Source organism: Argopecten irradians, chromosome 5 (genome assembly GCF_041381155.1).
Source record: "Argopecten irradians isolate NY chromosome 5, Ai_NY, whole genome shotgun sequence".
NCBI lineage: Eukaryota > Metazoa > Mollusca > Bivalvia > Pectinida > Pectinidae > Argopecten > Argopecten irradians.
Window position 1 is genome coordinate 5,899,710 of NC_091138.1, and position 121,896 is coordinate 6,021,605.

Sequence of the window (121,896 nt, forward strand, 5' to 3'; positions counted from 1 at the left end):
GCCAGTAATAAGTTACAGAAGAGGAAATTAAGAAATTAATTTTATCTGATGTTACTATAATGTAAATATTCAAACAGCTGACTTTATCAACATAGATATTGGACAATAAAGACGTTCCCAGTTGTTTTTGAATGATATATCCGCATAAGTCGCTTTTAAATTTATTACCAGCAACGAATTGTAAAGTTTGATTAGTGTAACGCCCTATTAACAGCCAGGGTCATTTCAGCATGTATCAGTTTTGTTGGTGGAGGAAAGCCGTAATGTCGAGAGATCTTAACCACCCGGCCTACACGGACAAGGTATAGCTTGGGGCACATGGCAACTGTATGTATCATATATATTGAGATGATATAAGGAAACTATGGATCTAGTATTAAGTAAGCAAAGTTATCAATTATACAGTTCACCCTTTATCATATCGCGGATGTTCCGGACACAACAACAGTGTCACCATGTTCTCTCTGATGTATCCACACTATGTGTAGCGCTACCTTACTGGTGTAGCCGGTAATAGAGGTAGAAATAAATGTTTCAACAGATGGACAATGGGCATTTTTTACGCGTCATTAATCGCTGATAAATCTCCACATGTTAACAATTCTGTCAATATCATACAATATTAACTTCGCCTGTGTCACTTGCCACGATAACATAGGTGGAAGTTGTAAACCACCACTAACTCTTTACAAGACCAAATTGTTCTTCAGATTATGTTACTGTATTGATATTATTATTACATGTCATTAGCAATACAAAATGTTAATTTAGCTTTAGTTACATCCGTTGTATCCTCCTTCGAAATAATGGTATAATATAACGTTTTGTTGTATTTTGAATCAAACGTTCTATTTTTTTGTAATATGATATTTAAAACATCTTGTCTACAATAACGGTTATATTTCACCAATGGTGATGACGATTACATGCTATATTATTAATACATCGTTGAATAAATCTTGCTATTCAACTATACTCAACAACGTATGGATCATTTTGCCATGTTCATTGGGCGTTTGGTTTGCTATTCTCTCGGAGATTATAATAAAAAGAAAGTCTTTGCTTCTATAAAGACAAATGGTTTATTGTTTTTTTGCATTTTACAGCAATGTGTCCTTCAGCAAGGAAACGCTCTTAAATCAAGTAAAACAATAAACGTCAAACAAAGACTATCATGGGAACACATTTTATGTACATTGAAATGATAGCGATTCTATATTTAAACAATAACAACAGATTTTATCGTACGCATGGGATATCGTGTTCTAAAATGTGTCGCGGCAAAACAATATTCCCGGAGTCACAGGTATGTGCATGTAATCCTTGTAAGTAAAATCCGATATTGTGTATCCACAATTCTAACAGTAGTATGTTTTATATTCATGTGTTATGAGATACATGTATATCGCCTCAAATTATGAAATTCAAATTCACTAGCTGTTATTTAGTGGCTATTTTTATTGTTCATTTTCAAAAAGCGTTTGTCACCTCTCCATACAATATATGCAGATTTACTGATCTCATTGATATTATACGAAAAATAAAATACAGACATATGTCCCTACTTAATTATTGATGTTATCTCTTTCCTCTCAAATAAGATAATTAACATGCTAATGATCAGATTTAAGGTGAGAAATAGCTAAGAACTCCATACTGTTAGCCAACGTTATATGTATGTGTGTAATTAAATTATCACGATCAGTTCAGCCACTTTATTTTGTTTAAAATAATTCGTATTTTTTTTCTTAATTACCAACGAGTTTCAGAAGTGTGCGTGATGTAGCAAAACTGATCTCATGACATGAATCATGCAAAAGTGATATCCAACGCCGATATTATTAAAATAAATAGTGTCCCATATAATTCTAAACTTTGTTGATTATTTACTTTGATCAATTATATCGATAATTGTAAATATAGAATATTTCATATGTTTTGACAGATTTGACTTACATAAAGATATGAGAGACAGCGGTCGTCTGAAGGACATTAAAACCTAACTGTATGAATATTTCAGGACCTGAAACCTATGTAGCAATAATAATGTCATGTTAACTCAAGCATATACCAGAATGTCGTTGCAATTTCTATGTATTCTGAAGGATGCCTGTCTCCATCAGTACCCACTACACGGTTTCAGTGGGTAGGGTATGTTGAAAGGTAAGTACCACTGATAGTCATATATATAGAGAGGTGTGCATATTAACGCGTTCCGCGGTTATAACTCTAGTGTTCAGTTATAATCTATGTTTTTAGGTGTTGGAGAGATATGCCATTGGCCATGTATTTTACATGTAAAATTAAAGATATTAAAACAGTATCAATCATTCAATTTAATTTATGTTACTTTGAACTGAAAATTTTACTGAAAGATCCAAATATCCTAATTTCATATTTATAAATAATACTCTTTTTAAAAGTACTCCACTGACACAGCGTTTTTTGTCATTTGACATTTTGACACTTAATATCCCAAAAACATGCTATACGTCTGAAGGGTGCCAAGGTTCTAGCCTTGTGGTCAGTCTTCAAAAATATAAACAAATGTCCTCACACAGGGAGGCTATCACTAACCACACTACTTACAACACGACTCATCCTATACATCACATAAACAATAAAACAACTTTTTTTTCAAGCTTTCATGAAGTCTGTTTGTAAAAGGGAGAGAAGAACAACTGAATTTACACAAATATAATAAAAATAAGAGCATTAAAATATAGTTTACTGGCAAGTACTCACCTAGTGGAAAAAAAGGAATCTATGTATACATCATATAATATTGATCATCATTTGTACATATAGATATTTCATATAGTATTAGTTTTAAATATTATATCAAAACCAATATAATTTGTCATAGTTATTGAGATACCGGGTATCTATTTCTATATTGAAGAGTAAAACACTCATTATCCTTAGTTTACAGTTCAGAATAGTATAGTATTGTAAAAAGTGGTAGGTTTCTATATTATCAATGCATTCTTTTACATTAATGTTACTGGCCAACATTAAACATTAAAAAAACAGAGTCGATTGTTTTAATCACAATAAATAAAATCAATAAAAAAAAGATGCAATATTGCCAATCGTAAACCTTTTTTTGTTATACACTATAACATTATTTACAAAAAACTTTCAGAAAAACTGTAGACGCGTTTAACCGTTTGTGACGGAGGAGTAAACTCTCCGATGGCGGTATTATATGCTTTGTAAGACTTCTTTATGTCTTTTCATATTCATTGTAAAGAGATTTTGTGTGAATTTATGTGGATACAAGTTAAATTACACTCATTTTACCAAAGACATCGGTGTAACTATTCGTGATTTATGGGGAAATTACATTAGATCCCAATTAAAATGTAAGAAATAATTATAATGATAGCACAACAGTTTTCACAGACATATCAATATGTTCTTAGCTCAATGAAGTTTTTATATTGTCCAATAGTACTACCTAAATTATCATGGATGACATCTTATATAATTTAAATTAGTTGCAGGCCAATTACTTTACTTGTCTTTCATACCAAATATAACTCAATGTTTACTTCACGCGTGCTGGACATGAATACAAACATAATTATTGACATATATTGAATCCTTATCTAACAGGTATACACCTATGTGCTCATGGAATGAAGTTCTTTATATGACTCACAACGAACCTTTATTACACATATCACATTAAAGACACAAACATCTTGTTTTATCAGCACGATTCGTGTGAAACTCATGCTACAAATATAATTCAAATTGATGAGAGAGGGTGATTGTGGGTATTAGGAGTTTTGTGGAGTGAGTTTAAAGGTTAGCATTTAAAACATATCACGTTAGAAAATGTAAGAACGAAGATACATCCACTATAATACCGTTCTACAAAGAAGGATATTTCTAATTATTGACTAATGTATTTGTATTACCTTAACTTCCTTTACAATATAAATACTTCCTGATAGAACAGGTCGTTTCACCTATCTATCACTACATCCAACATTTTCAGGATGGTAAAATGATAATCAGCAGACAAAGTAGTCGGGGTATAACAGTTTGTCTTATGTTTATAACTTAATAACAATTTGTTAGAAATGCTTAATATGAAACTATACTCTCTATTTTAACTTGTTGAATTCCTTTGTGTACCTTTGTACAGCGGTTATGTGCCGTTTGATTGCTCACAGCGATTTTAACCTGTATAGTGAAATATGAATTATCAAGTTGTTTTGACATCGATATTCAACATGAATGACGTCATACACAACAACTGTTTTAAATGCCACGGAAGGGAACAAAAACATCAATTGTAAGGATTTGATTTTAGGCACAGTAATAAAGACAATACCACAGTCTGAACGTATCAATCGCTTGTCAACAGTCTAACGTTAAACACAACTTCTCTGGCATCTTATTTTTCAGTATTCCTCAGTATCTTCACGTCCTGTTATACAAATACACATGATTTAGATCTTTTCTTCGTAATTTTGCAAAACGAAATACCTGCAGAGTGATAAGTAAAAATATCAATACATAGTGATAGGATCGACGACTACAAATTTAAAAAACAATTTGCATTATTACTATTATTCGTCGAACAAAAGCATTATCATATTATCATTACTCCAGTACAATATACATACATTTGTCTGGTTTTTGATATTTTTAAATTCGAAAAGTTTATAAAAAATAAAACTTTGTTTTTATGTTTTAAAACGGTTTCTTCAATAAATGTAGCAGTGCCAAATCTGTTTTCATTCAATAAGCCAAAATCACTCTAAAGCTGGTACGATATGACTCTATTGAAACCAGTAAAAATGATTCTTTGTCCATTAATAACTTTGAATCTCCTGTTTGTCCCTCTAAAGATGTCCGCCATGCCGCAAAGTACCCTATGTGTTTCGTTTCTCTGATTCCTAAAGCCTTACAGCAAGCCAGACCGCGTGGAGCATTATTTATATAAATATTTAATCCCCCTGGTCTGTTCCTTCACTTTACTGCTGCTAATTGAGAAAAATAAGTAAACGCGAATGATGGACCTGGACAGGTAACTGTAGACATCACATCAGTATCGGCCTCATCAGGTAGACCAGAGGTCCCTGAAGAATTCACTAGATAACTGGCTGATAAACGCTGGTAAATTGATCAGGTATATATTGTAATGTCTGAAATATCTCTAAACAGTCAGTGAACTGTTGAAAGGTTTCAAGATGGAATTTCACTTATTTCTTGCAATCTACTTTTCAAAGAAATCATTTGAAGTCAATGCTATTTAAGTTGTTGTTGCTGAACATTAGCAGCTGCATGAAGGTAGATAGATATGCACAGAAAATTAATGTTCATTTTGATATTGATAGCTACCTGAAATATCGGCATCAATCACAAGAGAAAGCAATTTGTTCGACAGTCCGTGGACAAATTATACACGTGCATGTCATGACTAACTAGAACCATTAAACCATTTTTTATTCTACAGTGTGAATTATTCACGGAACCTTCATACTATACAAGATTTTTTTTATCGATTCACAACTATCATAATCATCTTTATTAACATTGGAACGATCCCGGACGAGTTCGAAAATCACCATATTTACGGAGTTATTGCCCTTTGCACTAATCATTACTATTTCACTTTGTGAACGTGATAACGTGAGTAAATATAAACCGAACTTAATGACACTATGTATGTAGACTAACACCGGAAAGATCTCGGAAGAGTTCGAAAATCAGTTTGGTTTAACAATAATTCGAGTTGTTGCCCATTTGCAACAATAATTATTACTGGACCTTGTGAACGCGATACCTTTAAAAATATGAACCGACCTTAATTAAACTTTGTGTGTAGACTTACATTGGAAAGATATCGGAGTCTGTAATCAGCTTGATTTGACAGAAATTTACGGAGTTATTGCCCATTGCACTTATAATTAATATTGGACCTTGTGAACGCGATTACTTTAGTAAATCTAAACGGAGATTATTGGAATATGTATGTAGACGAACATTCGTAAAATCTCGAACGAGTTTGAAAATCAGCTTGATTTGATGGTAATTTATGGATTTATTGCCCTTTGCGCTTAGAATATCATTGGACCTTGTGAACACGATAATTTGAGTAAATATTTACCTAGCTTTATAAAACTTTTTATGTAGACCATTGGATATAAGATAAGATAAGTTTATTTCTGGTTCAGGACTTATATGTAAAGTCCTCTATACCAGACTCAGACAAAATATAAAGTTTACAGTTACTACATTTTTATCCGGTAATAATAATAAATTAATGATGTATAAAGGTTTTGTAGTTGTATAAGAGTTCTTGTTCTTTCTAATGTTTATCTAATGCATTTTTGAAGGAGTTTATAAAATTACATTTATAAGATATATCTTTTACAAATTGGAAATTCATCCTGATTAGATCATAACTTACTGAGTTATTGCTCTTTTGAAATATTAATCATTGAACCTTGTGAACGAGATAAATTGAGTAAATATGAACCGAGCTTTATGAAATTTTGTATGTCGACTAACGTTGGAAAGATCGGAAACACGTTCGAAAATCAGCTTAATACAACGGTAATTTACAGCATTATTGTCCTTCGCACTAATAACTATTATTGGACCTGGTGAATATGATAATTTGAATACATATGTATTCAGCTTCTTGAAATTTTAAATTTAGACTAAAATTGAAAAGATCTCGGACAATTCGAACATCGACCTGATTTGATCGTAATTTACGGAGTTATTGCCCATAGCACTAATAATTAATATTGGACCTTGTGAACGCGATAACTTTAGTAAATCTAAACGGAGTTTAATGGAATATGTATGTAGACGAACATTCGTAAAATCTCGAACGAATCCTCTGCAATTATATTTGTTGAATCTTGTGAACATGATTACTTGAGTAAATATGCACCAAGCTTAATGAAACTTTGTATGTAGATTTACATTGGAAAGATCTTGGACGAGTTTGAAAATCAGATTGATTCCATTGTAACTAAAGGAGTTATTTTTTTGCAATACATTATTAAATCTTGTGAACATGATAACTTTGAATAAATATGATCTGAGGTTAATGAAACTTTGTATGTAGACCTATTAGATGTATGTTCCTATTTCATGAACTAAAGACATCAGTTTTTAGTAAATTACATAACTAATTTGTAATTAAACATCAGGTGACCGTGGAGGCCTATGGTCCTCTTGTTTCTTAAAGATACTCCACCGCCGACAAATGGTATTTTTTCACTATCAAAAACAGGAGCAGACCCGAAAAAAAATCCGTGGCACTATATCTTATATAGAATGAAGTTATGATTGCGCATGCACCAAAGGTGAAATAAATTATTTTATGTTAGTTTTCGTGTTAATTAGGCATATATATACACGATTAAACACCAATTATTGTTCAAATGATTAATATCATTTATGCTCTGTCGGCGGTGGAGCATCTTTAATCAACACCATCACGTGTTTTATACGACATTAGTCAGATATGGGATACATATATGCCAGTACAGAACAAGGCGACAGACCGTGTGTTAATGAAGTCGCAACTTATATATAACAAACGAAAAGAACGTCCCAACAAGGTCGTGATTTTATCCTGAACACTCAGTTTTAATACAAAAGATGCTCTTATATATAAACGGTCTGTGGTTACATTACTGCATATTGAAGAAATAAAACAAGGTCAGTTGAATGTTCGTTGATAAGTCGATATGTAGACTCAACAATTGGAGGATTTAGAACTAAATGTTAAATCGGAAAGGAACAGCGATTCCTTATTGTTTAATTTGATGTTTACTGATGACTAAATAACATAGAGCGATAGCTATACTTTTCTATTATTTATTGATTATGGTTGATAAATTGATTGCTATTTAATTTTGTATAGAAATCCCACATAGATACAATGATAGATAATCAAAACGGAATTTAAACACTTGTTTCACAGACGCGTTGAAATATATGTACATTCAACTGGTTCTTGGAATACTATACAATCAGAACATGTCACAACATTAATCAACTCAGGAATTCTACGTTCAAATTCACCAAGTAAAACACCTTACATTGCGTACGTCATATTGTAGATATAAAAGTATTTGGTTTTTTTATAATAAGAATCGCTTTAGAATTAATGTTATTTGACCCGATGTAATCCGCATTTTTATCAAAGTTAATCTTATTAGGATATCACTTAGCGATGCTATAGCCCTTTTTTACTTTAAAAAAATTGACTGTAATTACCTGATGTTCAAAATAAACAGCACTTCAATATTTTCAATGTGCTTAGAGAACGTGAAACAATCTTTTGTGTTGAGGTTATAAAAGCTGGATTACAGCTTACGATGTACGTATGAATCAAATCATTTCTAGGTATGATCTTGTAATTTCTAAAATAATGATATTATTAGATGGTCCCCGTGCTTGTACATGTAAAAATAACGTTCAATATTTCCCAAGGGATTTTTCTGGTGGTATAGATTTAAAGATAAAATTTAAATTTGATACATAGCTCAAGTAAACTAATACGCATCCATTTCTAATTTCCAGGAGATTGCTTCTATGTACGCATGGCACGGTTTATAATCAAATACCTTATGTAATCAGTACAATGACCAGTACGGAACAGAAACGCTCAAACTTGATGAATTGAATGAGGACTCTGCTCGAATTAAAGTTGTTTAATGATATCTATCTCTCGTGAAGTGTGTGGAATATTCACGGGATATTTAGAGTGACTTGCTCAGAACACGTATCGTACTACATGTTTATTGTTTTATTCGCCGGAATGATAATTTTTATTATCATTTTGCTATTTTTGCGATGAGGTCAATTTCCACAAACATAAATATCCCTGAATAGAGTTAAGGGAATGACTAGTAAAATAACTTGTATGGCGTGTAATAGTCAAAAAAGCAATGCGCGGACTATTGTTCTAGCAGTATAAATAGAAAATACATATCTTTATATCTGCAGATATTTTGATAGAAGCATTCCCACGATTTCCCAATTGATTTCTATATGGTTCGAGTCCTCGCGACAAATCGTTGTATAAATTGAAATAAAACTGTTTTGTCTTTATTATCACATGCAGGCAAATCATGTTACCGTAAATAGATTGAAACAGATTTCCCCAGTAATATGATACCTTTGTATTATCATAGATTTTCTGGTTAGAATGGACTTCATATGTAAACTAATTATAAACAATGGCGCTGAACCATGCATAACTATATGCGCTTAATATCAACAATCACATTTGATATGTTTGCATCTGAATCAGCGCTTCATCTGGAAGAGCTGCTAGCCCTTATCGTTGACCATCACTTTCTATTTTACAATGCACTTTGGTAATGGTCTTATTTGGTAATGGTGTGCTCTTTGAAAGCTAGATAGTTTTAGTTCACAAGATATGTTGTTCGTATCAATTTCACGTTGTTACTAAAATATAAGATAGTAGAATGTAAATGCTGTATATTAAAGGCACATACAATGTACCTTAACCAAAACGACTTTTATATTTTTAAAATGCTACTACTCAGATTTATTGAGATTCTCAAAAACTATTAGCTCACCGTGAATACCACACTGATCACAACTTCGAAGAATTTTATATAGTTAAATTGAATATAAAATCCCATAACGCGGATCGTCGTATTGTTTTCTGGCGTCGCAACACCTACCGTGAAGTAGATGACCACGGCTATAGTTATTTACTCAGGAAATCTCGCATCGCGTTCAATCTTCATCACAGGCCATGAATATACATGCTCTGGCCTTAGAAGTGTTATCAATAATTTTTTGAGTTTTGTTTCGGCAACGCACAGGGTCTTTAACCAATTTACTACATGTATAATACACTTACTTGCCCGCCTTGTGGTAGAAGCATGACTAAGCTATAATACGATGTACTTAATTCTTCACTGGTAAAGCGAAACGATCAGCTTGAGTGATCCCTTGTCTCCAATCGTTTAGTACTGTAATAATGGAGTGAAAATATCACATTGATATTTAGTGATATTTTCACACGTTTTCGACCAATCGGAATGCAGCATCGACAGTGAAAATATTATTTTGGTTGTAACATCATGAGTTTATGCACAAAAATGACGTCATATTTGTTGTGTAGAAATATGACGTTATGCTCACAAAATACGACGTGATAATCTCAAGAGCAAATAACGCTGTAAAATACAATGACGGAATAACCGTTGGCGGAAGTAGTAGTGATGGTCTTCTGTAAAAATTAAAGCGAGAAAAAATGTAATAAATAGAATATTCGTTGTTTCTTGATAATACTGGTTATGTTTCATCGAGTGAAGTTGAAACTTTGATATTTTTCACGAAGCAAGAGTGAGAAATACAAAATTTTTCCACCTCATGACGATGAAATGTAATTGGTATTCATCAAGAAACAAGGAATATCCTCTATAAATATGTTTTATCGAACGTTATTATATTTCTAATGTGACGAACGAAATCGAATCTTTACTGCAACTCAGCGACACGAATAGACTCGAAAAGCTGGAGTACTGAGATAATTAGGTTATTTGTAGAATCAGTGAAAATATTGTAAAGACTGAGTCAATATTTAATGTATATATTTGTACTTCTTACTCCCATCAAGGGCGCCATGTGGCGTATCAATTTGTTGGGAATTGTTCCGGTTCTCAGTGACGAACACTGTCCGTCCTTGTCCGTCCAAATCAATATGAAACAAACATCACCGATGGTCTAAATCAATGTAATTTTCAAATTATAAATGTCTCTAATCGATGCCTTTTCAAATGCTAAGTATACAAGTCGATTGGAGGCCTGAACGTTGTTTTCTTTTGATACGTATCCGTTTATGCAATAGAGGGTATCGTTGTCTTGTAAACAGAAATCCCGACTGTAAGAGTGAATTCACGGAATGAGAATACCTCTCACCGGATTGTTTCCTCACAGAGACAATTGCCAGTATCAACATTGTGTAGAAAAGTATCGTGTGATCTTGATTCTCCCACCTTCATCTCGGTCATATGTCAATAGACATTGTTACGCCAAGATATGAGACTTTGATTTGTGGCGCCATTGGGCACGCATGGAGAAGTCGATTCGATCCATTTTCCATTGACTCATTGTCTTTGCCACGTCAATCAAGCTGCCACTAAATGGTCAACGGTCCTCAGCTCTGTCAAACCGCGATTTATGGGTCACCTTAGAACTAAAGCACTCACGATTGACTTAAGAAAGAGAAAACAATGTTAGTCTGTCAAGCATGAAAGCATTGATGATTATTTGATGAGGAAGGAATATAAAGGACGAAACGGGTACGGGGTCTTCGGAAACAGGACAACCACCAAGTGAAATGCTTGTAGGGCTGACGTAAGTACTCAACTCTGTGTATTTAGTTGTACAGCTCTTTGAGATTTATATCCAGCAGTGAAACTGAGCTTTAATGTAAAACTTTGTTTGTACAACCGTCGAACAGGGGATTACTTTCATTTTCTACTCAGAATCAATTTGATGCAGCCGTGCTTTGCCATATAAAGCTTTCATCGAAATTTTCAGTATTTACTTTAGCTGACAGAACCATACTTTTCTTTTCGCACTATACAAATATTAATTACCGAATCCCAGATCCCGTCGCCAATACGCGCGTGATATCCCTGTCAAGTTGCAAGGATTTTGGAGTCGTCTTTGGAAGGATTTCAGCTCATCTACCGAGGATAACGGCAAGTTAGTATTGTTCTCATGCTAACCCCTAGATGTAATATATTATGCAATCAGTGATGGCGATAATTAGTAACCACCGTTTTCCTTTAGTAGATGACAGTGATATATCTAAAGGTGGTAGGCTAAATACTGTTTACATTCTGTAAACAAGCAGTTCCGAATCATCACTAAAATTTGAAAATTATAGCAAAGACTGCAAGCGATGCTTATTTGGCAAATGGAAGATACAATAAGTGATATAACGATGGAAACGAATATCCCATCAAAATTGTTTTATTATTAATGCCGAAATTGTATAATTTGGAACCTTAAACCATCTTGAACGAGGTCTTTTAAAAATATAAATGTCTTTTTTAAATTCATCCTAAAGAAATCTGTTTTATCTACACTTTAATTGCTGAACTTGTTGCGGATTAGTGATACTTTATTTTGAATACCTGTTAATAAGGCACGTAATAATCACTTCTTATGTTAATCAAACATACATATGTAACTATGAACATTTCGTTAATTTTGTTAAGGTTGTTCTCATTCAAAGAGATACTTCATTGGCTTACGGCATGTTGTAAATAAGTGCTACAATAGGTTTCAAGGTATGACAGATTTCCCGTATAAAAAAGGAAATGATTGGCGTCAAATCTGGTTCTCGTTACATGTATATCGGATATGTATACATAATGTAACAAATTGGTCACAGGATTTAAAAATATATTATATGTTTAGATTAAGGTATAATGCTTGTTACCGTAGCCGAGCAATTGTCACACAGGTAACCCAACTAATAACAAGTTCATGATTAACAACTTGTTATTTGTACCAGAGACAAGGTCATTGTTATCTGTACCAGAGAAAAGGTCATTGTTATCTGTACCAGAGACAAGGTCATTGTTATCTGTACCAGAGACAAGGTCATTGTTATCTGTACCAGAGACAAGGTCATTGTTATCTGTACCAGAGACAAGGTCATTGTTATCTGTACCAGAGACAAGGTCATTGTTATCTGTACCAGAGACAATGTCATTATAATAGCTATTGATATTCTATACAAGCAATTCGTGAAATGATTGAAAGATATATATTGAAGCTAAATTTCAAGTAAAATAATATTGTATTTTCCCCATGGAGCTATTGTTTTTAGAAACATTGTTTTATTTTTCAGAGTAGCTATAGCTGCGAGATGTTTTGTTAATGTGATTTCCGTGGCCAATACTACACTGTGTTGACACTCTTTTTAACACTATTGGATTAGAACAACAATTATCAACATGACAATATAATCAGCCAAACAATGAGTAACTAGGTCCTATGATAATACTTAAGATTCTGACTATTAAGTGTTTATGTAGAATACTTCATAATGTTCTTGTATATTTCATCTTGAATCAGAACCTTGGCAAACATAAACTAGCCTTCTTATGTCATTTTACTGGCCAATCAGAAATTATCTTTCTTACCATTTATAACTGCATATTCCAAATGTATAGTAAAAGGAACAACAACTAAATGCACAAAATACTAAAAGGTCGAGAACAGACACATAAATGTGTCACAAATGAATACTTGAAAATGTTTGGAAAGTATTTAAGGTGTGTAAATTACCATTTCGTCCCGAATGACATATGAAACAACCAACAAATGATGTGACTGACTTCTAACATCACTAAGGCGTCCCGTATTATCGCTGGAGCAGGTGCGGTCTCGTGTGTCGGGACGCCTTAGGAACACTCAATCAGGGTTGTATTGATTACGTCACATATGCACTCCTAGGTAAGATGGCAAGGCTGTTCTTTTGACGAAGTGTAGCTGATGAGAAGTAGATGTATGCACTGTCACACTGAAGGTGTGTTTTAAATATCTAACGTCACATTGATTGAACGGTCCAATGTTTGTATACGAAAGAAATATCTATCTGACGCACGTGTACAGAATAACTGCACACATCCGATAGATATTCTCCGAACTTCCGGATGGATCCGCGAAGCTCTTCCGTGTCTTTGAGCCCATGATACACCAGTAATCGTAGTTGGCTCGTGTAAGCAAACATGTAATGTTTAACGATAAACAGCAGGTATCTTCTAACATCGGAACTATTAAGTATGACACACAAATATATTGAAGAGAAGTGGTCGATTGTGAATGCTGACGTCTGTACCTGCATAAGGGAATGACGTTAATGGTTATATAGCATTAGCTAGTACCGAGTTGGCCTGTTATATGATCATATAACAAATATCATTATGTATTCGTTCATAGTATAGTCTCTCTCTGATAACTTTTCCGGGTAACTATAAATTCTATTTGACTTTATGGTAAGATGTTTCTGCTGCTAAACTTGCTCTTAGCTGTTTTCTCGAAGTGTTTGCGTCGGATGGCAAGAAAAAGAAAGTAGCTATTCCATTATCATATATAAGATAACAAGTTATTTGTTTACATTAATTCGTTTTACATGACAAAATATAGCAGTAAATTTCCATTTTCCTTTCCGCATAAAAGTAACAGCAACGATTCATATTTCGGTCTAGAAGCAAAACAATATCGTCAGCCTTTTTGTTAAATCTTGACATTGATTGCCATCATTAGGAATAGTCTACTGATGTGATAGTAATTAAATGATTACTCTGATAAACAATGACAAGAACAGAACTATAAACCGCTTTATTTTCTGACAATTATGCATTCATATGTAAGTTTATACAATCATTGAATACAATATAATAAATTGTTCGTCACTAAAATAATTCAAAATCTAAAGTCTATATATCCTGGAGACACACACCCATTCCCTTGATAATTTTTACATGAGGTGTAAAGTACCCCTATAAAATATTAAAGTGAGTGTTCTGCTTCGTGTTTATCGCTTATAGGTCGTTGCGCTGCAAATAATAAAAAATATACGTGGGCTTTCCATATATACACCTTTGCAAACACATCATTCCTTCAAATGGAAAAATACCAGAGAAATTAAAGTCATTTGGATTTAAGAACAAATATTTTGATAGTTTTGATAAGAAAGAGAAATGGAAAAGTCTCGGATATTCTGATTTACAACATCCTTATTAACAGAAAATCGGTTAAATTATTGATCAATGGCTATTGGCTACTATAGAATCGCCTTTTGTTACATTAGTGTGCCCTGGCTTGGTGAAGAGAAACTAGACAGAGTTGTGATGTATGATAGTAATACTATGCCATTACTCATTACATCCTTGTTTGTATGATTGAGGTTTACGACCATTCCCCGTGTTATATCCTTCTCGTATTGTCCCCTTAGTTAGTAAATCACACTGTGTGGTTAGTAGTCAATGTTCATTATGATATCCAGAATGTCCCTTTGAACTTCCTCATGTCATATCAGATTAGACACTATTAAGCTTCATGAATTTAGATTTTGAACCAAAAGTTTCTGCTTCAGCATTTTTATTATACAACAATAAATCAATGATCACCCGTTACCGAAATTAAAATTATGAAATGAATTTGCATAAATGAAAATTAATGTGCACAGGCATTAAATAAAATAAATGTTAAGGTAAACGATGGTAAAGACTTTGACTGTAAGAACCAGTCTACAGTACAAGCTTCGAACAACCTGGTTCAAGTGGTTCTATGGAGTAGTAAACACGAAATCCTCAGGGACAGATTTCTTCGTGGTGCCTGTTCAGGGACCACCATAAAAGTTTAGTAATGTGCGTTTTCTATCTTATTTACAGTTTACAGTGATGATTGTTCTGCTATTAATGTTGTGTTTATCTATCATCCATCGATGATTGAGTTAAAATGGAGCTTTCCAACTCTTGCAGACTTAATTACCTGTGCTATGGAAGTGACACATGCCAACGACTAATATATGTCCGAGTAAAAACGGAGGAAAATCTAAAATATATTTCAATGAACACCTTTTTAATGCTATTATCATTGTAATTGTTAACAATGAACAACTGCATACTTTGACTTATAACTTAATTATTCCACTAAAATATTGAATGAAGAAAGATTCATTGCACAGTATCAAAATTGAAATGACTCAAACAAAACCGTTGTTATTTTTTTTTATTTCAGACAAAATCTCTACAATATATATCACATGGTGGTCTTCGTTCGTCATACCAGAATCTAAAGCACGTTGATATTATTGTTCATTGTCACTCTTATGTTGAATCGGCGTGATTCCGTCTGCTAAATCATATTTAAATTGACATCTCCCCTCCTATATATACCGTAATCGCCCAGGTTCGATCGAGATGGGTGGATTTATTTTTTAGCATCTCCTTTTAAATCGTTCCTATAACATCGTATTCAAAATATTACTTTTCATCGGAACGTAAGGGAAGTAGAATCGAAACAATTCGAAGTGAAATAACGGCTCGGTCGGTCAGTAAAAGCCGAGTTGCGTGTCTGTCATGCAAATTGATCCTTCTGGGGATCGACTGGATAAAGCTGCACGACATCCATTATACTGAAATAAGCATTGAGGTCAGTTCCATTTAGGACCACCCCTCCCTCTTCGTATTGATCAATAACTGTATACACCCCAAATAACAAATGATAAAAACAATGTGGGAACCTATAAATTGAGTTGAAGAGGCCAGCTCCATGTGATGAAGCCAAGTCCAATAACATGAACAAAACATATAGATATTTCGTTCCTCATCAGCAGTGGTGTTCATTGCTAAGTCCCCAACGTGACTGACGTTCCTTCCCGCTGTGAATTGAATTGCAGACATTGTGCTTTGATTCGGTGCTAGAGGCCGTCAAAGTCGTTTGGCGGCGGGTATTCGGTGTGACATTAGCCTTCATCCTTTAGTCACCTATCACTTCACAAGCCACGATTAGATTTAGTTTGTTTTTCTTTGGGAAAATTTGAAAATTGTCCAATTACTTATCGGTCATGTTTTCATCTATTCCTTTGAATGGTTAATATTAGGAACCAACGTAACGGTTGGTGACGATTAATAAGCTCCGACCAATCGAGGCAAACTCAGTTGTCACACGCCTCATCGACTGGCGCGATTCCGAAATTACTTAGTTAGTGAAATGTATGCACTATATGGACGCCTAAATGTAATCGACAGCAGCGGATACAAAACCGTTAATGCTACATTACGCGCATCTGAAAACGTTTTGGCCCTGCAGGTAGGGCGTTAGAATTGTACCTGCTGCCCCTATTGCATGATCGTAAAAGGCGACTAAATTTAGGATCTTATCTTTTCTCTTCTTCCTAACTGACTTTATCTTTCCTAATGCCTCCCTTGGCATCGCCTCACTTTTGGCCTTGAGTTGAGCGTTCGCCCCTGTGAGGAAGGCTCTGGGTTCTGTCCCCTGGCCGAGACACACCAAAGTCTATAAAAGTGGTAGTTTCTGCTCCTGCTTAGCGCTCAGCATACAGGGAGTGGGACGACTGGTTCGCCCGTTGTCAGCATAATGTGACCGGGTGGGGTGTGTTGCTTGGTGTCTTCGGCAGCATGCTTCAGTGATATAGCACTATAAAAAGGGCAATAGTTTCACTATACAAGAAGACACAACAGGAACATACCGCAGTCTCCCAAAACACGCACCTCGCACAACCTACACGCAACACTACGCATACATGGGAGGCCGTCCTTACATGACCATAGCTGTTAATAGGACGTTAATAAATCAAACAAACAAAAATCAACATGTCATATTTCGTTGTCAAAGGATAAGATTTTGTAATGTATGGAAGATGAATGCATGTCTGTATAGACGAATACCATAACCAACAAATTTGACATAACATATATGTGACATAAATAAGAAGGAGTGAGAAAGAAAAGATTCAATTGACGCAATTAGACAGAAATCAGTCCCCATCAATAGTTATCCGGCGACAGATCTATTGATCAGCACCGTTAAAGTGGATGGAGAGTCTGAATCACTATAAGCAATTGTCCCAGCGATCAAAACAGTTTTTATTCATTTTTCAAAGATGCTCCACATATTTTAATATGTTATTCTTCATTAAAAAAATATTCTTTAATATTTACACTTGCTAGGCTTGTTTACTATACGCAAATACTAGCCGATTTTGTTTACCATAACTGCATGGTAACATTGAACTTTGAACTTGCGTATGAAAATGTTCTATGCAACTTAAAGGGACTACTTTTTTATAAAAAACAACACATGGCTTTGTTTACTTTTTGACGTAACATTACATGTATATTGTTGATTTTCATAGAATTTCGGAAAAATGTAAACAATACATATATGTTTTATATTCAAATATGATACCAAAATTTTTAAATTAACAATTGTATAAAGAAACGGGAAAAATATCCCGACCGGATTTGTGTCTGTGTTCGTCCTACGATTGAGTCTTTGGGGTAGACGGGCGTGAGACCCCTGACAGATGTCAGTTATAAACATACCCTCTTATCTTTGTTCTTTGAGAATTTAATCATGTGTATTATAAAACATGCACCGCTAGCAATGCACATGTTGACAGTTATGCATCACCACAAATACATTGTACCAATCAAACACAAGTGAAATTGTTCTGTCTGTAGATGGCGATAGATCTAAGCGTAGATTATATAATCACATGACTCCCAAGGATATAATATCGTCAAGTCAGACGACAATCTCAAACACGTTGAGCTAGGCCTACTTTAACACCAGTGTTTTGACAACTTCGGCAAACTCCGAATGTAAGCGCGCGTCAGCTTCGCCTCGCTGCACAAAAACGGTCACCGAGTTCACACATGTGGTCGAGTCCAAATGCTTTATGTTAATACGCTTTATATAAACTTTTAGCAAAATTGAATATATATTTAAAGTTCTGATCTGATGAAAAAAAAATTTCTTTGAAATTCACTTTGTTTGTCATGTTTATTTTACAATAAAATATTGAACTTTTTTGTCGTCGCGGATGAATAATTCTACCTTACGTGTAGAGTCATAATTCGCTGTTCAATTGAGTTCCTCCCACTTTTGACCGACTTTTATTGATTAATTACGTCACATTCAAATGACGATTTTATTGCTCTAAACATATATTCAATATGGGAAGCTAACGCGCCCTATAGAATATATTCTTAGAGCAATTGCTACATACCAGCATGGTAAACATAAAAGCGCAATCCAATTCCTATTTGAAGAATGGTTCATGTATATGTGCATGTATATATTGTATAAAAATGAAATATTGCAATATATTAAATATATATATATTGTAATGTCACTTGAGAAAGTTATTCAATCTGCACTGAGTGACAATACTAGTTTGGGGCAAAGTCAAATTGAGGCTTATATGCGCTACTGAGGACGTTAACATATATAAGCAGAGCTTTAACCTCCTCTATCTGCTTATATATGAGCAAAAGGAAGTTAGGAGCTCGTCCCTGTGAGGCAGGCTCTGGGCTCTGTACCCTGGTCAAGACACATCTTGGTCAATAAAAGTGATAGTTTCTGCTGCTTAGTGCTCAGTATAAAGGGAGTAGGACGACTGATTCGCCCGTTGTCAGTAATGTGATCGGATGGGGTGTGTTGCTTGGTGTCTTCGGCAGCATGTTTCAGTGATAAAGCACTATAAAAAGGGCAAGAGTTCCACTACACATGAAGACACAACACGAACATACCACAGTCTCCCAAAACACACACTACATACACGATACACACCGTATACAGGGAGGCCGTCCTTACATGACCCTAGCTGGTAAAAGGATGTTAATTAATCAAATAAACAAACCAAAGATGGTCCAAAGAGTAATTACTATCTTATTTATGCCCATTGTCTAAAATGTTAGGAAACGGTGTAATGTATTACGTATAGCTTATATTGAAAAAAAAATATTTAAAAAAAAAAACTCCCATTTTTTGTTTTACTTTTGCCGGCTGAAAATATGTTTTATAAAATACGAAACTGCATCAAGTTTTAATGGAAAAATAAATGCAATGAAGCAAGCGCATAGTCACTGCAAAAACATCATACTGAAAATCCATTACAAGTACACAGAGGAATTATGTATGACCTAGTTGATGATTTTAAATCCAAAAGCAAACGATAGTCGTCGCACCGCTGGGAATTCGCAGCAAGCATTGATGACTGGGTTTGTAGTCTGTGAAGGTACAGTATGTGCAGTTATTTTATTGAACAAGGGAATCTGATGCAGTTTTAATTCATTATACGCGGCCTTTTTCTTATTATAAATCTTTAAGTACAGGAACTATTCACATCGTGATTCCATGCTCCAAGTCTTATAGCTAGTCGATTTGTGATTACCAACATCCTACAACATATTATCGAAATAGTTGGTCGGACTGAAAACAGATGAAGTATATAATTCACAGAAAATTATTTATATATTTTATTTTCATAATGATTAAAACATGATCGCATATTATCCTGGTATATTGCTATAAGTATCGGTTTCCCACACCCTAAATATAGCTGTTAACTGTAGGAAATACCGTACAAATACTTGTATCTACTATAGGTGTTAATAGCTGAAAGAATACACATTTTTCTTGGATTTCTTGTGTGGTGAAGCCAGTTTATTGCATGTTGTTAGTTCTTAGTTATAGTGATAGTTACTAATTTCATTACCTGATATAATTTAAACAACTTTCAGTGATAATTTAATTATTTTATCTGCCTAATATCAATAGGCTTATCAGACGTCCTTCAGAGTAAAGGCCATTAGATGACATATTAGATGACTCATTTGATTGTAGCAAAATATAAAGCGATTTATTCACTTCAGTATCTAGAATGATATCTACAGTTTTTGCTATACCAAATGATTGATCCGTGATCGATCACATACTAAAACAACATGATATTCAAACATATATTTAATATGGGAAGCTAACGCGCCCCATCGAATATATTCTTAGAGCAATTGCTACATACCAGCATGGTTAACATAAAAGCGCAATCCAATTCCTATTTGAAGAATGGTTCATGTATATGTGCATGTATATATTGTATAAAAATGAAATATTGCAATATATTAAATATATATATATTGTAATATCACTTGAGAAAGTTATTCAATCTGCACTGAGTGACAATACTAGTTTGGGGCAAAGTCAAATTGAGGCTAATATGCGCTACTGAGGACGTTAACATATATAAGCAGAGCTTTAACCTCCTCTATCTGCTTATATATGAGCAAAAGGAAGTTAGGAGCTCGTCCCTGTGAGGCAGGCTCTGGGCTCTGTACCCTGGTCAAGACACATCTTGGTCAATAAAAGTGATAGTTTCTGCTGCTTAGTGCTCAGTATAAAGGGAGTAGGACGACTGATTCGCCAGTTGTCAGTAATGTGATCGGATGGGGTGTGTTGCTTGGTGTCTTCGGCAGCATGTTTCAGCGATAAAGCACTATAAAAAGGGCAAGAGTTCCACTACACATGAAGACACAACACTAACATACCACAGTCTCCCAAAACACACACTACATACACGATACACACCGTATACAGGGAGGCCGTCCTTACATGACCCTAGCTGGTAAAAGGATGTTAATTAATCAAATAAACAAACAAAAGATGGTCCAAAGAGTAATTACTATCTTATTTATGCCCATTGTCTAAAATGTTAGGAAACGGTGTAATGTATAACGTATAGCTTATATTGAAAAAAAAATTTAAAAAAAAAAACCTCCCATTTTTTGTTTTACTTTTGCCGGCTGAAAATATTTTTATAAAATACGAAACTGCATCAAGTTTTAATGGAAAAATAAATGCAATGAAGCAAGCTCATAGTCACTGCAAAAACATCATACTGAAAATCCATTACAAGTACACAGAGGAATTATGTATGACCTAGTTGATGATTTTAAATCCAAAAGCAAACGATAGTCGTCGCACCGCTGGGAATTCGCAGCAAGCATTGATGACTGGGTTTGTAGTCTGTGAAGGTACAGTATGTGCAGTTATTTTATTGAACAAGGGAATCTGATGCAGTTTTAATTCATTATACGCGGCCTTTTTCTTATTATAAATCTTTAAGTACAGGAACTATTCACATCGTGATTCCATGCTCCAAGTCTTATAGCTAGTCGATTTGTGATTACCAACATCCTACAACATATTATCGAAATAGTTGGTCGGACTGAAAACAGATGAAGTATATAATTCACAGAAAATTATTTATATATTTTATTTTCATAATGATTAAAACATGATCGCATATTATCCTGGTATATTGCTATAAGTATCGGTTTCCCACACCCTAAATATAGCTGTTAACTGTAGGAAATACCGTACAAATACTTGTATCTACTATAGGTGTTAATAGCTGAAAGAATACACATTTTTCTTGGATTTCTTGTGTGGTGAAGCCAGTTTATTGCATGTTGTTAGTTCTTAGTTATAGTGATAGTTACTAATTTAATTACCTGATATAATTTAAATAACTTTCAGTGATAATTTAATTATTTTATCTGCCTAATATCAATAGGCTTATCAGACGTCCTTCAGAGTAAAGGCCATTAGATGACATATTAGATGACTCATTTGATTGTAGCAAAATATAAAGCGATTTATTCACTTCAGTATCTAGAATGATATCTACAGTTTTTGCTATACCAAATGATTGATCCGTGATCGATCACATACTAAAACAACATGATGTGATTAAAACATTACCGGTTCTTATTTACGTAAAACAGAAAATAGTTCTCACATGTCTTGTATGCGAATAACGATTTGTACATTTGTTGCTATCTTCATGCCATGTTGTGATTGTCAGACCAGAGGGGGAGATAGAGATATAACTACTTTGGGTTGTAGAGGACAAGCTATCGTCGCTACGCTCAATCGTCTGCCGCGCGACATTCGCCGCACGCTGAAAACGTGCGCCTCTCTTGTCGTATCGCCACACTCACAGATCATCTTATATATTACAAATCAATCCACCGGAGCGGGAGATCTAAACAATATCACTTTGTTTCTTTTTTCTCATAGGTTTCGAAGCAAGAGGGCATGGAACAAGATGTTTCAAAAGGATGCGACCATTACTGACCGTTCCTGATCACGGATGCTAAAAGACCTGGGAGTTTACAAGTTAAAAAGTTGCTGCCTTATTGCTGCTGCGCCGGTACAATTGGCTGAGCGAGTTAGCCTGAGTTACCAGTGAAGGGATGTATGGTTAGGACGACTCTGGTACACTAACATTATCGGTCATCAACAAAGTAACAGTACCAATGAACTATTGGGATACTATGTAACAAACGTTCTTTGACTGTTGGATATGTGTTGTGGTATTTTGGATACTGCCGTCATTCTTCCAGTACTTTTCTTAGCAGTTATTGGTGAGTACGACATTTTTATTCCTTTTAACAAGATATTCCTGTCACAGGGTCATGTGTGAGGTCGTTCATGTTTAAATATTTACAGACGCATGCATTGTTAATGCGATTTGTATGCATTATGTACTGTGTTTGGAGGAGAAAGGTTTCAGAAATTTATTTATTTACGGTTTGTTAGCCGATAATGGATTTGTTACTGTGACCGGCATGTTTACTCCCCACAGAATCTCTAGTGTTTACTTATGTTAAGGCTTGTTACACACACAAATTAGCAATGCTAATAATACATAGATTGAGGAATTGTTGAAACTTCTACAAAACATACATGATCGTGTGGCTTTGATGAAAAGAGGTTTACTTACGAAGTACATTTTCGACTGAAATAATATTTATTTGTAAAACGAGTAAAATGGTTTAAGAAAATATTAAAATTTCTCGCTAGTAATTTAATTCATATACCTTTTATTCCAAAAGTAATGCGACACGCGATTTAAACTGAAACAAATTTATAGATATTTTGTCAAAATGGTGTACATTGTTGTAGGGGTATTTTTTAAACAAGATTCTCCTTGAAGATAAAAAAACCCATATGTATAATGTTTTGATATCCACTTCTGACATAAATTCCAGTAGTGTAAACTACATATTATCAAAGCAATAAAACTTATGGCATTAACAAAATACTCACGATAGATTGTTTAATACGGATGTCAAACTTCTGCCAGTTATAAATTGCACTACGGACTAGAATTATAGACCTTCAAAGCAAGAAGGCGAAATCAAAATAATAGAGAAATAAATTATATCAATCATTTTATAACTTATTATAATTGTTTGGGTTACATGAACGCAATATTACTTATTTTAATAGAAAAAAAAGTTTTACATATTTTTACTTATGACACTAGCAACAAAACTGTAGACTTTTGTAAATAAGCTGCATAGCAATACGACATTAACCCTTAGAATACACAAGTATTCATATTTCTGATAAACTCCATGCATATTTTATTGTTGTGATCCTAGTGGATTTAGGATCAGTGCGATGTAACCGTATGCCACGGAGTAAATGATATACACCTAGTCAATAGTGGTTTCTGTGAAACTCGGTGTATATGGTATTACAGTTTATAATTAGATCTATAGTATTTCTCTATCAGGGTAGAACTCAGAAGACATGTGCAAACCATTGGTCCTGTGCCTGGGAGTAAATTCATATTAACAAGTACCTGAAAGCCTCTGATTCTCGTTTTAGTATACATATCCACGTGTACGTGTTTAATGCATGTGCCTCCATGTGTGTCGGATACACACATGTATATTCCATTCTTATGGAACAGGTGTTCCTACATATATATCACCCTTATTGATAAGTGCTTACAAATGTGTGTAGTTCTGAACAGTGATAGAATATAATGCTCTTCCAGATTTCTACTCCGTTTTTAATACGTTTTTTCGATTAGATTAGCACAATTTCTTAAGTATCAAAATAAAAACACCATCCTTTTGATAAGCTTCGAGGTATGACCTTAGATTTGGTTTGAGATTTGTTCAAAATATTTGGTATCCTAAAATAATGATCGATGCAAAGTTAAAAGGGGCACACATGCGGAGTTGAAAGTAGGAGTATCTGGGAATGTGTTTTGATGGATGCCAGACAAGATTGGCCAGATTCCAGAGTAAATAATAAAGATGTCACAGTTACTGTCCTCTTCAATACTAGACAGGCTCCAAACTGGGATTAAGTCCTGAAATAATTGTACACTTGCGTAATAGCATTACGAAAAGAACGATTGTAGTTGAAACGTGAGTCGTTGCAGCTCTTTGCGCCTGTCATCGTCATCTCTTAACTACATAATTAGCTTCATGATTTAATTTAGAACATCTTATTAACATCAACTGGTTACCAGGCAGGCTATGTACCTTCTATCTGAAGGACCAATCCGCTCTTAATTAGGTTTTTTGTGACAATTAACAATAATTTTGGACTTTGTTGCGTAACTAGTATATGCTACTTCAGTTAAACACTGCTGGTTAGTTTCCACATGCTACTTGCCAAATATAAATATAATTACTCAAAATACGCTAATAGATATGACGTCAAAATGTATGTTGTCGACTAACACCCCCACCAGGGTATATGAAGATGTAAGCCATAAAATAATATAAAGTTGCCCGATACATGTACTACCCGTAGATAACGAACTTCACGAGTGTAACCTATTTAGTAAACATTTTTTAAATAATATGAATAAAGCAATTTTATCCAATAAATGTATAGAATAAAAACACAATCGTAATTTTCGTAACTCCTCCTCACTTATGATATTAATACCCCTACTCTATTACTCTATTAACATGTGATATTCACAAAGGTAACTGATATGCTTCAAAGCGACATATGGATACTTTGATCAGAAACGTAGTACCCACAAAACAGTATAGGAGAGCAAATTAAATTTCTGAGACACTATAAATGTGGAAACCGAATTATTATATAAATGTTATGAGGAGTAAGGATGGCGGTAAAAGACGTTATCCTATACGGAAATTGACTGACGGATATGTGAAGACAGTGTTGGAATAATCAACACGTCGGCCTATCGATACACATCTCTCTTCACATTCCTAACAAATAGCTGTAAAGCGTTATCACTTCAAACCATAGCACCGCACTCTATGTGTAACGCTTGGTGTGAATCTGTACTGATTAACATGTCAGAAAAAACAAACAAAAATGGCCGTGCATGATTTGAAGCCAGACTGTCTGTTTAAAGCTCTAGATTTTGCCCAAAACATCACCTTGACAAATGCCTTATCACCTGTTTTGCATCAAAGGGAGCATGGCATAACCTCAGTATTTCCCAGTCAGGATTTACTGCGGTGCGATCTGCCATATCTGATAATTGAAGTATTACATTGTTCCTAATCACCAGTCATTAGGGTGAGCCCATGTACGCTTTAACCTAACACTAAGATAGTATCGCCTCGCTTAGCCTTTGATTTAGTTGTTCACGACATCAAAATAAATCCTTGAAAAAATACTTTTTGCAAAAGAAAATTATGTTAGGCTAGCATGTACATACATTTTTTTCCGGTAAACTGTTATATGGACTTTCAAATGTTTAAGGAAAAATATACAAGAGTAAAACGATCTGCTGGCTCTGATTTCTCGAAACAAACTTAAGTCATAATTTTTCATATTAGTTAAAGAATGAGAAAAACTAAGTATGTATTTTTGTTTCGAGAAATCGGCACCTGGTGGAAGATAAAACTATCGTAAGTAGCAATGGCTAGCATTGTTGAGTACGAGACCTTGCAAAATACAGAATACCCTAAAAATGGACGCTACGTCAAATCGGCGTTCGCTTGATGTTTCTTCATATTAAGTATCGTTCCAGGTTAAATTTCCCTCCATGACTTCGCTGTTGAATACTTTTATTGTTTCGGGGATAAAATAACGTTACGTATCACGGATACTTTGTATAAGGCCAAGTCAATAACTTACATTGGGACACATTATCATATTGTTGTTTTTACAGAGTTTTATTACTTTCCGTCTAACATTGATCAATAGAAATTAAGTCTGGGTACAAACTACACTTATTACTAAGGCCACTGTCTCCACTCTGGGTACAAACTACACTTATTACTAAGGCCACTGTCTCCACTCTGGGTACAAACTACACTTATCACTAGGGCCACTGTCTCCACTCTGGGTACAAACTACACTTATCACTAGGGCCACTGTCTCCACTCTGGGTACAAACTACACTTATTACTAAGGCCACTGTCTCCACTCTGGGTACAAACTACACTTATTACTAGGGCCACTGTCTCCACTCTGGGTACAAACTACACTTATTACTAAGGCCACTGTCTCCACTCTGGGTACAAACTACACTTATTACTAGGGCCACTGTCTCCACTCTGGGTACAAACTACACTTATTACTAGGACCATCGTCCATATTGGGATATCGATATGACAAAGAAAATGTTTTATGTTAGAATGAAAATTTAACATTAACAAAGACATGCATTGTTGTTCCGAAGAGTACAAAAAGGCAAAAATGTGAGAGCAGGTTATATGAGTTTTCAATCTTAAAGATCAGCACAAGAATCATAGAAACTAATTAAAATGGATAGATTTAAACTAAAAATTATGTTGAACTCAAATGTGATTTTGTTGTAAATCGAAAAGGTATTTTCCTTTTTTGGTTCAACATTAATAAAATATCGTCTCATTTAAATCATTCCAATTGCTACGATTGTGGATGAATATTTCTAATTGATGCAGCTGCCATTGAACCATTAATGTAAATGTCTTTTTTACATCGTTTGATATCGGAGTTATATCAAGCTATCTCTTGTTTGCAATGGATTTATTTATTGTTTCTGCAAATAGAGCAACGTGAATGTATAGATTCTTTATACAAAATAACTCTCCCTTAAACTTAGAGAAACACACTTGGTTTCCCAATTAAGATACATTTCTATTACTGATTTGTCTCCGCGAGTAATACGCTGGAGAATAGAACGCCATTTTGTGGTCTTGACCGCATAGAGTCCTACACACTAGCTCACAGACATATTCTATAAGTCCTCCATAGTGATTACTGTTATTGATATCAGACTGTTATTTATTGGAATGCAATTTTATCTCTATCTGTCTAACATCTAACAATGAGTACCATTTTTATTAGAGTACAGGGTTAGTCTATATTTAGAGAGATTGTCTCGATTCTCCTGGGATACTGTGTCGATTTGTCCTGAGGGGTTCGGTAGAATTAGGAGAGCACAATTTACTAGACCAACCACTGAACCATAGCTATGACACGCATTGTTATCCTCAAGGGCCGATTATAAAAACCGGATGCATGTCGCTTGATGAGGTTTTAATCTTTATGACCATCACACGAATTACTGGAGTGTATTAATCTAGTTGTGTTACATGCTTAAATGAAAACGACATTATACTCAAAGTAAGTTTTTGCATTGTATGAATTGTCTCAAACATACATGTCAATATAAAACACAAAATTAATGCTTATAGTTTTCAATGATCATTAACACTATTTTTTTTTTACATTGAATCATCCAAAATATTATTGTGTTTTAGATAAAAAAATACCATTGTATGATTCTGATAAGTAAGGAACAATGTTGACAAAGTTTTCTGAGAATGACATATATATGTTTATATGGGAAGAAATAGTTGAAACTGTTCAGAAGCAGAACTTGGTATGATTAGATTACAACAGAAAGTAATAATTTATTGTATCAATTAGAAAATGACTTATGCATAAGGCCAGGTAATTGTACTAAGATGTCAATTATGGGAATAAATGCTGATACTTAAACCGAGTCCCCTTATCATGTCTCGGTGACCCATTGTACTTTTACAGTGACTGTTTTACTATTTCATTGCGTGGGATAATGTATATTAGCGGTGTTATTATGTAGATCCATGCAGTGATAAACACCATTACAGTGTTTGTCACCAAAGACGCTAAGATAGAGGAACAATTGATAAGGTTACGGAGCTTTGCAATCCAAACCGGGACCTGCTATGAATATTGATACCAAAACGTGAAATGCCGAACTCTATATACCGTCTGGCTATTGCAGACGAGAGTGAAATGCCGAACTCTGTAGATTGCATGACTATCACAGACGATCACTCGTAGACGGACCGGTATAGTTATGGAGACAGACTTATTGCCTAACCGTATCAATCTCTGCTAATTCTCAGAACTTGGCTGCTGATTTATGTATCTTCTATTGTGAGGATTGAACCTGACTAAAATGCCTGATTCATTGGCACAACAACAGTCAGAGCAACAGAATAGCATCAGTCCACTATACATGTCTCCGTTAAAGAACACATCGGATAGATATGGACACAAACGGGAAATAAACTGTACATCAAACAATCCTTTGATCTCAGTGCATGTGTACCGTTTCATTTGTATACCTAGGCAACTGCATGAGGTTGTTTGGTGCAGGAGGTCGGTTTGAACAAAATAAACTATAGAAATGTCACTCATAGAAATCGAAAATACTTTTCGAAAACTTAAATGTCGTATGTTCAGTATCACGCACTTGTATGATTTGTCGTGTCTTCGATGAAATGCCATTTTTTTATTCAGCTCTCTTGACGCAACAATATGAAAAACCTCAAGATAAATAATTATTTGAACACAATTTGTACCATTTAAAGCATTATTATTATCAAGAAAAACCAATAGTTGAATGTCTAATAACGCTCACATGGAAAATAACAGTACTGACAGTGCTACATTGGCGTATGTCATAATGGATAACAACATATTGAAGTTGAGTAGTAGCTGCGCAGTTGTTAATCTGGTAGATTCTCTGTGTCCGTTCGTTTCTATCATCTATGCATAATAAACCGTTATCCCTATTGCATTATCTTAGATGGCGACTAAATTTAGGATCTTATCTTTTCTTTCTTCCTACCTTACTTTTACTTCCTAACGTCTACTCTGACATCATCTCATTTTAGCCTTTCGATGAGCGCACGCCGCTTTGCGGTAGGCTCTGTGATCTGTCCCCTTGCTAAGACACACCATAGTCTAAAAAAGTGGTAGATTCTTTTCCTGCTGCTTAGCGCTCAGCATAAAGGAAGTGGGACGACTGCTTCGCCCGTTGTAAATATAATGTACCCGGTGGGATGGGCTGCTTGGTGACTTCGATGGCATGCTTCAGTGATATAGCACTATTAAAAGGGCAAGCGTTCCACTATACAAGACGACCCAACCGAATCCACACTTCATACATAACATACCGCATATATGGAAGGCCGTCCTATCATGACCCTGACTGTTAATAGGACGTTAATTTAACCAAACAAACAAACAAAAGCGTGATGACTTTTAAATTCGAGCACAGAAGTTATCATTGATTTTACAGCCGCTAATGGCTGGGCCAAGCGGCTTTATTGGGCCCATCTCCGTTTGATGCGTGCGCATCTGTTGACTTCCGGTATTGACAGTTCGCTAGATAAACAAGTGATAGCCATATCACCAACCTGTTCATATTATTATAATCGTAACTTGATACATTTGCAGTTCACAAATAGAAATGGGATTTTCGTGATGCATTTTTCTGTATATTTAGCATGTTTCTCGGTCGGTATGTGGCTTTAGACGATGACCTAGTTTTGGTCGCTGGCAGTACCGCGGAAAAAGTCATCGGGTGAAGCCATACTTTCACATTTTCATACCGGCTCGTGTTTGGGAATTCGATCGGTATTGGTATTGATACGACGACGGTTTGATAATATTTCAGAGATTAATGCAAGTATTAACTTCTTTAAAATATGGTAACATGTATTTTTGTATCCATAGCAAAATACAGAACTTTGCGGTGAATCATATTATATTACTGACTGCGTAAACAAAACATGGCGTCCGAAAAGTAAAGCATGGTTTCTCCAACTTATCGTGAACTACAGGTACGTTACGTTCACATATAAACATATCTTAAACTGTAAATGCCTTAAGTAGATATTTAAGTAAATATTGCTTTGAATAAGAATCCACGACATCAGAAACGCTGCGCATCAATAACGAATATCTTTTGCCGATTCATGTACACTTACATAATGTAAACGTGTTGACCAAGCCGGTTTGAAGTGAAAACAGTGTGCACGGAAACACGTATTCGGTAGAAAATAACATTCAGTTAAATATGAGCACTGTCAAAAATTCCTAATTTTTAATAATTAAAATAAATCGCCCGTGGTTTAACTTGAAGTAAAGAACAGAAATACCAAACACAAACAGTTATTTACTACGTGATTTTTCTTTGCCGATAAAACTAACAGAAAACAGTCCCGGTACACAATCATTTCGGTGACATTTTTGATTACCCCATTGCTCAAAGCCACCCTCTAGTACACATGTAAATGGAAAAATAGGTGGGGAGTTATCATTTGCCGTAAGACATACGTATTTCGTAGCATCGAATCTGTAGGATAGATTGCAATCAAAACAATCAAATTTTGTTGTTGCAGCGGCTTTTCATGCCATACTGACATAAGTCTATTTATTTATTAGTTTAACGTCATATTAACAGCCACAGTCATGCAATGAAGTGCCAGGTTTGTTGATGGAGGAAAGCCAGAATACCCAGAGAAAAACAACCGACCAGCGGTCAGTACCTGACAATTGCCCCACATTGGATTCAAACTCGCCACACAGAGGTGGAGGGCTTGTGGTAATATGTCGAGACATTTTAACCACTCGACCGCCGCGGCCCCACATTTTATCAAAAAGGCCACATATATCACATGATATTTAACCTTTTGACCTGAATTTTTTTTTCTGTTTGTGGCACGTAGACATATGAAAACATTATGCATATACTAAGGTATACCTTGTTTTGTATAAATGATAATGAATTATTTACTTCCTAACAATATTGTTTGTCAAAATCAATAGTAGTTTTGGATAATTTCTCATCAATATTACTAATCATGATAACATCAGAATACTGTTCCCAAACAATTACTAGATCTGTGTGGCTGCTGCACAATAAACTGGACTTTCCTTCCGCGTAAGGACTCTCCTGTCGTATCACTCAAAATATGTCCACTGAAATAAATTGTGGATAACGATTGAATTTAACCTACAAATTATTAATTATCTTCTTTTGAAGTACATATGTGTTTTATAATGTATTAAGACTGCGTAAACTTGACTTAAAGCAATAAACGCTATTTATATTTTTTGCTTCCAATAATACATGTCAAGTAATCTACTGAATCGTAACCTGGTCGATATCTGTACTCTGTCTACATACAAGAGGTTGTAGTAACATCTTCCACGATATCTGTACCCTGCCTACATACAAGAGGTTGTAGTAACATTTTCCACGATATATGTACCCAGCCTACATACAAGAGGTTGTAGTAACATCTTCCACGATATCTGTCCCCTGCCTACATACAAGTAGTTGTAGTAACAATTTAAACAATATCTGTACCCTGCTTAGGTACAAGAGGTTGTAGTAACATGTTCCACGATATCTGTACCCTGCCTACATACAAGAGGTTGTAGTAACATCTTCCACGATATCTGTACCCAGCCTACATACAAGAGGTTGTAGTAACATGTTCCACGATATCTGTACCCTGCCTAGATACAAGTAGTTGTAGTAACATCTTCCACGATATCTGTACCCAGCCTATATACAAGTAGCTGTAGTAACATCTTCCACGATATCTGTACACAGCCTACATACAAGCAGTTGTAGTAACATCTTCCACGATATCTGTACCCTGCCTACATACAAGTAGTTGTAGTAACATCTTCCACGATATCTGTACCCTGCCTAGATACAAGTAGTTGTAGTAACATCTTCCACGATATCTGTACCCTGCCTAGATACAAGTAGTTGTAGTAACATCTTCCACGATATCTGTACCCTGCCTAGATACAAGTAGTTGTAGTAACATCTTCCACGATATCTGTACCCTGCCTACATACAAGTAGTTGTAGTAACATCTTCCACGATATTTGTACCCTGCCTACACACAAGTAGTTGTAGTAACATCTTCCACGATATCTGTACCCTGCCTAGATACAAGTAGCTGTAGTAACATCTTCCACGATATCTGTACCCTGCCTACAAACAAGTAGTTGTAGTTACATCTTCCACGATATCTGTACACGGCCTACATACAAGTAGTTGTAGTAACATCTTCCACGATATCTGTACCCTGCCTACATACAAGTAGTTGTAGTAACATCTTCCACGATATCTGTACCCAGCCTACATACAAGTAGTTGTAGTAACATCTTCCACGATATCTGTACCCTGCCTACATACAAGTAGTTGTAGTAACATCTTCCACGATATCTGTACCCTGCCTACATACAAGTAGTTGTAGTAACATCTTCCACGATATCTGTACCCTGCCTAGATACAAGTAGCTGTAGTAACATCTTCCACGATATCTGTACACAGCCTACATACAAGTAGTTGTAGTAACATCTTCCACGATATCTGTACCCAGCCTATATACAAGTAGCTGTAGTAACATCTTCCACGATATCTGTACACAGCCTACATACAAGTAGTTGTAGTAACATCTTCCACGATATCTGTACCCAGCCTAGATACAAGTAGCTGTAGTAACATCTTCCACGATATCTGTACCCTGCCTAGATACAAGTAGCTGTAGTAACATCTTCCACGATATATGTACCCTGCCTAGATACAAGTAGTTGTAGTAACATCTTCCACGGTATCTGTACCCTGCTTAGGTACAAGAGGTTGTAGTAACATGTTCCACGATATCTGTCCCCTGCCTACATACAAATAGTTGTAGTAACACATTCAAAGATGTATGTGTTTGTTATTAACATATTAGCCCTAGTAAACGATATCTAAGTTTTCCGAGCAACAAAAGCAAAACATCATCTCTTTTACATCCCAAAGTCTGCACTCTCCCATCAACAAACTCGTTGTCCTTACATTACACTGGCTTTAAGACAAGGGCAAACAATGAAACACTAAAGCCAGGAAATGCAACATAAGGTTCATATGGAACACGCCTTTACGAAAACTGAGTGTGCGCAGAACCTGTTCATCAAAAATACATGTAAGTGATACAGAGGGAAAGAGTACCTGAACCTTTCGGTCCGAAATCAGGCTGTTTTTAGTCTTTGGTATTTAGATTATTTGGATTACGTTTGTAACAAGACATCAATGCGTTCATGTATTAGGATCCGATGGATCTGAGAATAACTCGTTATATGTTTACACAGATTAATCTTTTGAATCATTCAATATTTATTAGTATAATTGCACTTTGAACTTCGAATCTCTTTGCCATAATGTATACGTAAAGTACAACTGTTCCAGTACGAATGAGTTGTTCCTAAATTTAACATGTATAATACCCATATATATCTATAAATTGTGTAGTTTACCCAGATTGTTTTTAATTGTCTCTCCCTGTCTGTGTGATAGATGCTAGTATAACTTTAAACCAGATTATATGTTGCCACTTTGTAATGCAAACAATTATGCACAATTTCTGATGAACCATAAGGTTCAGATAAATACAAATTGGATAGTAATGCCATTAACAGTGCGTCACGTTGTATTAACTGTGGATCAGATATATATTAATAAAGGATGATATGAGTACTGTGGTACTAATATCAGGTAATATTTCCTTCCTTTGTTTATGTTTACCATGACGTAACGCTGCCCTGAAGTGTCCGCTATAGTGGCATACTTCCCCAGACAGAACAAGTACCCACTCCACCAGGGAATATTATCTCTGTGTTTCGGATTATCACTTACTCGTCTTTCCTCTTCACTAGAAGTCCTGCATGGCTGGTTTGAATGAGTTCAGGCGTAATATGCCCTCCATGACAGCTGCCTTCAGATGTTTTTCTGGTCCTAGCAGTTTACCCCGCTGGTATACAGACCTTTAATTAATGAAAAATAAATATTGTGACGTGCAGCCTACGACATATTCGAGTTATCTGCCCTTGGTGCCTAGACACATACTTCATCATCCATGAACGATAACTAGATATACTTTAAATGTGGATATCAACTGTGTGATTGTATAAGTAGAATATCTGATTTTGAAACGAAAGCTGTTTTTCCGGGATTGAACACAAGCATATCTCAGCAGGAGAAGTGCAAAATGACCGCAGGTGAATCGTAATAGTAGAGTGGTTTGTAAAGAAAATCAGTTCAAGTATACACTTCTAATGGAATACTTCATTATGTGACGATAAAATATCTAATGCCGTATATCGAAATAGAGTACGCTCGATCGTTCAGGCTTACCTATCACACTACAGGGGAGAAGGGTTTAACTTTCAGTTAATAATATAAACATATATTGGCCCACCGGATTCTTGTGGTTAACGCGCACGTTCGAACTTAAAGGCTCGTTAGTTCCCAAAAGTAATACCGACGATTGTGTAGATGAAGTTATGTAATTATAAACGATCCTTCATTTTGACAGTATGATGTTGCTATAATGTGAAGTTTGGAACAACTCGTAACATCGCTGTTATATTCCATTTCCCTGATGTAATGAGTAGTTTCTTCCTCGAGCGCCAACTAATGAACACACAAGTTTGGCATTAACATGCCAACATCACTAAAACATCCAGAAAAGTTTTTTTATTGCTTTAACACTTACGTTTGATGGAGGTTTCGCATTTAATATCATTGCATTTGCATTTGATACCCGAAATTGTCATAGACTATGACAATTAAGAGTGGAGCTGCGATGAGGGTTCCACTGGCTGACCTCGCCAGCAGTAATGTTTCATTTTGCTGATCTAAATGTCATCTTACTCACACGATTGCATGTAAAAGGTACATGAAAAGGGTGTTTTCTGATACCATTGCCCTCGAACCTATCTTTGTGGACTATACAGTGTGAGAAATCCGATAAAACGTTATGCCACCTTTGGCGAGCGTTGTCTAAATGGCATGCTTTGAAGGGCACCAGTGTCGTCCCTGTTATCGAACCACTATATCATATCCATAAAAGAGAAACAGCGTCACAACTATCACTCGGGACCTTATCCGAGCACCAGAACACAATGTTATCCTGACAAACATGCCTCTACGGACACACTTTGACAGTTGGCTAATGATATCTGTATAGAGACATCGCAACAGGCATGGGTTATTAATAATTCTGTTTTGGTAAGATCGCCATCCTGGGTTTAATGCGCAAAAATACGAAAAAAGGAGTTTGCAGAGCATGCGCCGATCAGTTCCAAGTTGACGTCCATAGTTCATAGAAGCACGTGGGTTGGTGTAACGTTCTCTGGAGATCTGCGATTCAATCATCATCTAAATTAGATACGTGAGCTGGAGTAGTGTTTGACCGCCAAATCGCAACTAGGGAGAAATTATTTACATACTAATAATATGTACATATTACTAACGACAACTAAAGATTCATGCCTTTTATCGGACAGAAATGTACTTGTTAAAAGGACTTTGTGGTATAATGATTTAATGTTTGAAATCAACATCACATTCCATTGATCTGAACTGATAGATATGTGTAATCATATTAACGGAAATATTTTCGAATTAAACCCAAAATAATCCAAGATAGAAGTAGAAAAATACGACTTAAACTGAGTGGAGCTGAACTGTTTACAACAAAAAAACTAAGAATAAATAAATCTTTTATTCACCTTAAATCAATAAATTAAAGAATCGTCCAATTGTGGGCCTCGACGAGGCAACACGAAGCGTTATAGACGACACAGGTGGACATGGCCATTGTTTGCTCCATTGTTTTTTCACCCACCGTACACGATACGTTCGTATATAGCCATTTTTAACCATTGATGCACCATAATATGTCTTTGATGTTGATATGTTAATCAGAGCCACTTTAACAGGTAAAATATTATATAAATTGTGAAAAGGGGATGGGGTATGTGGAGCTAGAAATGAAGACGGATTTTTATGTAAAAGACGTTCCATGCAAATAAGAAATCGTGTTTTTTTATATGATTTTGTTATTGATGAAATATTTTCCAGAACTTATTTTATTTTGCTTTAATTGTATTTACTTAAAATATAAAATAAAATGTCATGATAAATAAAGACTCTTTTCTTTTGTTTTAATAGTCCTTGGATGTTTTTCATTTTTTTCATAAGCAATTATAAAGGCATGCCAAAATATTAATAGAAGCACACTTCAAAATATAAAATACATAAAAACCTATCGAAATATCAAGGAGACTGTATTACATATTGGCAAGTTTGATCTTAAAAACTATAAAAATCCTTTTCACAGAAGGAATGTTAAAACTGATGGATTACGCTGAATCAGCACCATTCTGTGCTTCATTTAACGAATTACGTAGTCATCAACACATTGCCAAAACAAGATTATCTAATATGCTGCATAATTTCCACTTCCGAAAAATAGAAAATTCACATTACAAAACTGAAGGCTCAATAGTCAGGAATTGCAAAAAAAAAAAAAAAAAAAAAAAAAAATCAATTAATACATTATTCGTCCACACACTTTATCCATTTCGAGCAGAACAAATTTATCATACAGTTATAGATGTCCCAAGTTTCAATCTACTTTCATTTCCTTTCTTTCCGTTCCAACAAAAAAGGGAACAATAACTCGTCCAATGGCATGACATATTTTTACCTAAAACTAAAAAACATCAAATCATATATTTTTGGATATAAGTGAACGGTCATCACATCATATAGCACCCTACTGAAGACAAGGCTTCATATCAATGACACACGTAATATAAGAAAGCTTTAAAATGTGTTCCGTTTACCTGACTGCTTGACCCATTCTTCAAAAACAATTCTTTGAATATAGTCATTCTAACGGGTTCTTCAATCATTGGTAATTGGAAACATAGCGTTAAGACAAACGGCGTTTGTATTGATCAAGATGAAGTGATCTACTTGTTCCTGCTAGGCACTCACTTCATAATAGGTTTTGTAACTAATGGACTTTGTCCTCTACTGGACAGAGACAAAGTAGTCCACATCGCTATTAAGTCTACTGTTACCGAAATAACATAGGCAATTGACCCAGTACGGTATGGAACTTCATTTGAGGTGCTAGTTATTACTAGCTTTAGAAATTGCTTGTGTACACGGAGACAAATGGTATTGTTTGTTCTGTATTATTTTATTAACCAATATATTTCTGTATGACGCTGTGTACCTCCTCGTCATTGTAGCTATCTGTATCGATATTAACCACGTGACAGTTATGTATTTGAAATGTCTAGTTTCCAACCATCAGTAAAAACCACTGGCGATGAATTACAATAGACGTATGAATGTTAACTCCATTTAGAATTAAAAAGACACGTGTTTGATCTCTATTTAGAATTACAGATAAAACACGTGTGTGACCTTCGTAACGGTACAAATGTGAACTCTATCTAGAATTACAGATAAAACACGCGTTTGACCTCAGTAACGGTACAAATGTTAACTCTATTTAGAATTACAGATAAAACACGTGTTTGACCTCCGTAATGTGAACTCTATTTAGAATTACAAAAAAAAAAAAAAAAAAAAAACGTGTTTGACACCGCAACGGTACAAACGTTTTCTTTCTGTTTAGTACTTTTTTGTATTAATGTGTAAGTCTGTTGAATTATATATCCCCGAAGTTTCAAAAATGTGTTTGTAATGCGTAGAAAATTTGGACCTGTTAATTGGTTTTTAGGCAATTAAAGCTCAATTGGGCTATTTTGTTAAAATTACAATACTCCGGCCTCAATCTTAGGAGAACGCGACCTAATGTATCACTTACAATGACAATGTACCCAACGGAACTCTGACTGTGCTTTACCGCACTCGTCAACACGCTCAAGCAGGCAAGAGGGAGCACGCGCTGCATGTTTACGTAATTAACTTTCCTAGCGGCGATTGAAATTGATATTTATTTTTAAAGAATCAACAAAGCAGAAATGCTTCTGAACTAACCACATACCATTTTTTGGGGGAGGGGGGAGGGGGGGGGGGGGTCAGGAAATGATTTTTTGTTTTTGACGAAAAGGGTCTGCATAAAGGTATTGATATTATGGCATTGTGACAGAAAATATAGCTGACTTAGTGGCTTTTGAAACTCATTTTAAACATTTTAAATTATTTTAATTATGCATATGTAAATAATTTTTCAATGTCATCGTTATGGATATAAAACAAGACTCAATTTGAGGGAAACAGCAGGGTACCATTAAAACGAATGATACTTAGGTAAACAAAGGCTATTACACAAATCTGAGTCCATTTGTTCTGACCTTAATCACTCCATGCGGGTCAATAAATTACCAAACACACAAATAGCGACATCGCCATCTCTGTCATAGACTTTGTATCAAAACGTCAATAGTCTATAGTGGGTATAATGTTTTTAATCCTGTAATGAAATCGTCATGACGTCTTGGATACTACAGCATGGTGATCGTCAACGAATGTGTTGGAAATTGCACTAGCCCGTAGTACATACAGCATGTAATCTGCCTTCTGATGTAACCATTCTACTCCACGTTATGTCATTTTCTTTCTATTACCGCCATGTCGCTTCTGGTCAGGACAGCTATCAGTCTAACAGGCGGTGGTGGCGTATAGATGTGATTGTAGGGCAACAGACATGTTCTTATATCGTTAGTCATCATACTCAGATTGGCTATAAAAACATTGGAGGAATGGTCTAGTGACTGGCTGGTCCGTAAATGAATTCTATCGGTCATTACGTCACTGATTATTATACGGGCAGTGTATTGGAAACATATTCATATATCCGCAACATTTGTTTTAAGATGATGCTGATAATATATATAGGATTTTACATGAGTGTTCATTTTATATGAAATAATATGAAACAAGTCTAAGAAGTTTTTAAGCGAGACTTGGCGAGCAAAATTTAAAACTTCGAGACGAGTTTCATAATAAACACACATTTAAGATACTTTTTATCACATAATTACAAATACCACATAACAAAGAATATCACGTCAAAACTTATTCCGAAAATCCAGCAGAGGTCGACATTTTGTCTCGCCGTCCTCATTTTCCTGACGACATTTTATTGTTTCTGTCTGACGTCACAATAAATTTTGCTATTACGTCACACATTGTGACTCCACCGTATGTATCAGAGACAGATTCACTACACAAGTACTTTATATTTGTGGTATTGATACATTTTTAACTGATAATGCCTCAGACAAAGAATTTATCCAAATCATCTTCGGAAGACACAACCCAAACACAGATCCTAGCAAAGACTTTGCATTGGACAAGTTCTAACTGAAATGACTGTGTAAATTGTTTTTTCCTTTCGCGATAACGTAATATATTGATTTTTTTTACTCTCTTTCTGAATACATTGAACATTTATTGTATCTCTTTAAGAGGAAATAAAGAATGACTGCTCCAGGTCATAATACATTAGTGACATACGAAAGAAAAAAAAACACGGGAGAAATCACTGATAAAAACGCGTATGTGGAAAAAGAGAATAATATTGTGTTTATAAAATACTGTGTGCCCGCTCATCTTTGCGATTTAAGCTTAAATCGAGAAATAGTCAAATTTTGCCGATTTTGCATTTTTGCGATCTGGTAATGTAGATTCAACCATTTTTCGATATTTTGAGGATGACATTTTCTTCGTCAAAGCAGTGAAATTCGAAATCACACCGCTGGAACTGTCTTTACGGTATGAACTGTCTTTACGGTATCAATACTTACTTACTAATCCCAGCAGAACGTCAATGACTTTCAATAATTTGAAGTATAATCTTCTTTGTATTGACAAATATTGAACAAAGTCTGACGATAATGAGATCATAAGATGCAAAACAACGGGTATTACGCTTTGTCATTGCAATATTTCCATTCTAAAGCACAATATAAATAACAAATAAATAAAACACTGGTATGATGCCGTTTATCTCACAAGTTCGTTCAAAAATGTACTGTAATTTAATAACTCGCTACATTAATAACAAGAAGAGTTATTACCATTTGTATACAAATAAGCGTCCTTGCAGGATTACCTTTCGGATCCATATTTATATAGAATTTCCCACTACCCTTATTAAACCATAGTTATTGCAATGACGTTTCTTACTGTACCCTTTTCTGGCCATATTTATAACACTAACCCTTCTAACAAACACCCACTATGACTTTCTTTTTCTGGCCATATTAATAACACTAACCCTTCTAACAAATACCCACTATGACTTTCTTTTTCTGGCCATATTTATAACACTAACCCTTCTAACAAATACCCACTATGACTTTCTTTTTCTGGCCATATTAATAACACTAACCCTTCTAACAAATACCCACTATGACTTTCTTTTTCTGGCCATATTTATAACACTAACCCTTCTAACAAACACCCACTATGACTTTCTTTTTCTGGCCATATTAATAACACTAACCCTTCTAACAAATACCCACTGTGACTCTCTCTTTCCGACCATATTTATATCATCTAAACCATTTTATCAAATAAACAATTAGACTGTATATGTAACAGCAATTCTACAGTATTTTCCCAATACGTAATCAATATTTTAAGTCTGTACTTAGTCTCATACTGCTGTCAATCCAATCGATGTCGTATCAATTTTTTATTCTTACAACGTTTCAATGATTTCGAAGGACGTATGATACGGGTGAGTTCCCACATTATCGTGCATGACATGTTTGTAATGCAAAGATCTCCAGGACGATACCGGGACGTTGTTTAATTAACTGAGCTGTGAAATTCTGGTTTAGCTGGATTTCTATATTCTGGTTATTGGTCCTTCTGATGTGTGTGATAACGTGAGATGAACATATTACGTACCATTGCCTTATGTGTTGTAGTTCAATGTTTCCCCCTATGTTTTTAAATTGGTGTTGACCAACAATAAGAACTATACTTATTTGCGCATCAAAATTAGCATTTCATTTATTTATAGCATTACCATAGATACATATCTAACAACAGGTTTGTATATATAGAATTGACGGTATAATTCCCAAATGGCCAAACCATGTCAATCAAACATAGCAGACAGGTTGTTAAAAGGACAAGTCTAAAAGTGCACGTCTAATCAAATATCCACAAGTCATATATGGGGATGCTTCAATAACCTCAGCTTGTTAAAACAAACAATGTACAATGAAAAGCATTGCAATACGGAATGGTATACGTTCTGTCAAAAAGAACGTCAACTAGCTCATCAATTTCACAGTATGTCTAGACCATGGACACAAACATTCCGTGCTGTATTTGAGATTTTTTATGACATGTCACTTTCATAGGGGTTTTGGATTGACTGTTACCTCTGTTCATTATTTATTCTTATTCTATTGTCTACGATAAAGTCGACTAAATTTTCCAAAATGTGACTTTTGAAGTTCAGGTTTTACGTCATGGATCACCTTTTATTCTGATACATGGGATCCCTAGAGCTCTAATTATCCTTATTCACTAGTGCTTGATATAGTGGTCTGTTCTAGGAGAAGTGGACAGATTGGTTTTGCATAGTGGCAATGCCCACCCACGCTCTGATAAGTAAACAAAAGCAATCGATAATTATATATTAGAAGAAAAAAACAACATTCTACACTTATGTGTTCAAGACAGAAGGATGGGATGAAGAAAATGAAAAGTTTTGACAAATAAGATTGAAAATAATGAAGAAAGGAGCTTAACAAAGTAGCTTAATTGATCAACCAATGTAAGTAAAAGAAATCACAGATGCAATCTAAACATTAAAGAAGAATAAATCACCGGGAGAGGATGGTATAATAAGTGAATTCTATCAAATTTATTGGAATTTGAGTAAACATGAAATAACTGTTAATGAAAAAATATTTTCAGAAAACAAGCTACCGACCTAGGGGTTAATCACACTTTAATTTAAAAGAGGGAGAATGAGAAGACATTATAACTGGAGACCAATAACACTGTTAAATGTAGATTACAAAATAATAGCAAAGATCCTAGCAAATCGAATTAAACCTGTTCTTAAAAAAAACTAAATATTTCAAGATCTCAAGATCTGCTAGACAAGGCTGTCTAATCTCTCCGTTACTATACATTATACAAGCAGAACAACTAGCATGTACAATCAGAGCGAACCCAAACATCAAAGGTATAAATATTCCAAAAAATGTCAATAATGCAACAGAGATTAAAATAAATGTTTGCGGATGACACTATTTATACAACAGAAGAATCTATAAGACAAGCATTTAAAATGTTAGAGACATTTGAAAAGGCATCAGGAGCAAGAAATAATTTCGAAAAATTGATGGTTTATATATTGGGGCATTCAAAACACAGAATTCCAACTTTTGATAGAATAAAATGGACAAAAACAAATGTGAAAACTCTAGGGATTCACCATGGATATTCGGTAGACGATGAAATCAAAATAAAAAAGATTGTCTGTAGATGCAAATAAATTTCAAATTACCTCCCCTTACACTGTTGAAGTCAAGAAGCGCATAAATAAATCTAAATTATTAACATAAAACAAGTGTAAACAACGATGTTATATACATAAATAACAAACATAAGACACTTAATAATTACTTGATCACAATCAAAGAAGCATACCGCTAAAGCAAAACAAATGTAAAGCGAAGGTATTTACCGAAAATCAGAAGCCGGAAACACACATAAATATGTAATTAACGGACTCGAAAGGGAAACAAGTCCGGAATTAGAAGGAAAATATAATGTTTTTTGAGTATACAGTATGTTATATGCATGAGAGAGTGAGATTTAAGTAATGCAATTGCGTTGAAATGAAATTATCGTTTATCTTTTGAGATCTAGTTATCTAGTCATTATGGGAGGACGAAAACAATAAAATGTAGGTTACATGTAGGTGAGGCACATCTCATCAGCCATAAGCCATATATTTTGTCCGGAATCCTCCTACAGTTAAGAGGTACTATGTATCTATAGATGTATATGGAGATTTTATAAAATTATATATTAAAAAACCGTAAGGTTAAAATAGTATATAAAGTATATAAGGTGGAGTGAAAAAAGGATAAATGGTTGGATGTTGAATGAATCTCCTTATGTGTGAGGACACTAAATATTAGGTAATGTTATGAATTTTTTAATAAAAATTTGATTTAAACCTAAAACATTCATCGATTACATGTCATATTGTATAATTTGAGGTCTCATTACATTGGCTGTAAAGTACAAATGTATTTGCAAATAAGTTGTTGCAAGTTCTCCCCGAGCGTAAATATGATGTAATGTTGCCTCTTATGTCACTGTTTTAAACACAGAACTGTAATCGTTATTCTACCATAGTAATGCCACCTTCTGGATGTCCGCCATTAATCTTCGCTTTATCCGGGCACATCAAATGTCCGTTAGTTCAAGAATAGATCTACTTGCTGATCGTCGCAGAAGCAGAACGAGATTATACATTACCATTTTACTTTCTTGTGCTGTATTAGAAACCAGGAAGGCATTCTAAAGCAATATGAGCTATCTGTTATCGATACGGAGACATCTCCATTCTGTGATTTCTGGAATTGTGGAGCATACATTAGGGATCACCATACATCTTTGTTGTACTCTAATAGTACTTTAATGCAGTAATACCATGTGATCACGTGACACTCCCAATCGTCACATCGCGGCTGAAATGGCTCTGTGTTGAAAGTTGTTTAAATCTTTGATATCTAGTCTACATATTTGGCTACGCAGAGTAACCCCATACAGCCATTGAATGCGACATTATGATTGGATTTTTACACTGTCCTACTCCGAAAATGTAATAGAAAATAAGTAATATCATTAGTACAAGTAGCGTATGTTATTTGATATCAAGTAGTTTTGTTTTTGTGTCCAATTTTGAAGATTATGATCCCAAAATTAATATTCACTTTATCTGCGTGAGTGAACTTTGTTCAAAGCTTTGTTAATCATGTATTCTCGTCCTTAAACTATCGGTATACCACTGAGTGACTAACACAAAGGAAAAGTAACACTGCTGGACCCAATATGTCGCAGATAAATATTGTTGCTGACAGACCATTTATTCAAGGAATTATTTTTTATTTTTCGCGTTAGAGCATCAAACATATGCAGTTTACACACCAGTAAACAAAAAATATTCTTCCTTATATTTACATTTCAACCGACTATTTTTTTTTTTAAATTAATGTTGCGATAAAATAAAACTTCCGTTTTTCCAACTTTATACGATTGATGTAACAGCGGGTCCATTGATGGAATCCCGGAACAGCCTGCTCCAATTTAGCGGGAAATGTTGTAAAGTTCAGAAAGTACACAGAATATAGTTCCACAATAACACTATCTTTTCATTCCATTGATACAATGTTTCTCAAATATTTTATTTTCCGAAATATAATTTAAGATATTCATTACATTCAAATTGATACATTGAAGAATTAAAAATACAGAACCAACATAGGTCAAATCTGATACGCATCAACACTACTTGCGGAAGTCAATTTTGTATGTATTGTTGCGTGACAATGGACTGCGTTTACACATGTGTAAACGATCTCCCTGTTGGTAAGGTTACATAGCAAAGAAAAAACGGAAATGTAAATATACAATTATACGACACCTAATCACCAAGGGAATATCTGTTAATTGATATATCGGACGTTTTTGTCATTCTGGCTGATCGGGCGTGAACCTAGCCGTACAGGTCAATGGTGTAAGACCTTTGTATGACTCCACCCTTGGTGATAGGAAACGACATTGGAATCAGCTTTGGGATTCACACCTACGCTGGAAGGTTTACGATTTGAATTTGTAATTTGGGACAATAAATCACTACATCTGTCAATAATCTAATAAACATGAAGTTGACGTCGTGATTAAGGTTGACCTGATGAACTTGACATCACCTGAACCGAACCTGACTTTATTGTCATCATCAACATCAACTGTTCCACATCAGCGTGCCACATTTCGTCATTTTGTTTACGTCATCACTTTCTACAACGTAGATATGGCAGCATGGGATCTGTATAGCAGAAACATGTTTGATTTTACAATTTAATGCATGTGATGAGTTCAGACCGGTAAGGAAGCATCAATACGATGAGTAGAAAACACTTACCACTATGTTCTGGTAGCTAGACTGGCCAACATCATCCCATTACTCTTCCAAATATTTAGAAAACACCATCATTAACGCATTCCTATTGGTATTTATATTGCACAAGGTACAGTTATGGATTTTTGCGGATGGGTTGCTCAGGCCCGATCTGATTATTTTTATTTATGATTTGTTTTCATTTTGTCGCTTCTGTTCGTGGTTTTTGTAGATGCCCTAGCACGTGTGTTTACAGTGTAAAGCTCTGAGTATAATGTACCTACTTTATAAACAAAAGGCTATGATCGCCTGCTCCTCGGATTGGCTAGACGCAGGATTCACACCGGAAGTAATCTTAGCTTAATGCTTTACCTTCGCCTTAGGCCAGAATTACTTCCGATGTAAATTTTGAAAAATCATCTAACCTTAAAAGTACAACGAGGGGAGGGGTGAGTATTTCATGTTTCTAGGAAGTCGACACAGGGAGGGTGAGTATCTCATTTTGTTTTAAACCTGCAAGATCAAGCAGCTGCCTTTGACAATCGGAGTGTTTATCACAACCCTTATTTATCGTTGTCATTTATTTTGGTTTTCGGCATTTCCTCAAATGGTGTTAAGTTATACAGTGGAAGGAGTTTTGTCTTTTAGTTTATATTTTAAAATTCAAAAGATGTAGAAGGATATTCACGCATAATCATTGTTTTACAAATAATTTGTTTTATGAAAGTGTTTGACGTTTTTTATTTGTATATAAGAAACATAATTACATTATGATCTTACATATTTAGTGACCTTACGTGAATATCCATCTATGTAAAAGTGTCATTTTCAATTCTTTCAATCACTTGGTAGTACATTATTGCAATATTGTAATCGTGTGTATTATGCTCTTCGCTTTTGTTTGCTTTTGTTCAATAAAACGACACTGTCATTCCTTAGGTCAAAGTAAAGTCACATAAATTTAATAGATAACACAGGTCCGACCGTCAGACATTCGCTGCGAGCAGTTTCAGACTTTCAAAGCATTAAAATACGACTGACAGGATTTACATCAGGCTTTAGACATGGTAATTCTTTGATTGGTGACGTAATGATGTTTTCATTGTTACTGGTAGTAGAGACTGAAATCTTATTAACATAGTGGTCCTATGATTATATTTTAGAACCGGTTGAATTTAAGAAAAGACGGGTTCCAAAATAGCCATATTTCATAAAGTTCCGATGGAAGAAACAACTTTATTTTTATATTTCAATGATTTTTTATTGTATTTTGTGGTTGTATTTGACAGTTGGTGCTAATGTATTGACAAAGTCAAAATCAAAAAGTCACCTGACATTACTATCGTGAAGTAATTATCCATGGTCAGAAGTCATGACTATAGTGTATTGTTCCGTTGTCACTAGATTCACTTTTGGTATAGTTACCTTTATCGACATTAATCTGTATAGAAGCAAGTTTTACCTTGAATTTTCAAGTTTTCAATATAATTTGTATTCCTAAAATTCTTAATCAATTTTTACTTGAAATAACAGTTCCGTTACTATGCAGTTTAACGAGTATATTTTCTATAATAAAATAAAACTTTATTTAAAGAGGATCATATGCTTAAACAAAAACTAATCTACCGCAAGGTATATCTCAGTACAATTAGGTGGTACATGCACCCATTGACAGTATACCTGAGTTCTATACACTAATCGTTTATAAAGCGTGTCGCCTCATTATTTACTGTATCATGAAAATACTTTTAAACAGTTTTGCCCTTTAATTATTATGATTATGATGAAATGTACAATATTGATTTTTACCTGCCGTTGAATAATGTAGTTACCGGTTAATTATTTTGGTTTTTGCTTACTGAATAGTACTTTTGTTATTTTTCTCCCTAATCAATGTTTGGAACCTTTACCTGTGAATTCTTAGTTGACTGTATAATTTACTTTTATATTCTCTCTTTGAACAATATCCTTATGTTGTAGTCTTGGTTATTGCATTGAAGACTTACCCCTCGATTGATTGCATAACCTGTACCTGAATAACACGTTGGCATTATACCTTATTTATGTGGGTTTATTTTAACGAGGAGTTTTTCTTACCGTACCTGTCGATATTTTGTTACTACCTGTAATTGTCACAATTCTACACCATAGTCCCACAAAATTGATCGATAACCTTGTTAGGCAAAATGTAAATGGCGTTTTGTCAACGAGCGGTATGCGGCGCAGCTCATCAAGTTCGCCTTTGAATAATTAACGATCTGACTAGATGTGAAAACGAAGCTGAGGAAAATGTCGCCCAGGGTTGTCTGGAGTGTTACCTGTATGTGCTTTACTCTCATTCCTCTCTGCATGTCCCGTCACAAGAAAAAAGGTACGATTCTCACTATTTAGTTGTTTGTCTGAAAGTTATATAGGCAAAATCTGTTCCATTCCATTTCCTTTTGTATGTGTTCTGACAATGGTTTGTCACCCCGAGAGACACTATATCGATCCTGAGATATTCGACATAACTGATAGACTTCCAATACTCATGATCAGTATTGTAATTTGACAATTATTCGTAATGTTTCTTTTTATTTTTGTTTGAGTTTTCTACGCTGTATGATGAATGGGATATCTATGTTCATTGTTGCACACCAATGTTCTCTATCTCTTCAATTATATTGTCTACCTGTGTAGGTCACTAGCATTACTGACATACCAGAATTCTGAACCTACTGCGGCTTTTTGTAATTATGTGAAACCATGCCTTTATGGAATAGAATATGCTGCACTTGAAACCCTTCAACATTGTTGAATGTCTCGTTATATGTTTTTTTTATATTTGTTGTGTGAAGACGATAAACACGTGTTTATTAATATCAATAATTATTCATTTAAGTTGTCTTGTCTTACAAGGCAAGTTGATACGAAATACAGGCAAATTGATGAAAAAGCTGATGTTTTCACATTGATTGAAATAATCATCATATGATTAATAATTAAAATAAACAGACAGGATTACGTAAGTCAGTCAATGCCTTCATAAATAATTTATTGACATTGCAAAATACAATAATATCAATGGATACCCATACTGCTACCTATCCACATCTAGTCGAGAGCTATACTTTGGTGACTATCTTTGTTGTCAAAAGGTCTTACCAAACAAAACAGTATTCGGTGTAGGGTGTGGACAACTTGATGTACGTCTTCAGATGTCACTTTATTCTAAAAAACGTCATTATATCGGTTTTCTCCTACTTACAACATTCTGTCTCTTCTTACGTCCATTAAGAGTCCTTCTTTCACACATGCCACAGCTGCGTCCGCAGGAATATTTCGTGAGGCGGAAGATATGATCTCGATGTTGCGATGAAAGGGCAATTCGTCTCAAGGACCGATTGCCTGTCTGGACAATGCTGACGGATTGTTGGGTAAATAAATAGGGTTGTGTTATACACGACAAGTAACAACGTAGGATTATACATACTGATCCAAACATACTTCAACATATCAAAAAAATACACAATAGTGATGTGTGCCGTCGATGTTGTCATTGTTATCTTCGATGAAAGACAAAACAATTGCAAAGGAACTGTTAGCAAATAAAGTAACGAAATTAAGTTTACAAAGCATGGTCAAACCGTATGTAGTTTGTCGGCGAAATCTTTGTCTGTACAAAATTATATCTGCTGAAAATGATTTTTTTCCTGCAGCCTTACAGTGAACATTAGTTCTGGAGGTAACTTATGTCATTCTAAAGACATGTGAAAGCATTCTTATGCTAAATAAACAGCACTAGAAAATAAACAAGTAGTATAGCAACGAACGCCTGGCTGTAACAAATAAAAGTTCATACACTTCATAACTCGAACTCAAATGTTTGATTCTGGTATATGTTTACTTTTCACAATTTCAATATCAAATGCCAATTGACTACTTTTGTTTCTGATGAAGTTGTAAGTTTATGTAAGTTTTTTTAACACCATTTTATATGAAAGAGGTTGTCGTGATAAATAAGCCTTGTCTACATAGTTTGCTCCATTAACACGGCTAAGTGGCCTAATCTGTTCGTGCCATCCCTGATCATTAGAGCCCCTCAGACCAATATCACAGCGTTGATACCTACTGATTAACTTGTTAGTAGGGCATTATACATGGTGGTAATGTAATGCTTTAAGGCGACAATTAATGCCATGAAGCACAGTTATTTATCCGGAGATGGGATTGTAATGAATAAGCCAACACTATGGTCTGACAGTGTACAAGATGTGCCTCGGACGGTTATTATGGTTTTTACGTATCATTACGATTGAAATCTGTAATATGAAAATATGAAAGTGAAAAACAATGAAGGTGTCACCAGTCTTAAACTGCTTAAAGATGCCGCCGACAGAGCATAAACGATAGTCATTATGTGAACAATAACTGATGTTTTATCAAGTAAATATGTGTCTAACTGTTTTTATGCATGCGCAATCAGTATTATTTCTTATAGGACACAATACTTAAACCCTAAAAAGGGACATGTCAGTCGATGTTTTGATTGTTTCTATGATTAAATTAGGACAGAACCTTAAACACAGAATTCTGGCATTTGTCAGCATTCGAAGAAACATTAAAACAGTCGTCTTATATGAACAATACTTTTAAAGCTTGTCTTAAAGTCGGACTCAGAATAACACATTCATATATGATAATATTCCATTTCGCTATTTGCCATCTAATTGCATTTGTAGCTGTGTACCAATTATAATGTATCACTATTGTCGCTATAACTGCTTGACGACGCCCAGCGAAAACTATGTGTTAATCAGGGTACATCCTACAACATTCTAACCGTAACCAAATTGACTTAGTACTGAGTGACTCCCCAACGGTGACAAAACCCAATGATTCCTCGTCAATGATGAAATGGCGACCTTTCTGACCTTTATCCTCCTTCCGTTACAAGTACACTGGTTCGTTGAAGTGAAAGTTAACGAACGCCATGCACTTATTACTGGTACCGTTTATGCAGAATAAGTATTGGATATATATAACTTTTATTCAGTTACACAGGATGTGTTCAGTATAACGTCGGTATCGGCTCCATCGGGTCTGTTCTCATTAAACATTCACAAGATTCAATACAGTGGTAGATATTCACTATTCGTAAAGCTCAAGAGTCATCAAAAGATGGTGCACTTCTAAGCCCAAATTGTTTGTTTGTTTGATTATTTAAATGTCCTATTAACAGCCCGTGTCATGTAAGGACAGGCCATGGACATGCGGTGTGTAGCGTGTGAAGTGCGAAGTGCTTGTTTTGTGAGTGCGGTATATTCGTGGACACTAAGACATTACTGAATGCGGGATTGATTTATCTAACACGAGATATCGAGGCAATCGTCGTTTTACCAAATGGAGTGAAGGATGAACAAGAAAATCAAATGTTATGTGTTTTATCTCGTCACCCCAAATGCCAACTAAGCAGACAATAAACTTAATTTCTATCAATTTATATTTAATAGGAAGACTGCAACACAGCTTTGTCTGTTCAGTTCTGTGGCGCAATGACAAATTGAAATTTTAATTTCGATTAGTTTATTATATATAAGTCTTATTATCAGGATCAATACTGAAAACGGGCGTACCAGTCGTCCCACTTCCTGTATAATGAGCGCTAAGCAAGAGCAGCAACTACCACTTTTATTAACTATATTGTGCCATGGCCAGGGGACAGAACCCAGAGCCTATCCCACAGGGGCAAGCACTCAACTGAAATTACCACCTGAAATTAAAACAGCCACACTCTTGCATTTTGATTACAACATCTATGGTAATGAATCAAAAGTTAATTTCGTATTGCAATGGTGAATCGGTTGGAGTTTTTGGTACATATGTGAAATGTAGATAATTTTGGCCTTGAAATAACGGGCATCTGTCCATGATAAATGATAAAGATGATTATATATTTTTATGAACCTGAATGACAAGGTTTGGGTGTTTCAAGATTTTGTTGACTAACTATTCCGTGCCGTAGGTTTTACCTCCCGACACTACTGCACATTTTCAATTCCCATTTATCGAAGTCAGAATCAAGATGATGATGTCATTCCTATTTCACATTTTAAGATACAGTGTCGTTGTTGAAGCCATGGAGATGAAGCATAGATGTGTCTGTTTGTGTTACGATCGCGTTCTAAACATTGGTTAGTGCACTTGCTCCTTACAATGACAAGCCGTTACTCCGTCTTGCCAGCTACGCGATGACGTGCTAAGTGGTCACAACCCACTGCCAAATGCACTGGTGATTGCGTTTGATTTGGATATGATACATGCAGCTCAATTTTGGAGTGAAAAGTTTAGCATGATATGACGGCGTTACATCGCCATAAAATGATGCAAACCTTTTAGTGGAGAAGGTGATTCGGGGCGTCATTAGTGTAGCAGAGGCAACTAGATCTGAGCGTCAGTACATGTGTATTCACCACTACATCCATTTGTCTTTAGCTCATATATAACAACTTCTCTCTATTGAAGGTTATGATGATATGAATTAAACAAAATAAGACTTGTTACTTGCTGAATTGTATACGAAATTCGGGAAAGTTCTCGCTAAGAAGGTGTTTATGAATTCAATCCAGACGCACAATTCTGTAATACTTATTTAAATGAGATAATTACACCAGTCACAAAGACAACTTTTAAGTGTTTGCCGTGCTAGGTAGTGTAGTGTTATGGGTATTGAAGCATACAACGGAAGATTAAAGCGTGCAAATCAAACACCATTAATGCATTATAATACCGTTATAAACGGTCTTCAAACGATTCATATTCTTAATATCACGGAGAGGCTTCAAACACATCTGATGTGTACACTATTCTATGTATCATACGTACCAGTTTTTTTTCTGAATTCATGAGAGATATAATGTGGTTTTCGATGGAGTTTATTGTTGGCGCACATACGTTCATACTTTTCCATTTGTAATAAACTATACACAAGACACGGGGCGCCCAATACATGTATTAGGCTCTCGTGGATTTTGATGGTGTTAATTAATTGGATGTGTCCTTTGCTGGCTTTAGAGCATGTGCTGTAGTTTGGCCGGACGTTTTCATCGTAGTGTGTCCGACGCTCTGTTATACTTATCTAACACGTACAACCTGTCTCTTAGTTTGCTGGAAGCTGCCGGACCTTGGCTAGACTGAAAACAGGATGGTTACAAGACCCGCGGGGTCAGGATATGTCCTCTTCCTCGTCCTCCTCCTCTGGCCTCTTTCTTGTTCTGCGCTGAAAGGTAGGAAATATTACGTCAGGCCTATACTTCCTGTTTTCTACTTCCGGTACGTGCAAACTTGGAGAGGATGATATAAGACTCGAATTAATTTGAAAACTAATCCGGCTTACGGCTAGTCGTTTTGTTTGGTTGTCAAATTGGCTGTGTCTACTTACACCATCGCCTCCAAGCTTCGGTACATTTTTGATGTCGTGGTAATGATGGTGATGCATGATGATATATCCATATATATAGTTCGTACTTTCACTTATGCTATCAGTAGGCAGTCGGCTACTGCATGATAAAAAGTGTCGATATATCGTAAATACTTTATAGATATAAATTAATTCTTTATTGCAATAAATATAATGGTCAATAAAAGTAAAAATATATAGTTTGAAATCGTAACCTGCATACATAACATTTATAACGTTTTGGCTTCGGTGCTACACTGTACGTAGCAGTGATGCTTTTCGAATCAATTAGAAAGTCCGTTCCGTAGTTAGGGATGGTAACCTTCGACGGAGTCACCTTACTATGTGTAGACACAATATGATGATCCGCGATTTTGATCTCTGTTTTGACGATAGACACATACCTGTCTGTTTATATGATAGACCACACATGTGAAGGTATTTTCCTCTAGAAATGGTCACTAACGGCAGCCTTCATATCTGACGACATTGCCTCTTTGTAAAAGACATGTATATGCCTGTTGATGTCTGTGTGGAACAAACACGATTGATCACACTATTAATATAGTAATGCTTAAACGAGGTAGTGGTTAGTTAGCACTGGAAGTAATGTAGCGGTGCAAACCACACGCTTACGGAGTAGAAGTTAATGTCCATGTGTTGTACGGTAAATAATGTGATCTGAGATTATTTATTTTAGTTTGCACGTGCTATCTAATGGTAGATAACAGACCGATATTACTGTTTAATGTGCACGTGCTGTGCATGCCATTAGTTTATAGATATTAAATCTGACGTTTGATGTGGTAGTGAGTTATCTTATTTATTTTTATCAATTTATGTATTCATCTTTCTTATATAAACCTATACCTATAAATATGTTTATGATGTTTACTCTTACGCATACCTGACATATTGAGCTTAATTTGCATCGATGTGTGCAATCTTTCTATTGGACATAAATCCTTTTATGAAGTTTACTATTCCTTTGTATATATACATGCTCCCACAACGTAAGCAGCTAATGCAGAACATGTCACTGAGTCTAAATAATGTTGTTAGAAAATTATAATGATTTCACCTATTGATTTCAATTGTGAAAGCAAATTACCTTTTGGCACGCTAACGTCGTGATGTTTATAAACATTGTCAATCAAATACATTCTCATTAAAAAGGATTTAACGTCCTAATATTAAGGATCGTTAGTTATATGCATTCAAATAGAAATCATGAAGGAGTTCTACAGCCTAACAAAAAAACGATGTATAGCAATGTAAGCAAGTTTGGGAGTATAATAAGGTCCAACATGAATACCGTATATCATTCTACAGCTCTGTAGGCCAATAAGTTTCAACATGAATACCGTATCTCACTCTGCTGCTTTGTAGGCCAGTTGGGGAGTATAATAAGATTCAACATGAATACCGTATATCATTCTACAGCTCTGTAGGCCAATAAGTTTCAACATGAATACCGTATCTCACTCTGCTGCTTTGTAGGCCAGTTGGGGAGTATAATAAGATTCAACATGAACACCGTATATCATTCTGCAGCTCTGTAGGCCAGTTGGGGAGTATAATAAGTTTCAACATGAATACCGTATCTCATTCTGCTGCTCTGTAGGCCAGTTGGGGAATATAATAAGATTCAACATGAACACCGTATATCATTCTGCAGCTCTGTAGGCCAGTTGGGGAGTATAATAAGTTTCAACATGAATACTGTATCTCATTCTGCTGCTCTGTAAGTCAGTTGGGGAGTATAATAAGTTTCAACATGAATACTGTATCTCACTCTGCAGCTCTGTAGGCCAGTTGGGGAGTATAATAAGTTTCAACATGAATACTGTATCTCATTCTGCTGCTCTGTAGGCCAGTTGAGGAGTATAATAAGTTTCAACATGAATACTGTATCTCTTTCTGCTGCTCTGTAAGTCAGTTGGGGAGTATAATAAGTTTCAACATGAATACTGTATCTCACTCTGCAGCTCTGTAGGCCAGTTGGGGAGTATAATAAGTTTCAACATGAATACTGTATCTCACTCTGCTGCTCTGTAGGCCAGTTGGGGAGTATAATAAGTTTCAACATGAATACTGTATCTCATTCTGCTGCTCTGTAGGCCAGTTGGGGAGTATAATAAGTTTCAACATGAATACCGTATCTCATTCTGCTGCTCTGTAGGCCAGTTGGGGAGTATAATAAGTTTCAACATGAATACCGTATCTCATTCTGCTGCTCTGTAGGCCAGTTGGGGAGTATAATAAGTTTCAACATGAATACTGTATCTCATTCTGCTGCTCTGTAGCGGGGATATAAGTTCAACATGCTCTGTAGGCCAGCGTTGGGGAGTATAATAAGTTTCAACATGAATACCGTATCTCATTCTGCTGCTCTGTAGGCCAGTTGGGGAGTATAATAAGTTTCAACATGAATACTGTATCTCATTCTGCTGCTCTGTAGGCCAGTTGGGGAGTATAATAAGTTTCAACATGAATACCGTATATCATTCTGCTGCTCTGTAAGTCAGTTGGGGAGTATAATAAGTTTCAACATGAATACTGTAGCTCATTCTGCAGCTCTGTAGGCCAGTTGGGGAGTATAATAAGTTTCAACATGAATACTGTTTCTCATTCTTGAGTATAAATCTCTTTAAATTTGTATAATTTATTAATGTTGTTATGTATGTCGTCGAATTATTTGATGTTTTAACGCATTTAGAAAACGTCTTGTTATCAGCAGGTGTTTATATGTTTATTATCATAACTATTGAGCGTTGAAGAAACATGCATATTGATAATAGTCACGCGTCTTTTATGTAGATGTGTCTATTAACGATAATACGTCTTTTCTGTAGATGTGTTTATTGATGATAATACGTCTTTTCTGTAGATGTGTTTATTGATGATAATACGTCTTTCCTGTAGATGTGTCTATTGATGATAATACGTATTTTCTGTAGATGTGTTTATTGATGATAATACGTCTTTTCTGTAGATGTGTTCTATTGATGATAATACGTATTTTCTGTAGATGTGTTTATTGATGATAATACGTCTTTTCTGTAGATGTGTTAATTGATGATAATACGTCTTTTCTGTAGATGTGTTTATTGATGATAATACGTCTTTTCTGTAGATGTGTCTATTGATGATAATACGTCTTTTCTGTAGAAGTGTCTATTGATGATAATACATCTTTTCTGTAGATGTGTCTATTGATGATAATACGTCTTTTCTGTAGAAGTGTCTATTGATGATAATACATCTTTTCTGTAGATGATATGCACCAGGTATGTTACCGAGACATGCACAAGCGTTGAAGCATCTTTCTCCACTACAACCTATTTTCACTAAATGATTATCAATGGTTTTATTTTCATGAGTTATCAGTTTGTGACCATTTGTCATATCTATGTTCAATCGCTGTGCTGACCCCAAGAACTCACATTTCATTCGCCTCCCTTCTCCACCTGGGTACCATATTCTTGTCCCCCATCACGTCCCCCATGTCATTTCGTACACTGCCAATTCATCTTGTCTGCATTCCAAACGAATTTTCATAATGGTAGTAAGATAGACATGTTGATGATTGATTCTGTTCTACCTACATCGAAGATTCTCCAATCTTCATAAATATAAATTAATCATCTACGTTGTGGACAAATCTGCATTGATATCCTGGTTACTTATCAATATTTATTTTATTATCTTCACTGATCTTCGCTTTAATAACAACATCGATTTCCAAGTGTTATACAATTACATTACTACAGTTATTCCAGATCATTCATTAATTTCGTTATCGTGGATTTCTTTCTTTTCTTTCTGGATTAGTTACTGCTGAGAGCTGGGCCGAATCTTACTTTTGTTACTTCGTGCGCGGACAGTTTAGACATAGTGTTCTGTTGGCAATTACGACAAAAACATGTGCTAGCCGAATATGCTCAGCATAAGATATCTTTAAGATATGTTTTCTTATTGTAGTTTCTGTTTTTGATTCTATATTATGTGACTCTGTCTGGCTTGATAAAGGGGCGGACTGCCTTGGAAATTAGTTTTGTCCACACGGTTAGGATTACTTATTTGCCCCGTCTTGACACATTATATATAATATTGATTTCTTATATCCCCTACGAAAATATGAGTTATTATTATCAAATGATATATGTTTAAGAGCATTGAGTAAAATGTTACCTGTATCAATCTCAATCAAATCAATGATTTTTTCCATGACATTGAGTCAGGACTATTTCTTAGTACACACGAATTTAGGTAAATAGGGAATTTGATGATCTTGTTAAGTTGAGTAGATGTCTTTTTGTCGCTACATAACTAACCAATTCAGTTGTATGATATTACTACATTATATACGTATACAGTAGTGTGTATGTAAAAGTGTTTTTTCATAGCAAGTCGGTTATATGTACATATATCTGACATTTACTTTTATCCATAGTGCAAAATATTCCTTACTCATAATCATATCATCACTTTATAAGAGTGATACGACAAGCTTTATTTAAATAATTTTATTTTAAATCATTCACACAAGCATCTTCGCTAGCCAAGTCTTCTGATTACGTTACACTCCACGAGCAGATATAGCCCTAGCGGCGATTCAAAATAACCACTCTTTACGCATTGTATTTCGACCAATCAAAACGAGTTTTAAAGACGTGCTTCATTGATGATGTTAATAAACAAACATGGATGCTTTGAAGGTAAAAGAGAAAAAAAATCACAGAGCGTTTTAACATTGACTCCCTAAAGGGACTTCAACGTTCAAAGTCTAAATATTCAAAACATTTCAAAGTCTGAAGTTTCGTAGCGATGTCATTTTCAGTTCTCGCGAGTTTGTTCAATTTATTCCAACACAAACCACGTACGTACTTTCCCTTTCCGTCATTTTGATGAGGTACGTAGTCAATAATCTCAGTAATTTATCAATTACACCAAAAGTTTTCCCAGATATCATTCGCCTCCGTTTTTTAGGCAATATATACAATCTTTAAGGCAGCTCTGTTTTGGGTGCCGCCATTTTTGTTTATTACGAAACCAAACCGGAGTGTAAGCTGCAATTTGATTGGATGCCCTGGGATTCAAGGCGCGATGTTTTGAACACGGCTATATCTGCCAAGGGTTCTTGGAGTGTAACGTAATCAGAAGCATTGGCTTGCAACGATGCCACACAAGTTACTTTTTAAATTTAAAAATGAAATGCAACCACAGATAATATTTTTATCGGCATGCATTTTGCTTAAATTATTTTTTTTTTAATTCAATATCGAAGAAGGTAAAAAACAAAACACATCACATTACCAATAGCTATATAGAAGTAAAATACATGCAAAGGTGAGAAATGACTGTTAACATTATTACACCATATTTATCTGACCTATTAATCTATTCTCGAAAGTAAATAAACATTGTGTAACATAACTACTGCCTACTCGAATACCAAACAAACATGACAAAATCAAAATAAACAAACACTCGTCAAGAGCTCCCACCAGAGGTAAAGTGATAAATATCCCACCAACGGGTGTGGTCTTTTAGTCATACACAGAGGGATATTGTAGTTATTTATTTACTTACAGGATACAGCGAGTATGTGATATCCCCCTCTTTTAAAGTCTATTCCACCTTTCATATTGGCTAAGAAAAAAAAACCCAGAAACATGTCATATTTATGATATCCCTTTACACTCTGAAACTCTTTTACACTTTATGAAACTACGCTTTATTATGTAATGCATTACATTATGTTAGCTGTTCACTGCCCAGTATAATGTCCATATTGGGACGTACTGCTAAATGGTGCCACCCTCGACATATTGGAACGTTCAGCTATATGGAGCCACTCGTGACATTTTGGAACGTTTTGCTATATGATGCCACCCGTGACAGCCTTTTGTAAATGACGTTAAAGAAGAGCACTAACAGCGTGGGATAAAGTGATGGTAACTTGCTGACACACGTGATAGATAAACCGAGCAGACCAATCACCGACAGATTTTGGCGTCTGGCTATAAATTATAGGTTTAAAGATGTGTTTACTCTAACATAAATATTCCACTTCAAAGGGAAGTAACCCAATTTGATTTTTTTTATTATATAACATGGATATCCAGCCAAAATGCTATGAACCATACAGCGACAATCAGTCCTTTGGCAAATGCCAGAAGTAATAATTCCTTCCCTGGTTATACATTGCTACACAAAATTAAACAGCACACCGCAAAAAGGCTATGAATACCTAGTATTACCATTTATATAATATATTACTTATTTTCTGAAGTCTTTCTATATTTTGGTGTTGATCGTATTTATAATACAAAACATAACTATGATCAAATGACACTTTTTTCCTATATTATCTATAGGGAAAAAAAAAACTTTTAAAAGAATTCTTCATGCCATATGAAATTTACGTAAGTCACATTTTGCTTATACCTGACATATCTTAACGAATTTAAAATCTATACATTAAGAAAAATTAAATTACAAATCGTGAAAGTATGCACATGTTTATTGTTATACGAGGAAATATTTACAGGATATTTACACTATAATTTACATATGACATACTGGTTCTTTGGATATATTACAATTATTGTATTCCACAACTAAGTCTAAAACGTCCGACTGATGGTTATGTTGAGAAATCAGTGGAAATAATTATACAAATAGTTAGTACAAAGTAGATATAGCACACTATTTGTAATGGAATTGCTTCAGTTGGCTTAAACCTTTATAGTTAAATAGATATGTATTTTATGCGAATAAATTGTCATTTCTAGCATACTATGTTTATGAATTAATCTATAAAATGAGTTTGGTTGAGTTCGAGTTCTTTGATACATTTACACCAATTATACACCTCAATCATTTTACGGTATGATAACTTGCTCCCTACAACATGTTCCTCTCACATTCTGTAGGGGAGTCTGCGGTATGATCGGTCTCATGATAACTTGCTTCTGCTCCCTACAACATGTTCCTCTCACATTCTGTAGGGGAGTCTGCTCGGTATGATAACTTGCTTCCCTACAACATGTTCCTCTCACATTCTGTAGGGGAGTCTGCTCCACGAGCTTTTCATATGTTTTTCATCATCAAATGTTACATGTAACAAAATTTTGAGAATCACAATACTTACAATGCATATGTTTTAATATTACAAGTACAAATAAGAGCTGAAAATGATTTTTGACAGTGTTGCAAAAACTCATTATATTTGCATGTACAGTGCAGTAAAATGAGTACACACCATGAAGCCATGTCGTACTGGTGAAATAAATGTGCTGTAACAATGGTTTACAAGGCATCATACGTTTTTGCTGTCAATTTGAAGGTTTTTCACAGCTTAATTCATTCAAACCCGATCGTTTTCAATAAAGTACTGAAGAAAACATAACATGTAACAATGTTTCGTAATGGCACATTTAACTTTAAACACCAAATTTAGGTTTTTCCCGTAGTTTTATGTTATCACCAACTGTTTAAAAGAAATAGAGCAAGGATTATATTGTTGTTCCTTGTGGTATTTAACGTCAGGAAATGATGAATAAATAAATAAACGGATAATACGAAAGGAAGGGGATGTTATGAACTTGTTCTGACCTTCCTGATACTTCCTGCTTCATTTTTACATATTTACCTGGTTTATTAACGACCGCTGTGTTAAATTAGCTGGTGAGAGGGAGGGTTAATATCACATTTATGAGTACATTATCCGTAAAATCGCCAGATCGCCCCTCTAATTACAATAGTTTTAGACAAGGAGTCATGTGATAAGGGTAAATTGTAATTGATAAGTCGGAAATGTTTGTCCGGAATACAAACCTTATCAGACTGTGTACAGTAAATGGACAGTCGAACCTGCCAAGGAATTTTGTATTTCTTCAAGCAATAGGTTTCATGGAATTTATTCCACGTGTTATATTACGAGATCTAAAGTGAAAATAAGTACAAATGTACTTTCCGATAAGTGTGACGGGAGCCTTGTACTTCACATCTGTCTATCGCTAAGTAATATATATTGATCCCCTACTCGGGACTTACACCCGACTGACTCGGTCCCTTTTAGTACCGGTATTTGTTCCCAGTGGAGGCCAAACACCCTCTATAAACCTTATCTCCTCACATAAATCGATTTACAAAACATACTTTGGCGTCCGCAGCCACAGTAAGTACAGATTCAAATTGTATAGCATTTTTGTGCAAATATTTTTCTTCTGTGTAATCCATTTATAAATCTGCCCTGCACATCAATCCAGTTTGGCTTTGATGATAATTACACCTGTGTTTCGTTGGCATGCTCCCCAGGTAAGAAAGGTTCTGATCCCAATCAGAGGGGTACGGGCCGTGATACAGCAAAATGTTTACACGCACACAGGACGAAGGAGGAAGGGGATTTCTTATCCATTTTATTTTAGTTGTTTTAAGAACAGTGGGTGTTTTAAACATTTACTCTGAGATAGAAACTTTACTATCCTCTCTTTAACCGAGATTCTGGCCGATCCCCACCAATTATGATCTAGTGGTTTATTGGAATTTAATTGGAATCTGTGAGGTTGGTATTGCGGTAAAACATATCCTCTTAGGTTGGGAGTTGTTGAAGTTCCTTTTGATCAGTATTTTCTCTAGAACAGTTCAGTTATAATTCCCCAATTTATTGAAACAGAAAGGACCCGGTGTCCGCCGAGAGGAAGCAGGCTGGCCAGGGATGGGTATTGCACTACCGACACATGGTGCCTTTATCCAGTACATTAGGACATGTACACCTGTACTCCACGTCCTACTCTGATATTCGCCACCTCTCCCCCAAAGTAAAACTTCACATATTCTTGCGCTTGCTCCAAACTTCTCCTACTAAATATCAACACTATCGATATTACATCGATAATATCGATCTAACAAAGGGAGGCAGGATTGATATGCTTTGGCTCATTCCTAAAGTTAATAAATTTTCTATAAATGCGGGCCTTTCAATTTACGGATAGATATCATCAATTTGTCAGATACATCGGTATTACGATTGTAATCCATTCATCTACTTAATGGTACTCGTACTACTGTCAAAGTAAGGTAATTTTATTATCACTGTGTGATGGTCGACGGTGGCCATCGAAAATTAAGGCAAGGTTCGTATTTTGTTACTAATATGTGATGGTCAGTTTTGGTTGTTAGTCGGGGGTAATGCAATGGTCGTTATTCGTTTGTTATCGATTTCACCAAGAGGACAGTTACCCTACGAGTTCTATTGGATCGTGATGTCGCATTATTGTATTCATTTATACAGTTACATTTTACATACCTTCGTGCAAGCCAAAATGTTGAAATGATTTGCTATTCCCTTCGAAAAATGGCGAATTAATTTATAAACGGTTGAACCGAAAGGGTTTGAAAAGGAGGGGTTTCCAATCAGTGCAAGATTTAGTTATATTGGAGCCAGTTTAACTGTTAACACCAAAATGTGTTACACATCTCCCTGCCCATTACCTAAAAGCTTTTCCTCGTGATACGTTGTTCGTTCATGTTTATCTCGTTCTATATTTGGATTTAAACCAGAACCCAAGTCCGACCACTGACCAGTACTGAGTGGCTTGAGTGTGTATTCAGAGTTATTCGGCTAAAGTTTTCTGCATGAGTTTTTTTCAGCTCAGTTTGAGCACCTTTAAAACAATGTGGAGCAATAACATAAAGCATCAATACCAAGTACGTAAAGTAATTACTGTGTTAAACGAGCACTTGACACCACAAACGTCGATATCATATAGGCATTATATGTGACTAGTATCTCTGTAAGATGATAATAGTTATAACTGAAAACCATCAATCCAGGACGACATTCGTCCCTTACTATGCATAGCGCGATGTCCCGTCGTTCATTATACAATACGTCTTATGCTGAATAAATCAAACTTTGAGAAAAAGAAAGTAATTCTTTCTCGCCTATCAGTAATCCTTTTCACATATAGTTTGATAGATATTGATGTTAAATTCAAGCTGCAACAAACATTTTCAATCCTTTCGTTTGATGACAGATTGACGGATATTTAATTGCTATTATACATGGAACAATTTGCTATCAAAAAGTATTTTTATTCAATTAATCGTGCTGCGTTATTCATTGCTCGGCGAGAAGTTGGCTTGGTAAAGCATGAGCATGGATTGCCTCAATCACAATGGGATGTTAGCAGTGATAACAGTGAGATCTATCAGGAGGATGTCTGTTTGTGGAGCAGGCAAACAATCAGAGACATTGCATTATAAACTGTACTTGACGCTACTGCGTTCAGAAACAATACAAACTCTTGGTAGATGGTTAGAATTTATACAATAGGGGATTGGAGGGTGTCCGAGGTCCGTTTTGGGGGATGTTGAGTAAGATGTTTAGGTGATTAGGTTTGATTTAATGGGCTTGCAGTATAATACATGACTGTGCCTTTTTGGGGAGGTCTCTGGTTCTAGTCAAAAATAATGCTTTCAGACGTTATCTTTATGTCTGGTTACGTGCGATGTGTGTGTAATTAATATGAATAAATTATGATTTCTTAGTCAATACCGATAACGGATTGGTTAGAGAACGGACTAATGGATATTAAACAGAGCTGGGAGTTGTAATTTATTTTGTATACACTTTTGGTCGCATTAGGAAAAAAACAATCTCACTTTCTGATGTGAAAATATTCAGAGCACTGGATACAGTGAAAGTAGTTTTACTGTTTGTGATTCTAATGCTTGTCTATGTGAATTAAATAACGGGTTACCATTACCACCTGTCTAGAAGGCAGCCTTACCCGATAGCATGACATGACAAGGCATCTCAAATCAGGAAACACAGCGCCATGATTGCGCAATTTTCCGCCAATGATAGCAATTTTATTAGCGAAGTATATAAATAAGTTATAACGTCCTTGCATGTTTGATCATAAGCGGGGTAAAGTCACCGGATCAGTAATGACCCACAGATCGAAATAGTAAGCTGTTACGTACTGTTTCTGGCCAGTCAGTGCTCGCTTAGGTATATATATATAATTTAATAGTGGCGAGCCTTTATTTGACGGGTAGTACCTGTTCCTACACAGTTAAAAAGAGTTTCATAACGTGATAAGTGGTTACAATACAAAACTGTAACGGAGGGAGTTATGGAGGATCGGATGTCCTAAGGTATTGGGAGAGGATCAATCGCGAGTTATCGAGGCAAACTGGCAACTAACTTCTGACGAACACGGGAAGGAGTGAGAGTGAATAATTAATAGTGTTCGGATGAGAGTTTAAGTGCTGTATTACGATCTCACCCGTCCTCCCCCATCGCACGCGGACACAGGAACATGTCTGTGGAAGTCTAATCCCCTGCTGAGATGTGCAGTTCGCACGTGCATCTAATGTCTCAGTTATGTACCGACAACTCGTCTCTACTTCTTTCTGTCTTGCCTTGGTAATATTCGGTAAGTAATAACACATGTGTCCCATAGGAATGATTATCCTTGCGGAAATGAAGACAAGATAGTATTGTTGCTATTTCAAAGGAATTTATTTTTTCACACCCAGGTGTCGACCATAATGTGGATATTATATTAGAGTATTATATTGGTATTTTATTTTATACCTTTACTGATATTTCAACTAACATTTCTTGTAATGTATATTGAAATATCTTGTTTTATAATCATCGAATTTAGAACATGGATGGAGATGATGCTTTTGACCTATAACATGAATATTTTAATGTTCCAATTGAGATATTCTTATCATAGAAACTATCTTTCATATGAAAAATTTTCTACATCTTCCTTTCAATAGCTAAATAAATTCCCTGGGTTTTTTTTTTACTTTTTACATTAAACATATCTTGTCGTCCGGATATATTGTAAACATTGAAGATATCTTTGATATACCTACAAAAGTATATTATAATAAAATATCTTAAACTATATTTTTTCTAAATGTACCGCACAAATATATTAGTATTTGAGAGTATATCACTGTCTTCTTTATTCATTATAAAATACATCATACGTCCTAATTACATACTTTATAGTTAGAGTGAGGTGAAACAGTGTCTAATGCACCCGGACCAATCAGGATATCGACCTGGGATTGTTTATTTCGTCAATCAACAATGTTCGGACAGGCTGATACCATACAAAGTACAGCTGCCGTGGCACGCGCAAATCACGTTCGGCGATATAAATATATATCATACATATCATATACGTTGACCTACAGCTGTGATCTTCCAGGAGTGTATTTTCTTATTTAATTATTATATTTTACAAACGATGTCATACAATCTAGTGACCATTCTGTACATGTCGGTATCTTTTAAATTGACATTTAGAACAACATAGAAAACACGTGCATTGAGTTGATATTTTATTGGTGATTGGGTTCCAGAATGTGTAGGAATTATATGATTGCAACGGTGCAGCTATTCGCGTTCTCCATTCTATACAAGGAGCAATTGAAAATCTCTCTAATAATGCGTCCAGGTGGCCACGGCTTTACTGAACAGTCCAAAATGGCGTGTACGGCATTAGCAATACCGCATAGGCCCAACTCAGGCTGGATGTTTGTATAATGTAAAAACATGGAAGAGATATCTCAGGCATACAGATGACTACAATCAAAGATCTTATGAAAAGTCATTGATTAGGCAAAAATCATCCCCTAGTGCTTTCGGTCCTCTTGGGAGAATTTAGGAGGCGTCGTGTTTGGTTTAAGCAAATTCGTAATAAAAATGTCAAATTTAGATATCGAGCTGAGTTTGGTAGAACTATCTATCTCGGGCAGAATGCACTGGCTTGCACCGATTGGACGAGTTAAATATGATGGTGTGTATCGATAAGCCGTCCTGGTCAATCACGGCGAGGTAATGTCTGGCTTGGGTTATAGTCTCAATACGTGCGAAGACGTGTACATCAGTATGATAAAAACAAATCAGTCCAATCCTCACCCATTTCTACAAAGAATTTCTTTTTCTGTCAACTACAAAATAAATTAAAAAACCACCCTCACCCCAAACAGACTCTCTCAAAACAATATTTAACAAACCATGAAGTAACACACCAGAACTGCTAAAGTGGCATACGCTTCATACACATTTCTACCATTAAAATAATTACTCTAAAAATTTTATACAACTTATGTACATATTTCAATAAAATTGTGTATTGGCATTATATTCTACAAATTTATCATTAGGTCTATACACACTGTCGTATGATGTATTATAAAACCTGATTATCGTCCCAGTTTAAATTGGTCTATTGGCAAACTTACTATTGGTGTTTCTTTACAAACGCAAGGGATAATTGGTATTTGCCATTATCAACCTTTTAAACCTGACTTTGAAAGTCATTTTAAGATTCCGTTTTGATGGGTGAGTGTGACCATTGTATTTTTAAATAGCTTGTAATAGGTAACGTCAATATAATTAGGGACATTTCCTTTGTAAATGTCGATCATTACAAATCGCCAAGGGAGTGTAATCGTTTGAAAGGTTTTTTTTAATAACGATTCAAAGCAGACTATGTATATCACAGATCTATTTTTTTTACTTCTCCGAGGAAAATGAAATTCTATTACTAGTGTTTTACACTTAGTAACTCGCCTGTTTAGGCTCTTTATGTTATACTCATATTTCAGGTATAATTGTTAAAACATTTATGTGTTATGGAAGAATTTTTTTTTATGTTTTTTCGTTTATTATGTTGTTAGATTTTAAAAACATTTCGTCATATGTTATGAAGCTATTTCTGTGTAAAATACATAACTATTTCTATGGCGCACATTCTGACGATGTTTTCTGTGAAGTCATCACTAACTTCTGTTTTCCTCCATTTAATTTGTAATAACCATTGAATCCCAAAGCCTTACGTTCTCAGAATATGTTATAAAACATCTGGTCCACATAACCAATATGTCTACAGACCAAGTTCAAGTGTTTTGCCTAGTTATTGGACATTTTAAACACTGATATGATTGTACGTCGTTTTGTGTTTTTGGTGGATGGAAGACTCCTCCAACATTACAATAATAATGTTTTGTTTTGACGAGCATGCAATGCTATGTGATTAGGAAATCAAATATATAGCTTATTTAGATAGTTGCTGCTTCACTCAGAAACTTACATTTATATATTAGCATTGTTTGTTACCGTAGGTTTGTGTGCATTACATAATAAATCTTGTAAAAGTAAAGTTGTTTATTTACTACTAATCGCATTGGACCTTCTCTTTATTGATTGATGAGGTATGACGTATATCTTAATAAGTGTTTTTGTTGACTGTATGAAGAATGCAAAATTGTTGTTGGTTCAGGTTAATTTTTGTTTATAAATCCACGAGAATGAAATATCATAATTTGTACACGGAAATATTTATAAAAAAAACACCTCAAAGATTGATGTCACAGTGATACCTCACCCACAAGGGAGATCACTCTGTAATATACACAGACGGAATATCGTAATATTGTAAAACGACGTCATGACTGTGAAGATATTGAATTATGATAAACTACAATATTAACATAGAGAATTAATTTCGTTAACGTTTAGAATTAACTATTTGTCTGTGTATCATGTTACCGTAAATCAATAGAGCGAACACAAAAAACTAAATTTTATTTGAAAGCTTTTATGGGACACCATTTGGTACTTGGTAAACAGTTTCTTCCGTCAATGATAATACATTTAGCAGAAATGTTAATTGATAATAGATTTCTCTCTATACTTGCTATTATGCGTATTTATTGGTTTGGAATATATCTGTCTTTTGGTATATCCTTTAGATAAAATATCGACGTGACGGAAAACGTTTTTGTGAAATATTGTAAATGTGTTTAAAGGACATTGACAAGCAATTACATTGAGTTTAGTAATAATTGAGGCGAACTTTTATACTTTTTAGTTATAAGTCTCTAGCACGTGACCTGTAACATTGATTTTTTTTCAATAAGTTGCATATAAGGGATGGCAATACAATAGTTACACACTGTTCGTTTACATTAGCATACATATTAATAAGACAGCATGATTATTTGCTAAATTCAAAACTATTGGAGATGTGATAAGTCGTCCCTAATTGATGAAGTTTCTCGTTTGTCTGTTACAGATGTGGCCGATTTTGTCGCCAGAAAAGCGCCTGATTAAAAACCCTATTAGCTGATTATGAGGAGCGGGGGGGGGGAAGATGGGGTCGGACCTGTGGAGTACTTTAACGATACACTTTACGGTCAACTATGGCCTCAGCCTTATACAGATCCTGGACCTAGAACGAGAGGAATCAGGTCCTCAGCACTAACGTGTGGGCTACCTACGTACGTATACCGCAAGGTCACAGTAGACCATACGACCAGGTCACAGGAGACAAAACCGCGCAGGTCACAGTAGACCTTTCTACCAGGTCACATTATACCATACCGCCAGGTCACATTAGACCATACCACCAGGTCACAGTAGACTATACCACCAGGTCACAGTAGACCATACCACCAGGTCACAGTAGACCATCCCGCCAGGTTACAGTAGGCCATACCACCAGGTCACAGTAGACCATACTGCAGGGTCACTCGTATACCAGGGTCGAGGGTTTATGGTATATTAGAAAAACCAGGGATTATAGATTTGTATGGGTATTAGCACAGATGTACCCCAAAATTTTGCGGGCATCGAGTTATACATAACTTTCTCTAAGAAGTGCCACTTCAGAATCATCATGATTTGAAAAATAGTTCAAACCCAAATTCATTTGAAACTATGTGATAATATGTACCGATACTGCCTTTAGTAAAATTGAAATTTCTGTTAGGAAATTACCGAATGATTAGTCGATGGTGCTCTTCCATACCTAAGGCATACATATGAAACTGATTTCAACTTATGACGTGAAAGATTTTGACGCAAACGTCATGGGTGAGTGACTTGATTAAATACCACGGTATAAGGTATAAAGGCCTGGAATGAAATATTCATGTATAATAAAAGGGAAAGCAACTCTGACATAATATAGGCGTTAATTAATTGATATTACATATATATAAAATATGATATAGCAGATGTCTTGTTTTGCTGAAGTTGAATAATATCCACCGTGTTTGTAGAATTAGGTGACTCTGTACAAAATCATGCACGTCCATTATACTCCCTACTAACTGATCCTTCAGCCTATCTGTTTGGCCACCTCCCGCACCACTTAGATACCATCACTGCCTTTGTGAAAATTTAGTTTTCCAATTAGCAAAAACATGCAATCTGGATTTCATTGCTTTTTGCTTGTTCATTTGTATTAATTGTCTCGATTACATTGGCTGATAAGAATTTGCAAAATAAGTGTTGCAAGTTCCTCCCCCGAGTGTAGATATGATGTAATGTTGCCTCTTATGTCAATAAAACACAGAACTGTAATCGTTATTCTACCTGCCACCTTCTGGATGAAATGTCAAATGTCCGTTAGTTCAAGAATAGATCTACTTGCTGACTCGTCGCAGTAGGCAGAACGAGATTATACATTACCATTTTAACTTTCTTGTGCTGTATTAGTTAAACCAGGAAGGCATTCTAAAGCAATATGACCCTATTCTGTTATTGATACGGAGACATCTCTCCATTCTGTGATTTCTGGAATTGTAGGAGCATACATTAGGGATCACCATATATCTTTGTTGTACTCTAAATAGTACTCTAATGCAGTAATGACCCATGTGATCACGTGACACTCCCAATCGTCACATCGCGGCTGAAATGACTCTGTGTTGGAAGTTGTTAAATCTTTGATATCGTATGGTCTAACATATTTGGCTATGCAGGAGTGAACCCCATACAGACACCATTGAATGCGACATTATGATTGGATTTTTTACACTGTCCCTACTCCGAAAATGATAATAGAAAATACGTTGTAATATCATTAGTACAAGTAGCGTATGTTATTTGATAATCAAGAAGTTTTGTTTTTGTGTCCAATTTTTGAAGATTATGATCCCAAAATTAATATTTCACTTTATCTGCGTGAGTGAACTTTGTTCAAAGCTTTGTTATATTAATCATGTATTACCTCGTCCTATAAACTATCGAGAATATACCACTATGAGTGACTAACACAAAGGAAAAGTGACACTGCTAGACCCCAATATGTCGCAGATAAATATTGTTGCTGACAGGACCATTTATTCAAGGAATTATTTTTTATTTTTCGCGTTAGAGCATCAAACACATATGCAGTTTACACACCAGTAAACAAAAAATATTCTTCCTTATATATTACATTTCAACCGACTATTTTTTTTAAAATTAATGTTGCGATATAAATAAAAACTTTCCGTTTTTTTCCAACTTTATACGATTGATGTAACAGCGGGTCGCATGATGGAATCCCGGAACAGCCTGCTCGCAATTTAGCGGGAAATGTTATTAAAGTTCAGAAAGTACACAGAATATAGTCCACCACAAATAACACTATCTTTTCATTCCATTGATACAATGTTTCTCAAATATATTTATTTTCCGAAATATTAATTTAAGATATTCATTACATTCAAATTGATAAATTGAAGAATTAAAAATACAGAACCAACATAGGTCAAATCTGATACGCATCAACACTACTTGCGGAAGTCAATTTTGTATGTATTGTTGCGTGACAATGGACTGCGTTTACACATGTGTAAACGATCTTCCCTGTTGGTAAGGTTACATAGCAAAAGAAAAAACGGAAATGTAAATATACAATTATACGACACCTAATCACACCAAGGGAATATCTGTTAAGTGATATATCGGGACGTTATTTGTCAATTCTGGGCTGATCGGGCGTGAACCCTAGCCGTACAGGTCAATGGTGTAAGACCTTTGTATGGACTCCACCTTGGTGATAGGAAACGACATTGGAATCAGCTTTGGGATTCACACCTACGCTGGAAGGTTTATGATTTGAATTTGTAATTTGGGGACAATAAATCACTACATCTGTCAATAATCTAATTAAACATGAAGTTGACGTCGTGATTAAGATATTGACCTGATGAACTTGACATCACCTGAACCGAACCTGACTTTATTGTCATCATCAACATCAACTGTTCCACATCAGCGTGCCACATTTCGTCATTTTGTTTACGTCATCACTTTCTACAACGTAGATATGGCAGCATGGGATCTGTTATAGCAGAAACATGTTTGATTTACAATTTAATGCATATGATGAGTTCAGACCGGTAAGGAAGCATCAATACGATGAGTAGAAAACACTTACCACTATGTTCTGGTAGCTAGACTGGCCAACATCATCCCATTACTCTTCCAAATATTTAGAAAAACACCATCATTAACGCATTCCTATTGGTATTTATATTGCACAAGGTACAGTTATGGATTTTTGCGGATGGGTTGCTCAGGCCCGATCTGATTATTTTTATTTATGATTTGTTTTCATTTAGTCGCTTCTGTTCGTGGTTTTTGTAGATGCCCTAGCACGTGTGTTTACAGTGTAAAGCTCTGAGTATAATGTACCTACTTTATAAACAAAAGGCTATGATCGCCTGCTCCTCGGATTGGCTAGACGCAGGATTCACACCGGAAGTAATCTTAGCTTAATGCTTTACCTTCGCCTTAGGCCAGAATTACTTCCGATGTAAATTTTGAAAAAATCATCTAACCTTGAAAGTACAACGAGGGGAGGGGTGAGTATTTCATGTTTCTAGGAAGTCGACACAGGGAGGGTGAGTATCTCATTTTGTTTTAAACCTGCAAGATCCAGCAGCTGCCTTTGACAATCGGAGTGTTTATCACAACCCTTATTTATCGTTGTCATTTATTTTGGTTTTCGGCATTTCCTCAAATGGTGTTAAGTTATACAGTGGAAGGAGTTTTGTCTTTTAGTTTATATTTTAAAATTCAAAAAGATGTAGAAGGATATTCACGCATAATCATTGTTTTACAAATAATTTGTTTTATGAAAGTGTTTGACGTTTTTTATTTGTATATTAGAAACATAATTACATTATGATCTTACATATTTAGTGACCTTACGTGAATATCCATCTATGTAAAAGTGTCATTTTCAATTCTTTCAATCACGTGGTAGTACATTATTGCAATATTGTAATCGTGTGTATTATGCTCTTCGCTTTTGTTTGCTTTTGTTCAATAAAACGACACTGTCATTCCTTAGGTCAAAGTAAAGTCACATAGATTTAATAGATAACACAGGTCCGACCGTCAGACATTCGCTGCGAGCAGTTTCAGACTTTCAAAGCATTAAAATACGACTGACAGGATTTTACATCAGGCTTTAGACATGGTAATTCTTTGATTGGTGACGTAATGATGTTTTCATTGTTACTGGTAGTAGAGACTGAAATCTTATTAACATAGTGGTTCTATGATTATATTTTAGAACCGGTTGAATTTAAGAAAAGACGGGTTCCAAAATAGCCATATTTCATAAAGTTCCGATGGAAGAAACAACTATATTTTTATATTTCAATGATTTTTTTATTGTATTTTGTGGTTGTATTTGACAGTTGGTGCTAATGTATTGACAAAGTCAAAATCAAAAAGTCACCTGACATTACTATCGTGAAGTAATTATCCATGGTCAGAAGTCATGACTATAGTGTATTGTTCCGTTGTCACTAGATTCACTTTTGGTATAGTTACCTTTATCGACATTAATCTGTATAGAAGCAAGTTTTACCTTGAATTTTCAAGTTTTCAATATAATTTGTATTCCTAAAATTCTTAATCAATTTTTACTTGAAATAACAGTTCCGTTACTATGCAGTTTAACGAGTATATTTTCTATAATAAAATAAAACTTTATTTAAAGAGGATCATATGCTTAAACAAAAACTAATCTACCGCAAGGTATATCTCAGTACAATTAGGTGGTACATGCACCCATTGACAGTATACCTGAGTTCTATACACTAATCGTTTATAAAGCGTGTCGCCTCATTATTTACTGTATCATGAAAATACTTTTAAACAGTTTTGCCCTTTAATTATTATGATTATGATGAAATGTACAATTTTGATTTTTTACCTGCCGTTGAATAATGTAGTTACCGGTTAATTATTTTGATTTTTGCTTACTGAATAGTACTTTTGTTATTTTTCTCCCTAATCAATGTTTGGAACCTTTACCTGTGAATTCTTAGTTGACTGTATAATTTACTTTTATATTCTCTCTTTGAACAATATCCTTATGTTGTAGTCTTGGTTATTGCATTGAAGACTTACCCCTCGATTGATCGCATAACCTGTACCTGAATAACACGTTGGCATTATACCTTATTTATGTGGGTTTATTTTAACGAGGAGTTTTTCTTACCGTACCTGTCGATATTTTGTTACTACATGTAATTGTCACAATTCTACACCATAGTCCCACAAAATTGATCGATAACCTTGTTAGGCAAAATGTAAATGGCGTTTTGTCAACGAGCGGTATGCGGCGCAGCTCATCAAGTTCGCCTTTGAATAATTAACGATCTGACTAGATGTGAAAACGAAGCTGAGGAAAATGTCGCCCAGGGTTGTCTGGAGTGTTACCTGTATGTGCTTTACTCTCATTCCTCTCTGCATGTCCCGTCACAAGAAAAAAGGTACGATTCTCACTATTTAGTTGTTTGTCTGAAAGTTATATAGGCAAAATCTGTTCCATTCCATTTCCTTTTGTATGTGTTCTGACAATGGTTTGTCACCCCGAGAGACACTATATCGATCTTAGAGATATTCGACATAATGATAGACTTCCAATACTCATGATCAGTATTGTAATTTGACAATTATTCGTAATGTTTCTTTTTTATTTTTGTTTGAGTTTTCTACGCTGTATGATGAGTGGGATATCTATGTTCATTGCTGCACACCAATGTTCTCTATCTCTTCAATTATATTGTCTACCTGTGTAGGTCACTAGCATTACTGACATACCAGAATTCTGAACCTACTGCGGCTTTTTGTAATTATGTGAAACCATGCCTTTATGGAATAGAATATGCTGCACTTGAAACCCTTCAACATTGTTGAATGTCTCGTTATATGTTTTTTTTATATTTGTTGTGTGAAGACGATAAACACGTGTTTATTAATATCAATAATTATTCATTTAAGTTGTCTTGTCTTACAAGGCAAGTTGATACGAAATACAGGCAAATTGATGAAAAAGCTGATGTTTTCACATTGATTGAAATAATCATCATATGATTAATAATTAAAATAAACAGACAGGATTACGTAAGTCAGTCAATGCCTTCATAAATAATTTATTGACATTGCAAAATACAATAATATCAATGGATACCCATACTGCTACCTATCCACATCTAGTCGAGAGCTATACTTTGGTGACTATCTTTGTTGTCAAAAGGTCTTACCAAACAAAACAGTATTCGGTGTAGGGTGTGGACAACTTGATGTACGTCTTCAGATGTCACTTTATTCTAAAAAACGTCATTATATCGGTTTTCTCCTACTTACAACATTCTGTCTCTTCTTACGTCCATTAAGAGTCCTTCTTTCACACATGCCACAGCTGCGTCCGCAGGAATATTTCGTGAGGCGGAAGATATGATCTCGATGTTGCGATGAAAGGGCAATTCGTCTCAAGGACCGATTGCCTGTCTGGACAATGCTGACGGATTGTTGGGTAAATAAATAGGGTTGTGTTATACACGACAAGTAACAACGTAGGATTATACATACTGATCCAAACATACTTCAACATATCAAAAAAATACACAATAGTGATGTGTGCCGTCGATGTTGTCATTGTTTATCTTCGATGAAAGACAAAACAATTGCAAAGGAACTGTTAGCAAATAAAGTAACGAAATTAAGTTTACAAAGCATGGTCAAACCGTATGTAGTTTGTCGGCGAAATCTTTGTCTGTACAAAATTATATCTGCTGAAAATGATTTTTTTCCTGCAGCCTTACAGTGAACATTAGTTCTGGAGGTAACTTATGTCATTCTAAAGACATGTGAAAGCATTCTTATGCTAAATAAACAGCACTAGAAAATAAACAAGTAGTATAGCAACGAACGCCTGGCTGTAACAAATAAAAGTTCATACACTTCATAACTCGAACTCAAATGTTTGATTCTGGTATATGTTTACTTTTCACAATTTCAATATCAAATGCCAATTGACTACTTTTGTTTCTGATGAAGTTGTAAGTTTATGTAAGTTTTTTTAACACCATTTTATATGAAAGAGGTTGTCGTGATAAATAAGCCTTGTCTACATAGTTTGCTCCATTAACACGGCTAAGTGGCCTAATCTGTTCGTGCCATCCCTGATCATTAGAGCCCCTCAGTACCAATATCACAGCGTTGATACCTACTGATTAACTTGTTAGTAGGGCATTATACATGGTGGTAATGTAATGCTTTAAGGCGACAATTAATGCCATGAAGCACAGTTATTTATCCGGAGATGGGATTGTAATGAATAAGCCAACACTATGGTCTGACAGTGTACAAGATGTGCCTCGGACGGTTATTATGGTTTTTACGTATCATTACGATTGAAATCTGTAATATGAAAATATGAAAGTGAAAAACAATGAAGGTGTCACCAGTCTTAAACTGCTTAAAGATGCCGCCGACAGAGCATAAACGATAGTCATTATGTGAACAATAACTGATGTTTTATCAAGTAAATATGTGTCTAACTGTTTTTATGCATGCGCAATCAGTATTATTTCTTATAGGACACAATACTTAAACCCTAAAAAGGGACATGTCAGTCGATGTTTTGATTGTTTCTATGATTAAATTAGGACAGAACCTTAAACACAGAATTCTGGCATTTGTCAGCATTCGAAGAAACATTAAAACAGTCGTCTTATATGAACAATACTTTTAAAGCTTGTCTTAAAGTCGGACTCAGAATAACACATTCATATATGATAATATTCCATTTCGCTATTTGCCATCTAATTGCATTTGTAGCTGTGTACCAATTATAATGTATCACTATTGTCGCTATAACTGCTTGACGACGCCCAGCGAAAACTATGTGTTAATCAGGGTACATCCTACAACATTCTAACCGTAACCAAATTGACTTAGTACTGAGTGACTCCCCAACGGTGACAAAACCCAATGATTCCTCGTCAATGATGAAATGGCGACCTTTCTGACCTTTATCCTCCTTCCGTTACAAGTACACTGGTTCGTTGAAGTGAAAGTTAACGAACGCCATGCACTTATTACTGGTACCGTTTATGCAGAATAAGTATTGGATATATATAACTTTTATTCAGTTACACAGGATGTGTTCAGTATAACGTCGGTATCGGCTCCATCGGGTCTGTTCTCATTAAACATTCACAAGATTCAATACAGTGGTAGATATTCACTATTCGTAAAGCTCAAGAGTCATCAAAAGATGGTGCACTTCTAAGCCCAAATTGTTTGTTTGTTTGATTATTTAAATGTCCTATTAACAGCCCGTGTCATGTAAGGACAGGCCATGGACATGCGGTGTGTAGCGTGTGAAGTGCGAAGTGCTTGTTTTGTGAGTGCGGTATATTCGTGGACACTAAGACATTACTGAATGCGGGATTGATTTATCTAACACGAGATATCGAGGCAATCGTCGTTTTACCAAATGGAGTGAAGGATGAACAAGAAAATCAAATGTTATGTGTTTTATCTCGTCACCCCAAATGCCAACTAAGCAGACAATAAACTTAATTTCTATCAATTTATATTTAATAGGAAGACTGCAACACAGCTTTGTCTGTTCAGTTCTGTGGCGCAATGACAAATTGAAATTTTAATTTCGATTAGTTTATTATATATAAGTCTTATTATCAGGATCAATACTGAAAACGGGCGTACCAGTCGTCCCACTTCCTGTATAATGAGCGCTAAGCAAGAGCAGCAACTACCACTTTTATTAACTATATTGTGCCATGGCCAGGGGACAGAACCCAGAGCCTATCCCACAGGGGCAAGCACTCAACTGAAATTACCACCTGAAATTAAAACAGCCACACTCTTGCATTTTGATTACAACATCTATGGTAATGAATCAAAAGTTAATTTCGTATTGCAATGGTGAATCGGTTGGAGTTTTTGGTACATATGTGAAATGTAGATAATTTTGGCCTTGAAATAACGGGCATCTGTCCATGATAAATGATAAAGATGATTATATATTTTTATGAACCTGAATGACAAGGTTTGGGTGTTTCAAGATTTTGTTGACTAACTATTCCGTGCCGTAGGTTTTACCTCCCGACACTACTGCACATTTTCAATTCCCATTTATCGAAGTCAGAATCAAGATGATGATGTCATTCCTATTTCACATTTTAAGATACAGTGTCGTTGTTGAAGCCATGGAGATGAAGCATAGATGTGTCTGTTTGTGTTACGATCGCGTTCTAAACATTGGTTAGTGCACTTGCTCCTTACAATGACAAGCCGTTACTCCGTCTTGCCAGCTACGCGATGACGTGCTAAGTGGTCACAACCCACTGCCAAATGCACTGGTGATTGCGTTTGATTTGGATATGATACATGCAGCTCAATTTTGGAGTGAAAAGTTTAGCATGATATGACGGCGTTACATCGCCATAAAATGATGCAAACCTTTTAGTGGAGAAGGTGATTCGGGGCGTCATTAGTGTAGCAGAGGCAACTAGATCTGAGCGTCAGTACATGTGTATTCACCACTACATCCATTTGTCTTTAGCTCATATATAACAACTTCTCTCTATTGAAGGTTATGATGATATGAATTAAACAAAATAAGACTTGTTACTTGCTGAATTGTATACGAAATTCGGGAAAGTTCTCGCTAAGAAGGTGTTTATGAATTCAATCCAGACGCACAATTCTGTAATACTTATTTAAATGAGATAATTACACCAGTCACAAAGACAACTTTTAAGTGTTTGCCGTGCTAGGTAGTGTAGTGTTATGGGTATTGAAGCATACAACGGAAGATTAAAGCGTGCAAATCAAACACCATTAATGCATTATAATACCGTTATAAACGGTCTTCAAACGATTCATATTCTTAATATCACGGAGAGGCTTCAAACACATCTGATGTGTACACTATTCTATGTATCATACGTACCAGTTTTTTTTCTGAATTCATGAGAGATATAATGTGGTTTTCGATGGAGTTTATTGTTGGCGCACATACGTTCATACTTTTCCATTTGTAATAAACTATACACAAGACACGGGGCGCCCAATACATGTATTAGGCTCTCGTGGATTTTGATGGTGTTAATTAATTGGATGTGTCCTTTGCTGGCTTTAGAGCATGTGCTGTAGTTTGGCCGGACGTTTTCATCGTAGTGTGTCCGACGCTCTGTTATACTTATCTAACACGTACAACCTGTCTCTTAGTTTGCTGGAAGCTGCCGGACCTTGGCTAGACTGAAAACAGGATGGTTACAAGACCCGCGGGGTCAGGATATGTCCTCTTCCTCGTCCTCCTCCTCTGGCCTCTTTCTTGTTCTGCGCTGAAAGGTAGGAAATATTACGTCAGGCCTATACTTCCTGTTTTCTACTTCCGGTACGTGCAAACTTGGAGAGGATGATATAAGACTCGAATTAATTTGAAAACTAATCCGGCTTACGGCTAGTCGTTTTGTTTGGTTGTCAAATTGGCTGTGTCTACTTACACCATCGCCTCCAAGCTTCGGTACATTTTTGATGTCGTGGTAATGATGGTGATGCATGATGATATATCCATATATATAGTTCGTACTTTCACTTATGCTATCAGTAGGCAGTCGGCTACTGCATGATAAAAAGTGTCGATATATCGTAAATACTTTATAGATATAAATTAATTCTTTATTGCAATAAATATAATGGTCAATAAAAGTAAAAATATATAGTTTGAAATCGTAACCTGCATACATAACATTTATAACGTTTTGGCTTCGGTGCTACACTGTACGTAGCAGTGATGCTTTTCGAATCAATTAGAAAGTCCGTTCCGTAGTTAGGGATGGTAACCTTCGACGGAGTCACCTTACTATGTGTAGACACAATATGATGATCCGCGATTTTGATCTCTGTTTTGACGATAGACACATACCTGTCTGTTTATATGATAGACCACACATGTGAAGGTATTTTCCTCTAGAAATGGTCACTAACGGCAGCCTTCATATCTGACGACATTGCCTCTTTGTAAAAGACATGTATATGCCTGTTGATGTCTGTGTGGAACAAACACGATTGATCACACTATTAATATAGTAATGCTTAAACGAGGTAGTGGTTAGTTAGCACTGGAAGTAATGTAGCGGTGCAAACCACACGCTTACGGAGTAGAAGTTAATGTCCATGTGTTGTACGGTAAATAATGTGATCTGAGATTATTTATTTTAGTTTGCACGTGCTATCTAATGGTAGATAACAGACCGATATTACTGTTTAATGTGCACGTGCTGTGCATGCCATTAGTTTATAGATATTAAATCTGACGTTTGATGTGGTAGTGAGTTATCTTATTTATTTTTATCAATTTATGTATTCATCTTTCTTATATAAACCTATACCTATAAATATGTTTATGATGTTTACTCTTACGCATACCTGACATATTGAGCTTAATTTGCATCGATGTGTGCAATCTTTCTATTGGACATAAATCCTTTTATGAAGTTTACTATTCCTTTGTATATATACATGCTCCCACAACGTAAGCAGCTAATGCAGAACATGTCACTGAGTCTAAATAATGTTGTTAGAAAATTATAATGATTTCACCTATTGATTTCAATTGTGAAAGCAAATTACCTTTTGGCACGCTAACGTCGTGATGTTTATAAACATTGTCAATCAAATACATTCTCATTAAAAAGGATTTAACGTCCTAATATTAAGGATCGTTAGTTATATGCATTCAAATAGAAATCATGAAGGAGTTCTACAGCCTAACAAAAAAACGATGTATAGCAATGTAAGCAAGTTGGGGAGTATAATAAGGTCCAACATGAATACCGTATATCATTCTACAGCTCTGTAGGCCAATAAGTTTCAACATGAATACCGTATCTCACTCTGCTGCTTTGTAGGCCAGTTGGGGAGTATAATAAGATTCAACATGAACACCGTATATCATTCTGCAGCTCTGTAGGCCAGTTGGGGAGTATAATAAGTTTCAACATGAATACTGTACTCATTCTGCAGCTCTGTAGGCCAGTTGGGGAGTATAATAAGTTTCAACATGAATACCGTATCTCATTCTGCAGCTCTGTAGGCCAGTTGGGGAGTATAATAAGTTTCAACATGAATACTGTATCTCATCTGCAGCTCTGTAGGCCAGTTGGGGAGTATAATAAGTTTCAACATGAATACTGTATCTCACTCTGCAGCTCTGTAGGCCAGTTGGGGAGTATAATAAGTTTCAACATGAATACTGTATCTCACTCTGCAGCTCTGAAGGCCAGTTGGGGAGTATAATAAGTTTCAACATGAATACGTATCTCATTCTGCAGCTCTGTAGGCCAGTTGGGGAGTATAATAAGTTTCAACATGAATACTGTATCTCATCTGCTGCTCTGTAGCGTGGATATAATAGTTTAATGATACTGTATCTCATGCTGCTCTGTAGGCAGTGGGGAGTATAATAAGTTTCAACATGAATACTGTAGCTCATTCTGCTGCTCTGTAAGTCAGTTGGGGAGTATAATAAGTTTCAACATGAATACTGTAGCTCATTCTGCTGCTCTGTAAGTCAGTTGGGGAGTATAATAAGTTTCAACATGAATACTGTAGCTCATCTGCTGCTCTGTAGGTCAGTTGGGGAGTATAATAAGTTTCAACATGAATACTGTGTATCTCACTCTGCAGCTCTGTAGGCCAGTTGGGGAGTATAATAAGTTTCAACATGAATACTGTATCTCACTCTGCAGCTCTGTAGGCCAGTTGGGGAGTATAATAAGTTTCAACATGAATACTGTATCTCATTCTGCTGCTCTGTAGGCCAGTTGGGGAGTATAATAAGTTTCAACATGAATACTGTAGCTCATTCTGCTGCTCTGTAAGTCAGTTGGGGAGTATAATAAGTTTCAACATGAATACTGTATCTCATTCTGCTGCTCTGTAAGTCAGTTGGGGAGTATAATAAGTTTCAACATGAATACTGTATCTCATTCTGCTGCTCTGTAGGTCAGTTGGGGAGTATAATAAGTTTCAACATGAATACTGTATCTCATTCTGCTGCTCTGTAGGCCAGTTGGGGAGTATAATAAGTTTCAACATGAATACCGTATCTCATTCTGCTGCTCTGTAGGCCAGTTGGGGAGTATAATAAGTTTCAACATGAATACCGTATCTCATTCTGCTGCTCTGTAGGCCAGTTGGGGAGTATAATAAGTTTCAACATGAATACCGTATCTCATTCTGCTGCTCTGTAAGGCCAGTGGGGAGTATAATAAGTTTCAACATGAATACTGTATCTCATTCTGCTGCTCTGTAGGCCAGTTGGGGAGTATAATAAGTTTCAACATGAATACGTATATCATTCTGCTGCTCTGTAGGCCAGTTGGGGGTATATATAAAGTTTCAACATGAATACCGTATATCACTCTGCTGCTGTTGTAGGCCAGTTGGGGAGTATAATAAGTTTCAACATGAATACTGTAGCTCATTCTGCAGCTCTGTAGGCCAGTTGGGGAGTATAATAAGTTTCAACATGAATACTGTTTCTCACTCTGCTGCTCTGTAGGCCAGTTGGGGAGTATAATAAGTTTCAACATGAATACTGTATCTCCCTGCAGCTCTGTAGGCCAGTTGGGGTTTATAATAAATTTCAACATGAATACCGTATACTCTGTAAGCAAGTTGGGGAATATAATAAGTTTCAACATGAATACTGTATCTAGTTCTGCAGCTCTGTAGGCCAGTTGGGGAGTATAAGTTTCAACATGATTACTGTTTCTCATTCTTGAGTATAAATCTCTTTAAATTTGTATAATTTATTAATGTTGTTATGTATGTCGTCGAATTATTTGATGTTTTAACGCATTTAGAAAACGTCTTGTTATCAGCAGGTGTTTATATGTTTATTATCATAACTATTGAGCGTTGAAGAAACATGCATATTGATAATAGTCACGCGTCTTTTATGTAGATGTGTCTATTAACGATAATACGTCTTTTCTGTAGATGTGTTTATTGATGATAATACGTCTTTTCTGTAGATGTGTTTATTGATGATAATACGTCTTTTCTGTAGATGTGTTTATTGATGATAATACGTCTTTTCTGTAGATGTGTTTATTGATGATAATACGTCTTTTCTGTAGATGTGTCTATTGATGATAATACGTCTTTTCTGTAGATGTGTTATTATGATAATACGTCTTTCTGTAGATGTGTTTGATGAATACGTCTTTTCTGTAGATGTGTCTATTGATGATAATACGTCTTTTCTGTAGATGTGTTATTGATGATAATACGTCTTTTCTGTAGATGTGTGTTAATATTGATGATAATACGTCTTTTCTGTAGATGTGTTATTGATGATAATACGTCTTTTCTGTAGATGTGTTTATTGATGATAATACGTCTTTTCTGTAGATGTGTCTATTGATGATAATACGTCTTTTCTGTAGATGTGTCTATTGATGATAATACGTCTTTTCTGTAGAAGTGTCTATTGATGATAATACATCTTTTCTGTAGATGATATGCACCAGGTATGTTACCGAGACATGCACAAGCGTTGAAGCATCTTTCTCCACTACAACCTATTTTCACTAAATGATTATCAATGGTTTTATTTTCATGAGTTATCAGTTTGTGACCATTTGTCATATCTATGTTCAATCGCTGTGCTGACCCCAAGAACTCACATTTCATTCGCCTCCCTTCTCCACCTGGGTACCATATTCTTGTCCCCCATCACGTCCCCCATGTCATTTCGTACACTGCCAATTCATCTTGTCTGCATTCCAAACGAATTTTCATAATGGTAGTAAGATAGACATGTTGATGATTGATTCTGTTCTACCTACATCGAAGATTCTCCAATCTTCATAAATATAAATTAATCATCTACGTTGTGGACAAATCTGCATTGATATCCTGGTTACTTATCAATATTTATTTTATTATCTTCACTGATCTTCGCTTTAATAACAACATCGATTTCCAAGTGTTATACAATTACATTACTACAGTTATTCCAGATCATTCATTAATTTCGTTATCGTGGATTTCTTTCTTTTCTTTCTGGATTAGTTACTGCTGAGAGCTGGGCCGAATCTTACTTTTGTTACTTCGTGCGCGGACAGTTTAGACATAGTGTTCTGTTGGCAATTACGACAAAACATGTGCTAGCCGAATATGCTCAGCATAAGATATCTTTAAGATATGTTTTCTTATTGTAGTTTCTGTTTTTGATTCTATATTATGTGACTCTGTCTGGCTTGATAAAGGGGCGGACTGCCTTGGAAATTAGTTTTGTCCACACGGTTAGGATTACTTATTTGCCCCGTCTTGACACATTATATATAATATTGATTTCTTATATCCCCTACGAAAATATGAGTTATTATTATCAAATGATATATGTTTAAGAGCATTGAGTAAAATGTTACCTGTATCAATCTCAATCAAATCAATGATTTTTTCCATGACATTGAGTCAGGACTATTTCTTAGTACACACGAATTTAGGTAAATAGGGAATTTGATGATCTTGTTAAGTTGAGTAGATGTCTTTTTGTCGCTACATAACTAACCAATTCAGTTGTATGATATTACTACATTATATACGTATACAGTAGTGTGTATGTAAAAGTGTTTTTTCATAGCAAGTCGGTTATATGTACATATATCTGACATTTACTTTTATCCATAGTGCAAAATATTCCTTACTCATAATCATATCATCACTTTATAAGAGTGATACGACAAGCTTTATTTAAATAATTTTATTTTAAATCATTCACACAAGCATCTTCGCTAGCCAAGTCTTCTGATTACGTTACACTCCACGAGCAGATATAGCCCTAGCGGCGATTCAAAATAACCACTCTTTACGCATTGTATTTCGACCAATCAAAACGAGTTTTAAAGACGTGCTTCATTGATGATGTTAATAAACAAACATGGATGCTTTGAAGGTAAAAGAGAAAAAAATCACAGAGCGTTTTAACATTGACTCCCTAAAGGGACTTCAACGTTCAAAGTCTAAATATTCAAAACATTTCAAAGTCTGAAGTTTCGTAGCGATGTCATTTTCAGTTCTCGCGAGTTTGTTCAATTTATTCCAACACAAACCACGTACGTACTTTCCCTTTCCGTCATTTTGATGAGGTACGTAGTCAATAATCTCAGTAATTTATCAATTACACCAAAAGTTTTCCCAGATATCATTCGCCTCCGTTTTTTAGGCAATATATACAATCTTTAAGGCAGCTCTGTTTTGGGTGCCGCCATTTTTGTTTATTACGAAACCAAACCGGAGTGTAAGCTGCAATTTGATTGGATGCCCTGGGATTCAAGGCGCGATGTTTTGAACACGGCTATATCTGCCAAGGGTTCTTGGAGTGTAACGTAATCAGAAGCATTGGCTTGCAACGATGCCACACAAGTTACTTTTTAAATTTAAAAATGAAATGCAACCACAGATAATATTTTTATCGGCATGCATTTTGCTTAAATTATTTTTTTTTTAATTCAATATCGAAGAAGGTAAAAAACAAAACACATCACATTACCAATAGCTATATAGAAGTAAAATACATGCAAAGGTGAGAAATGACTGTTAACATTATTACACCATATTTATCTGACCTATTAATCTATTCTCGAAAGTAAATAAACATTGTGTAACATAACTACTGCCTACTCGAATACCAAACAAACATGACAAAATCAAAATAAACAAACACTCGTCAAGAGCTCCCACCAGAGGTAAAGTGATAAATATCCCACCAACGGGTGTGGTCTTTTAGTCATACACAGAGGGATATTGTAGTTATTTATTTACTTACAGGATACAGCGAGTATGTGATATCCCCCTCTTTTAAAGTCTATTCCACCTTTCATATTGGCTAAGAAAAAAAAACCCAGAAACATGTCATATTTATGATATCCCTTTACACTCTGAAACTCTTTTACACTTTATGAAACTACGCTTTATTATGTAATGCATTACATTATGTTAGCTGTTCACTGCCCAGTATAATGTCCATATTGGGACGTACTGCTAAATGGTGCCACCCTCGACATATTGGAACGTTCAGCTATATGGAGCCACTCGTGACATTTTGGAACGTTTTGCTATATGATGCCACCCGTGACAGCCTTTTGTAAATGACGTTAAAGAAGAGCACTAACAGCGTGGGATAAAGTGATGGTAACTTGCTGACACACGTGATAGATAAACCGAGCAGACCAATCACCGACAGATTTTGGCGTCTGGCTATAAATTATAGGTTTAAAGATGTGTTACTCTAACATAAATATTCCACTTCAAAGGGAAGTAACCCAATTTGATTTTTTTATTATATAACATGGATATCCAGCCAAAATGCTATGAACCATACAGCGACAATCAGTCCTTTGGCAAATGCCAGAAGTAATAATTCCTTCCCTGGTTATACATTGCTACACAAAATTAAACAGCACACCGCAAAAAGGCTATGAATACCTAGTATTACCATTTATATAATATATTACTTATTTTCTGAAGTCTTTCTATATTTTGGTGTTGATCGTATTTATAATACAAAACATAACTATGATCAAATGACACTTTTTTCCTATATTATCTATAGGGAAAAAAAAAACTTTTAAAAGAATTCTTCATGCCATATGAAATTTACGTAAGTCACATTTTGCTTATACCTGACATATCTTAACGAATTTAAAATCTATACATTAAGAAAAATTAAATTACAAATCGTGAAAGTATGCACATGTTTATTGTTATACGAGGAAATATTTACAGGATATTTACACTATAATTTACATATGACATACTGGTTCTTTGGATATATTACAATTATTGTATTCCACAACTAAGTCTAAAACGTCCGACTGATGGTTATGTTGAAAATCAGTGGAAATAATTATACAAATAGTTAGTAAAAGTAGATATAGCACACTATTTGTAATGGAATTGCTTCAGTTGGCTTAAACCTTTAGTTAAATAGATATGTATTTTATGCGATTAATTGTCATTTCTAGCATACTATGTTTATGAATTAATCTATAAAATGTTTGGTTGAGTTCGAGTTCTTTGATACATTTACACCAATTATACACCTCAATCATTTTACGGTATGATAACTTGCTCCCTACAACATGTTCCTCTCACATTCTGTAGGGGAGTCTGCTCGGTATGATAACTTGCTCCCTACAACATGTTCCTCTCACATTCTGTAGGGGAGTCTGCTCGGTATGATAACTTGCTCCCTACAACATGTTCCTCTCACAGTCTGTAGGGGAGTCTGCTCGGTATGATAACTTGCTCCCTACAACATGTTCCTCTCACAGTCTGTAGGGGAGTCTGCTCGGTATGATAACTTGCTCCCTACAACATGTTCCTCTCACAGTCTGTAGGGAGTCTGCTCGGTATGATAACTTGCTCCCTACAACATGTTCCTCTCACAGTCTGTAGGGGAGTCTGCTCGGTATGATAACTTGCTCCCTACAACATGTTCCTCTCACATTCTGTAGGGGAGTCTGCTCGGTATGATGATAACTTGCTCCCTACAACATGTTCCTCTCACAGTCTGTAGGGGAGTCTGCTCGGTATGATAACTTGCTCTGCTCCCTACAACATGTTCCTCTCACAGTCTGTAGGGGAGTCTGCTCGGTATGATAACTTGCTCCCTACAACATGTTCCTCTCACATTCTGTAGGGGAGTCTGCTCGGTATGATAACTTGCTCCCTACAACATGTTCCTCTCACAGTCTGTAGGGGAGTCTGCTCGGTATGATAACTTGCTCCCTACAACATGTTCCTCTCACAGTCTGTAGGGGAGTCTGCTCGGTATGATAACTTGCTCCCTACAACATGTTCCTCTCACAGTCTGTAGGGGAGTCTGCTCGGTATGATAACTTGCTCCCTACAACATGTTCCTCTCACATTCTGTAGGGGAGTCTGCTCGGTATGATAACTTGCTCCCTACAACATGTTCCTCTCACAGTCTGTAGGGGAGTCTGCTCGGTATGATAACTTGCTCCCTACAACATGTTCTCTCTCACATTCTGTAGGGGAGTCTGCTCGGTATGATAACTTGCTCCCTACAACATGTTCCTCTCACATTCTGTAGGGGAGTCTGCTCGGTATGATAACTTGCTCTGCTCCCTACAACATGTTCCTCTCACATTCTGTAGGGGAGTCTGCTCGGTATGATAACTTGCTGCTCCCTACAACATGTTCCTCTCACATTCTGTAGGGGAGTCTGCTCGGTATGATAACTTGCTCCCTACAACATGTTCTCTCACATTCTGTAGGGAGTCTGCTCGTATGAACTTGTCCTACAACTGTTCCTCTCACATCTGTAGGGGAGTCTGCTCGGTATGATAACTTGCTCCCTACAACATGTTCCTCTCACATCTGTAGGGGAGTCTGCTCGGTATGATAACTTGCTCCCTACAACATGTTCCTCTCACATCTGTAGGGGAGTCTGCTCGGTATGATAACTTGCTCCCTACAACATGTTCTCTCACATCTGTAGGGGAGTCTGCTCGGTATGATAACTTGCTCCCTACAACATGTTCCTCTCACATTCTGTAGGGGAGTCTGCTCGGTATGATAACTTGCTCTGCTCCCTACAACATGTTCCTCTCACATTCTGTAGGGGAGTCTGCTCGGTATGATAACTTGCTTCCCTACAACATGTTCCTCTCACATTCTGTAGGGGAGTCTGCTCGGTATGATAACTTGCTCTGCTCCCTACAACATGTTCCTCTCACATTCTGTAGGGGAGTCTGCTCGGTATGATAACTTGCTTCCCTACAACATGTTCCTCTCACATTCTGTAGGGGAGTCTGCTCCACGAGCTTTTCATATGTTTTTCATCATCAAATGTTACATGTAACAAAATTTTGAGAATCACAATACTTACAATGCATATGTTTTAATATTACAAGTACAAATAAGAGCTGAAAATGATTTTTGACAGTGTTGCAAAAACTCATTATATTTGCATGTACAGTGCAGTAAAATGAGTACACACCATGAAGCCATGTCGTACTGGTGAAATAATGTGCTGTAACAATGGTTTACAAGGCATCATACGTTTTGCTGTCAATTTGAAGGTTTTTCACAGCTTAATTCATCAAACCCGATCGTTTTCAATAAAGTACTGAAGAAAACATAACATGTAACAATGTTTCGTAATGGCACATTTAACTTTAAACACCAAATTTAGGTTTTTCCCGTAGTTTTATGTTATCACCAACTGTTTAAAAGAAATAGAGCAAGGATTATATTGTTGTTCCTTGTGGTATTTAACGTCAGGAAATGATGAATAAATAAATAAACGGATAATACGAAAGGAAGGGGATGTTATGAACTTGTTCTGACCTTCCTGATACTTCCTGCTTCATTTTTACATATTTACCTGGTTTATTAACGACCGCTGTGTTAAATTAGCTGGTGAGAGGGAGGGTTAATATCACATTTATGAGTACATTATCCGTAAAATCGCCAGATCGTCCCTCTAATTACAATAGTTTTAGACAAGGAGTCATGTGATAAGGGTAAATTGTAATTGATAAGTCGGAAATGTTTGTCCGGAATACAAACCTTATCAGACTGTGTACAGTAAATGGACAGTCGAACCTGCCAAGGAATTTTGTATTTCTTCAAGCAATAGGTTTCATGGAATTTATTCCACGTGTTATATTACGAGATCTAAAGTGAAAATAAGTACAAATGTACTTTCCGATAAGTGTGACGGGAGCCTTGTACTTCACATCTGTCTATCGCTAAGTAATATATATTGATCCCCTACTCGGGACTTACCCCGACTGACTCGGTCCCTTTTAGTACCGGTATTTGTTCCCAGTGGAGGCCAACACCCTCTATAAACCTTATCTCCCTCACATAAATCGATTTACAAACATACTTTGGCGTCCCGCAGCCACAGTAAGTACAGATTCAAATTGTATAGCATTTTTGTGCAAATATTTTTCTTCTGTGTAATCCATTTATAAATCTGCCCTGCACATCAATCCAGTTTGGCTTTGATGATAATTACACCTGTGTTTCGTTGGCATGCTCCCCAGGTAAGAAAGGTTCTGATCCCAATCAGAGGGGTACGGGCCGTGATACAGCAAAATGTTTACACGCACACAGGACGAAGGAGGAAGGGGATTTCTTATCCATTTATTTTAGTTGTTTTAAGAACAGTGGGTGTTTTAAACATTTACTCTGAGATAGAAACTTTACTATCCTCTCTTTAACCGAGATTCTGGCCGATCCCCCACCAATTATGATCTAGTGGTTTATTGGAATTTAATTGGAATCTGTGAGGTTGGTATTGCGGTAAACATATCCTCTTAGGTTGGGATGTTGAAGTTCCTTTTGATCAGATATTTTCTCTAGAACAGTTCAGTTATAATTCCCCAATTTATTGAAACAGAAAGGACCCGGTGTCCGCCGAGAGGAAGCAGGCTGGCCAGGGATGGGTATTGCACTACCGACACATGGTGCCTTTATCCAGTACATTAGGACATTTACACCTGTACTCCACGTCCTACTCTGATATTCGCCACCTCTCCCCCAAAGTAAAACTTCACATATTCTTGCGCTTGCTCCAACTTCTCCTACTAAATATCAACACTATCGATATTACATCGATAATATCGATCTAACAAAGGGAGGCAGGATTGATATGCTTTGGCTCATTCCTAAAGTTAATAAATTTTCTATAAATGCGGGCCTTTCAATTTACGGATAGATATCATCAATTTGTCAGATACATCGGTATTACGATTGTAATCCATCATCTACTTAATGGTACTCGTACTACTGTCAAAGTAAGGTAATTTATTATCACTGTGTGATGGTCGACGGTGGCCATCCGAAAATTAAGGCAAGGTTCGTATTTTGTTACTAATATGTGATGGTCAGTTTTGGTTGTTAGTCGGGGTAATGCAATGGTCGTTATTCGTTTGTTATCGATTTCACCAAGAGGACAGTTACCCTACGAGTTCTATTGGATCGTGATGTCGCATATTGTATTCATTTATACAGTTACATTTTACATACCTTCGTGCAAGCCAAAATGTTGAAATGATTTGCTATTCCCTTCGAAAAATGGCGAATTAATTTATAAACGGTTGAACCGAAAGGGTTTGAAAAGGAGGGGTTTCCAATCAGTGCACGATTTAGTTATATTGGAGCCAGTTTAACTGTTAACACCAAAATGTGTTACACATCTCCCTGCCCATTACCTAAAAGCTTTTCCTCGTGATACGTTGTTCGTTCATGTTTATCTCGTTCTATATTTGGATTAAACCAGAACCCAAGTCCGACCACTGACCAGTACTGAGTGGCTTGAGTGTGTATTCAGAGTTATTCGGCTAAAGTTTTCTGCATGAGTTTTTTTCAGCTCAGTTTGAGCACCTTTAAAACAATGTGGAGCAATAACATAAAGCATCAATACCAAGTACGTAAAGTAATTACTGTGTTAAACGAGCACTTGACACCACAAACGTCGATATCATATAGGCATTATATGTGACTAGTATCTCTGTAAGATGATAATAGTTATAACTGAAAACCATCAATCCAGGACGACATTCGTCCCTTACTATGCATAGCGCGATGTCCCGTCGTTCATTATACAATACGTCTTATGCTGAATAAATCAAACTTTGAGAAAAGAAAGTAATTCTTTCTCGCCTATCAGTAATCCTTTTCATATATAGTTCTGATAGATATTGATGTTAAATTCAAGCTGCAACAAACATTTTCAATCCTTTCGTTTGATGACAGATTGACGGATATTTAATTGCTATTATACATGGAACAATGCTATCAAAAAGTATTTTATTCAATAATCGTGCTGCGTTATTCATTGCTCGGCGAGAAGTTGGCTTGGTAAAGATGAGCATGATTGCTCAATCACAATGGGATGTTAGCAGTGATAACAGTGAGATCTATCAGGAGGATGTCTGTTTGTGGAGCAGGCAAACAATCAGAGACATTGCATTATAACTGTACTTGACGTTACTGCGTTCAGAACAATACAACTCTTGGTAGATGGTTAGAATTTATCAATAGGGGATTGAGGGTGTCCGAGGTCCGTTTTGGGGGATGTTGAGTAAGATGTTTAGGTGATTAGGTTTGATTAAATGGGCTTGCAGTATAAAACATGACTGTGCCTTTTTGGGAGGTCCTGGTTCTAGTCAAAAATAATGCTTTCAGACGTATCTTTATGTCTGGTTACGTACGATGTGTGTAATTAATATGAAAAATTATGATTTCTTAGTCAATACGATAACGGATTGGTTAGAGAAACGACTAATGGATATAAACAGAGCTGGAGTTGTAATTTATTTTGTATACACTTTTGGTCGCATTAGGAAAAAACAATCTCACTTTCTGATGAAAATATTCAGAGCACTGGATACAGTGAAAGTAGTTTTACTGTTTGTGATTCTAATGCTTGTCTATGTGAATTAAATAACGGGTTACCATTACCACCTGTCTAGAAGGCAGCCTTACCCGATAGCATGACATGACAAGCATCTCAAATCAGGAAACAGCGCCATGATTGCGCAATTTTCCGCCAATGATAGCAATTTTATTAGCGAAGTATATAAATAAGTTATAACGTCCTTGCATGTTTGATCATAAGCCGGGTAAAGTCACCGGACTCAGTAATGACCCACAGATCGAAATAGTAAGCTGTTACGTACTGTTCTGGCCAGTCAGTGCTCGCTTAGGTATATATATATATTTAATAGTGGCGAGCCTTTATTTGACGGGTAGTACCTGTTCCTACACAGTTAAAAAGAGTATCATAACGTGATAAGTGGTTACAATACAACTGTAACGGAGGGAGTTATGGAGGATCGGATGTCCTAAGGTATTGGGAGAGGATCAATCGCGAGTTATCGAGGCAAACTGGCAACTAACTTCTGACGAACACGGGAAGGAGTGAGAGTGAATAATTAATAGTGTTCGGATGAGAGTTTAAGTGCTGTATTACGATCTCACCCGTCCTCCCCCATCGCACGCGACACAGGAACATGTCTGTGGAAGTCTAATCCCCTGCTGAGATGTGCAGATCGCACGTGCATCTAATGTTCAGTTATGTACCGACAACTCGTCTCTACTTCTTTCTGTCTTGCCTTGGTAATATTCGGTAAGTAATAACACATGTGTCCCATAGGAATGATTATCCTTGCGGAAATGAAGACAAGATAGTATTGTTGCTATTTCAAAGGAATTTATTTTTCACACCCAGGTGTCGACATAATGTGGATATTATATTAGAGTATTATATTGGTATTTTATTTTATACCTTTACTGATATTTCAACTAACATTTCTTGTAATGTATATTGAAATATCTTGTTTTATAATCATCGAATTTAGAACATGGATGGAAGATGATGCTTTTGACCTATAACATGAATATTTTAATGTTCCAATTGAGATATTCTTATCATAGAAACTATCTTTCATATGAAAATTTTCTACATCTTCCTTTCAATAGCTAAATAAATTCCCTGGGTTTTTTTTTACTTTTTACATTAAACATATCTTGTCGTCCGGATATATTGTAACATTGAAGATATCTTTGATATACCTACAAAAGTATATTATAATAAAATATCTTAACTATATTTTTTCTAAATGTACCGCACAAATATAGTATTTGAGAGTATATCACTGTCTTCTTTATTCATTATAAAATACATCATACGTCCTAATTACATACTTTATAGTTAGAGTGAGGTGAAACAGTGTCTAATGCACCCGGACCAATCAGGATATCGACCTGGGATTGTTTATTTCGTCAATCAACAATGTTCGGACAGGCTGATACCATACAAAGTACAGCTGCCGTGGCACGCGCAAATCACGTTCGGCGATATAAATATATATCATACATATCATATACGTTGACCTACAGCTGTGATCTTCCAGGAGTGTATTTTCTTATTTAATTATTATATTTACAAACGATGTCATACAATCTAGTGACCATTCTGTACATGTCGGTATCATTAAATTGACATTTAGAACAACATAGAAAACACGTGCATTGAGTTGATATTTTATTGGTGATTGGGTTCCAGAATGTGTAGGAATATATGATTGCAACGGTGCAGCTATTCGCGTTCTCCATTCTATAAAGGAGCAATTGAAAATCTCTCTAATAATGCGTCCCAGGTGGCCACGGCTTTACTGAACAGTCCAAATGGCGTGTACGGCATAGCAATACCGCATAGGCCACTCAGGCTGGATGTTTGTATAATGTAAAAACATGGAAGAGATATCTCAGGCATACAGATGACTACAATCAAAGATCTTATGAAAAGTCATTGATTAGGCAAAATCATCCCTAGTGCTTTCGGTCCTCTTGGGAGAATTTAGGAGGCGTCGTGTTTGGTTTAAGCAAATTCGTAATAAAAATGTCAAATTTAGATATCGAGCTGAGTTTGGTAGAACTCTATCTCGGGCAGATGCACTGGCTGCACCGATTGGACGAGTTAAATATGATGGTGTATGATAAGCCGTCCTGGTCAATCACGCGAGGTAATGTCTGGCTTGGGTTATAGTCTCAATACGTGCGAAGACGTGTACATCAGTATGATAAACAAATCAGTCCAATCCTCACCCATTTCTACAAAGATTTCTTTTTCTGTCAACTACAAAATAAATTAAAAACCACCCTCACCCAAACAGACTCTCTCAAAACAATATTTACAACCATGAAGTAACACACCAGAACTGCTAAAGTGGCATACGCTTCATACACATTTCTACCATTAAAATAATTACTCTAAAATTTTATACAACTTATGTACATATTTCAATAAAATTGTGTATTGGCATTATATTCTACAATTTATCATTAGGTCTACACACTGTCGTATGATGTATTATAAAACCTGATTATCGTCCCAGTTTAATTGGTCTATTGGCAAACTTACTATTGGTGTTTCTTTACAAACGCAAGGGATAATTGGTATTTGCCATTATCAACCTTTTAAACCTGACTTTGAAAGTCATTTTAAGATCCCGTTTTGATGGGTGAGTGTGACCATTGTATTTTAAATAGCTTGTAATAGGTAACGTCAAATAATTAGGACATTTCTTTGTAAATGTCGAATCATTACAAATCGCCAAGGGAGTGTAATCGTTTGAAAGGTTTTTAATAACGATTAAAGCAGACTATGTATATCACAGATCTATTTTTTTTACTTCTCCGAGGAAAATGAAATTCTATTCTAGTGTTTTACACTTAGTACTCGCCTGTTTAGGCTCTTTATGTTATACTCATATTTCAGGTATAATTGTTAAAACATTTATGTGTTATGGAAGAATTTTTTTTTATGTTTTTCGTTTATTATGTTGTTAGATTTTAAAAACATTCGTCATATGTTATGAAGCTATTTCTGTGTAAAATACATAACTATTTCTATGGCGCACATTCTGACGATGTTTTCTGTGAAGTCATCACAAACTTCTGTTTTCCTCCATTTAATTTGTAATAACCATTGAATCCCAAAGCCTTACGTTCTCAGAATATGTTATAAACATCTGGTCCACATAACAATATGTCTACAGACCAAGTTCAAGTGTTTTGCCTAGTTATTGGACATTTTAAACACTGATATGATTGTACGTCGTTTTGTGTTTTTGGTGGATGGAAGACTCCTCCAACATACAATAATAATGTTTTGTTTTGACGAGCATGCATGCTATGTGATTAGGAAATCAAATATATAGCTATTTAGATAGTTGCTGCTTCACTCAGAAACTTACATTTTATATAGCATTGTTTGTTACCGTAGGTTTGTGTGCATTACATATTAAATCTTGTAAAAGTAAAGTTGTTTATTTACTACAAATACAATGGACCTTCTCTTTATTGATTGATGAGGTATGACGTATATCTTAATAAGTGTTTTTGTTGACTGTATGAAGAATGCAAAATTGTTGTTGGTTCAGGTTAATTTTTGTTTATAAATCCACGAGAATGAAATATCATAATTTGCACGGAAATATTTATAAAAACACCTCAAAGATTGATGTCACAGTGATACCTACCCACAAGGGAGATCACTCTGTAATATACACAGACGGAATATCGTAATATTGAAAACGACGTCATGACTGTGAAGATATTGAATTATGATAAACTACAATATAAACATAGAGAATTAATTTCGTTAACGTTTAGAATTAACTATTTGTCTGTGTATCATGTTACCGTAAATCAATAGAGCGAACACAAAAACTAAATTTTATTTGAAAGCTTTTATGGACACCATTTGGTACTTGGTAAACAGTTTCTTCCGTCAATGATAATACATTTAGCAGAAATGTTAATTGATAATAGTTTCTCTCTATACTTGCTATTATGCGTATTTATTGGTTTGGATATATCTGTCTTTTGGTATATCCTTTAGATAAAATATCGACGTGACGGAAAACGTTTTTGTGAAATATTGTAAATGTGTTTAAAGACATTGACAAGCAATACATTAGTTTAGTAATAATTGAGGCGAACTTTTATACTTTTTAGTTATAAGTCTCTAGCACGTGACCTGTACATTGATTTTTTTCAATAAGTTGCATATAAGGGATGGCAATACAATAGTTACACACTGTTCGTTTACATTAGCATACATATTAATAAGACAGCATGATTATTTGCTAAATTCAAACTATTGGAGATGTGATAAGTCGTCCTAATTGATGAAGTTTCTCGTTTGTCTGTTACAGATGTGGCCGATTTGTCGCCAGAAAAGCGCCTGATTAAAACCCTATTAGCTGATTATGAGGAGCGGGGGAAGATGGGTCGACCTGTGGAGTACTTTAACGATACACTTACGGTCAACTATGGCCTCAGCCTTATACAGATCCTGGACCTAGACGAGAGGAATCAGGTCCTCAGCACTAACGTGTGGGCTACCTACGTACGTATACCGCAAGGTCACAGTAGACCATACGACCAGGTCACAGGAGACAAAACCGCCAGGTCACAGTAGACCTTTCTACCAGGTCACATTATACCATACCGCCAGGTCACATTAGACCTATACCACCAGGTCACAGTAGACCATACCACCAGGTCACAGTAGACCATACCGCCAGGTTACAGTAGGCCATACCACCAGGTCACAGTAGACCATACTGCCAGGTCACTGTATACCAGGGTCGAGGGTTTATGGTATATTAGAAACCAGGGATTATAGATTGTATGGGTATAGCACAGATGTACCCCAAAATTTTGCGGCATCGAGTTATACATAACTTTCTCTAAGAAGTGCCACTTCAGAATCATCATGATTTGAAAATAGTTCAAAACCCAAATTCATTTGAACTATGTGATAATATGTACCGATACTGCCTTTAGTAAAATTGAAATTTCTGTTAGGAAATTACCGAATGATTAGTCGATGGTGCTCTTCCATACCTAAGGCATACATATGAAACTGATTTCAACTTATGACGTGAAAGATTTTGACGCAAACGTCATGGGTGAGTGACTTGATTAAATACCACGGTATAAGGTATAAAGGCCTGGAATGAAATATTCATGTATAATAAAAGGGAAAGCAACTCTGACATAATATAGGCGTTAATTAATTGATATTACATATATATAAAATATGATATAGCAGATGTCTTGTTTTGCTGAAGTTGAATAATATCCACCGTGTTTGTAGAATTAGGTGACTCTGTACAAAATCATGCACGTCCATTATACTCCCTACTAACTGATCCTTCAGCCTATCTGTTTGGCCACCTCCCGCACCACTTAGATACCATCACTGCCTTTGTGAAAATTTAGTTTTCCAATTAGCAAAACATGCAATCTGGATTTTGTTTTGCTTGTTCATTTTTTGTTCCGAGAATTGATAAGAAAATGTGTCAATTCCTCGGTAAATCAAACTCTCAATGAAATGTAATCAGATCATTATACACAGGGCATCATTTTTCACAGTTACCGTTTAGGGAAGTGAAAACAGTGATATCTAGATAAGGATTAGTGCGAACTTCACCATTTCCGATCTATAACGTGATCCTGATAGATTTTTGAGTAGCAGGACACAGCTCATCAGTGGTGGTTTTTTGTGTTGCAGACTTGGCGGGACATCTACATGCAATGGGACCCAGAGAAATACGGCAATATTACCAAGATTCGTGTGCCGAGCGGCAGTATCTGGCAGCCCGACATCAAACTGTATAATTAGTGAGTAAACACCTAACACTGTAATCAGTGGGTTAAACAGTCATCACTTTGTGTGAACACCCACAACTAAACACTTCTTCTATGGGGGTCCCGGAATAGAGCAGCAAGCTATTTAATCCTACATGGATTAGGTTTGGAGCTTAACCTTGCCGACGGGGATTAATTCATAAATCAGAATACAAATAATGATGGGAGTGGGAGCCTATGTATCATTTATGTAATCTTATTGAGAACAACGTTAATGTGTCATGAGTCCTTACATAACACAAATCTAGAGAATGATTGCTCCATGAGTGTGCAGCTTTCATGGAGTTAGAATGTATCTGTACCCCCAACCCGCATTGAAATAGTCTTATTTTTCTTCTGAATATGAATCAGAATTTTTCAAATGTGTTGATATAGATAGATAACCTTTATTGTTTGTTTTAGTTTAATGCAAGAGCTTACATTATCGGTTTGAAGATAAAATTACTTTTTGTTCATTCGGAAATAAACAATATTCCCCGATGTTTTGTTACAGCGCGGACGAGCGGCGCGAAGAGAAGCGAGATGCCTTATTTGTCGTGGAATCAGACGGGTCTGTACAGTGGATCCCTCAAGCCATTTTCAAAAGCTCGTGTGCAATAGACATAATGCACTTCCCATTCGACGTCCAGATATGCAAGATGAAGTTTGGTTCCTGGACATACGATGGCAGTAAAATCGACCTGTCCTTTGTTTATACGACAGAGTCAGGTTTTGACATGACAGACTACGTCAAAAGCAATGAGTGGGATATTAAAACGTCCTACTCTAAAAAGAACGTCATCCGTTACGCATGTTGTCCGGAGCCGTTTGTCGATTTGACCTTCATGTTGGAGATACGCCGGAAGCCAGCCTTCTACAACTATATCCTGATCCTGCCGTGTATACTCCTTTCTTCTCTCACATTGGTGCTCTTCTGGCTGCCTCCAGAATCCCCGGCCAAAATGCAGTTGGGTAAGTGTGAGCTTATAAGAGCACAGCTCTCTGCGCGGTCGAAGGCCGCGGAGAGCAAAGCTCTATTAACCATAGTTAATGCAACCATGTGTGTGAGCATATAGATTCCAATACAATCCAGTACCCCTTGGTCTTTGAAAACGTGTCCCGTGGAAAAAGTCTCGCGCCTCCATGCAAGCTGCCATTTTTAATTGTCGTTATCAGCACGACGAGATTTGAATGTTTTCTCTATAGACAAAACATGTCATCAGGAAACACTTTGAAACTACTGTAAGCAGTTTTAGATAACTAAATAAAGTCAAGAATGGCACAATAAATGTACTGGTCAAAATTATAAAATCTGTGTCAAGCGCTCGGCACCGTCAATCGTGACGTCAGGACGTCTTTGGTGCCAAAGATGACGGCACATATTCCCGCGCATTTTTGATACATGGCATGTTGCCAAGTGTTCCGCCTTTGAGAGAAACAAGATCGAAAGGATAAACTATTCCAGTTGAATATTTCTTTCTGACCTGTATGTGACGACTGTCAGTATATTGCTAGACACAATATATCCATCAATAGTGTTGAAGAATAGCATTTAATAAAAATTAATAATCGGACTACAAGTTTAAACAGTCTCGTTCTGAGGTTATAATCCTAATTATATTTACATTTCTTACATAAAGCTGCGCTCCACTGCAGCTTTGCCTTAAATTCATATTACATTCAGCTAATATCTGTTGAATTTCTTTTTTGTATCAGCATAATTAGTTTGTCTTCATATGAAATAGTGAAACCTCAGTCAAGTGCTACCCGCCAGAAACTGATGCATAAGTTGATATACAGTTTATCATGTTTCCGTGCTTATTACCACTCATAACAGTGGCATGAATCCGAACGAGAAATACGTGAAACTCTTGTCACAAAATCAAGATGTTATCAAAGGTAAAGGACGGATAAATTACTAAAGCGAGAGAAATTTTATATAATTTGACAGGTAACGTGGAAATGAAACTAGATAGAATTGAATTTCGTATTATGTTCTATATGTACATATATATACCAGACAAAAAGTAAAATAAAAACAGTTTGGTGCAACGGGGCATTTGTTTATTATAGGTATTTTTATACAATTACTTAGGGAACATACATAATCCTCACAAGTGCAGATATTTGTGTACGCCTATACAAGATACAAGATTTTTTATTTAACGTCGCATATTGAGTAACAAAGACATTAGCTCTGCAGAGCTATTATTGCACCTATATCAGACGTAATGTATTGTATACAGGCGGATAAAAGAACCACGCGAAGTGTCCCGCTCCCTTGTTTTACCACTTACAAATCTGTCGCTGACTTCATTCGGGAAGGTGTTGTTGAGACGGCCATATTATTCAATTTTGCCCCACTTGATGACGTGATTGGTTTTAGTCGGGTATTTGCCGTAACCATTAATCGGTAGAAGTGTCGACACTATCCACATTCCCTCCTGATGTTGTCGTCTGGTATCCGATTTGTCATCAGTTCACGTCCTCTGATAGCCCGCTCGAGATTATGTCGAGTCATCGGTTATGTTTCACGAGAAGGTCGCACGCGATCTCGTCTTGTTGATTATTTTAAGAAGTAGATGACATTTATTAAGTATGGGTTAACCAAAGGTTCCGTATTCTATTTAGATATCGGAAACTTTTTCTGTAAATTCCAGAGAAGTATATGGTTACGACGAAAGTCTAACTCAGCCGGTCTGTAAAATCTCACATCTCTAGTTAAAGACGCGTGAAAAGAATAGCTAGATACAGTGAATATTTATATCAAAGCAATTGCCATCCCGGACACGTCATTCGTAAACAAACGTTGTCGGGGTTTTAAATCGGAAATTGGAATGTCGACTACTGCACGTGAACTAGTCCTATTCTTTTACCACTTACAGACACGGATGTATCCGTTACCGCCCTCGGCGCTATACCGAGACAAAGCTTTCGTAAGTTTTACGTAATCTGATTGGTGAGTGCTGATTTGATTCCTGTTGAATTTCGCTTTCTATTGAGACGAGATATATTACTCAGTGGTCTGCATTTAGAAATTGTAGCGCTGCTGTTATAAAGCACAGATGCGAAACTTACAAACTTTTTTTCCGTCAGCATTTGCCGCCATCGCTCTAGCTATTGCTCTCTTCGATTTTCTTGCTTTCGTGATCTGACTTCAAGAGATTGAACCTTTCTCATGTGATACGTTTATTAACATCTGTGAAAAACCCAAAGCTTCATTACATGGGTTACTTAATGTTTTTAAAAACCTCAATAACTTCTGAGCATCACAGATCGTCAACAATAAGAATATTACAGTGTTTCAATAAACTTTTGGGGGAAAGTAATCATCTCGAATTGACCGAGAGTGATATTTGTGTATGGGGGTACCGGTGATTCTCGCGACAGGTGCTGTCAAGTTAATTCAATAACGGAGGCCGTTAGAGAGCTGGAGCAGCCGTCATCACCGATGATTTGTTTATCTGTGACAGGCGTCAAATTGAAATTGGACTTTGCCTCGCCTAGATAGGGTTTAATGGCAGCCTACGACTCATTATGCGTGGTCAATACTGAGGTCGGAGTCATTTCTAAAGTGGTAGACCAACTGAAAGTATATGGGAGAGAATGTGGTGGGGTGTAAATAGTGTACTTTTCAATGAATACTAAAAACCGTTCAAAAGTTCAATTTCTCCTCCCACTGCTTTTTGAAAATTGAATATAAAAACAGAGAATGCCAACACATACGTTACATAATTGTTTAAATTATATTTCTTTGTGATAAATCAAAACAAAAACACATATAAGAGTATTTCTATTGAGTATCAATTAACAATGCGGAAGTAATTGGTTAGGGGGAAATATATAGTAAGGTTGTGTTTTATATAATAGTCGTTTTCACTCTATTCCAAGTCCACAGAGGACAATATAAGATTATAACAATTTGTAGATATAAAAATAATCTGTTTACTAATGCTATTTTCCGTTTTGTATATCAGGTATGTGATAAACTGATACTCGTCACGAGCTTTTATTGGCTCTGCTGAACTTGTTGATTTGGTTTCAAATTATAAATGCACATTTGCTCATTTTTCAGTAACCGTGTACAATGTACAGTAATGGAAGTGATGTTCTCCATTGTTGTAGATACAATGTACAGTAATGGAAGTGATGTTCTCCATTGTTGTAGATACAATGTACAGTAATGGAAGTGATGTTCTCCATTGCTGTAGATACAATGTACAGTAATGGAAGTGATGTTCTCCATTGTTGTAGGTATAATGTACAGTAATGGAAGTGATGTTCTCCATTGTTGTAGGTACAATGTACAGTAATGGAAGTGATGTTCTCCATTGTTGTAGATACAATGTACAGTAATGGAAGTGATGTTCTCCATTGTTGTAGATACAATGTACAGTAATGGAAGTGATGTTCTCCATTGTTGTAGATACAATGTACAGTAATGGAAGTGATGTTCTCCATTGTTGTAGATACAATGTACAGTAATGGAAATGATGTTCTCCATTGTTGTAGATACAATGTACAGTAATGGAAGTGATGTTCTCCATTGTAGTAGATACAATGTACAGTAATGGAAGTGATGTTCTCCATTGTTGTAGGTATGATACAATGCACAGTAATGGAAGTGATGTTCTCCATTGTTGTAGGTACAATGTACAGTAATGGAAGTGATGTTCTCCATTGTTGTAGATACAATGTACAGTAATGGAAGTGATGTTCTCCATTGTTGTAGATACAATGTACAGTAATGGAAGTGATGTTCTCCATTGTTGTAGATACAATGTACAGTAATGGAAGTGATGTTCTCCATTGTTGTAGGTACAATGTACAGTAATGGAAGTGATGTTCTCCATTGTTGTAGATACAATGTACAGTAATGGAAGTGATGTTCTCCATTGTTGTAGAAGTGATGTTCTCCATTGTTGTAGGTACAATGTACAGTAATGGAAGTGATGTTCTCCATTGTTGTAGATACAATGTACAGTAATGGAAGTGATGTTCTCCATTGTTGTAGGTATGATACAATGTACAGTAATGGAAGTGATGTTCTCCATTGTTGTAGGTATGAATATATTTGTGGCGTTCTTCGTACTGCTATTACTATTGGCGGAGTCAACGCCTCCGGCCGCTTCCTCCATCCCCCTTATTGGTAAGTAGCTCCTCGTGGTCAGAACTTTAATTAATTTTAAATTCCAAAGTTTTTAATTTAAAAGCATCAAATATTCATATTACGTCCATATAGAGTCCTGACATAACTTTTATTTCCGATTTAATTGGATAGTCGAGCTTACCTTGCAAAACAGGTGATGAACAATTGACCAGAATAATTTGTATGAGTGTACTCTTGACATGCATACCCCAAGTTTATGTTCACTCACTAATGTGTTAATTGGTTATACAATAGGTGCTTACTACTGTCTGAACATGGTGTTGATTACGCTGTCCACTTTCCTCTCCGTCATCGTCGTTAATCTGTACTTTCGGGGCTCGAGAACGGAAGTCCCTCGTATCATTAAAAAGGTGAGTATCACGATTTACTGTTGTTTTTTATAATACACGCCGGACATATAGCTGATGCCAAGTCTTCGAATTTCGCTCATATGTGTTGTGATATATTCTTTAATCTGCTAATATCAGGGTTATTTTATAATTCTGAAGATACCAGTACTCTTAGCCTTCAATTTCTCCCATGGAAATGTTCTGTTTGTATTTCAGGTTTTCGTGGATATTTTAGCGTGTTTGATGTGTATGAAAGAACAGATTCGCGAAAAACCAAAATTGAAAACTCAGGGACAGGTGATCAATAAAGACAAAAACTGCAAATATGATAAAGTTGGTTACTTTGAGATGCAAACAGAAGAGAGTTGGAAATGCCTTTCCAATGGCACATCCGGTGTGAACAATGATCCCGAGTCACAACCACAGACGACTTTACAAAGCACCATCAATGGACTCGAGTCGGATGTGCGCGAAATCAAGATCCATCTTCGGCAGCTATTCGAACGTACGGTCCAGCGGGAGCTAAAGGAGAAGACAGCCAGGGAATGGAGGGTGGTCGCTCTTGTCCTCGACAGACTCTTCTTCTTCGTCTACCTTACGGCCATTGTTGTGTCGATCATAACGGTATTTCAAAATGTCCTTTTCCACTCACTTTCCTAGCGTCCTAGTCTCACAGTCAGACACTACGACTTTTACCTTCATTCTGCACGGTACTAACATATTGTCTTTGGTCCATAACTATGTCACTGGTGACCAACTCTAGGGGAAGGAGCTCACTGCATGCTTTTTATAAACTAACGCTCGCCTGATATACACTGTTGACCGCTGTCCTCCTGGCACGGAACTTTGTGACCTCCTTTTGGGTCTTTGGGTGACGATTTTAGAAGCTCATGATCAGATGTATTCAGGAATGCGTGCCCTGTTGGTGTTTGTAGAGTGGTGTTGGGTTAACAATAGTATGGAGTTAGAACTAACCATTTTAATAACAACATAGAAATGGAGTTATTCGTAGTCTTAGAAATCCTAAGTTGGATGAGCATTTACCCTCATCATCCTGGACTAACACTAGAAGCAGAGATCGCACCCGTACCTTTTTCGGATGGGAAAGGTATATTTTTCTTTCCTCTTTTTGCACTACTAACTCGGCATGTATTTTGTTAATTTAGTTTAAAAAAAACTTTAATATTGTTTCAAACTATTTCGCAGACAATGTATAACATCCAAAGCGGAGGGGCGGAGCATATCCGGGATGTGCACGAAATACACTGAAGGTGGAGGACTAGGTGACGGGTAATTCGCGCAGTAGTGGTGATGGGGAATGTGCATGTAGCTTTGGTGTTGAGAACTATATTTGAGTCATTTGTTGGTGGGATAAGGAAATTTTGTGGACGTTGGCCTGTCTTCATCGGCTGGTATGTGCCGATGACTTTATTCCATCTTCTGAACTTATCACATGGCTAGTAAGGACACGGAAACAGAAGAATGACGTCGGGTGGTTTTCCGAAAAAAGAAATTGCGGATGTCTTATTCATTAAGCTGCCCTTTTTGAGCAGCGACATTGAGAAACAACTTTTAGTATTGACCATTGAAAATAAACTGTACCGGCACCAGGACGAGGCTTGTTTGATGTGCTAACAGACGTTAATGTCCAATTCGTGTTCTGATAAAGATGGATTAAAGCAAGCAACTTTCTTCGGGGCAGCATGTGGTGTTTCAAATGGCAATATTTGCTTGTGATAATAAAACGCCATTTGCTCCTGGGACAAGAAAAGACGTGGAACAGTGAAATCTACATAGAGTAAAGACATTTTAATTTTCTCTATTGGAGCAACGCGCGTATTATTCTCATTTAAGTCATTTTGTATAGGAATGGAAATAACCAACAGGATTATATGTTTTTGTTATTGTATCAGCTTATAATTTCAATACATGCATTTGCATAATTGAATCTAAAGATGAAATATTAATATGTTATATTGATTAATTTTAGCAACACTCGGCAAAACCAATTTTAGTTCGGCACATTAGTAGCTGGATTTGCCTAGTGTAGAAAGTGTTATGAGCATGACGGAAACTCATTTTGGCGTAAAAGAGAGAGGATTTACATTTCCCCCTAGAGGAACTATGTATGATAGCTTGCAATCTGGAGAAACATTTTAGTGCTCTTATATCGCTATGTATTCATCCATCCGTTGACTCATCTACCGTTTATTTATAACATTTAAAGATAGAAGTTCCCAGCGCTACCCTTTATATCGCCTTAACAATGACAAATTAACATATGATTGCATTATTGATGTTGGAGCTACATTTTCATCACAAATGATTTACAAGTGTAGAATTATTATACTTACCATAACTTGATTTCGCAAACAGATATATCCGATGCAATGGGATTTTACTTCTTTTGATCTTTTGATTATAAAGTGGGGATCTTATCGCGTCGATTCATATTAAGATATCATATCTTTAATGGACATTTTAAAAGCTACAATATCTTTGAAAACCAATAACATTGAAAGTAACTGAAATATAAATAAAACAAAAAACATGTTAATAGCAATATTTAGAAAGTATATAAAGGGTTAAGCGGTACGACTTCTACCTTTTGAACATGTTAGCAGGCTTGATGACGTCTTTGTGGAAACTTTGAAATGGTATATGTTCTGACATCGTAGCCCGTCCAATGTACACAGGATTCTGTCTTTTGTGTCATGTCTCCCATTCTATAGATAACCATATTAATCATCAACATTTAAATAATGCGTACTTAGCGTTATTTTGTCTTGTACACAATACAAGTATATGTGTACAGATATGAACAAGGTGTCACATTTTGCTGAATTTTTTTCCATAAATTTAACTATTGGACGATATACGATATGCATGTATGCCAAATCATACATAAAGTTGTAGACATTCGGATTTGGATTATTAGATATTGTTCATTATTTATTACCTTGAATACGTTTTCAATGAATTTGATATAGAACATAAATATCATTGAATAGATCTTTTATGTTATTAAGACATTACACGAAAATGAAGTGTTCATAAAAGACCGGAAAGCTTCTTACAATAAAGTATCTATTTAAGTTAATCCTTATACTAAAATCTAATCCTGTGATATTCTAAATCTCTTGAGGGACACATTTTCTGTGAAATCATTACGACGTATCATTTGCCCATTAGAGGCCCCATCATTGTTTTTTTACATGATGGTGTGATAGCAAGTCTAAGCCAATTAATTGCTGGTTAAACAAAATTTTGATTTATTTACAAATAATCCAAACGAAGCACGTGACTAACCATGCAGTATTCCATTTTGTTTTGATAACCGTTTTGATTATATGGAATGAATAACATATATAGTTACTGTTTATCCTGTAGCATGCTACTGCACATTTATGCCAGGGGTGGGTTCAGTCATCTCCCCTTGTATCCATGACAACATTTCGTTAACTTACCAACAAAGCAGTCAATATACGTTCGGTTTTTCTGTATTTTGTATGTAAATATGATTATGGCAAACTTATTCTTATGCTAATTTTATCGATAAAGTTAACGCACCTTTCCATTCATAATTAATATTTCCATCCCTAGATATGAGCAAAACATAATGTTAAGATAATGTCACACTTACCTTATAACATAGTTGTGTGATTCATTCAGTAATCATATATAAATGGTACTCGCGTGTGACTCCATTGCATGTGAAAATGTTCCTGTAAAACGCTATTGTCATCTCACCGTACACGCAACTTAAACTGAGGTATAAAAGTATTAATATTTGGCGTTTGATTTTATTCTTAACGATATTGCACTTTTATTGACATTAATTTAATTACTCAAATATGTCTTCTTAAACTGCAAATTATGTCAGAAAAGAATGACATTAAGAGAGAGTGCACTGACTGGCAACCTTGGCTTTATCGAAATCGCTTACAAAGCGTATTTTAAAGCTATATCTATCATATTTTGTAATTCATGTTCCACATTTTACACTTTTTGGTATGTTTATGATAACAAAGATCGATGATTTGAATCAATATCACTGCTAAGCAGTAGCACTATAACAGTATGTACTATAACGAAATGGGATTTGCCATTGTTTACATTGCTCCATCAAATCCACGCTATGGCTGAAATAGGCATTTGTCAAATATCTACATAAACTTTCGTATATCAATATATGTAGCTATGTCCGAAATATTGGTGCCCCTAAATAGTATGGTTGTTTGACGTAATCGGAAATATTATATATATGAGCAATGCTGTATTCCCCGGTTTGCATTTTGTCTAATGTACAACACTTACGGTATTGAAAGCAATACGGCTCAGAACTCTTGTATTACAATGTGGGTGCCAATATCTAGATGACAACTTGTACTCTACTGAAAGTCACCGTTGTTATATATACAACTGTACCAATCACGTGCATTACCACGTGCGGCTCGTTCGTTCAATCTTAAAAATAACGTTGTATTATGTGATACTTTTGACAACCAAACATACGTGTATAGTTATGTGTATGTGGCAATAAATGTGTTTAACGATTAGTGTACGATTCATGCATCATTATGTATATAATATCTGAAATAGTTGTACACACGTATCGATAATAAGTATATGTAGCCTATACATGTATCTTTGTGTCTATCTGACAGTACCACATCTCACTCGTTAATGTTCGTCCATTCACTACAATATACTAATTATGGTGACAAAACATCTAAACTTTGATCTTACACCTCTTGTACTGTATATCGGTACTGGTATGTATCATGTATCGAACTTTCTATATCACATGACTGGAGAAACTGATGGCACGCGTCATTACACTGTTCACACAAGCGTAACATCATCATTCATGCTAGGTAACGTTATCAAGAAGTAAATCATACTGTCATTGACACATTGAAGATGTGTTTCCCAATCGTCTTGTACGAAATTAGCTGACCAGTACACGGCAAGTCTCGTGCTGACCCTCTGGTTGAGATATGACTGCAAGTAACAGAACCATGTGATTAAAACGACTAACGATGCCTATAGGGTTAGATGCTATCTATTCAATAACAATGCAACAAAATAATCTTATTCATGTTGTATTATCTTCTTGTATCATCATCTGAAACGTATTTGTATCATATATTCTTGTAGAATCTGACTTTATTTTGTAACATATACGAACAGTTTTTTTCATACGATGTACTGTTGTTGTCCTGCGTGTCAAGGCATGCTATCTACTCGATATGTACGCGAGAGTTCAGATCGAAATAAATGGAGGAGAACTAGTTATTTTGTGTTTCCTTTTTTATTTATGTACTACACAAAACAAGTTCGTTACATTTTAGCACGGTGGTTACTCAAAACAGCTCAAAATGAAACGCTTCCAAAATTGGTCTCCAGAATTTTATTAGATGTTATTAGTTAATAGAATCTTGCATGGGCCTGCCAGGTGGACAAGGCTGTCTCAACCCAAGTGAAATATTTTGACAGCGAAAATCTTTCATGAGGGTTGAGATATTCCTGTCCACCTGACAGACCCATATTTGGTCTTCTTTCTCTCATACTTTAAGAACACATTATGAAAATGAAGTCATATAGAAACATTTCCAAAGCGCAGACATCATAGGATCATCGCAATGCGTCAAAATTAATGACGTAGTCGACAATTGTTACCGTATGTAACGTGACGTCACGTCATTGTCTAGCGCGTGTGAGCTGTCTTTTCCCTACCCCGATAAAAGATAAAAAGAGTTATCTTTTCTCTAGCAACAGCAGGATGACCCTGTCAAATATGTGCATTTAAAAATCGCCCCTAATTTGAAAATAGAAAATGTCGGGAGACAAAAACTAATATTCTAGACTGGTGGTGAGCTTACCAAAAAACGTCAATTTTTTAAGACATTTGATTTACTGTTTTTATTTTGGGTCAAAAGTTTACAACTATTTCTCTAAACGGAGAATGATATGACAGTTTTGATAGCAAAATCGTCGATCTATATACCTATAGTAATAGACTCAAGCAATGTAAAACAGATGTTATAAAAAAAATTCGGTAAGTGAATGTGTGGAATAAATGTTTTTTAAAATAAGCATCTTTACTATGTGCGAATATTTCTGAATAGCATATCGTTAAAAATCGTACTTTTCATTCAATTTTCTCTTAAAATTGATTACAAACCTGAGAATTATTTTTATGTATTTTATTAGTCGGCATCTGGTCCTACAGTATAAATCAGAAATTGGTAAAGTCACAAAATGGTCTTGATGGTAATGTCTTCAGTGGAAGTGGACTTCAGATTTGCACTGAATTAAATTATATATCAACCCCTAGATATACATGTTTCTAGATCAAATCAAAGCTATCCAATAAAGTGTTATATAACAGTCTATTTAAACGTACCAGGGACATGAGCCATCAGACGGACACGGAATAACAGAAATGAATACCATAAACACATTAACATGTCAAAGATAAATCTGTATACAAACCAATGCTAGGTGGATCAACACCATCGATTTAGACATGGGAGAAACCAGCAGGGATGGGAGGGAGCGCGCGCCAAGCTTTTATTCAACACGTGCGCTCAGCGCGAGGCCGCGATCCTACCCTATGAACAGCTAATTATGGTATAGTAACCAGACAAGTGTTTACAAAACCAACTGAGCTATTAGAAATTTAGAACAGAGCGCGTTAATGATGTATCCGTTAGCTGGTTAGTAACTAGTTAACCTAAATCTTAATCGTTTGTATATCATTGGCAGTAATTATCTGTGAGTACACTACTCTCACGCTTGGAACCAAATATGATGTATTAAACAACGATAACAATTGATAACATGGCACTTAGGACATCCAGCCAGCAAGTCGAGGTGTGGCAGCGCTGACTGTGATCAATAACTACAATGTATATAAAACGTGTCAACACTTCCCACTACTCAGGATGGGGAGGTTCTGGGCAGGAGCCATTGGTCCACGTGTGTCTTAGTCATCCAGCAAAATCATTATATATTTTAGCATTAATCAAAGTATCTTATTGTCATAAAACAATTCATTATATGTTTGATACAATGCAAGTGTTAGTAGGAGGTAATACCCTCAGGGGATAAAGAATAGAGAGATAAAGAAGAAAGAGTATCTTCGCTGTCCACATACAAACTACACAAAACATTTAAAAAGAATTGTCAATACTCGAATAATCGTTTGATAAATCTGCCATGATTCATTAAACACGATTGACTACATATTGGAGCACACTGGACTGTCGGTCAAGTAAGCACTTCTAGATGGGCTATGTCTTAAAATCTAAGTTGAATGTCAGCGACGGTTGCGACAGACCCAAGCCAAAAATACACTTACATTGTATATTTTAAGGTAGTGACATTTTTGTCCTGCAACATTCATCTAGGTTAGAGCATGTCTATGTTTCTATATGCTCATTGTTCAAACAATGTTTATCATGAGACGAAGGTCAGTCGAATCTGCCTCCTTACTGAAGTCTTAAAGTACAGCGGCTACTGTGAGTACTAAATACAACAAAACAAATATAATGTTTGTTTGTTTAATTAAATTAACATCCTAATAACAGACAGAACCACGTAAGGACGGCGTCCCAGGTATGCGGTTTGTTGCGTGTATGAAATGCAGATGTGTGTTTTGAAAGACTGCGGTATATTCGTGTTGTGTCTTGTATAGTGGAACTCTTCCCCTTTTTTAGTGATATGTCATTGAACCATGCCACCAGAAACATGAAGCAATATTCTCCGCCCGGTCACATTATACTAACAACGGGCGAACCAGTCGCCCCACACCCTTTACGCCGGTGTTATTCGTACGATGTCCGGTTAATAGGCCGGCTATCGCCCGGACATCATATGATTATCAGCCGATTAGCTTTATATGTTCGATTGGCATTCACTGCCTCGTCGGCTCCCCAAAATTATCTTCGGAAGCAGGCACTGTACGATATTAAACCGCACTGCTTCCTTGTTTTGTAAATGCTATGTAACAAATTTTTGACCGGTGTTGGAAAACATGACAACACCAGCGGTGTACTCCCGCACTCCCTATCCCAAGATATCGGCCGATCATTGAGACCAAAGCATAAGCAGGAGCAGGAAATACCACTTTATAGACTATGGTATGTCTCGGCCAGGTGACAGAACCCAAAAAATTCCTCACAGGGGCGAGCACTCAACCAAAGACCAAAAGTGACATGGTGTTAAGGGAGACTTTAGGAAGAAGAACGTAAAACAAGAAGAAAGAAAAGATAAGATCCTGAATTTAGTCGCCTTTTACGTTTATGGAAAAAGGGGCAGCAGCTACATTTCTAACGCCCTTCCTGCAGGGCATAAACCTTATGTAATTGGTGTGTAAAGTTGAATAGTTGAATATATATATATTATAAATCCTAGATGTGACAACAGAAAATATTGACCGTTATCGTATGCATGATCAATATGCATTGAATTTGAATGAGTCACTATGATCCTTATTACAAAGTTACTATGTTACGTTTCCCACGAATGATATACTTTTCATTTAGATAGCTAGAGAAACAGGTGTTTTGCCTGCGATACAATAATGACATGCCCTTTATCTAACAATATTTCGTTCATTATACATTATGTGCTTAAAGATATTTTTATTTTTTTGAAGGGGGAGGGGAGGAAACCTTGGCAAGGAAAAATGCAGATTCAAGATGAGCTTCATAAAGTATGACATGGGCACAAATTGTATATTCTTTTTATCGCAAAACTACAGCATCCTACATTTCGAAGCATTCAGTGTGAAAATATGTTGTAACCCCGTAACACAATGTCACAATGAATTCTTAGCGGATGGAAATCACCTCACGTTAATTATACTATTGTCACCAGCAAACATAACAATGTCCCAAGATATTAAGTGGTCCATGTGATAAGCGTCTTTAAAACTGCACCTAGTCTATTAATATAATACTATTATGTGCAGCTATATATTGCCACTGATTAGTTACACGTTGACAATAAAGAGATACACGTTCGGGTTAACGAAGCCTGCATTTATATATAATACATCAAACAAATTTAACAACACATTTTCGAAAACCATCCAATATTTCAAAGTGCCTACCTTTTGAAAGTAAGTAAAACGAAAAAAAAAAATTATTATGTAAACGGTTGAATGGATTAAATTGAATCCTAACTGATTGAGACAATCATACTCGTTACTCAATGCTTCCCAATGTTTTCTTATTTAACATATTTTACAGTGGAAAGTATCAATGGCTTCCGGAGAAAATGCATATTTTGTTGTCAAACAACCACATAGATATAACGGATTTGTATAGGCTTTGTCTGTTATCCAATCCAATTGGTAATACAATGTACTTTATTATATTGATGATCTATATCATTAATATGTTTATATTTATTGTATTACCAATAAAATATTTTAAAATAGATATCAGCTACATATAGCGCGATGTTAACGCGTCGGTATTTGAGTAGCACCGACTGTTTTAAATACTGAATTCAAATCCCCCGTCTCCTTTGGAACGTCTGGATCTTCTATCTTTGTATGTTACTGTTTGCGTGTTGTCTTTACAATTTACCTCAGTTTTACGTTTTGAAGTAGAAATTACTCCGATGATCGTTTTTTCTGTCAATAAAAACAAAACATGATTTTGGAAAAAGGGATAACTTCATTTCTAGATAATGAAAATACCTCTTGATCATTTAAAGTGACAGTATTGGATAGAATAAATCTCAAAAAGATGTTGATTTAAGTGTTCGACTGCATAGCAAACCCTTCATTATCGTAACTGGAAGCTGTAGCGACCTTCGATTCGTGTTCATTACGAGAAAATCGTTTATTGAAGAGAGGGAAAAAATATTATAAAAAAAAAAAAAAAAAAAAAAAATCCCAACGTGACACGACGGTTTCCGTAACAAGGCCAAATTAAGGATCACTTTCAAAAGTCGTTAGCGGCAATGTTAAGTTTTTGTAGCCAAAGACATTTAAATCATCAGATAACATGTTACAAAGTCTAAGATAGTTTAGCAGATAAAGTACACTGCAATGATCAAGCATCACTACCATCACAACCCACGTTTTAAGGCCTTAATATCTTAATGAGCTTTACATTCACGCTAATGGCCTATTGGCCATGTTAGTTAGCTCCTATAGAGGAAATGGGCTTCCTTTTAAACTTTCGAATATCACTTGCTAAACTACCTTCCTCTTTGTCATGTAAAGGTGTGTGGGATAGAAGCCATGGGCAATGGATTAGTACCGTTACAGACCAATCTAATATCTAGCACGTGAATGGCAGGTCAGGTGTACGATAAATTTCCCTATGAAACTAGCTTTGTTTTCGTTAAGATAATATTTTGCTGATATGTTAGTGTAAGGTTTTTCTCATTAACAATTTTAAACTTTAAGAATTTCACACGTTAGCTTCAGAGGAATGAATAATAAATAACTACCATCCGGAGTTATTTTCTTTTCCGTAATCAAAGCGTTGGTTCTCTAATTAAACACGACGATTTCCAGATTTGTACTCCACATTTTGGAGGGTGTTATGTGTTGATGGAGTCCGGACGAGCTGAACTTTGACTGATTCCCTCTCTGGGAAATGTAATTAACATGGGAGCATGCGTAGGATGAGGTGAAAATGTCTCAGAATGATGATTGATTTTGATATTTTTTTTCTGTTCTAGATCACATTGTCTCGTCTAAAGAATCATAAAGATATCCTTTGTATTTTTCACGACACAAAGAACAACGCTGTCGACCATATATACTTATTACTGATACCATCTTATTTTCAAGTCGTTTTTATTCGCGTTTTGTTGCTTTGCGATATTTTCGCAATGATTTAATTTCGTGATTTCTAGTATAAAAACTTTTTGTTTTCGCGACTTTTCCTGTTTCCTAATTGCTCGGGGCGAAATACGCAAAATTTTATCTCACTCGAAGATATGATGGTTTACAGTATTCCAATGCTGCTATTATAAACAATATTTGATTCTTTTATACCCCTGATTTATCCTTTCTAACCTGACTCTAAGCTCAAAATAGAGAGAACAGGACATGTAACCTGTTTATAGGTGTTGGTCAGTCGAAAAGGTACCAAAGCAGGGGATCATGCGATGGACTGTTGATACAACATACTAGATTTAAATACATAATACAAAACACAAAAGAATACCAACACTCGACATTAGGAAATCAATGACAATCGCGAAAAACCAACCGTTTTTGTTTTGTTTTTATAATTTGTTTTAGTGAGTTTTTATCAATTCTTAGTACTCAAAGATTTAGTTGTGAGTATCATACATAATATTGTGTTTATAATCTATTGTTTCTTTAATCAAAACCGCCCCTTACCAAATAGATCCTTGCATATTTTGTTTTTAATTTTGGCAACTGTCGTGTTATCAACTTGCCCAAAATTCACTCTAAATTTCATGTTTCTTTATTAATACATTTTGTTTCATCTACATCAAGTACATAAACGCTTTAGTTTCTATAAAGGGAGATTACTTATTTGGTGCTTTAAAACGAATTTTACATCATTAAAATGACTAATGATTTCTCAAATTATCGAATGGCGTCTGATGGGCGAGAAAGAAAGGCAATGCTGTGAACGATTATATTAAGTTCTTCCCAAATCATTCAAATGTCATATTAAACCAAATGAAATCTGTGCTTTGAGAGTGATTCACTATTTACGACTTAATCCTACACGTATGAACACTAGAACCCTCAAACACGATAAACTCAAATAAAGTGCTGAAATCTCGTGACCTCAAAACGTTTATTATTAAGTACTATCACAGTTCTTTAATCCTAGAAACGTTTTTAGGCATAAACAAGAAGGAATCTGATCTGGCGATTAATGTACCACTCGGTGTCAGTAAACCAGTGACAGGTTGACCTAGACTAAGTGATATAAACTCGAAAAGATTTTAGATGTGACGATATAATCCGATTTAACCGATAACAAAGACACATATCGATACAATACATGGGGAAAAGGTTAGGACCACCCTGTCTTACATGTAACAAAAACAAGATAAATATCTTCTAAATGATACTAAAAGACGCGTGTCAAAACAATGATAAAATACATACGTATGGTTCATTCACCTTTGTCAAATAGATACACTGAAAGCATGTGTAAGGTTTATATAACGTTATAGATTAGATATTAATGTCTTGTTTGGAGTAGCTTATCGCATGACTTCTCGAGCTCAATCAAAACAGTTTAATAGGGCGACATCTCGTGTTTATAACGGAAAAAAATTAACGTTTGATTTGAAATTCTAAACTCAACTAATCGTTATAAGATTTCGTGCACGTGCAGAACAGAGCTGTAAAACACACATATATTCTTTTTTTATTATTAATTATCGATACTTCAAGCAGGGAATGCAAAAATAATTGTTTTCTAAGGGTATACAGGCAAAAAAAATTAGTATATTAATCTGGTATACTTATTCCATTCCATGTTTGATAGAACAATGTTTGATGGTCATGTTTTTTTTATTTAATTTAGGCATTAAAGACAATTTTTCTTTTCTCTTTCCGTGATAGCCGAGTGGTTACGATGTCTGGACTTACTATACCGAACGCCCTCCACCTCTGGGTCGCGAGCTTGAATTTCATGTGAGGCAGTTGCTAGGCACTGGTCGGTGATTTACTCCGGGTACACCGACTTTCCTCAACCAACAAACCTGGCACGTCCTGGCATGGCCCTGGCTGTTAATAGGACGTTTAAACAATAAAACCCATAAAAACATTTCTTTCCTCAGGCAATTAAGAGGGAAAACAAACAAAAAATGCCAAAAGTAAAACTAATTTACATACTTCCGTTTGCCACGATTGCATACAGTTAAGTTACCATTTATATACAAAACTCTGATTTGATAAGGGATACATTTTCCATTTAAACAAACCAATATGTACGACATATCTTAAATAGTAAAGCTTGACATAACGGTTTCCGACAGGTACATGTAACGTTTCTTCTTTTGTAAACAACGTTTGTTTTCATCATAGAGAGATAAAGAGAAAACCTGAGCAGATTTGAAATCTGCATTATGCGCATAAGCAACGGTAAATCAATAACGTTGATTTGCTTTTCCTGACAAACATGAGATTCTGAAAGGAGATTTGAAAATAGACAGACAATATTAAAGAGGTCAACACTGCAACTGAACAGATGTTGTCAAATCATACACATATTTCCATTTTTGCAGTATCGTAAAACATATATGAGTATGATAATAAGTGTGCATTAATTGTATCAAATGGCCAAACATCGTCATGTAAATAACTAATAATGATTTAACGTCTAAATAATACACTAATATTGAAGTTTTTTTTGAGTCCAAATTCGGAAAATAGTAATAATTTTTGGAAAGATTTGTGAAGAACAAGATGAATCTGTTTCTGCTTAAACACCAATATTGATGGAGCGTAGGTGTTTCTTTGTACCCTGGAATCTCGGCATACACATTATTGTGTAAGATATCATGGCAATAGAATACAGAGCTGTGATATAATATTAGTGCAGTTACACGGTAATAAACACCTTTTTGTAATTGCACAGTGTAAAAGGCATTAAACATTAAATAAACAGACGTCACAAAGTGCGTTTAGTTAATTCAATGAGCAATGGGTGTGAGTAGGTTTGTGTGACGTCACATATTTATTATGTACGAGCTAATTCGGAAAGAACGTGTTTTAAGCTACAATTCAACAAAATAATGGTGAGCTTAATGTCATAATAGAACGTACTAAAGAAAACTAATCTAGTTTTAGCCTTTGATATGAGTTTCTCTCGGATGTTTTAAAAATCTATATCGATAGATTTAAGTAAGAATAATGAAACCATTATTCCCCCTACCTGCAAATGTAGTATTGTAGTATTGCTATATCTATTGGACCAGCCTCAAAAGTATTGTAATATTACAACGGAATATGGTGACGTCACCCGACGTCAGCAAACTTGTACAAATACATACCCGCTACCGTAATAGTTTAAAAAACCTAAAAAACGTGTTAAACCTACGATAAACCTTGTCTTACCTGGCCAGCAAGCTGGACTCAAGAAGCTGAAAACACACTAAGAAATATTACAAAGTGTGACCTTATTGTATCCCGACCGCCATTGTTACCATCATTCTTTATAAATGTTCAAGTATCTGATGTGTGTGTTGACCATCGTCGGATCTAACTTCATGTATTACATTGGAGAGTATCCGTGCTTTATCACGTCGGCAATATAAGTTTTGATTAAGAAATGTTCAAAAAGTAACATTTACAGAACAGCAATGGAGAGAAGAATCTAAACTCAAAATGACATGGTGATACCAAACAGAGTATGTCGTTATTGTGGAAACATATGGATGTAAATAAATTAAATATGACACTGAGCATTCGCTAGATAACAGGTGTATGAACTATTATAGTCCACGTTAACTATAGAGACTGATTTTATCTCTACGTTTCAAAAGTCTCCATGAAGCAAACCAATTGCTATCGCTACTTTCTAATAAATAGTTTTTGCACAATACAATAAAATCTATGTAGTATGCTTGTCAGTCTGATATACGAGGTATATTTATTATTTAAAACATCGTCATGTTACAGAATGTTATCTCTTTGTGTTCTATGTCTATAGATTCACATTGTACATATATATAAAAGTTGTTGTTTAACACGTCAATTATTGTTCGCCCACAGAAACATGATGTGCGGAACACCAACATCATGTTAACATTAGATGATACATATATGATTCATTCTGTTCTTATTTATAACCAATACGGATGATGACCATACATTATAATCAATACACAACGACAACGTACGGACTAATATACACAAATCTTTACACGTCCAGTATTTAGTATAACTATTTAGTCAAGATTCAAATTAAGGTGTTTCATGTCAAATAACGACCGTGATGACTGATTTGCGGTCACTTTTATGTCGTGAAATTCCGTCAATTTTGCATCCTTATCTAACCATACTTATTAGAACAGATGTAAATTGTGCACTTATCAGCCGTCCCACTGAAGCCTTGACATTTGACCACATAAACTTAAACATATTGTTTTTTTATAGTAGCAGATTTGTGCTACACTGTACTTTAATATCAAAACAGAAAAAAGGCAAATTACCGAAAATGTTCGATTCGGTCAGCGCGATAAACCTACAAAACGGATAAAGAATGAATGGCAAATTATCTAATTGATAATATATTCTCCAAAAAACTATGAGCTGACAGTTGGCCGCACAAGACACAATAATACACCGGTACACATTACGGTTATAACATAAGACATTCACATCTATACTGAAGGCCCTAGCTACACTTCCTTTAAAAGTGTCGAGTGATAATGTCGGAAATGGATCGTTTAAGTTCATAAGGTGACACTAGATATCTACATAGATATTTATGATTTTATTTTAATACATTATAATTCATATTGCGTCTCAACATTATCACTGGTTTGCTCTCATATCTGTCGGGACTAAGCTAATCTTGATTATGAAACGATGCTTTTAAACAAAATTTTTGGAAATAATAATGAAATTCATCATTAATAGAACCGAAGTTAATTTGTATGTTTGTATGTTTGTCATTGACATATTTCAGAATACAAATACACGTACCAAAATACCCGTGACTGCATTCAGCGTCAATAGGTGATTAAAAATAGTTTGAATAAATTATGTAGGAAGGCCTCGTGTTATTTATCTATTAAAAGATCGTAACATTTTGGTGAAATCGCTCATCCATCAATCTACAACAATTAACCAATAATAAATTCGACATTTTGATATTTATTTTGATGAAGGAGTTGTAAAGAACATATAAAACGCAAGGCGTTATGTAAACGTCCCAATAACATGTCGAACCGTTCTCTAACCACTTCATACTTGTACATGACTCACAAAATAAAATCAAGCCAAAGCCAGGTCTAATGACAACATATTAACATATATTGAAACCATCTGAATACATAAACAGTAAGAGAAAAACTCCTAGTGGCAAAATTGAATATAAATTGGATTTAAACGTATATTTTGGTAACGTAATGGATTCGCTGGCTATGTTATGTGGCGTTTACACCATTGTCATTAACATCAAATAACGCTGTAACTGGTACAAACACCCTGAAATGTACATCCCTGCTGTATATAATCAAGTGTCTGTCAATTTCCCAATGCCGTATCATTTCAATGTGTTATACATTGTGAATGGATGTATCAATTCAGAATCTACACACGTATTTTATAAAAGTGTAAACCCCTAACTAACAACATGGTCACATCAGGGGGTAGGAATACCACTCTCACCTCTGTCATATCTCAACATAAAACCTGTCTAAGCCTTGCAATTGTTTCCGCTATTGATCTATTTCAGCACTGAAGAATCCACAAATGAAAAATCGTTTATAATATTGTATATTGCAAATATTTATTACCTTTTAGTCATTAAAATCATTGATTCCATTCAGTAATTTTATTTCTCCAAATTCAAATTATTTGTCAATACAATTTTAAAACTAGAAATTGTGTGCCTCCCATAAACACAATGTACTAACTTCCTTACGTTATTTGATATTTGTAACAACCTTATAATGCCATATCACCATCCTCTGGTCGTAACCTGACAATGTACATACCACGAGTATAAAAAATGTCTCCATGTTACCTGTACAAAAGTAATACTTAAAGTTTAAATTGAATACAACGACTTGCCTAGCACGGATCCGTTGATGTTGAGAGACATAAACATGTGTAGCGCTGCAAAACACAAGACTGTACCAGTTTAAAATTAACATGATTCGTTGACAGTTTTAGAAATAGATTCGCACGGTGTAAAGGCATATTCCATTTCTTTCGAGCAATACATTTACATAAAGGTGATATTTCTGTTCCAAGAACAGAGCAATACATCTACATAAAGGTGACATTTCTGTTCCAAGAACAGAGCAATACACTTCCCGTGAAGTGAGATAATACAAACTACATAAATTAGTCACTACAGTGGTACATCATTTCAATGGTTTTACATTCACAACTGTTAATGTCTCAGGATCACAAAAATAAAAAAAGAAAAAATGTGGGAGGTATTATGGGTTGTACCCGTATACAATCGTTTTTAATTGATAAAAAGGTTTGAATTACACAATAACATTGTATCTATGACATATGCACAATAGAATAGCGTAGCAAATGCATTGCATTCAAAATAGGTTATCTTGATACAGTTTTTAGATACCAATGTTGTATGTAAGTCACATTAGAACCATTCGCGGACACGTAATGCGCTGTATTTACAGGGATTTTCCATATTGCCTACCCTCTGAAGATACATTGTATGATAATTAGTGATACTGTGAGGTAATGATGTCAATTTTATAAATGACTAGCTCTATAGAGGTTATATGAGCCTTCCCTAATGATACAGGTTTGGTATCTAGAAAATTTAAAGCCTATCCTCTTCCATTGTCTTCTTGTTTTTGCATTAAAGAGACAGCTATAACTATGACGACTTACAAGGTGACAAACGCAACACACATTGTGCATTAAGTACTTATAATGAATCTTTTAAATTAAATATGTGGTGCCTGATAACTTTCTTTGTAGATGATCTGTACCTACACTTGTCGTCTATGTAGGGTAATATATATAACACTATAATAGGACACACGCATCTCAATCTTCTAAACTTAGCTTTGGAATATGAGAAAACAACGTTTCTACAGCATTTCACATCGAACTGATATGTACATGTACAGATCATACATCATTCAATGTCCCTCCAGGGGAAACAGATGCGAACACTATGCTCAATCAATAAGATGCATTAAAGGTCAGTCGCTATTTATAGGCTAAGACGTGCATAGTGTGATGATAGTTCACATGCTCAGTTAAATGGAAAAAGAAAAGATTTTATTTAGTCTGCGAATAATCAACAGAACTAAAACTACTCGCCATTTACAACAATACGAATGATCAACGTCAGAAACGGTGAGATTGGTTGTAGCTATTAATAGGAGGAGAGCATGAAGTAGATCTTAGGATCCGACTAAACACCGACAGAAACATGTCACATCAACTGGTAAAACATTAGCTTTGTGTGCAAAATTAAACCTTAATGTTTATCATAGCGATATAAAAACTAATATCTTAGTATATCTAATAACACCGGCGCCGATTGCTAAAACATCTGGATAGAACAATGAAGAAACAACAACTTATTGTAGGAAGGTTGTCATATTGCCAAAGGTTACCAAAGCCATTGTTCTGATTGGCACATTGGGAGAAACATGAATATGCACGAGCCATTGCTATTCACGATCACTCTTTTTCATGAACGCGATTCTGAACTATCGCCAAGGGAGTAAAGGATATTGTTAATGTAAGAAATAAAAAGAACATCACATAGCGGACAATATCTGAGACAATGGCACTTCAAACACAACAACGACTTCAGCACAGATAGGCGACGGTAGTAAAACTAAATTAGATTCGGTACGAGAGTGTCGATAGTCCAGTAATGTCCTCAGGTCGTTAGCTGATAGCATCTCGCTACCTAATGCTCACTTAATACGGGATGGATATTGATGTCGTTACGTATCCCGTCCAGGACAGTGGTTGGTACTTCTGGCGTTGTTCTACCTACAGTTTGCTGTACATATCTGCTGGAGATCTTCACACTTTGCTAAAACATGTCTTCTTTTATGCGATTGTGAAAAAAACATTTAACTGTATGGTTTATCAGAATGTTAAAACGTTATATCAACTTTATAATAACTTACATTAACTGTGGTTCTAGTTTATCAAAACGATGTCAATCGAGATTAAAAAAAAC

The 121,896-nt window shown here is 35.6% G+C and overlaps 1 protein-coding gene across 5 annotated transcripts; it reads left to right on the plus strand.

Moving 5' to 3' along the window:
• Positions 1-11,156: 11,156 nt before the first annotated feature.
• LOC138322726 (acetylcholine receptor subunit alpha-1-B-like) lies at positions 11,157-108,304 on the plus strand. 5 transcript variants are annotated; one of them, XM_069266784.1, is made up of 9 exons: positions 11,157-11,382; positions 22,663-23,009; positions 96,028-96,221; positions 97,392-97,501; positions 98,022-98,479; positions 102,570-102,656; positions 102,912-103,027; positions 103,223-103,630; positions 104,213-108,304. In XM_069266784.1, the coding sequence occupies exons 2-9, from the start codon at positions 22,949-22,951 to the stop codon at positions 104,273-104,275; spliced, it is 1,497 nt and encodes a 498-aa protein (XP_069122885.1). In that variant the 5' UTR covers positions 11,157-11,382; positions 22,663-22,948; the 3' UTR covers positions 104,276-108,304. The 5 variants fall into 5 exon arrangements, with proteins under 5 accessions (XP_069122885.1, XP_069122886.1, XP_069122884.1 ...); XM_069266785.1 differs by lacking the exon at positions 11,157-11,382 and having other exon boundaries at positions 22,547-23,009; XM_069266783.1 differs by lacking the exons at positions 11,157-11,382; positions 22,663-23,009 and adding an exon at positions 73,557-73,701.
• Positions 108,305-121,896: the final 13,592 nt, after the last annotated feature.

Bases quoted from the DNA above. Each gene is read 5' to 3' on its own strand.
- LOC138322726 (XM_069266783.1), top strand. From the start codon at position 73,620: ATGTCGCCCAGGGTTGTCTGGAGTGTTACCTGTATGTGCTTTACTCTC. The intron at 73,702-96,027 runs GTACGATTCTCA...TGTCTGTTACAG, and splicing joins GTCCCGTCACAAGAAAAAAG to ATGTGGCCGATTTGTCGCCA. The intron at 96,222-97,391 runs GTACGTATACCG...TTTGTGTTGCAG, and splicing joins CTAACGTGTGGGCTACCTAC to ACTTGGCGGGACATCTACAT.